Consider the following 120784-nt stretch of genomic DNA (forward strand, 5'->3'; position numbering starts at 1 on the left):
GTTAAATAATATTAATATTATTAATATTAGTAGTTAAAAAAGTTAATATTAAAGAAATAAATTAAAAAGAGATATTAATAATAATAACTAATGGAGAGGAAATATGAATGGACTTTTAAACTTTTTGTTAATATATATATATATATATATATATATATATATATATATATATATATGATTAAAATAATTTAAGCCTTCATTAAATCCTAATCATATTAAAATTAACCTATAAATAAAAGTAATAAAGTATAATAAATTCTTTTAATTTTTGACAAATACCAATTCAAAATTGGTAATATTATAATCAAATGAATAATTTAAAATAAAATATATTTATTGATTCAAATAATAAACATAATTATAATAAATAGTATTTTTAATTAATAATTATAGTAAATGTTTGAATATAATATAAATATTTATTAAAATAATAATACTTTGATGATGATAATAATACTCTGAAAGATAGTATTTGTATATAGAGGCAAATTTTTATACATTGATGATAATTAATTAAGAAAAACTATATTCAGTATTAGCAAGTAAGTAAAATTAAAATTAGAATGCTTCATATATCAAAGACAATTGTTTAAAATAAAAGAATCTATATATTTTATTTTTTTGGTAAAAGAAATAGGTATTTTAGTTATGAATAAACTCGTAGATAAAATATTGACATGAATGTTTACAACAAAAACATATTCTTACATATTATATTTAAAAACAAAATGTTATGGTTTCTCCATAGTTAAAACAATTTGATATCACCATGAATAATTAATTTAACATTGAATTAAATCTTGTAAGTACAAATATAATAAACTCTGTAGCAACTAATGGGTGGCAATAAAATTAATAAGTTAACACAAAATATAATTATTGATTCAAATAATAATAATTTTAAATAATATTATCATTGTTAATATTATTGAGATTAATAGTTCAATGAAAAAGTTAAATTAAAATATATAATGATGGATTACGAATAATGTTTGAACAAAATATATATAATCATTGATTAAATAATAATAATAATAATAATAATGAGAAAAAATTGTGAATGAACTTCTGGATTTTTTGTTCAGAAGTAAAATATTGATCAAAACAATTTCACGTAATTTAAAAAATAAAATAATTTTAAAACTATCTTAATAAATTAAAAAAATAAAATGTAATAAATTATTCCCGTTCTCAATAAATATCAATTCAAAAATATTGAGTAATAGTCAAAACGAATAATTTTAAATAAAATACATTATTAAATTAAATAATATAATAATAATATAAAATATACCTCAATTATATTTAGTGTGCTAAAAATATTATTAATACCAAAATCATTATTGTTATCATTATTCATATTATATTATTATTATTATTATTAATATAATTATTATATATTACAATTATGATAATTATTTTACTTTTTATTACAATGATAATAATAATAATTATTATTATTATTATAGTCATTATTATAATAATATGTTATTATCATTATTTTACAAAATATTATTATTACATAATATTATTTTTATAATTATTATTAAATATTATTATAATATTACAATTATTACTGTTTTTATAATAATAATAATAATAATAATTATTATTATTATATTCTTATTATATGTAACATTCCAATTTTAGCATCTTAAAATTGATAAAATAAGATGTTTCATCTTAGTGTATAAAGTATATCAATATAATTTTATAAAAGATAGACTATATAAATATATCCATTATACAAACTAACTAAAAAGTCAACAACTATAGCTCTAAACACAGACTAACCACTTACAACAGCTTTCCACTGAGACCTTCCACCAACATAAAAGATGACTCATCATCCTCTAGAGGTGTCTCTTACCCTATAACCACATTTGCTTCCACTAAATACGTGATCATTGCAATAAAAAAAAGACAAACAACACAGAAACACAAAAGAAGAGTAAACTAATTTACAAAAGAGATAATCATACATATTTATATTTAAATCACGCCAAATACTTATAAACATGTTATAAAATATAACTATGATATATATATATATATATATATATATATATATATATATATATATATATATATATATATATATATATATAATCACACAAGTAGTTGACACTAAACTCAATTATACGGATACATGCATCTCACACGCCTGCACTTGCGGATGGTTCCCAAACTTTGCGGAGTTTGGCCTCAAAGGGTTATTACCCAACCATCAACAAGGTAAATCATACATCAACTAGGAACTTCTACTACTTTTCATGACATAACTCATTCTATACCAACCAATAATGAATTCTTATGTCGATGCCTACACTAAAACCTCCATACAAATTTTTTCCTTGAAATTCTTTAAACATCATAACTTTGCATGCCCACACAACATTTCATACCAATTATCATCTTATATACCCACAATAGCATTTTTATCTCAATTTATAGCTATAAGGATTATATAATCCTGTTCAAGTATACACAGAACATCCAAAGTAACCAAAATAGCAAAAACAGGAAAACAGAGCAATTGGCGTTATACATGAAATATATCCAAACGGTAAAAACCATTTCTCTAACCACAAACTTCAAAAAAAAAGGTCCCACTGATCAAAATGATGATTCACGTATTAATTGTCAAAATTTTAACTTAATCTGATGATTAACAAAACGAGAATCTTTATTTTACCAATAAGATGTAGTATTGAAAACTAGGTAACGCTCAACGTCAATCAATTCGTAAAAACAAACGCTCAGAAAATTATTGGTCAAGATCCAATAACCATGGTTGAGATTTACACAAACTACAAGAAGGAGAAAAAGTTTGTTTACAAGAAAAAAAAAATGATACATACATCTAATTAGACAAAATTAATGCTTTGATTAAAGCATAAACTCCAACCTACATGCATGTTAATGGTTATATTGTAATTCTTTCATTGGAATTTCTTAATGGAAGAGAGAATACACACTCCACAAATTTTCTTTTTTTCCTTACGCTCTTTGTTGATTTTTTTAAAGAATATTAACTAATACTTTTTAGTATATGTTATTTATTTCCTAATTCATGTTTTAAACAATTTATTTTTATTTCAGTCAAAATAGAAGAAGAACAGTCAAGAATTAAAACTTTTCATAACCTTTAGCCTTTTTTTTTAGTTTTCCGGAAGATACTCCATCCCACTCATGCACTTGGAACGTAATTTTCGGAATCCTGTAATGGGGTGCAGAAAGAAAATCGATGGGAGCAGGAAGAAACATCCACTCGTTATTAAGACATAACTTTTGGGCCTGCAATGGAGACTAAATATTTATATTAGGCAGTTTCTTTCTGCGCCTCTTCATGCACCTCATATAAACAAACTTTCCATTTTTTTTATGTTATACAATTCAGAAATGAAAAAAGAATTTCATTTATTTTTTATGAAATTTAATTTGAAATTTTCTTAAAGGAAAGCGCTACTTTCAGATTATAACCAATCCAAAATTGTGACTTTATTTTCTTTTAGTAGATAAGTATCTTAAGTTTTTATTGGATTATAATAAATTATTATTTTAGTATTAAATTTTGTATTTTAAAGGGGGTATTTTAAAGAAAAATATTTTTTTTTTTCAAAAAGTAATATAAGAGAAATGACTTAATCTTTTAATGTTGAAAGGTTGAAAAAATATTCGTAGAGTTTTATATTAATTCAACAAAATGTTTTCAGATAGAATAATATTCGATAAGTCAAAAAATAAGATTATAAGAGTTTTAATATCTAATTTATATTAAATACAATTTCAAAATTATTATTAATAATTATCCAAATTTAAAGAACTTATTAATTATGTTTTAATTAAATCAATATTTGACAAGTACACTAAGGTCAAATACCATTTTACTCATTGACTTGAAACAAAATTATTATCAAACAAATTTTTAAGAGAACAGAGAGCTAACAAATAAATTGACTTGGTCTTTACTACTTTTCGGTCAAAAATTGATTCCTCAAACAAATTTGGTTGGTAACAAATAAGATCAATAAAGGTAACTTTCCATGACCAAAATTCCACTCCCTTTAGGGCACCGCCGTTTAACGGCATTGCAATTTAATTAATAAAAGAGAGAATTTGATTTTTCTAAGACACTAATCAATTAAATTCCAAATCTATTAATCAATTAATCAAGAAGAAAAAACATCAGTATTCTACAACAAAGTTTCAGCCTGCAAATTCAAAGGAAGGAAAAAAAAAAGGGAAAACGCACATCACATAAGGAACATTACTAATATTATATAATCTAAAACAAACAGGTTACAATGGAATGGTAGTTAGGATTTATTAATTTGGCTGTCCAATTCCGTAGTAAATCAACAAAAATCAACCATTTATGTAATCTATTAACTTCTCTTTTACCTATTTATTGGCGGAGGTTGCAGGGTTTCCGATGGTGGCGTTTCTAGTTCCGTGCTCTCTTCTGTAAATTCAAACTAAATAGCCATTAAGTTATAATGCAATTCCGTATATATTGAATTACTTGAAAGTTTTGGTCCATTTAGTCTTGAAATCGTTTGGTCCATTTAGTCTTGAAATCGTTTGGCCCATTTAGTCTGATATATATATTTATTTTAAAAGTATAACAAATTTTTAAAATTTTAGCATACATTATTCTGATTGATATTTAATTATTCTGTAAATAAAATAATTTAAATATGTTTTGATATATAAATATAGAATGTATGACAAGACTCTACCAAACTTTAGAGTAGGTTGAAGTGATATATTGCATGCAGAATGAAATGCTATAGACATACCTTTGAAATCAATTGTCCTGGCCATTGTTAGCGGCCGCCACCGCATCTTTCTTGATCTTCCCCACCGCATCTTTCGTGATCTCCTTTACCGCCTCTTCCATGACCTCCGCCGTACCAGGTTATCTTCCTGGCCGATCCACCTCTTACATGCATACTTATACATAACCCGCCAAAAGCCCTGGCAGGAACGCTCCCACCATGATGAAGCGCTTCCATTCACTTTGTTTTCAATGCTACGCAGAGTTGTATCAGTTCGCAGCTCTTATAAGCCAACGAACCCAGACTCTGATTCAACAAGCTAATACCTATATTTTTTTCATTTATTTAAAATTTATTAATAAATATCATAAATTGAATATTGATATAATATTTTTTTAATTATTGATAAATATTTACATATTATATTTAAAAGCATTATAATGTTATATCATAACTTAAAAACTATAATTTAATAGTGAAACAAATCTTATAAATAAGATTAATAAGGTGCAGTAAACCTTTTTTACTAAATCCAATACAAACTTTATGACTAAAAAGTAACGAATAAGTTAAATCAAAATATAAATATGGATTCAAATAAATTATAAATGAGTATCTAATTTACAAAGTCCTAATGTATTAAAAAAATATTTGAATAATGATTAATTTTAGTGACAATAAATAATTAATCACTCTGATCTTATACACAAATGTATAATTTCAAAAATTTAAATTACACTTTCATTCATCATATGAATTGGGTGCAAGCTTTCTCCAGTCCCATAAATTTCTATCTCTTTCTCTATTTCTGAGATGTTGCTATTCCCACTCCGAAATTTAGAAACTAAACATCAACAAAAATAGTTTTATTATAAATTGGTTTCGAAATTAGTCATTAACATTATCTAAGATTTTTTTCAAAATAATTGGTCTCTACATAGGATTTGGTCTCAACATATTTTTAAGATTAGTCATTATTTAAAAGTTTTTCTTTACAATAAATTATATTTTTTTATATTAAAAATTATGTTTTTAAGAATTATTATACACTCTCAATATTCATATATCATATCACGTATCTAATTCTATTATTTTCAAAATAAATGTATCGACATACATATACAACATGTATCCGATAGATATATCATATCTATGCATTATAACCTATAATAAAATTGTAAAAAACTTCTCTATTTTAAAAACAAAAACACAGGTTACATTTGTGGACGAAACTATATCAACTCTATACATTCGTAAACCAAATTTATCGTTTACAATATATTTTACCTGACCGAAACAAAATTAATTTTATTTTTTTTTCCTCTTAAATCATTGATATTGTTTTAAAATACCTTAGTCAAATCCTGGATGTAATTAAAAAACCTTGGAACTGATTTTCAATATAAGTCGGCACCCACTCCCTTGGCAAATTAGTTCACCAAGTAAGCTTTTTAGTGTCATAGGCCCTTTGGCACAACTGCCAATTAAAATGAAAAGACTAACACCACGATAAAGAGGAATATTTACATTTATGACTACATTGATAATGTATTATTACATATTTGCATGTGCCTCTAGCCTCTAACCTCTCTTTTACTGGTGTGAAACGAACTAAAACGCATGGGTTTGCGCTTAACTCTTGGATTCAAAGTCGACAGAAAAAATTGAGGGTGTGATAATTAAATATATAAATCATATATCACGACCATGCCATCTGCCAGGGAAGCAGATATAATTGATTATGTAGCAGCATTCGTTACGTTTAGACATGGAGATGAATTTGTATTGAGGGCGCTGTGTGAAAAAGTATTGAGATTTCTTAGCCTGTGTGCTCGAGGATGCTGGATGATTACCAAAACATCACTTTTTGAACTTTCGACATGAGAAGCAGAAGTTGGCTACACAGACAGAAATGAACTACTTCAGTTTACTGAAAGATTAAAAAAATAAATAATACCGAAAGCTTATATGAATTTGTGGGACGATAGTTAAGAATGCAAGTTTGTAACACTTACCACTCCAATGTGCCATTCATGGCTTCTAAATTCTTTAAATGTTACCGCATCCATTTCCTGAACCAAGGTGCTTAGAGTGCTCAGAAAACAGAATAGTATTCTGTAAGTACATAAACACTAGACTAATTATTTAATTATCTTATTTGCATATGCGAATGAACTCTAGATATGTTTTTTTTTATTCGGGGAAGAAAACTAAGAAAATGAATTTTTTGTTAGATAGAAAATAAAAATAGAAAAGAGAAAAAAGAAACTTTTGCTTTTGTTTGATTGTGAGGATGGAAGAGGATAAAATAAAAATAGGATATTTGGCTGGAGAGAAGGAAGAGAAAACCAGTTTAAAAAATAAATAGTCGACATTCAATAATTTATCTAATATGAAGCAAGCATAGTCTTTCCTTTAGATCAAATTTCAAACTTCTCTCTTCTCTCTTCTCTCTCATTCTTTTTTACCCAACCTTACGTAGGTAACACACTAAACTTATCTAAATGACAAATAGGAGCTCCAATCCTAAAGCAGGGCTAGACTATAAACGTAATTTGCAACTGATTTATTGCTACTGTACTTCACTGTCTGTCCTTTGGGATCTTGATCCACTAGTGAAGAAGGAAAACTTACAATACTATAGATGGGAGGAACCAGAGTATCGCCTTTACACTTAGTGATAGGCATGACAGAGAAGTTTGGTGCCAAATCATGTGACCTAAAAATCCATCTGTATGTAAAGGATAGATTAATAGCTATTGAAGAATAGAAAAAATGATCATGTACTTGGATAAATTTTATAAAGTTCGACAGTTCAGGGAACATGCACTGGAAAACAGATATGCATACCCAATGTACATAAAGATGCAGAATTGTGCCCATTCCCTGAGCAATAAACGAAGCCAGTAATTCTCGGAAGAGTCATTCATGTTCATATATATCTAAAATTGATGAGATTGTCAAAGTTAGATATTTATATATATAACAGTGTAAGTTTATAAAGAGAAACCCAAGAATAATACCACAGTTTCTGCTGTAGCTACTATCTGCATTGCACCCTGAAATTTCCTGCACGATGGAAAATATGTCAACAATTAATATGAATTATTGTACGCATGGGAAGAGATTACAATGTGGAACTTACTTGAATATTGTGTACTTTTTATACACGGCATCATACATTTGTTGAATATCCTCGTTTTCTATGAGGCTCAATTGTTCTCGCAACACTACTAGGTTTTGGGATATATGGTGGAATATTATATAGAAGGTAAAGAAGTAATTTAATAGCAAAAGAACCTGCACATTTGGTCAAATTATGAATTAGCATCAAAGAATCATGCATACTTCTTATAAATCACAAATATAGATGTTTTACCAATTACACAGCATTATATTAGACCAGAAACTTACAGAGAAGTATGGCACACAAGCCTTGTACCCAATCAGAGTCAAGTAAAAGATACACGCAAGCGTGGCAGTTGACCGGCGTTCATGTAGAGAAAGGCGCTCACACAAGATGCAGTAACCATGAGAAATGAGCAAAAAGCAGACAAAAGCAGCTGTCTGAAATAGCACCCCCGTTACATACACCCCAAATGACATCCACAAAGAGCAGGCCTGAAAATTGAAGCAAGAATACCTGCAAGAATTGTGTCATGAGATCCAATGAAGTAAACTTTGCTTACAACAACCATACACAACTTCACATTTCTATACCGTGTTGTCAAACAAACTTCAAAGCCTGCCATGCATTGTCCGGTCTCACATTAAAAATGTACGTGTGAAAACTCTAGACAGTAATGAAAAAAAAAATAAAAGAACACCAGTAGAAGCATTCTGTATATTATCAATTACAAGTAGCATTGTATAGATGGCCAAGCATAACTCTCACTGTCTGATACGGAGAACTAATAATTACTAACAAACTAACTGCAAAATAACAGAGGAAAAATTACAAACTATTTACTAAGCTAAACCGTAGAGCTAAGCAATACGTATGTTAACAGTAGGTAGAATGTCAGTTTTGATACATGGTATAAGGGCAAGAAAACATGTGAAAATGGTTAATCAAGGTTACATTTGGTAGCTTCTCTGTTGTCGCAGAAACTATGTCCCAAACACGCTGTGTAAAATTTATATACTCAGAGGACATCATAAACCATCCTTCTGAAATTGAACTGCTTTATGATGTATGTAATTGATTCTTCAACACAAACGAGATTCTCCATTATAGACGACAACCCCACGCATATATTTCAAAATTGGGGTTAATTTGAGGTGCCTGCTGGTCATAAACTTTGTACAGGACCAATCCGCAGCGCTTATATGTAAAAGAAGCAAAAGAATATGATGTATACGCATTCCGAAAATTTTCAACCAATACAGAGTTGTTCTTGTACATGAGAAGATTTTGCAAGACTCGTTTCTAATGTATCTGAATTTAGAACAATTATTTGCCTTTTTTTTCCATCGTCACTGACAAATACTCTATCAATATATAGTCATGCTTAGAACAAATAAGGCTATATTACTCAGCGATCTTGTCTGACTAGTATTCTGAAAGCAGAGTACGCTTCCATAGAATCCGATATGTTGGAAATTAAATTATTAAAAACCCAACTGTAAAATGAAATCAAAGGTGGGTGAAAAAGTAGAAAGATGAATCTTAGGTATTAAGGTTTTGATTTCCATTCAAATGTTGAAGTTTTTTATTCTCAAATATAGAATGTTTTACTCTTGTAGATTGAAGTTCCTCGTCTTTCCTCCAATCACAATCTTATTTTGCCTCCTTACTAGTTAGCTATTTCAGAGGCAGAGAATGACCTACTCTTTCCAGACAAACCACACTTGGTTTACAACCAAAACAAAAATATACAACGCTAGAAACCAATTGCAACACTAAAAAAAACAAAAAGAACAAGATCAAACAAAGTGCAAAACCTACCAGAAGAGGAAGGACAGCATGAGCTGCAATGCTTTAATCAACGGAACCGAAGCAAGTGTCCACTGCAAATTATTCCACTGCTCTAACAGAAACAACATCACAAAACAAAGCTGTTACGCAACCAAAATATAACCACCTTTAAAACACTAACTTATTCAAAACTCAAGTCAACAGTACTACGAACACAATTAATTATCATAGAGCTTCCAATTAAAATCACATACTAATAAAGTAAAACTTCCTCATCCACTTCACTCAGACAACAATAAATAATTATGTTATCAAAAATTCATTTAATTAAAAGATCAAACTCGAACAACGATAACAAAACATCGCTTAACGTGAAACCTGCGTGTGGCGCGTTTTGTAGGTGTAAACGGTCCAAGAGCAAGCAGCGACGAACCAGATCGACAGGAACATCAAGTACAGCCACGGCAGCGAGCGATACGAGTCATCCACTCCCAAATCGTAACCGTCGACGGACGTCACCATTTCGTTGCCGGAAAACGATACACCTTGCTCCGCCGGCGACTTCTGTTTCCGTTTTAACTGTTTTATTCTGTGCCGTCGTCGCGTTGGGCTGGATTATGCAGTTGTACTTCACCTCACACCATGCGCATTTTTATACGCTGGAGCGTTGCACACGTCTCAAACGTGGCCTATGCTTTAAACGAGTCAAAACCATAGTTCATTTTTTTTTTTCATAAATGTTTAACCAACAAACTTTGCTTTATTTTCGATTACGATAACCAATCTATTAAACACGATTAATAAATATATTTATATTATTTATATATTTATAAGATAATTGAAATAAAATAAAATAAAGCATGGGAGAAATTGAATTAATTAAAGGGTGCAATTTGGATTTTGTGTTTTTGTATTAAAATGCAAAGTTGATGTGCCGGTTTTTTTGGGGAAAGAGAGTTGGTGGGTGTAACTGTATTTGGTGAGAGCATCTCATTAAAAGATTTTCCATACAAACAAACATAAAATTATTGTTTCTTATTTTGGTGAATTGTTTATGAATTGGTAAAGAGAGAGAAGGATATGATAGGATTTGTTCAAAAATTGTCTCAACATTTGTCATAATTAAGCGCTTCGAAAGGACATGAAGAGCACTTACAAGTTACAACCCTCTTTTTCAATTCAGTTAAAAAAACATTAACATATAATAACACAAATAATAAAAGGACAAAACATACCAAATCAATATAGGAAGTGATGCGTTTTACCAACTAATTTGCAAATTTTAAGCAAGGAGGTTTGACTTTTGAACAGAACAAGATTCTTCACACAAAATATCTGATGGAGTTTTTTAAGGGATTGAAAAAGATATTTTTTAATGATGATAACAATTTTACTTTTTGTTGTTATCGTACACAATAGTCTCACATCGCGTAAAAGCTTAAAAACTTAGATTTAAAGTAAGGATGTCAAAACCGGTTAGTCTCGCTAGTCTGTCAAGAAAAGGGCAGGCCGGGTTGGAATTTTCAATCCGTCAACCCACTGTAACCCAGCCCGCCAAGCTCACCCGTTTAGCGAGCCAAAATAAGTCAGCTTGCCCTAATCCGCCAACCCGTTTTTTTTATGTTTAAAATTAAAAATAATTAAAAAATAATATTTTTTTATATTATATAAATTTATATATATATATATATATATATATATATATATATATATATATATATATATATATACAAGATTTATAAACAAAAAATTTTAAAAAAAGGAGCAGGTTAACCCCTCCTAAGAAGGGACGGACTACAATATCTAACTCGTTTATTGGTGGCGGGCCAGTCCGGCTCAACCCGTTTTTGGCAGACCATAGGCAGGCCGGCCTCCCGATTTGTCACTCCTAATTTAAAGTGGTTTAAATACCTTTTCTTTTTTCATTTTTTGAGAATTATAACCAATAGTCTCATCTCGCATAGAAACTTAAGTATAAAACGGTTTAAATAATTTTTTCTCTATTTTTTGAGAATTTTGACGGTCAAATTTTAAAATAGACAGATACTTTATATATATATATATATATATATATATATATATATATATATATATATATATATATATATATGATAATAGACAATGATTTTATTATCCAACTTAAGTTCGGAACATTTCTCATTCATGATTTTTCCATAAAAATGTAAGAAATAACACACTTATCTTAGATAGTTGTTTTCTTTTTTTAAAGGAAAGATTTTTTTTAAATGGAAGTGGTTTGACATATGGTAGTTGAAGATGGTAACCAGAAGAAAATGAAGACTCTAGGTTAACAAACTCACTAACAAAACTACTTTCCTTCACTTCCTACCCAATCAAAGATGTAATGTTTATTTATTTCCATTTGTCAACATAAGCAAACATTTATATTATATAGTTCTACGCAAATAAATATTGTATCTTTCATTCTTCACATTTTGATCCATGAAAGAGATCACCAACACCACTGTTTTGTTCAACAAAATTTTTGAGAGGATAATGTCGTAATCCAAGGAAAAGTCTTTACTTGCAGAAGAAAAATAAGGGTTCGTACAAATGAATGAAAAACTAAACACTTCTTAGTTATTTTATGTTATGGTTCTTTCTATGCAAAGTTTCTTATAATTTATACTCTTTCACCTAGTGTCATTCAAAAAACGAAGGAGAATAGTTTTTTATTTTATTTGGACTCACTTGAAAAGCCTGAAAATGGGTCCTTTGAGACCCAAAATGTATCTACTTGTTATGGATATTTCTTCTTGCACCCCATTATTTTTTCGTGCTTATGGGGTGTGTAAAAGGAAAAAAATACTTTTATTCATAGTGCATTCTTGAAAAAGTCCTTTTGGTCCCTACGCTCTTTGTTAACTCTTTTATAAGAAAAAAAAAAAACTTTTAAATAGTTCAATTTGAAAGTTTTTTTTTTCAAAGTAGAAAATGCTTTTTAGATCGTATAATCTAAAAACAATGATAAGCATTTTTGATAATATAATAGACCGAACAAATAATAAATTGTACTGAGATAAACTTTAAATTATGATTTTAATAAAAGTTAAAAAAATAACTTTAAATCTAACTCAATTTTACAAAATCACAAAATTAACTTGTAAGTAAAATTTTCACTCATCTATTTATTGTAAACTGATTTTATCACTAATTAATCTGAAACTTTCAAATTTGGATTCTTTGTTGGATTTTGTTATGTTGTTCCTCTATTATGCCTTCACAATACACTAATTATCACTAATGTTAACGTTTTAAGATATATTAAAAAGATATTTAAAATAACAACATATTATATTTTTAATGTTCAACAGACGAGAATAAAAAAAAATCAATAAAAAAAACTGAATTCGAAACTTTTAACATTTATCGGAGACACTAAATGAGACATTCACTTAAATTTGTGTCTGATCTGGAAAATTTGAGCATGGCAGAAAACGGTTTATGTAACTTAAGTCACTTGTTTTAAAATGGCACTTTAAATTCTGTTGAAAACAAAACCATTCTACTACTAGTGATGAGGGTCTTGGATAGTTTTTTTTTTTTTTTTTTTTTTAATTATTTGTGTTCAAAGCATAGGCTTTCAACAACCACTTCACGCTCAACTTTTGGCCAATACCAAAGGACAAAATAATTACGTGTAGATATCCAAAAGTGATTCTTTTTCTCTCTTTTGATTACATCAAATGATTAATAAAGGGTTTGTTGGTGCAGATAAGATAAATATAAAGAGAAAATATTTTATACTACACTAACAAAATATGATAGCTTTACATGGCTATCCGGTCAAAAACCGGATTAATTTACTAGGGAGTTAATTTTTTTATATTATAATTCTGGGTCGATTTTTTAAAAAATTACGGATATAAGTTAATTTGTACATAATATGTTAAGGGAGACTTCAATCTTAAAAATAATGAAGTTGTATTTCATATTGGCGATTTCAATACAATACGAAGAAGTCTCCAATAACATTAAAAAATTCAAAATAAAATCGTGCACACCAAACACGACTTAACCTATATTCATAATTTTTTTAAAAATCGATCCAAATTGATAATATCAAAAAAGCAATTAACCTCTTTTGATAAATTAACCCAAAAATTGTCATAAGTGATACATTTATTAACTTTTACTCTAACAATTAGCATCGATCTATGAGGTAAAAGTTTTTACATAAACAATATTGATTATAAACTAATGATCTCATAGCCATAATTAACCAAACATTTCTTGTGAAAAAGAAAAGCTTCTGACAGAAGCTGGAAAAAGTCAAAATGATTTCTTTGCTGAGCACTAATTGGCCGACAAGTTATCCACGACATTGGCCTAAACAACCAATATGTGATACATTAATTACTCAGAAACTTAAAGACCCAAGAATTTGAAATTCCACAACCTCTCTGGTATTTTTTAGAGCATGGGCGGTGCTATATGTGGCCCAAAGCTATTCATGTTCTCTCCACTCTCCTACTTTTCTTTTATGATTATTTCCTTCACATTAATCTACCCCACCACCAAACATCACCTCTACCACTCTCTCTCCTTCTCACATGGAGGAATCATTCGTTAGCTTCCGGACATTTCTATTAAAGTATGCCAATGACAGCTAAGTTTGCCACTAAAGAACTCCTTGGATATGTGCATGGATATGTCTCACATAACCATCCCTTTTATCATGCAAACAACACACACTAAAATAATGGTATTAACTGCTGTGAGTCTAAATCTTTATATCAAATAGAAATCATCGTATAAAGATTAAGACGGATAAATTTAGTGTCTTAAAATTTTGGATTATATTTTTGTATAGAACCGAATTGTCTTGATATGCCCCTGACTTACTATTCGAGATGTTCTTTGGTTTGGTAACCCTGATATTATTTCGTAACCCTTGAATGAACTGGGTAACTACAAATATTCCGATACTCAAATCATTGTACATAATTATAACATATTTATTTTAGGAAGGTTTAGATCATCCGATAAATATAAATGAATGTTCTATGGTAAAATTAGGGATTGAATACTACTCTTTCCATGTTCAAGTCAATTGTAGATTAATTATACCACACTTATCTTAAGAAGTTTTAGATCTTCCGATAAATATCGATGAATGTTGTATTGTAATGTTAAAATGATTCAATATTACTCCTATAGAGTGAATACGAAGTCGGTTATCCTGACATAATTGGTGATTATGTTTATCTTGTTTGAGTCTAGTCGAGATTATCTCAATCTTATATACTATATATTAGAACTGAAGTCAATCAATCTCTTATGAGAAGAAATCATCTTTTATTAGTATTTTTAAAAGGATCCATCATCAACTATTTAAATTAAAAGTAGAATGTAGTACAAGACAATGATAAGATTAGTTTTAGTTCCTATGTTTTAAAAATGATAATGTTTATTTATGTTTCTACACTTTATCTTAAGCTAATCACGAAAGAAATACATCACATTTAAGCAAAAGTTAAAATCTTTGCTTTTAAAACATACAGATTAAAGGTTAAAACATATATATAACACATTTTATCCTTAAAATAACATTGTATTTGATAATTTCTGCTGCATATATATATAACCCCAACAGAGAAGCTTTTTGTACTACCTTTCTTGTTTGGAACATTTCCTGGTCTATCCTCATCTCTATTTTTAACAGTTCCCCTAGAAACTTCTGAAGATGGGTGGCATTGCCTTCGGACGTTTGGATGATTCTTTCGGTTTAACCTCAATCAAGGCCTATATTGCAGAGTTCATTTCAACCTTGCTCTTTGTTTTTGCCGGTGTTGGATCAGCCATAGCCTATGGTTAGTTTTCTAGCTTCACAGCAAAAATTGAATCAAAGATCTCTGTCTCAACCCCACCACTCCCATTCAAGTAGCTGAAGCTGTTTCACCATGATTAAACACAAAACAACCTTAAAAACAAGTGAAAACCGATGAAACAATGTTTGTTTTGGCTTGTAATTGACTATAGGATGCTTTTATTTTGAATTGTCACCATGTAGAAGTCTGCAATTTTTTGGTGCTTACTTAGTTTCAACATGTTTGGCTTTTATTCTTCACTTGTAGGTAAGTTGACATCAGATGCAGCACTTGATCCTGCTGGGTTACTGGCGGTTGCTATTTGCCACGGTTTTGCACTTTTTGTTGCAGTTTCTGTTGGTGCCAACATCTCTGGTGGCCATGTCAACCCTGCCGTGACTTTTGGATTGGCTCTTGGTGGCCACATCACCATCCTCACCGGCATCTTCTACTGGATTGCACAGCTTCTTGGTTCCATAGTCGCATGTTTTCTTCTCAGCTATGTCACAGGAGGCTTGGTAAGTCATTTGAAAAAATCTCTCTGATTCGAAATCACTTGTGAAATCATCACATGTTGGAAGTCCCACATCGACTAGAGATAAAGTCAATTAACAAAATATATAAGTGGATGCAATCCTTATCTTACAAACCAGTTTTGTGGGGTTGAGTTAGGCTTAAAACTCACTTCTAACATGGTATCAAAGCCAAGTTAGAGTCTATTATAACAAATTTTCTTGAATATTGTGTTCCACTCGATATCGGGTTAGGCTTAAAGTCTACTTCTAACAAACTAAATTGTTTGAGTGTGGTTTCTGGTTTTAAGTTAGACTTAAAACCTACTTCTAACATGGTATTAGAGTCAAATTAAAATCTATCATAGCGAATTTTTTTGAACATGTTTCACTTGATATCGGGTTAGGTTTAAAATCAACTTCTAACAATCTGATTGTTGTTATTTGTTGGCAGGCAATTCCAACCCACAGTGTGGCTTCTGGGGTTGGAGTTGTTCAAGGAGTTGTTACAGAGATCATAATCACATTTGGTTTGGTGTACACTGTGTATGCTACAGCAGCTGATCCTAAGAAGGGTTCATTGGGCACCATTGCACCCATTGCCATTGGTTTCATTGTTGGTGCGAATATTTTAGCAGCAGGACCATTCTCTGGTGGGTCGATGAACCCTGCACGCTCCTTTGGGCCTGCAGTTGTGAGTGGTGACTTCCATGACAACTGGATCTACTGGGTTGGACCTCTTATTGGTGGTGGTTTGGCTGGTCTCATCTATGGCAATGTGTTCATTCGCTCTGACCATGCACCTCTTTCCTCTGAATTTTGACTTCATTGAGAAATCATGGCCTGTGTAATTCATGCTTCTTGATAATAAAAGTAGGAAAAAGCAATTCTTGCTTTTCTTGCTTTTTTTTCTATTGTATGCTTTTGCTTCTTGTAATTTATTTGTAAAGTGTGCTACTGTTTAATTTGGTGAGAATTCAAAGAGGTTGGTGGTGTGCTGTAAAGGTTTAGTATTGAGAACCAGCACAGAGATTATCTCTGTGTAACAAGGATTCATCAGTTAACGATCTAAACGATTTATGATTGAGAAGAAATTCTTATCGTAATTTTTTCTTTTCTAATACTTAAATCTTAAACTCTAAACCGTAAATCACTTTTGAATTAATGCACAGAAAAAATATCCAACCTTCTTTCAACTTCTGCATGGGAATAATGATTCAGTGGTTTAGTACAATGGAAGAGTGGCTTAGGTTTTACTGTGTTGACAAGAACAAAGGGAAAACGCCAATAGTTAGCTGTTAAATACATGATGATAGATCCAATTTGACTAACATGTGACTATCACTGTCTAGAAATGAAATTATAGCAACAAAGTGTGTTTGATTTTGGTTGTTTTTGAAATAAATCATTTATTTTTGCGAAAGAAATCTGAAAAAATAAACAATTATGTCTGAGAAATGCTTTGTTTTCCTTGATGCAAAGTGTGAAGAGTGTTGAATTACATGAAGATGGGACGGTTAGGACTTTATGGTTGTCCCAAATGTAGAAAAGGTGGTGGTGAGGCCCAGAAAGTCGGAATTATTAATCTTCAAATGTAAACTTGCAATAATAGAAGCTAGGGAAAACAAACACCATTAGAGTCACGTCCTTTTAGATCATGATGAAGAAAAAGAGGACAAGACTTTACATCTAAATTGCAGAAAATCTGATAGTAGATTCATGTGTATATACAGAAATCGCTTAGAGGAATCAATATTAGAGGAGATTTTTACTGTGAATTTTATACTTGAGAATGACTTTGGTATGTTGTATCGATGTTAGTGATTTCATGTTATATGTTTTTATTAACCTAAAATACAACCAAGTGAAATAGATGAAATTTAATTATAGTCTTTTTTTAACTTCTTTCATAAATTATATTAGTTTTGTTTGTAGTTTCTGCAATATCAATTAATCATGGATCCATAAAAAGAAAATTATTTTATATGTATGTATACTTAATGAGCCTCAACACTTTATTTTATATATATATATATTTCATCTCCAATCCAATGTTTGACTCTTAATTCAAATTCCTCCAAAATTAATTGAAGTGAGAAAACTGAAATAATTTATTTGAAATTTAATACACCATCACTTCGATTATATAGACATGAAAATTCTTTAACAAAAATTTTTCTCAACTAGTACCATCCAACATAGTTTTTATTCGTAGAGCACATTGTTCCAACTACACTTACCACACTTAACTATGTTAAACTAAAATAACACGTTTCTGGTATCGTATTTGAAAAAGAGAAAGAGAAATGATTTTTTTTTGGAATAATTTATGTAATAAATTTTGGTTAAAATAATCTATATTGCTAGAAAGCTTATTTATTTTATAAAAAATTGAACATAAAAAAATGAATTTAAAGAAATAACAATTAAGTGTGCACATTTTATGTTTAATTTAAATTTCTAATATTAATAATTATTCATATAAAGTGTGAACCATATGAAAAGAACTTTGCATAATTTTATTAGTTACGAAAATAATAGTCATGAATTGATATCGATAAATATTTAATAAAAATATTACAAAAATTAATAACATAAACTTGTGTTACTTTATGTAGACTTACATTAGACTTAAGTTCTAAATGTAAGTGTGGGCTTGAGTTCCATTTCTCCTCTCAAGTAAACATTTATCAAAATCTTCATTTGCATATTTAATTGTTATAATTTTTTGTTTCATTTTCATGGAAAATGGGTATTAATATACTTGTGTTGATACTTGTCTTTTTACTGTTTTTTATAAAAAATAAAAAAGTACAATAAATAAAACATGATATTACATATATTTAATATCAATATGGTACATATATTTTCTTAATATTAAATACTTTAAAAAAATTATAATTATATAAATGTCAAATAATAATAATTAAATAAATATCAAATAATTATATATAAAAAATATCAAATTTGTGTATTAAAGATAAGTTACAAATTAATAGGAAAAAAATAATACAAAAATATGATAGATATTTTAATAGAGACGAGTATTGTCATATTCGTACCCAATTAATACAAAATATCTTATCAAAATCCAAACAAATTTAAATACCACGTAACAAAGTTCATTTGTTATCTCTAAATCTTACACTTTTACGATCTTTATACTACACACATATTTAACAGTCAAATTTGTCAATATTATTTATTAATCACAAAATTTATTTATACAAAAATGAAAAAAAAAATTTACTCATCTTAGTCATCACTTGAAATTTGTAAGGTATTCATACTTTTTAAAATTAAATACATATTTGAATTTTAAAAAGTAAGGTATATAACAAATTAAAAAAATATTAGCAATTACAACCAACATAATCATATTTTCATTAATTTCAAAAAAATATTATTTAAAATTACCATAACAAATTAAGACTTTTTTATTTCAATTTTATTTGTTTAGATATGAATTGATTAATTAATTTAATTTGTTCACTTTTCTTCTATTTATTTTTCATTTAATTCTATATAAAGTTTTGTTAATAAAAAATTACCTAATATAAAAAAAATAATATTTTTCTAATAATACAATTCTTTTATTACTTAAATTACATACCAAAATATATTTGTTCTCATTTTTTTATAAACATTGAAATATCATACCGAAAATTTTCAGTCCTCGGTAACTGAATTAAGACTATTTTGCTATTAGATCTACACAATTGAGTTTTTTCGGAAACCAAATTTTATTCTTAAACATTAAAGTGTGATATTTATATATATATAATTAAACCAATGTCATCCGAATAAAATTTAGGATTAAATATATTTTCTTTTTTAAAATTTTAGTTAATTTTGGAATTAGTCTATTTTAAAACTTTGAACCAATATAGTCATTTATTTTTTGAAATACGTAAATTTAGTCTTTTTAAATAAATTTTGTTAAATTTATTTGACATTTCAAGCGCGTTTCATAATAATATTTGACTTAAATACAATTCTGAAATACATAAGAAATATCAAATAAACCTTTTAAAATTCGACTAAAAGAACTAAATTTACGTATTTTGAAAGATAAATGACTAAATTGATCTAAAGTTTCGAAATGAATTAATTCCAAAATTCACTGGGAGTTAAAGAAGAAAAATATATTTAATCCTAAAATTTATGTTGGACCGAGATAGTTGGGAAAAATTTTCTGCTTTTACAACACCTTATTAAATGTAGTTGATGCTTGAATGGATCTAAAAGTTTGTACCAATAATTTCTTAACTACAATTTGCTGTTAAATACATAATAGTTTAGTAACAAGAATTCACAAGTCGAACTCAGATATTCTTAACTTTCTCATTTCTATATTTAACGTGAATTAATCCGAAAAAAAGTGCACCGTGTGAGTAAACAGCAAAATATTTCATATTCTACATGCACAAGGAAACTGAAACTTATCAGTGTCCAAAAGCACAAAAACTGAAACGCTACATCACGCGTTTTGTTTTTGTTTTATTTAATACAAACTAGAAACTATAGACTCAAATTCTCTTCTAATCCTTCTTTATATGCTTCTGTGAAGACCAAATAGTAGACCAGAATCTTCTACACTAGTATTGGCTCCTAGATTTTTCCATTGCCCTTGGAGCTGCAACCAAATTGAACACATATTTTTAGTTAACCTTCCATTATTATTTAAACTATAAAAAAGGTATCATATTCATCATACATATGTATAAAGTGTTTAAAAATTTAGAAAAAAAAAATTATTTGATACCATTTGACAACTCTTATAAAGATAAAATAGTTTTAATAAAAATTAACTTTTATATTTCTAAAAAAAGAGTAAGTGAATTTCTATAAAAAAGAGTAAGTGAATAAAAATGAAAAATAATGTAAAATGATAGTAAAAATAAACGTGGTGTTAAAATACCAGTATCCAAAAATTTATAACAGTGAAAGATATACCTAATCCAATTGCCTCAGAACCTTTCATTATCCTCAATTTCTTACACGACTCAGTGAACATCCTACAGTGTTGCAATTGTTAGAAACAAAGACAATAAAAAAATAAGGATAGAAAAATAAATGAAACAAAAATTTAATATAGATCCGCGTAGGATGTGTATATTTACAATTCACGACTATACCTGGAAAGTATTTTTATTTCGGTATTAATAACAACATTGGTCAATAAACACGATCAAACACAAACTTTGTTATCTAAATCACATATTTGCTATCTAGATTACTGAGTAATGAATCAGAAACAAAATGAAAAAGGGAACTTACTCCCAAGGCACATCACCCACTAGCATCCAATCCCCATCTTTATCTTCATAAGTAAGAACATATTCAGAGCCATCAACAAGATCCCTGAAAGCTCTCTCACTCAATCCCTCTTTCCCAGAAACTCCACGTGAACTGCATTGACCTGATTTCAGCAACACAAATTTTGTAATTTTGTTCACAGCATTGAATTAAACATAATGAATGTGACAGAGAGAGAGTAGCATTATAGCATACCAATGGTGAAGCAGCTGAACATTTTCTCAAGAGCAGAAGAAAGTTCAATATAGTTGCAGTGGGTTTTCAGATCAACCTTTCTGAGATAAGGGGCACCATCCATGCTCACCTTAACATAAAGACAACCAACTCTTGATTTCTCCTCAGTTTCAGTGTTGCTTTTTGCCATATTATAAGCCATTGTGTTCTTCCGAAAAGATCGAATTGGTGGCCATCCCACAACTTGTGCTCTGCAACAAAAAAGTTCCCATAGAACACAGTATCAATAATCAAACAGAAAAAAATAACCCCAGAATAGAAATCAACAGCCACTAATTGAATTTTCATGAAAAACTTCATCTTTAAACAAGTACACAGTGGACTACTTAATGCATTAACGAATGTTTTCAACAAAGTCTATCAGAAAGAAAACACAAGTCAAATCATTTGAACCTTGTGAAGAAGTTTATCAGAAACGTTTATGTAAAGCATAAATATGTGAGGAAAAGAAAACTTACTTTGCAGCAGGAGCAGTGGCATGTTCAATTGTTGCAGAAACCTGAGGTGGCTTCTCAGAGTGAGGAACCAAACCAACCTCTTTGTTGCACCCATTTCTCAAATCATCCCCAGATGCATCACTGGCTGAGAAAATCCATTTCCCAGAAGAGGATGAGGAGGAACTAATGGCATCAGAGAAACCCCTTTTGAGATTCTTATTGGAAGGGATTGAGGAAGCAGAATAGCCACTACTCTGCAAATCCTTGCCAAAAAGAGAAATCCCTGCAGCTCCTGGTTTGTTCTCAGAAAACTCACAACCTGGTAGACCAAGCCTCAGCTCAGTCTCCTTGAAGTTCAGAGATGAACTGTTCTCATCCTCAGATGAAAGGTTGGATGAAACTGAAGATGATATCTTATCACAGCTTTTCTCCATGTATGGAGTTTCTGCTAAGCCTATGTAATCATGTTCAAAGGGTGTAGACATCAAAGTTTTGCACAGTGAAAGGTTCCAAATTATGCAGCAGAAATTCAAAAACAGTTAAACGAGTGAGTGAAGTGAGTATGTGTATAAATTTATAAAGGAAGGTAGATGTATGAGAATGGAGGAAACAAATGAGTCAGAAAGTAGAGTTTTAAACTAGAGTTATCGCATGGCATGGTACGATTTTCCTATGCAGTAAAGAATCTTCTTGGCCTTTATGAAGCAACTTTTCTCTTTCCATACATAACCATAGCCATATTTTACATGTTATTGGAATAATCAACTCTGTCATAAAAGAAAAAGACATAATTTTTCTTTATCGTTAGTGTATTTTTTTACTTGCTGGTAAACTTTTTCAGTCATGTCATTAATATACAACAGTTATAACTTATAACTATCTCAATGATTAAAGACATAAAAAAGTTCAAATTTTTACTGCTGCAAATCTGATTCTTCAATGGATTCAAAGTCCTTGATTGATTAAAATGCAGTCGAGGTGCAAGTTCGAAGCACACACACAGAGATTTCACGACATTCCAATTCGAAAAGCATTGAGAATAATAGAATAAGTTTGTGAAAAAGAAATTTGTATGAGTCGAGACACGACACAAACGAAAGAGATTGAACAGAGGTGAATCTCCACTCTTTAGTTGAATACGAAATGAGTCCCTAACTGGCAGACAATGTTCCGTATCTTAGCATGTGTGTCGTTCAGATATTTTCTCTCTCTGTTGTTTTTTTTTTTCCAAAATTACGTGAAACATGTTAGGTTTACATAGGAATTTATAGGAAAATACAACATCAATCAGATTTAAATTCAATCACATAAAATATTTACACCACTCTTAACTCAAAATCTTAAAACAATGATTTTATGGGTCTTCATCATCCTTATGTGATGCTCTACTTTCTTATTTTTATTCAATAAAACTTAAACTCATAGATTCTAAAAAAAAATCATACGTTTTATGCCAAAGTGGCCATGGCTTGCGAATGTAACAAGACACCAACACATGAATTCTTGGAGTTGAGAACCACAAATTGTGTGTTTGCTACAAAAGGTAAAGAGGGTATCAAGATCTGCTTCGGAAATTGTAATCTGAAATTATGTCTTGTCTTCGCTACTTGTGTGTTGTGGATTAATGGAATGATTATAAATGGGTTAATTATTGGTATGATCTTATAAACATATCCAAAGAAAATCGTGGGAAAGTTTTGTTGAGCTCCGTTAACGTGTGACAAGCATAAAACCGCGTCAAAACAAGGACAACTTGACCTAAAAGTAATGACTTGTTCAAAATAGAAAAAAAAAACAAAAACAAAAGGTAGTGGTCAATTTACAGTTTCTAAATTTTGGGTATGAGATTCCCAACTAAAATGTATTTTGTGTTTTTTAATAGAAATTAATTATTGTAATAGTATCCCACTATTCTTTTCTATTTTCAATGCATGAGATTTAAAGATTAATTTATTATAGTCATGTCAAAGTACATTATGAAGATAGTAACTACTAGTGTATAAATACTCCACGAAAGAAAAAACATATTCTTTAATGTTCAAGTTTTAAGTGGCTTGAATTTTAAAAGAAACTTACATAATAATAATTATCAATAAATGCACGATTACGAGAACAAAAACATTATATGCCTTGGAAGGGTCTTAAAATTTTCAAGAAACCTTAATTGTGATGGGAGAGTGCAACATAACCATAGAATAAAAGCAAGACATGTCAAAGGAAAATTCTTATATGATGTAAGGTTTTGAAGTTTCAATTAAATGTTAACTCTTTTTCAATTAAATTTTTTAAATATTGATGCGAACTCCTCTAAAATTAAATTTATCTTTCAAGAGGTAAAATGAATATGTTTTAATTTTATATATGAATTAATTTTTCAACTTATGACACTTCATTTAAATCACTTATTGCCAACGCATGTACTTGCTGTTGGTGAGTTAGGTTTGGACTTATTCTCATATTATTATCATCATATACTCATTCTAAACGTGACTTAATTAAGGGTTAGTTTTGGTTAAAATTAAAAGCACTTCTCAAGAGTAAAAATGCATTTTTACAACATGTGTGTCAATTATTAAGTTACATATCACACATGTTAAGGATATTCATATTGATAAAAAATAAAGGGGAAAATAATTTTAAAAATAAGTCGAATAAATATTAAAGTTTAAGTTGATAAAAAAAAAATTAAGGCTGACAAAAGAAAATAACTATCACTCAGAATTCTAAAGATGGAAACCTAACAAAGAACCCTAGATTGTCTAAAATTGAGGCTTTGACTACTAAACATGGAAACATGTTGAAAACCCTAGAAAGTTGTTTGTACAAGTAAAGATATAGGGTTAAAGAAGGAGTTTCCAAATTGTAAGCATTTATTTTTCTACAATTATTAGTCTTCCACAACTTGGAATCATTAAAACACCTTTTTAATGCTTCTTCCAATTAACCCATCTTAGTTTTTTTGTTTTTTTTTCAGAGTCTAGATCTTGTATTGGTTTCTTTGGTGTTGTCCTCTACTGAGCATAAAAAATATACTGTGTTGATATTTTAAATATATTTTTTAATATATTTTAAAATGTCAAAATTAATGATAATTAATGTAGTATGAATACACAGTAGAGGAACATCACAAAAAAAAAACCAACAAAGAATCCAAATTCCTATTTTCACCGAAAAAAAAATACAATATTATTATTTGTATTTTTTTAATTGTAGAAATTGTTAATTATAAGCAATTTATATGCAATTTCTTTTTCCTCTGGCTTTAATGGCAAATTTATTGTTATATGTTTTCCTCGTTGATTTGGTCATGAGGAAATTGGAATCCCCATTCTACCCTCCAACCAATCATATCTTTAAACGTTGCACACATTATAACCTTTCATTATAAGTGGGAAGCTTTACTATTTTGTACCTCTCACATGCTAAGCAACACCCTCCTGAGTTGACCATTGACCATTGACCATTTGACCATTATTTAAATAAAACCAATTTCTTAAGAGTACTATTTGGAGAGTAAGTATTGGGTTGAAGAATCTTTAAGATTTTGTAACTTTCCATCATTGTTCAAGTTCCTAGCTTCAATTTAAATAACTTCAATCATTCAACTATAAAAAAGTTTGTAAACAACCACTTTGAACGTCAATGATCCATAAGAGTGAGATTGACATTTAATGTGCCCAAGAAAGTGAAAGACATGTAAAAGAAACACACCCTTGATTGTACCTTTTCCCCAATTTTTTCACATTTTAATGCTGTAGTAATAATGTGATATGCAAAGTTACACTCAAGCCTTAAAATTTAAACACATTAATATTTGAAAAGAAAAAAAACTACTGAGTGAAAACATTTTGAGAATATAATATGATAATTATATATAAAAAACAATAAGTGATATATGTGTTTTTGTGACTAACATATATACACACATTACTAGAATGATTATTATGCAAATGAGGGTATTTTAAAAAAGCAATAAGGTGGACAATCTTTGTGAAAAAGGAAGAAAATGCGAATAAAGTAAGGGAATTGTAGAAGGCACTAGCCCTATATAGGGACCAAAATTTGGAAAACACCCACTTTGTTATGACTGTGTATAATTAGATGAATCTGCATATTGTGTCTGGGAATTAAGGCAAAAGTTAATCTTCCGGAATATTATTTCACGGAAAAGTGGCGAGTGAATCGTATTTTTGAAGAATGAACACAGAAAGGACAAAGAAACAAAGAACATATGTGGAAAAAGAGTTGGTCTTTTCATGTTTTTGAAATAGTTCAGAAAATGTTTAATGTGGTTGTGTTTGTGAGTTTAGTTTGCATGGACCATAGTGTCCCATTTGCTCTCATAATTCCTTTGTGGCTAAAGTGTTGATAGCATAGCTGGAAAACTTTAATTTGTTCAACCAAACTTTGGCCCTCTACTCTACAACAATGGAAAACTACACTTGTTGCCTCTATTATTCATTCAATCTTAATCATCTTTGACTACAACCTAAAAAATCAAAACTCTTCTAAGACAAGTTTCTTCATAAAGTAAATGAAAATAATCTAATTATAACCCAAAGTTGTTGTGTTGCAAATAGGAGAGTGTAAAAAAAATATTAAGTGAAAATATATAAATGAAATATGCATCTAAGTTTAAGAACAAATTTGATTGAATCTCATCAAAGTATCTCATTAATGATTAGTTAATAGCAGTAATTTAATGTATTTTTTTAAAAATCGAAGCATAACTACTTAAAGTTATGTAAGTTGCCACTTAAATATTATATATATATATATATATATATATATATATATATATATATTAATTAGTCTAATCATATTTTTAATTAATGTAAGATTTTAAGTACATTCCTTCACATTAATTAGGATTATAAAATTTAAATATAACTAATTGTCACAAAAATAAGAAGCCTAACTTAATTCTATAAAATTGGCTTGTAAGTTAAGGTTTGCACCCATTTATATACTCTAAATTGACTTTATCTTTAGTCGATGTGAGATTTTCAACACTCCCTCACGTCGAGGTATGTATATTTCAGGCGTGAAACTAGACATTAATGGGTGATCCGATAATGGTTCGATAGGGGATGAAACAATATGTCCAACTAATCTCACTAGGATAAACTTTAACAATAGCTTTGATATCATGCTAAGAAGTGTACTTCAAGTCTAATTCAACCCTACAAAATCGGTTTGTAAGGTGAGATTTGCACCCATTTATATACTAAATTAGTCTTATTCCTAGTCGATATGAGACTTTTAGAAATAACTAACTTAATAAGATATACCTCTCTCTCTCTCTCTATCTATATATATATATATATATATATATATATATATATATATATATATATATATATATATATATATATATATATATATATATATATATATACACACACACTAATTTAATTATATATAGTTATTTAAAATTGAATACATATTGTTTCACAATTTATCACATTAATCTCTTAAAGTTACTTTTGTATTTATGGAAAGGTAGAATGGTTATTTAAGGAACTATGGTAACATTAATGATGAATGATATATATGGTGATGAAGTATCTCACATAGAGTTGATTGGTTATTATTATAAAGGTGTAAACGTAAATTGCTTTGAATAGGTAAATCAATAATTTGTCCTTGTGGATCCGACATTAATCCTTCCATACCTACTGATTGGTGTACTTGAGATGCATTTCCTTTAACTCTCGAAAAGGACATTATATGGACCAGATTAAAAGGGCTGGTCATTCTAAAATTAAGATTCATTTCTTGTCGACAATATTCATTTGTAGCATATGATATCTCAATTGGCATTATTTTTTTTTACTGCATGTACATCTCACTATTGGAAAAGAAATTGAGCTTTAGGCATCAAGGTAAGGGATGATAAGCTATACTGTTACAAAATCAGAATCAAAGGGATTGGTTGAAGGTAAGGAAGGATAGCGTGATTGAATGCTTTAGTAGGTAAAAAAAAATCATACTAACACGCTGGTGGAAGGAAATTATTAATAAGACTAGTCGATTGATGAGTGAACACACATTTACTAGCTGAAACATAAATGCATATAGATTTTAAAGAAGAAGATAAGTGATTAAAATTAGGATTAGATTAGCACATGTTTGACAATAATTTACAAGAAGGGGAGATTTATGGGAAGGTAAAGGTGATAGAAATTATTATTTTCTACGATCTTATGTACAAAAGATTGTGTGGGTTCAAACTTTATAAAGGAAGACTTCAGATTTTTTGCACAAAAAGTGTGTGTGGGTTAAAACCCAGTTTAAAATATAGAAATATTTTCACATAAAAATAATTTTAAATTAATAAAAGAAAAAGCTGGTTTGTCCGAGAGGTTAAGGGAAAGACTTAAGATCTTCTGCACATAACTGTGTGAGTGGGTTTGAACCTCACAGTCGGCAATTGTAATCTTATTTTTTTGTACAAAAGGAATTTGCAATTTTTTTCACAAAAATTTACAAGTTTGTCCACGAAAGATTGTAAAAGATTAGTAGTTTTATCATATTGGTTGGTTGGCAATAGTTTAAAATATTGAAACTTTTTCACATCAAAATAACTTTAAATTAATAAAATCAAAAAGCTGGTTTGCCCGAGAGGTTAAGGGGGAAGACTTAAGATCTTCTGTACAAAAGTACGCGTGGGTTCGAACCCCACAGCTAGCAATTGTAGTTTTAATTTTCGTACGAAAAAGAATTTGTAATTTTTTTCACAAAAATTTACAATTTTGTGGATAAATAATTGTAATTTAAAATATTGAAACATTTTCACATAAAAAATTTCAATTTAATAAAAGAAAAAGCTGGTTTGCTCGAGAGGTTAAGGGGGAAGACTTAAGATCTTTTGCACAAAAGTGCGCGTGGGTTCAAACCTCACAGCCAACAATTGTAATTTTATTTACAATTTTATCCAAACCCTATTGGAGGCTAAAGTTGTGTGGGTCCAAACTACAATAATATTTTTGGGGGAGGTAGCATATAAGCGAGTATGTTAATTAACACATTATTTGGGACAGGATATTCTACTATGGTCTAATGGTAACTATAACTACAAAGATTGTGTGATTCAATTTGACAAGGTTGACCACTTACAATATGCTCTTTGATTAGTTGTGTTTCTCCCGTGTGTTGAAAAACTAAGACAATCAATAACTACAAAGATTGTGTGATTCAATTTGACAAGGTTGACCACTTACAATATGCTCTTTGATTAGTTGTGTTTCTCCCGTGTGTTGAAAAACTAAGACAATCAATAAATTAATAGTTTCTCGACTTTCTATAGAGGTGGCAATGACAGATTTTCACCAAAATTTTTTGGGGAGTCAAAATAATATACTCAAAATTTATATATTTAATATTATTGTGACTAATTCAATAAAAATGAATACATAATCTAGTACATATATAATTATCAAAGAAATTACACAATCTAAAGCAATGTCTATCATTTTTTCATATTTTTGAACTCATGGAAATTGAATTATAATTAGATTTTTCAATTAACTTTTTTCGATGTAAATAATCATATTATCTACAAAATATCCATCTTCCATTTTATTAACATTCATTTGATTTAAAAAATATTCACAAGCTTTCATTTCATTGTTATGCGATAAATAACCATATTTTCATGTTTTCATCTTCACCAGTAATTTCTCTATAAATTTTAAAAAATAAATTTATTCTTTTGTTTTTCATTCATATACCTATTTAAAAAGTAAGTTTAAGACTAAAAAATAATTTATCATAATTTAATCAAAAGTTGAGAGACATAATTACTAAAAAAAACTATGATAATCAAGTTACAATTGAAAATTGACTATGGAAAATCACATAGTACATTGTTTCTTCTTCTATATTAATAAAAAATTAATATACAAAAGGTCATGAGATAAAAAATAATACTAAATGTTAAACAAATAGTTCTTCACTATTAAGTGAGACAAGAGAAAGTTACCTTATTTATTTATTTAACAATGGAAGAGAAAATATAAAAAGATGATGATAGAAATACTGAGTTTATGCCTAACTTTTTTTAGTAACAAAAGACAATAAATAAACATAAAAGAAGAATACAACATATGAAAAACTCAAAAGATAATGAGAAAGAAAATAAAAAATATTTTAATAATTTTGTTTTCTTATATATTTAATTTTATATTTTATTAGTTATTATTGTACTTTATAAAATAAATAAAAAATACTTAATTTCATTTTTATTAATTTTAAATATAATATTATTTAATTTAAAAAATATAAATAATTTTAAAAATTTTAAAAAAATTAAATGTAAATAATGAAAAAAAAAATAAAAAAAAAATTGGGGGAGGGGGGGCCGTAGCACCCGCCTGTCCCTTGCATCCTCCGCCACTGAAAGGTGGGATATCGCTCTATGACAATACTTACATGTAAGTTAAAATAACTCAAATAGTTACTTAATGATTTAGAATTAGTATTTCTAAATGATGTAACTATATTGTGATGGTCAATTAATAAACATTACATATAATTGTATTGAAGTTGATTATCATTTTTGTTTGTGATAAGATGACAATTTATATATTTTTGTCCTTACATATTCCTAACTCGGTATAACTGACAAATATTTTTATAAAATCCTTGGAAAAAATATAATATGATAATGTTCTTTATATATTATCATAATGACTATTTATTATTATTGATTTTTATTTATTTATTATAATTAAATATATACTCTTAACCTGATTTTGAGTATCTTTAGTGGTTATAATTTTGGCTTAATTTGTATGAGTGTCTTGTGAGATATATTTATATTAATGAGCTGATTAAAAAATATAAGTTTTTTCTTATTGTAAGGTTTATTACATGATTTTTCAAAATATTAAACTAATTTATATTTATAATTTTGGTTTTTGTTAAACAAGTTAAGTTAAATATACCTTATACTTTTTATTTTAATATGTAAATTTTCCAATATTAGGTGTTTTAATAATATACACTACTTTTTCATACAATTACTCGTTTTATTTTCATATTTTTCTTTGTTCTCAGGAATTATACTTTCACGTATTAAAGTATGAAACATGTAGGACCTATGGCATGGAGAAATGGTGGTACAGTGAAGATAAAAGAGATGCAATCTTTTGAAGTATCACTAAAGATGGATTCTATCTGTTCTGCACTATCCCATCACAATACCTTTCTTTCACTTACTCAATGTCTTCAACATTTATTTATACACTTTCACTTTTTTCTTTCTTTCATTTATAAAAGATATATATAAATATAGAACATCTAGAGAACCTTAATGACACGTGGGTGTGTTTGTTCTACTTTGACATCTTCATGACTATCTCTTTCTAACTCTGAGACAAACTTATATACAAAGAGGTGGGATTGTTTATAAATTGATACATAAAAACGGAAAGGATATAACTATAGCCAAACAATAATATTAAATCTATAAATAATGATATTTTGATCTACTTTTTTATTCATTTCTAATCTACCGTTCTAATCACCTCTTAATTATCTATTTTAATTATTTTTAGTAGTATGATACGATGATCTAAAAATGATTAGAATAATAAATTATAAGTGGATAAAAGTAAGTGAGTCAAAATATCATTATCTTAAATTTATATAATTATTTGGTTAACTTTGTTGTAAAAACACTAATAAGATAGAAGTTTAAGAAGAAAATCAATAACTAAAACAAATATGAAATATGTTTAAGATAAATTCATAATAAAAAGAATAAAGATGAGTTTCACACCAAGATTAATTAATCATTATCTTTACCGGGGATAAAACGTATATTTAAATGTATTTGACACATTTACATAAATTTATTAAGTTCTTTATTAATGAAAATATATACAAAAATAATTATTTTTCTCAACAATATATATAATCTTGAAGGAAAATATTATACCTATCTAATCTTGTTGAATAGGAAACGCGAAATATCAAGTTTCATTTATTAATATCTTAGTCTATATAATGTTACTTTAAATTATTTATTATATACAATTATCTACTCGTTGTTTATATAATTACCTATTTGTTGTTTATTTAACTTTATAATAGTTCATAATTTGGCTTACTCACAAATTACTAATTTGATCATATACTTAAAAGTAATTTAGTTTAATTTTGGATAAAAATAATTAGTTTTTTATTTAGTTTTTGTAACAACCCCAAAGCCCATTCACATCAACGGATCATAGTTGATGGGTAGGTCCAATAATACCTGGATTTGTATACCACTGACAATTGGGCCTCTCATGACCAATATTAATGGTAAAGTTTTAGTTCTTTATGTTTTCCATTAGATATTGAATTTAGTTATTTAAAAATAAATCTGGTATCAAAGAATATTAATTAATTTCTTAATGAGCGAATTCACATAACTAAAATAACATTTTCCCGGTAATTAATATATTTAATTTGTATTATAATAATACTTTTATTAAAGAATAATATTATCATAATACATTAAAGGTTTAATTACTCGGATGGTACCCACTTTGGTAGGAGTGTGTCAATTTGGTACCCGCCGAAAAAAAAGTGTCAATTGCATCCCCACTTTTGAAAAAGTGCATCAATCAGGTCCCTTTCAAAAAAAAATAATTAACGCCGTTAACGGCAGGACACGTGTCACTCTCACGTTTTTTTAATATTTTTTAATTTTTATTTTAATTTATTTTAATTTATTTTTTAATTTTTTTTATTTTTTTTTTTGTAAAATTTTGTTGTTGCCACGTGTCAAGTCCCTGTTTTGACACGTGGCAATGTCAGTGCCACGTGGCAAGATAATGCCACGTGTGATAACTGTTATTGTACTGATTTCCATTTAGTACCCATATATACCTAATTGTTTCAATTTAGTCCCCATTTTTGTGCCTTTGGTTCAATTTTGTCCCAATTTTTTTTAATAATTGAATTATATTTTTTAATTTATTTTTTTATAAGATTAATACTAATTAAGTATAAATATTTTTACAAAATTAAGTACTTATATTTATCTTAAAATTTAGTGGTCAAAGAATGGACAAGATATGGGTTAATAATATAAAATAACATAATATGCTAAAAAGTTTTTTTTAATAAAAAAATATTAGTATAACATTTATACAAATAATATATTTGGTCTTGAATTGGACAGAAACAATATTGTTTTAATTTGAAAAAAAAAAGTAGATGATTATATTGTTCTATTAGTATAACATTTTTTGTACAACTAAATTTTAATATAAATATCAGAGTACTTAATTTCGTAAAAATATTTATACTTAATTAGTATTAATCTTATAAAAAAATGACTTAAAAATCTTCTTCAATTATTTTAAAAAATTGGGATAAAATTGAACCAAAGGCACAAAAGTGGGGACTAAATTGAAACAATCCGGTATATATGGGTACTAAATTGAAATCAGTACAATAACAGTTGTCACACGTGGCATTATCTTGCCACGTGGCACTGACATTGCCACGTGTCAAAATAGGGACTTGACACGTGGCAACAAAAAAATTTTACAAAAAAAATTTTTAAAAAAAATTAAAAAATTAAAAAAAATAAAATTAAAAATTAAAAAATATTAAAAAAACGTGAGAGTGACATATGTCCTGCCGTTAACGGCGTTAATTATTTTTTTCTGAAAGGGACCTGATTGATGCACTTTTTCAAAAGTGTGGACGCAATTGACACTTTTTTTTCGGCGGGTACCAAATTGACACACTCCTACTAAAGTGGGTACCATCCGAGTAATTAAACCTACATTAAAATACGAAGAGGGTAAAATCGTCATTGAGTATCTAGGTTCGAGAATCTAACCATGCTTCAGTTGTAGATAAAATTTGTCACTCTCCTTCGTACTCTGTTTCATCAACACACATTATCGATGGCTTTGTCCCTGTTCCAAAGCCCCACCTTTCTTAAATCCCAACTCCAATCTCAGCCCCAAATCGCCACCGCCACCGCCACAACCACCGCGCGCTGTGGCTACGTTCGGGTGCGGTGCGGCGGACCGCGGTCTCAGCGAGGACCGCTGGTGAAAGGTCGAATCCTGAGCATCGAAGCAATCCAAGCCATCCAAACCCTAAAACGACTCCACCGAACCAATCCTCCCAATCTCTCTTCCCAACTCTCCAACACCCTCACGCGCCTCCTCAAATCCGACCTCCTCGCCACGCTCCGGGAGCTCCTACGGCAGCGGCACTGCGCCCTCGCCCTCCATGTCTTCTCCACCCTCCGATCGGAATACGGCGCCGAGTTATCCCTCTATGCCGAGATGGTGCAGGCGCTCGCCGCCTGCGATATGCTGGAGGACGTGGACCGTCTGATCCTGGACATCGAAGATGAAAATGAAATCAAGTGCGACGATCACAAGGGGCTTGCCAGCTTGATCAAGGCCGTTGTTACTGCTCGGAGGAAAGAATCAACGCTCAGGATTTACGACTTGATGAAGAAGAGTGGATATGGAACCGTGGATGAGTTGGATGAGTACGTGGTTAAGGTTTTGGTTCATGGATTCAAGAGTTTCGGGGAAGACGCTCTTGCTGAAGAACTTCAACAACATTACAAAGTTTCGCTTGCTAAGTCTCGATTCAACACCTTGCCCATTTAGCCAACTTTGTGAATATTTTGTTCTTATTTTTTGAATACAGTGATTAGGTAGCTGTAGAAGAAAGCCATTGCAACTGTTATATTTCTGATTAACTTCACTGCTTTTATGAACTTTTCAATCAATACATTCTCACTGTAATTTCTAATGAAACCCTACTGTGATTTACGAATGTATACTAATGAAAAATTGGTGAACAAATATTACAAATGTACACGAAGGAAGGGAGAAAAATATTCAAATAAGAAAAGAACTATGCAAATGAAAAAAGTACCAAAAAATTAAGCAAATAAATGAAGGAACTCAAATCAGTGAAAAAAAAAAGTAGGCAAAACGATGAAAATGGCGGGGAAAATTTATTTAATTCAGCAAAAGAGAAAAATAGACAAGAAAATATTATGGGAGACAGTAGAAAAAAAAAAGATTAATTATGTTTTTCGTCCCTCAAGTATACGTAATTTTTGGTTTTAGTTCTCACGTAAAGTTTGGTCATATTGAGTCCTTCACGTTTTAAATTTAATAAAATTGGTCCCCAATTTTAAACTCCGTTAATTTTAATTCACACGTGTCTAACGAATGGTCATGTAAGGATCCCGTTTACAGCTGAGAGGAAGCTTTGAACGAAGAAGGTGGTGGTAACTGCTCGTATTGGGTGGACAAAGAAGTGAGGTTAGTCGTTTATGCATTTTGAATTTCTTTGGTTTAATGTTCACTTTTCTCTTTACCGTTTATGTGGTTGAATGTTGGATTGGGTTGGTTTGTGATGCGATTTCAAATGTAAGGCTGAAAATGGGGTTCGCGGTTGCGTTCCATCACATGGGTAGGTTTGAACGGAATAGGGGATTGAAGTATGTGGGGGGTGAAATCCATGTGGTATCGGGTATTGATCCAGATTTCTGGTCATTCTTTGAAGCATTAGGCATCATGAAGGAGTTCAAATACGCTGGAGATGTTAAACTTTGGTGGAAGGGCTCGAAGGAAACTTTGTTGAACAACCTAAGATTGTTGAGTGACGATAAGGAGGCATTGGCGTTGGCTAAGTATGTGGAGGATAGGAATGAAGAAGTAGATATATATGTCCAGCACATTCCTTGTCAGCCTGAGGTGGTTCATTTTATTACTGGTCCTAGAATGGATGAAGAAGTTGGTCAGGAAGAAGTTGGGGTTGAGGCATAGAGGTGTGAGACAGAAATAGGAGTTGATGGTGGTCCGGTTGGTGAGACAGACATAGGAGTAGAGGGTGATCAAGAGGGTCAGGTAGAACAAGAGGTTGAGGTTGAAGAAGGGGTTGAGGCACAAAGATGTGAGACAAAAATAGGAGTTGATGGTGGTCCGGTTGGTGAGACAGACATAGGAGTTGAGGGTGATCAAGAGGTTCATGTAGAACAAGAGGAGGTTGAGGTAGAACAAGGGGTTGAGGCAGAAGATGGTGAGCCAGAACAGAGGGTTGAGGCAGCACAAGTGGGGGGTGATGAGGATGTGGTAGTTGAGGATGTGTCTGATAAGGATGAAGGTTCTGCTGCAGATAAACTAGATGAGAGTGAAGAAGAGAGGGTGACAGATGATGATGATGGTTTTGGGATGCACACTGAGTCTGAGGTCAGAAAAATTGGGCTTGTTTTGGATAGGTGGAGAGCAATGAAACGAAATCCAAGCACTATGAGGAGTAAAAAAGATGTGGGACCTAGTTCATTTGTGACTAATGAGGAAGTTGGACAACATGACATGAGTGATGAATATGATACTGATGAGTTGGATTCAGATGTTGATAGTGAGGATGGTGTTCGTCGTGATGGGCCAAAATTTTCCAGATATAGGGCTGAAGATATGACAAAGGACTTCAAGTTCAATTAGGAATGAAATTTTCGTCTTTGAAAGATTTCAAGCAAGCATTAATGGAGCATAGTGTTTTAAATGGTAAAGAAGTTCAATTTGTAAAAAATGATCAGAAGAGAGTCAGGGCTGTATGTAAAAAAAAATGTGGTTTCTTAATGATGGCTAGCAAGGTTGGTGGTAGGCAAACTTTTCAGATCAAGACCTTGGTTGGGCGTCATAGATGTGGCAGGGTATTTGGGAACAAAAATGCTAACTGTGATTGGATAGCACAAGTCTTAATAGACAGGTTTATGAATGTGGATGTAATGACAGTGAGTCAAATTATTGAGGAGATGAAGAAGACATACAGTGTGGGTATAACCCCTTGGAGGGCTGGAAAAGCTAAGCAAATAGCAATGGACTGTTTGGTTGGGGATGGACAAAAACAGTACAGTCGCTTACATGATTATGTAGCTGAATTGGTTAGAGTAAAGGCTGGAACATTCAAAATTAAGATCAATCAGCCTCAACCAAGTCTGCCACCAAGGTTTGGTTGTTTCTACATGTGCTTAGAAGGCTGTAAGAATGGGTTTTTGGCTGGGTGCAGGCCCTTTATAGGGGTTGATGGATGCCACTTGAAAACAGCTTATGGTGGTCAACTTTTGGTTGCGGTGGGCAGGGACCCTAATGATCAATACTTTCCACTTGCATTTGCTGCTGTAGAAAACGAATGTAAGGAGACATAGAGGTGGTTTCTTTCACTACTGCTAGAAGATATTGGGGACATTGAAAACCATCGTTGGATTTTCATCTCAGATCAACAAAAGGTAAACAACTTACTTCCATTCAATTTATATAGCATTCATTCAGACTATATTCTAACACACAACAAGAGCTGCATATGAGGCATGCTATAGCCCAGAAATAACCCCAATCAATGGACAACAATTGTGGCCTAAAAGCACTCAACATGAACTACTCCCACCAATTTATAAAACACCACCTGGGAGACCCAAAAAACTGAGAAGAAGGGAAGCTGATGAACATGTCAGTCATTCCAAGCTATCAAAGAAAAATCTTATCATGAAGTGCAGCAGGTGTAAGCAGATGGGACACAACATTAGGAGCTGTAGAAGGGGAATCAGGCACAGAAAGGTAAAAACACAAACTGGACCTCTGATTCAATTTTTTTTTCATTCAAACGTACAAAATCTGGAGCTGTAAAACATACCCAATTCACAAGCACAATCACAAGGAACTCCAAGTGTTAGTGCACCTAGCAGCGCTGCAGGACCATCTACCCAAAGCTGCAGTAGTAGAAGAAGATCCAAACTGAGAGTTGCTGCAAACGTGAACCAGGGAGAAAGACCACCAACAACCCAAACCAGAAGCATGGCTGCACAAGTGATAGGGTCTCAAGCAAGTACTTCAACCTCTGCTCAACCCACGTGAAATACAAGGAGGAATCAAACTATTTTGGTTGCTTTTAATGGTGGACCACTTTTTGTAGCCGTGGGCAATATCATAGTGGACAACTTTTTGGATTAAAGCAATATTGTATTCAGATGTATGGACCACATGTCTGGTGTCCATTAAAACTTGTGTATGAATTACTTGTGTTTTGTGAATGAAGTAAAACTTTGTGTATGGATTATTTGTGTTTTGTGATAATGCAGTCAAACTTTGTGTATGGATTACTTGTGTTTTGTGATAATGCAGTAAAACTTCATGTATGGATTAATTTTATGAAATCAATTAAATGTATATCCTGTTAACATCAAAGGAAACCTTACAGGATAAAAGTCACAGCAAATAACCATTGCTATTTAACAATGAATTAAATTACAGCACAGTTGTTAAGTAAAAATTATCTCATAAATTACAACAGACTTGTTTCTACGCATGAACTTGTCAGTTTAAAACACAACCATGTAAAACACAATTGAACTTCTCATTTCATTCATTACTGCCATATTACAAATACAAAACACTTCCCCAACAGAAGTTACCTCAAACTTACTTAACCATTAAAGTTCCATACATAACTAATCACAACTAAATAATAGTTACTAAAAAACTAGTTGCAATTGAACTTGAACAACAACATAAAAACAAAGACAACTGTTAATGTCCACGACAAAAAGAAAAAAACTTGCATGAATCTCCCAAACTTTTTCTCTTCTTGCAATTTCACCTTCAATTTCTCCTTTTTCTTAATCAACTCCACTATAACTTTCTCCTTCTCCAAACACACTTCATCTTCTTCAGTTCGTGTTCTACCACTGTCTTGAAAGTCCGGTGCGTTCCCTTCATATTTAGAATCCTCTTCATTAAACCATTCAAAGAAATTGCAATGAGAATTGGACTGCATAAATAAAACAAAACCATTAAGACATCAAACGAAATCAAGTTCGCCCAATAAATACCAAATTTGTCACTTACAGCCCAGTTTCTACATTTCCAAAATAATCTCCCCTTGTTCTTCACAGTCGTTGCCTTTAGGAGCAATAATCTTTTCCCACATCCACACAGTTTGGATGTCATATCCGACGACGATGAACAGGTCTGCGAAATTTTCGAACCACCACTCCTCTGCGTACAATGAATCCCTCTGCTCCCACTTTTCATCACCCTAAAACGATCTTCAAACTTCAATTTTGGCTGCCAAAGAATTCAATACGATACCCCCTCCCAAACCAACACGAACACTCCAATTTTAGGGTTTCAGAAAGACCCTAAATCCCTCTTTTAAAACGGTCCTAAAATATCAAGACCACGTGTTGTTCATCAATTCCTCTCAACTGAAAACGGGATCCTTACGTGGCCATCCGTTAGACACGTGTGAATTAAAATTAACGGAGTTTAAAATTGGGGACCAATTCCATTAGATTTAAAACGTGGAGGACTGAATATGACCAAACGTTACGTGGGGGACTAAAACCAAAAATTACCCATACTTAAGGGACGAAAAACATAATTAACCCAAAAAAAAATAACTCAATGTCATAAAATATATATGCTTAATATTTTGTCATAAAATATATATGCTTAATATTTTATGAATGATACTTCTTTTATGTCCCTCTTATGTGTTACCAAAACTTTTGGATATTTTTTTTAAGAAAATTTATTCATATTTATATATTTTAATACAATAATGACCATTTTACTATATTATCAAACTAATTTAAATAAAAGAAATAAATAATGAAAAAAAAAGCAATTCAGCCAAGAATAAAAGCATGTACTGAGTCTTTCATTTAAGTAATAATCTGCGAAAAAGTGAGAAAAGACGAAAGAAGCCCCGTGTGTTTGGAATGAAATGACGGTGGAGAATGAAATGCAACATCAGTGTTTTCCTTGTTTTTGTTGAGTTCAGCTTCCTTCAGCAATGACCAGACCCTTCTGATCTCTCTTTCTCTCTCTAAACTAAGCAACAAACACAGAGATTAGAGAGAGAAAGAAGCTGTGCATGGAAACACAAAACTCAACCAAACCAATTTCATTGTCATCTTCATCATCACGCAATGACTCTCCCTTCACACGATGCTTGGATTCACACTTCCCATACCCTTCTCCCCACATGGAAATCCCTTTCCCTCTCTCATCAGGTCCTTCTCTCTATTCATTTCAATACAATTCATTCTTTGAACCCCTTAACTTTACCTCTTTTCATGTTTAGGGTTTGCCCATATTCTCTCTATTCATTTATATAATCGGAATCCCATGTTCATTCATTAACTCTTACTGGGTTTTTTTTTTTTGTCCAAAATCCTTCTGCTTGTGATAAAAATTACTTTTTTTTTTTTCTTGGGGTGTGGTTTTTCTGTTTGAAGCTAGAGATGAGCTGAATTTCTGTAAACGTAGTGGAGATTAATAGTTTACTGTTGTTAAAGTTTGTTTTTGTTATCATATTGAAGATTGAATATTTGATCAAGTTGCATAGTATGCTTCCCTTTCCCTGTTCTTTTTTTTTTTTTTTTTTTTTTTTTTTTTTTTTTTGCAACAGTGTTGTTTAAGTTATTGTTGTGGTTTTCGGCAGTCAGCAATCCCAATTTCGATATCAAGAGTTAACCAAGTCGATGCTGCACGATTGGATGTTGAAATGTCAGCCATGTTGAAAGAGCAGCTGGTTAAAGTGTTCTCATTAATGAAGGTACAGTTATGTATGACTTACAGTAGTAAACCATTGTGTGTGGTGATTTTGTTATCAATTTAGAAACTTGCTTGAACATTTTCAAATTTCTTTTGTTTTTTGGGATTAGCCAGGAATGTTATTTCAGTATGAAGCGGAGCTTGATGCTTTCCTGGAGTTTCTTATTTGGCGGTTCTCAATTTGGGTGGATAAGCCAACCCCAGGCATTGCTCTCATGAACCTGAGGTACAGAGATGAGCGTGCAGTAGAACCAAGAGATAAAGGTACGAAGGTCCGAATCTCATCTTTCTGCAGTGTAGTGTAGTGCTATGTAGATAAGCATGTCTTCTATGGTGTGAGACGCTTCTGAATTCTAATAGATTATTTGATAAGTTGTGAGGTTTAAACACTCGGAATGACCTTTGTGGAAAATCTCCAGCTATTGTTGACATTACTGACATCATGAATGATAGTTGATAAATGTAGTAGATGATATCCTGTCGACACCTTTGGATAGAAATTTGAGCGCGCAGTTTTTTTCTAAAGTCCTTGTTTACAATTTTTGTTTATGATTGTTTGTATGGTGCATCATGGTCAATAGCATACTGCTGAAGGTGTTAAATTGTAGTGTTATACCGTTTTGTGAGGTATGTCAATGCCTTAAACAAACCCATAAACAAGAGGGAAAGTGTACAATTTTTTCTGGTGATCTGTTATCAGTGCATGTATACCTTTATCTGAGTATTGCTCATTCTTGTCCTATGTTCATCGTTCTTCTTAGCTGCTAACTTCTCATTCTTGTGTGGTACATTGCACACAGTTAGAACTGGTCTGGAGGGACCTGGACTCACTGTTGCGCAGAAAATTTGGTATTGTGTTGCCACTGTTGGTGGTCAGTATATATGGGCTCGATTGCAGTCCTTCTCTGCTTTTCGTAGATGGGGTGATACTGAGCAGGTATTTTTTTTTGCCAACTTGCAAGTCTACACAACATCATGAATTTAGTTAAAGTGAGCTCCAGTTTGACTTTCAATTTTTCTTTTTTTTCCAGAGACCATTGGCACGACGCCTATGGATCTTGATACAACGAATAGAAGGAGTTTATAGAGCTGCTTCTTTTGGAAACCTGTTGATATTTCTTTGCACTGGGAGGTGATTCATTTCAACTACCAAACAGTTAACTCAACACCTCTTTTGTTGCTGATAAAGAAAAAACCTCTTGTTTCTTCTGTTTGTGTTCTGAAATATATATATATATATATATATATATATATATATATATATATATAGGCAAATATGATGTAGAAATTTTGTTTATGAGAAATGAGAACAGCAGATATAAATCATGAGATAGCATTTCATCTGTCAAACTTCTAAAATATTGTACATGAATTTTTTAAGTGCTCATATATCATGATCACAGATTAAATTTTACAAATAAAATTAGATAATATTTTATTTTTAGAAAAATGTGCACGACTTTTTTAAGTGGTCATGTCCACTACTTAATTTTAAACATAATGTATGGTTTTATGTTGGGTTTATAGTTCTCACTTTCACCTTAAGAAATGTTCTCATTTGATACAAGGGGAAATCACCTTATACTGGTGTATAAGTTAAAATATTCTTACTATTAACTTTGTATAAAATATATATCTCATCTATCCAACTGTTACTACATGTTACCCAGATTGTTTGTGCCAAGTTTTATAAAATTTTAACACTACAATAAGATAATCAGTGATTCTCATTTTCACATGTTTCAAATGTATATATTATGTAATTTTGATGTACACAAGTGAGATATCAAATACTTTTGGATTAATCTAAAATTTTGCAGTTAATATATATATATATATATATATATATATATATAATAGGAATTTTTAACCCAATGGTGAGTTTTAGAATAGCTTTTTTAATAAAAACTGTTGAATATAGTGTAACAATGAATGCTCATCTGGTGTGAAGGTTCTGTGGTCCTATGGGATATATCTCTCTCTCTATATTTCTGGCATATAATTGGTTTCTTTTAGTTTGACTTGCTATGTAAACTTATCTTCTAGTTGGGCTCTTTTGTAAAGCAGATATCGAAATCTTATTGAAAGAGCCTTACGAGCCAGGCTTGTATATGGGAGCCCAAATATGAATCGTGCTGTTAGCTTTGAATATATGAACAGGCAATTAGTTTGGAATGAATTCTCGGTACTTCTTCCCCTCTTCTTAAATTTATTTGTACTTAATTTGTGGATTCTTGTGGGTTAGATGAGATATTTCAGTTATTTACTAGTTGAGACTAATGATAATTTGTGAGCGTTTGGATTTCAGTTAGAAAGTAAAGGTTTTTGAATTCTACTGGAGTTGAAAAAAGGCAACATATTTTAGCTTTTTAGTCAACTGGAGTATGAGATGAATTTTGCTTGATTAAATTTGAAAAATTGTCAAACATGTTGTCAAAGTGTGCAATAGAAACTGAAAGTTGGGTTTGAGTGTTCCAACTGATCCAAACATACACTAAAAATGGTTGTGGCTATGTTGCAACTGGATGTGTTCTTCTGGTTCTGATAACAAGTGAATTTGCAAGAATGTTTCACATCCGAATTTACAATCCATTGGAGCTAATTCTCTCAGGTTCTGATGGCAGGAAATGTTACTGTTGCTTCTTCCTCTTCTTAATTCATCATCCGTGAAAAATCTTCTCCGACCTTTCTCAAAAGATAAATCATCAAGTTCATCCGAGGATGGTTCAGCATGTCCCATTTGCCTGGCCACTCCAACCATTCCTTATGTTGCTCTACCTTGTCAGCACAGGTACATCACTGCAGAAACTTCTGTCATAACAATTTGGTGGGATTATGGAATGTTCATATATGCCAACCTTTATGTATATATACACGCTTCTCATGAAAAGTGAAAAATGACTAAACAATTGTTCACATTTTGTGTTGCAGATATTGTTACTACTGTCTTAGGACACGATGTGCTGCTGCTCCATCATTTAGGTGTTCCAGGTGCAGTGAGCCAGTTGTTGCTATGCAACGGCATAGTGGTGGCCCCACGGAATGATTGGTTGTTACTAAGAAACAAGGAAACAATGTTAGAGTTAGGGAACATTTGATCAACCTACATAATTTAGCATATAAAAATACTACCTGAAATTGTGGTGGTATTCTTTTCTTCTTACTTTCTATTTAGTTGGTTTCTCCCTTGTATTAGCATTCTCATTTAATTGGGAAAACACATCAAATTTCTTCATAGCATCATCACTGTACTCGGTTGAGTGGGAAGCATTCTTTCCCTTGTACCAGCAATGTATCATTCAGTTACGTCTCATACGTTTCTTTCTCTTCTGCAACTTAAACTTCATACTTGTAAGTTCTCTGTGTTGTGATTAGTCTCTTATCAACTTAAAAAGCTAAACTGTTTAAAAGGGCCATGATATCTTTTACAGTGTGTAGTAACTAAATTGATTTCAATTATAGTTAGTATATATTTAATTTTATTATCTAAATTTGTACTACGGAGTTACTAGATGGAAATAAACAGTAAATCTAAAACTCAAGTGCCACTTTTTACCTTTTAACTGGTTTTTTTTCTGATATAACTTCGAGAATAAATTTTGTACTTGTTCTCGTAATGTCAAAACTCAATCACATGACATTAAAAAAAAAAGTTTGGTTGATTGAAAGTATTTTGCTTATACTTCCATCAGTCTTAGACTCTTGCCCAATCTGTGATCAATCTTAACTTTTAATCAATCTTGGTTATCATCATAACTAGGTTTTTACAGCAGAATCTTTGGAATTTTAATTCTGTTAATGTGAGTATAACATTAAATGAGATAACAAGAATATAATTACACAGTGAAAGTAAGGAGAAATCATGTTTGGTCTACGATGTACACATGAGAATGTTTAAAGCTTGTTTTTCAAGTCACCTCAAATAATTGAATTGTGGGATATGAATTGGAGTTTGCTGCTTTAATATGTTACAATGCATCTTACTCATGTCTCATCCTTTTTCTCTCGCTCTTACAATGTCTGTTATTGAGAGAAAAAAAGGGTTAAAAGTTCAATTAATTTGGATTATCTTTTTTAAATAAAGGTTGTGGGTAGAATATTTGACCAGGATGTTTCTTGACACAGAAACCACCCGATGGAGCTTTTGACTTCAAAATTTGCGGTCATAATAAGCAGGGCCAAGCTTAAAAATTATTTGTGATAAGAGAGATCAACAACACAAAAAGAGAAAACAAGAAACAAAATCAACAAGGTGTCAAACTCAGTCTCAACCCTTTTTCCTCTTTTTCTTTATGATTTTTGTTGTTTCCGTGCATGATTAAGCAAAAGTTCACAATTGATTAAAAAGGGGTTGATAGATATCACTTAGCTTCTGGTCCGTTGGAGAGGCATAAACTTTCTGGTTATTATTGAATATTCTTGAGTGGAAGACCAATGGTCAAAAGGAATCCATCTGATCCAATTCTTATCCCTTCTTCTAATAATCATCCATACATATGACATGTGGTGTGTTGAATTCATAACCTTTGTTCAACAGTGTCAAATGCTGTGATGAGCCCAACTTCTTTTCCTTTTCCTTTTACCATGTATGAGGTTATCATCTTTCCTTTTCATGGATTCTTAATGTGCAGAAAAGAAAAATGTTCTTGCAAAAGATGCACACTAGACCATCTTCCGTATACTATGAGACTCACATCACATCACTAATAATTTCATAGAAACTGTTCATAAATGTTCTTACAAAGCAGCATATCACCTTATTATTCCTTAGTTCTTATATATCTTCTTATAATTTCGTCGGAAAACATACTTATACAAGATACTTCAACGCTCAAGTAAGTTATTAAATAAGAAATCAGAATTGTAAAAAATGTTATTAAAAAGATCTCAACAATTTTATCTGATTCCTTTATTTATATATCCTTAATTGATTTTTACCTTTCTATCTGTCTTATCTGTCTAATTACGGTCTAATCACTTAATAATCTTCTTAAAAGTTGTTAAAAGTTGTTGTAGTATTGTATTTGATCTTGACTCCTAGTTTTTTAAATTCTTGTAACTAAAGAAAATAACACGATATAACCTCATTAACTAAATACTTGTTTCTGGTTTGGTTGAATCTGTTTATGCTGTTACAAAGCAGAGAAATAAGTATAAACATATATATACACAGTATAGGACCAAAACACACGTATATACGTACAAGGCCATGTGCTGGTATGGATCTAAAACTTGTTGTTTGGCGTTTGGTAAATGTAATTTTCCTTGTTCTGCATCTCTCACATTCTTTTCCCATTTTTGGATCATAGTGGACAGAGTTCCTGATTTTTTGGTCGGAACTCGCTGTGTGGTGTTTGTCTCAAATTATACCAAAACCATCACATGCAAAACCTTGTTTAGTGTCAAATTATTAAGGTGACATCACACACACAACAAAGTTCAGTTCCAACAAATGACCAAAAGAACTCAAACACTAAGGAGAAGAAGCATTTTGTCCAAAACCATCATCACAAAAGGTATTATTCTTCAAATAAAATCGATTCTTGAAGTGAAATAATTCCTAATACATGATGAATATGAAGGTGCTAGCATATCTAAATGGTTTTCACAAAAATCTTACCTACCAAACAACATAAGCATTGCAAATTGGACCTAGCTAGCTTGCGCATGCTTTGTATCGAACATCTTGTCGGCAGAATCCTTAGATAAAATTCACTCATCAGATTCCTAGGTAGCAAAAAGTTGAAAAACCTAAAACACTGTTTCTTTTGTTGTCTGAAAATTTGATCAAATCCACTATTTAAAAGAAAGAGTTCACATAAGTGAAGAAAAATAGAAATGAAAATTTAATATTGGGAGTTTTTTTTTTTTTTTTTTTTTACAGTTTTTAAAAATAATTTAGTAAATATCACAAATGTTTATAAACATATGAAAATATTGGTGAAGCTTAGGTATTCATCAAAAATAGAATATGATAGGGACAAAAAGATATAGGTTTTCATGGACGGAGGTTAAATTATTGGTTGTCATTGATACACATGTTGCAATATTGGACAACAATTTATAACGTAAATATTATTTTGAGGATTTCAATAATTTAAAACAAAAGATATTATTCAATGTAAAATGAGTTAATATTTTTTTTTCTGTGATTTTTTTTTTGTTTTATATTTGGTCTTTCTAAAATTGAAAAATAGTTTTTTTTATCCTTATAGTATGTTATATGATAATTAACTAATTACGTATTGGACATGTTAAATAGAACGGCAAGATAATATGCGTATGAGTTTAATTAGTCGTATGGTAGTCATTTTTATTCAAATGTGTCAGTTTGGTATCTGTTTTTAAAAAAATGTTAATTGAGTCATAACTTTTGAAAAATTGACTTAATTAAGTCTCATTCAGACAAAAATTATTAACGTCTTTAACTTTATTCATGACTTTTACCACTAATTTTTAATATAAATATCAATACTTAATTTTATAAGTCATTTCAAATATCAATACCGTTAATAACATTAATAATTTTTTTCTAAATAGATCTAATTAAGGCATGTTTTCAAAAATTAGGACTCAATTGACACATTTATAAAAACAGTATTAAACTGACACATTCAAATAAAATTGGATATCATCTGACTAATTAAACATATGTGTATGTGTCACTTAACAAAACAAATGCTATTAATTTATGTTGTAAATGAATATCAGGACCAAAGAGGATTTAAATGTTAAGGAGATAAAAATCAATGAAATAATTTAGAGTGATTTCAAATTGTATACATTTTTTAAAAGAATAAAAAGACTGATTTCAAATTTTATAGGAATAAAAATATTTTTTTATAAAACTAAAATCAAAAGTCACTGACTTTTGTAGGATTAGTAAGTCATAAATTATATAGTGGTTCTTGTTAAATAGATGAGGTCTTTACATTTTTTTAATTATTTAGATCTCAATTAAATAAATTTGATTTATCAAGTAATATATTTGCATAAAATATTTATGAGGTTATATAATTATCAACATTTGATGTACTTAAACTTTAGTACAAGATCATTAATTATCAAAATACTCCATTAATGTGATCTTGTAGCGTTATTATTTCTACTAATAAAACTATTTATATAATGGTTACAATATTGAAAATCCATTTATAGTCGTTAAGTTAATATATTGAAGCAAAATTCTTGAATAATTTGTTAATTCTTTTTTCTTTTAATACTTGAATAATTCACTATTTTTACTTTAAAAACCACTCGATTGAGAAAATAAAGGATGAAATTGTGGAATTTGATGGTTCAATTAAAATTTATATGTAGAAAAAAATTCTTTCGCTATTTCTTTATTATTAACTTCAAATTAAAATTTATTGTTATAATCATTTCAAATCTTAATTCAAATTTACCACCACTAATAACTATTGACGCACTACCATCCATTCCTATAATAACAATTATATATTATATATTAATTTACAAAATGATTATTGATATTCTATCGTTATTTTCCATTTAAAATTTTGAAGTTTTTTATTGCTAGGGATGGGTTTTAACTAATAATTTTAAGAAGTCAAAATATATTTAAATACATAATATAAAACAAATACACTTTTTTTAATCACCAAACAAAATCACAAATATTTTAGTCTATGCAATATGCATTACGAAAAACTCTTTAATTTCAATTTTTTTATCTATTAAGTCATGTCTATATGATAGGTAAAATATTTCTTATCAACAATATATAATATAAATGTTTCAACGATTTAACTGTGTTTAATAATAGTGTTTTATTTAAATTGACTTAAATTAGTATTTTAGTACACACAATAAATATTTATTTTTTACAACTAAAATTTATAATGAATAAATAATATTGCATATATAAATTATTAAAATTTAAATTTGAAACAAATAATATATATATTAAAAGGGCTTTCATTGAATCAAATTCCTAAAGTAACACAACTGTCCTGCTAGTTGCTCCCTTTAAAGATAAGTAATATTATCATATTATAGTTTTAAAATATTCACTCCTTTCTCTTCAACTTGATCAATGAAGATAGGTCAAAATGCATATCAAAAACTTGTCACCTGACCTAGACAATTTATTAAAAATGTCACACTCTACTTTCTTTTTAAAAAATATTTATTTAAGTAAATGGGTCAGACTTCGTATCTTGAAACAAACCCTATCATAAATCGACTTATTATGAACACATAATATATTACAAGAAGAAGCAAATTGTCATGAATTTCTAAAATTAGTTATACCATGTTCTCCTTTATTTAACTTTAATCCAATTACTTATTAAAATCACTAAATTAAAAAAAAAAACAAGGAGAATAAAAAAAATATCCTTCAAAATAAGTTTTTCTTAACAACTTTAATATATTTTTTTGTTATATATATATATATATATATATATATATATATATATATATATATATATATATATATATATATATATATATATATATATATATATATATTTATATTTATAAACCTTGTCATAAAGTAGGTTTTTAGACAAACTTTAAATTCTTGCCAATTTTTTTTATTAAAGATAAATACGTCTTAGTAAAGCTTTGTTTGTCTGGTAAAATTCAGATTCATATGTCTACCAAATCATTAAGCTTTGATCAAAATATCAAAAGAACAATTTTCTGACAATCACCAAATTTATGTAAAGCAAAAAGATATATAGTTGTATGTGAAGGAACAATTAATTATAATGTATAATTTATGTCGGTACAATTGCACGTGACATCAATTGTTTTGTGACCGTAACGGATATCAAGTGGGTCGGATCACAATCAAATCATGACACTCGAGCTTGTGTTACATTCTTAAGTAAAAAGAATTACATCCTGACTAACAGCTATAACTTTTGGTCTAGTAATAAGCGTTCGATTCTAATAAATTTCTTAAATAATAAATAAATACACTATAATATTGGTTGAAACATATGATAAGGTGACCTAGCTAGGTTCCTTAATCAAGTAATACACATTATTAATTGTTGAAATCATAATTAAACCCTTGGCTGAGAAATATGAACTCAATCTTGTTCTCCTATGAGAATGTTCATTTTACAGAGAAGGGTATGTGAAGTGAAGAAGTTTTGTTTGATGATGGAGTTGTATTGTAAGAATATTGTTGTTATTGTAATGAGGTTCTTAGATTGTGTAGTTTTGTTTGTTAAAGTGAATTATTGGTGTAGGGAATAAATAAAGCATCTGACATTGATCTCACTACTATTATGCCCTACCTCTACTCCAACCCTAGCTACCCCAAAAACAATCCCAAGGTGCAACCCCAAATTAAGGAAATAACTCTGAGCAACCATTAATTTATAGCCTTAAAACACTGTCCACCAGCTTTTGCGTTCCACTTTATCATAAAAAGGAATACTCAATAAATCAAACAAAGGAAAGAAAAAGTAACATATGCAAAGTTTCTCAACCTCAACTCTATAAAATACTGAGACCCCATAACTTTAAGTTTCTTCAACACCTAGTAACAAACCAAAACACAAACTCTAAGCTTTACCCAAACCCTTGTTTGGTTGCACATACAAGGAAATATCACAAACCTCAAACTCCAAAAGTATATGGGAAAAGGAGATTAAATATTTCATTTCCTACTTCTTCATTTGCATCCCAACAATTCACCATTTTTTTTTCTCTTCTTCTTCAGCCAATGATGGCTGGAAACCCTAACTGGTGGACTACGCATCCACCATCATCTTTCATCCCAAACCAGTATCTTCTTGGATCTTCTTCAATACCCTTCAATTCTTCCACACAAAACCCTGATCAACCCCCTCACTCATTGAGCCAACTTCTTTTGTAAGCACTTTTTCTTTTCAAATATTTCAAACAAATATTTCAAACCATACCTGTGAACTTTGACATCTCAGTTATATCGACTCCGATGTTGTTTCAGAGGAACTGTTTAATCTTCTTCTTTATGCTTGTTTTGCAGCACTGGTTTACCAGGAGAGGAGGAGAGAGTGGCATTCAGTCATTTTCAATCAAAAAAATTGGATGAATGGAATGAACACATGCTTAATCCATCTCCCATAAATCCTATGGTTGATGTAATAAAGCAAGAGGTTTCCCAAAGTGGTAGCTTCTTTCACCAGGGACATGATCAGGAATTTCAGGTTTCTGGAGCACCTTGGTCACACATGGTGCCAGTTTCTTCTTCTCCTAGGTCTAGTGTTGTTGCTAGCTTCAGTAGTAATAATTTATTGGATTTCACTTATAACAAGGAAGATCATAGGAAGAACCAACTACCACCAGATCACACATCCGAGGTAACTAACACTCATCATCATCTTCTTCTTCTTCTTCTTCTTCTTCTTATTATTATTATTATTATTATTATTATTCCTTTTTTATATATACTCTTTCTGTCTACACTTTCACCTAATTTTCATTATACTAATTCAAACATGCATAGATTATATATACACATAAATTTATTTTTCATGGTTTTTCTCTTGTTCTCTTCTTCAAGTGTAATAATAATACCACAGCAACTGCTGGAGTTTACAAGAAGACTAAGAGTCAACCATCTTCAAGCCAACCACCTCTCAAGGTGATCTTTAACTACAAAAAGAAACAGATTTTACTGAGAAGTTGTTTGGTTTATGTGTTGTCTTTTTATGTTGTCTCTGTGATATATATTCTTTGTGCATGAAATTTGAAAGAGAAAAAAAAAACATATGAATTCATGAACTAACAGTATCTCTTAATCAGGTGAGAAAGGAGAAGCTAGGAGATAGAATAACAGCTCTTCACCAGCTAGTTTCCCCATTCGGAAAGGTAATAAACAGAACACTCCAATCACTACAAGAACACAATAATAAACTCATCGCTAAATACAAAAACTATGAACCGTAATTATTACAAGCGTCTTGTGTGTTTGGTTTTAGTGTTTAAGGAGAGAGACCCCATGAACAGTCCCTTTATGATATCTCTCCAGCACTGTTGTCTTCCTCTTCACTTTTTTTTCTTCCCCATTTATCGTAATCTCATTTCTAACCTTAAAAGAGACACATGACCGGTGGTGTGGTTGTGGGGTGTGTGTGTGTTTCACTTTTGCAGACTGACACAGCTTCTGTCTTGTTAGAAGCCATTGGATACATAAGATTCCTTCAGGGTCAAATTGAGGTGATGTTTTTTTTTTTTTTTTTTCTTCTCCCTCATGTTTTTTTATACACTCTGCAAGCTATTAGTGATATAGAGCATGCATTTAAAGTGTCACCAATTTTAATGTTTCTCTCCATAACATTCTTTTGTTGTTTTTTTTTTTTTTTCCTTCTTTGTTGCAGGCACTGAGTTCTCCTTACTTGGGCAATGGATCAAAAAACATGAGGAATCCACAGTCTGTAAGTACCCACTTTCCAAAGTCTCTCTCTTTCTTGTTAACCCTAACAAACACATTTGAGTGGGACAAAAATACCTACTAAGGCATATAATTGAAGGGAAAGTTTCCTGTTTTTTTTTTTTTTTCTTTATTTTCTTTTTAAGCAACAGGTACATGGAGAAAGAAATTCTGTATTTCCTGAGGACCCCGGTCAGGTATGCTTTATTGGATCCATCAATTCATTAGAATCAAATTAGGAGGGTCTTTGTAATTATTGCTTAATATTTAATCAGGGAAAAGCCACAAAAAAATAACAAGGTTTCTCAGCTTTTTATATCATCTTTTTAAAGCAAGTGAAAAGTATAATGCGACGCTGCATTTCCCATTTGAAGTCAAAAAGCTTGGAGAGAGAACTCAATTTCCTAATACTTTTTCTTCCCTCTTTTTATTTCCATCTTAGCTGTTGAATGACAATGGCCTGAAAAGAAAGGGAGCTCCAAACCAGGTATTCTTTCTTTTTATGCAAACCTGTACCACGCTTATTAATTATCTCTTTCATTTACTCATTATTATCTTAGCCTCATCCTAATCATTATTCTCATTATCACAATTACCTGCATAATTATGCAGAACATGCATGCATGCTCAAGCCAAACTATTCATCAACTTAGATTCCAGTACTATTTTTCTACTATGTCTTCAAAATATACCGATGATGATAAATACTGTGTTTTATGTTTTAAAATATAATAAAAAGATATCGGTATATTTTGAAGATACAATAAAGAACAAACAGAAGAAGAAGTATAATGATGTGTTTATGTATTTATTAATGATTAATCAGGATGGAAAAGATAAGGCAAAGGACTTGAGGAGTAGAGGGTTGTGCTTGGTTCCTGTGTCTTGTACCCAACATGTTGGAAATGAAAATGGAGCTGATTACTGGGCACCAGCATATGGAAGTGGATTTTAACACATAAACATGGCAACAACATGGAAGAAATTTCATTGTGGATGATATAACATCGTTAGCAGTCAATCTGTGATAATGAAAAAAGGCTGATTGCTCACGATGCTATATAGTATTCATGATTTACCAAATTGAAAAATCTTATCCATTATATTATTACTATTATCATCATGTATTGTCCTTTCTAATCTAATTAGGTTAACTCAATAAGTTCAGTTATTAATAAGTGCTGTCAAAACATCAATTAATCTGTAATTTTTAGTTTTCCTAAACGTGCTTTTTCTGAGGTAGCAATTATTCCTGCTTTTTGTTATCAATAATCGTTATTCATAAATTAACATTCTGTCTATGTTTGTCTAAGATTAAACACCATACTTTCCTCTTCTTTGTCACATTCTTGTAGCTTTCTTGGGAGAGGACAGCAACGTACTCATGGCGATCTTAATCTTTTAACTCACGCTTATAAACTATGGTTTTACCATTTACATAATGAAGCCATAGAATTTAGTGAAAATAATAATGAAATCAAGAAGAAGTCATAGAAAAGAGAATGGTTTAATTATGCTCACCTCTATTGAAACAAGATTTGTTTAATGATGATCATGAGAATTTATGGAACTAGTTAATTATAAGTTCATCGTGGAATAGATTAGAAAATAAGATCAATTTACATTGTTAGGTCTTTCGAGTGAAGATATAACATCAATGAAATATGAGTTCAACTTATACTTAAGGATTGACATCAGTCTTAACCCAAAACCTTAAAACAATAGATTTATGGGTCTTGGTCTATATGCTACTCAATTTTCTCATTTTTAGTCAATGTGAAACTTAGACTCATGCTTAAATTTCCAATAATAACAATTGCAAATCTTCGATTTTATAAGATTGAATTAAACTGAAAATCCAACTCTTAATTTAATATCAGAATTATAAATTAAAACTTATCCTAACAAAATATAACAAAATATATTGTTAGGTCTACATGTCTCGATGAAAGTAAGAAAATGTTCAGTATCATATAAACAAAGGATACAAATGTTATTGGTGATGACGTATTTTTGCTGATACAACTATTTATGCCCTAGAGATTCAAACAAAAGTGTTCAGTTTCCACTATAGTTTGAAATGTTATATATATATATATATAGACGTGGTATATTATTGTTGAGACAAATCAGAAATAAGGACAAACACGCATGCATGCATTGAAGAGAAAAACCTGCACTGTCAACTGTGAAGCTTAAAACAGACGAAAATTAATATACACGCATATATGTGAGTGGCTCATGCATTGATCATAAGCACTTTTTTTTTTTCAAAATGAGTCACTGTTTTCGCTTCTACTGGAAGGAGTTTCTGATTTGAAACTACTATTCATGGAGAAGTGCTAATCACAGCAATGAAAATATAATAATATTGGGATGTTTTTGAAGTGTGAAAAAGGACTAAAACTTATAATGCAGTTAAAAAAAGAACAAGTGGATGTGTGAACAGTTTATGGCAGACATTCATGTGAATGGATATATATTGTTGGCTGACCCGAATGTGTATATATGGGGCCCATCTCAGCTCTCGGGTCATTCTTGGACCACCTTTTAGTTGAACTACTCAAGTGCCACCATGCCCCATTTCTCTCACGCTCCCTGCAAGTGCCTTCAACTCTCACTTTCATCATTCTTACGCTACTCATTGCATCATCTCACACAGTATAAGAGAACATCCATTTGGTTAAAAACAACCATTTTCAATTTTCAATGCAGAAATTTGTATCACAGAACTACTATATGTGTTACACAGACATAGATATATAGTTATTCAGTATGTTGATTTTGGTATATATATCATTTACCGTTAAAAGGTAAGTTAGAAGTCGGATGAATATAACTGGTATATAAGTAGAAAGATCTATACACCTATTGACTTAAGACAACTTATTCGATAATTCATTGATGTCAAATCTCTCGACGTCTATCATGGTGAAAAAACTTGAAACTTGTATCTTTTAAATAATTTTAGAATATAAAAAAATGAACAAAATAAAAATCACTTAAATATTTTATCTCATATCGTTTAAGAGAAAGTTGTGAAAATTGAGTTGTTAAAAGAATTATTTTCTTTTATATAATTAATGAGCAAACAAGAAGAGAAAAAGGTAGCTACTTTAGTGAATTTGTCTGGTGCAAATGTGAAGTTGGGATTTTTCGTTTTCATGCGACTTTTAAATTTCCACTTTGAAATGTAAAGCCAATAGGGTAATGACCGGTGAATACCTTTTATCCACTAACAAGTTATTTATATGTATATAGAATGGTCATGCTAATGATAAATAAAGAATTGGTTAAGTGATTAGTCCATTACGGAAATTTAATTATTGGACTATACATATGTATATTGTTTTTTTATGATGACGTAGTCCAATGGAAAGTTGTAGATTATAATTTTTTTTAATATTTGTGTATGAATACTTAATTATATGTATGAGGAAAAGCAAAAGTTAAAAGTTTGAATGTGATTGTATCATTTGTTTCTAGCTAGCATTTTCCTCTTAATATGCTTTCCATTGTTAAAAACACAAAAGGGAGAGTGAAATATTTCAATAAATGAATTTATGTTAAACACATCCACACAAATATAATATGCAAAGCGTGTAAAGTTAATTATATTTAAACTTAGTAAATAAACATATATTAAATAAGGATAAGTGAGAATCATACAAATGAATGTTACATAATAGTAAAAAAAAAATTATATGACTTTGGAAATGGTTCAATATTAACAAGTGAATCTTGAAAATCAATATCTAATTCAAAATACTTAGACTTAGTGATACCAAAATCTTAAATTGGTGCATTTTATTATTGATTTATGTGTCACTACCTTGTCCATTCAAGTCTATGGGATTTCTTATATATAACAATTGGCATTTTCAATAAGCACAAAGGAAATGAAAATGCAACTAGGGTTAGTGATTATGGTTCCCAGATCTATAAAAGTAATTTTATATAATGTATGTGGAAACTGAAATTATGATAAAATGGGTGTGAGAGAAATAATAATTTAAAAAAGTTTTGATGTCTAAGGAATTTGGAAAGCAGAAAATAATAAAACATATTATTACACGTGCATACATTATAGGTTATAATGAGACAAAAGAAGAAGAATGATATGGGTTAAATTATAAAAAAAGAAAGTTAGAAAAGAAAAGGGTTTAAATAATTTATAAATAATAGAGTAGTGCTTGGGTTGTGTTGCTTTGTGTTTGTCTTCATCACTATCCTTTGTGCTGCCATGCCAACCCTAGAAACAGATCAAGAGCTACCAACAACAATGGAATATTACAAACCAAATTCTCTTTTCAACACAAAATCATTCATTACATTCTTAGACTCTGGTTTTGTCTCTCTTGCTTTTTCAAACTCTTTTTTCATTTTTAAATAATTAATTGTTAATCATCTTGTGCTCACTTAAAATATAATATATAAATTAAAATAAATCTCATCTTACAAAAAGTTATATTTAGATTTGTTATGTATGACCATGTTGAGAACAATAGAATAAGATTGATCTCTTAAATCACAATATGTAACATTTAAATGAGTATAATTTTGTATTGTATTTAAAAATTAAATTAGTCCTAAATCTGATTTTTATGAGTAAAAAAAATATTTAACAAAATCACAAATTTTGAAATTAAGTTTTTACAAAAAAAGAAAAAATAAACACCTCTGTTAATATTTTTTTCATTATCTAGTTTCAATTCTATTCAACCATTGAGGCCCAGGCCCAGGCCCAAAAGAAACACCCAAATTCACCTTTCGAATTTACATATTAAAATTGAAAAACAAATTTTGAAATTAAGTTTTGACAAAAAAAGAAAAAAAAACACCTCTGTTAATATTTTTTCATTATCTAGTTTCAATTTTATTCAACCATTGAGGCCCAGGCCCAAAAGAAAAACAAATTCATATATTAAAATTGGAAAATAAAAAATTAAAAATTAAACTTTTTTGTTGAGAGTGAGATTTGAACCCACGCCCTTTCGGACCAGAACCTTAATCTGGCGCCTTAGACCAACTCGGCCATCTCAACTTTTTGTTACTTATTTTTTATAATTATTTAATTATTGAGTATTAATAACCGTTCGATAAAGTAATGGAAAAATTCTATCAACGGATCTGAAATAGAGTAACAAGGAGTACTTGTAAGCGCATTGTACACGTGCATAGAAAACGAATTAAGTATGTTCTACATCAAAATTTAAAGTTTTCCACTTTATAGCTAAATTTTATACTTTTATTTCATTCAAATTTATTTTTAAAATTTAAACTCTTACAAATAATTGTTTAGATAAGTAAGATTTAAATTATTTATCTTAAATGTTAATCATTAATTAATCCCTTTTTCTTTTATTAAAAAACATTTGTTAATTGTTTTATAAAAAAAAGTAAATGATAAAAACATATAAATCTTTATTTGATTTTTTTTCTTAATTTTAATTTTTGAAATAATTATTTATGAAAAAAACACCGATAAATTCCTGGCATTTAAAATAATCAAATGTTTGAAATTTATGTTTATTTGTGATTTAACAATAGTTTAATAAAAGAGTATGTTTACTTCTACATAGTGAGGTGAATGTTGTTTTGTTTCACTCTCTTATTTGTTTGTCTTGGAATAGTAAAAAATATAAAGTTTTTAATTAATATAAAATCATGTTTCATCCAATATAAAACCATAAATGATTTGTATTATTTTCATTAAAAACGTATTAGGTAATAAAATTGTAATTTAATATTGTCGTTTACAAGGATAAATGGATTATTGTTGTCATCACCATTGATGTAGGTATAAGATATACCTTATTATCTAACACATTTTAATTAAAGCATTAAACTCACTTTTCATCTTATATTAATCAGAATATCATTCTATATTAAGCACTAAATCTTATATTTATTAATACTTACAAATAAGTAAGTAAAATAATAGACAATAATTCATTTAATAGAAAAATGAAATAAATAGAACTCAATTAAAAAATATAAAAGTTTTAACTACTCAATAAATTAAAACTTAATTAAAAATATTTTAATTTAAATGAAACTTCAAATTTAATTAAACTACAAATTTTATTATTTCATGCAACCCTTTGATTTCTTTTTTTAGGAAAAGAAGATTTGAAGTACAAAACAAGTATGCAGGAGGAATTCACGATGAAAATGAATGTATGAAACAAATATAACACTATCAAAATATGAATTGTTTTATTTACTATTTACTGCCTACATAAAATCATTTTTTTTATCGTTTAATCTATACTATAAAGAAGATGGTTGTGTTTATATGTCTTTTCAATTTTATCATTTAGTAATCACCTTTTTAAATTCAAATGATTATTTGTAATGAAATTATTTTTATTTAATCTTTTTAATAATTTTTTTTAATTCAAATAATCTTTTATAACAAAAAATTTTTATGTAACAATTGAATTTATCTTGAATTCAAGAATTTATCTATATTGATAATTGAAAGCTGTTCGCATTCCTTATTGTTGTTATGGTTTGGATTCCTTCCTACCTCCAAAAGTAATATATTATTATTATACAAATCTCATACTTATTCCATATACGCGATACACATATTTCTTAACTAAATTAATTTTTTAATCATAAATTTAATTAAGAATAGTTTAAATAAACCAGTTCATTTGTCGTAAATAAAATTAATTAAAAGTCATTATTAATTAATTATTAAAAGTGAAGATATATCGTAAAAGAATGTGAAAATATGAAAAATGAAAAACTAAAGGGAGAGAAGGTGGCTATGTATTTGTTGATAATTTATATATAATGTAGAACATGATTGAAAATGCTTTCAATTATTAAACAACACTGAGTAATTGAGTTTAGGAACTAAATTAAAAATAACATATTTAATGTCATAAATTTAAAATAAAAAAAGTTAAGGCTTAAATGTTAACTATAAGACGTGAGTTTAATCCTAAAACCAAATTACAACATATTTCTCAGTTTTATATCTATTTCTTTTTTTTTTCTATAATTTAAGAACTAAATTGATTATTATGTACTTTACATACTCACAAGTTATATAAAAGTAATCTTAACATTTTTAAAATTATATAAAGAATTTGCTTATTTCAACTCACACCCTTTTGAACCAGAACCTTAATATGACACTTTAGACCAATTTGACCATCTCAACTTTATTTTTTAAAATATGTATTTATATATTTTGTATAATTAATTTAATAGAAAAAATCTATCAACGCGCGGCGTATGGTACAAGTGCATAGGAAAGGAGTTAAATGATACATCAAAATTTAAAGTTTTCCACGTTATGAATAAATTTTATACTTTTATTTCATTCATACTTATTTTTTTACAGATAAATTTTTAATTAAGTCAGATTTAAATTATTTATCTTAATTGTAAATCATTAATTAATCCCTTTTTCTTTTATTAAAACATATTCGTTAATTATTTATTAAAAAGAAAAGAAAATAATAAAAACATAAAAATCTTTATTTGATTTTTTTCTTAATTTTAAATTTTGAAGAATTTATTTAAAAAATACTAATAAATAACTGGAATTTAAAATAAACAAGTGGTTGAAATTTATGCTTATCAGTGGTTTAACAATAGTTTAATACAACTTACAAGAGCCTGTTTGCAAGATTAATTAATTTTAATTGGGATGAAATTAAAATTAGGATACTTAGATGTAAAAGGAAATGAAATTTATGAATCAATCAATACAAAGTTGAACTTCAATACATTTTTAAATTAAATTAAATTAAACAATAATTCATATATTTTTTTTTTGTTACAAATATCTCTTTGATCCATTAAATTATGAGAATATTTTCATCTATAATATTATGATCATTTTTCGATTTTAAAATTTAGAAAATATTTTTAGTAAAAAGAATGAAGTAAAGAAGACAAATTAAGTTATCATAGAGTTAAAATTTAAGATTTTTTTTTCTGACACGAGTGATTTTCAACTTAATGGGTTAAAAATATTAATATTATAATTGTGGTTTGTATGAAGGTTTTAGTATTAAAAGGGAATAACTACACTCGAGGTTGAGGTAACCATTTTGGAACCTAATTCATTGAATATACAATAAATAATACACAAAAGATTGGATAGTGTATCCAACAACCACCAAATATTAATGATTCATTTATTAATTTTTGTATGATATTTTGTTTATTGTGAAAAAAATTTATTGATATTTAATTGTGTACACAATAACTAATTATAAATTATGAGATCCAACATCACCTAATTGTTTTTTTCTTTCTAAAACTACGAAACATTATTAGATAGTGTTGAATTATACGTTTCAGTTCCAATTAATCAGTACATGATATATAATTCAATGATAATAATTTTTTTTATAAATTAACATTTTTAAATGCATATTGATTTTCCAAATAGTTTTTTCAAAATTTAGCCTTAATCGTGCATCACGTATTCGGGTTTGGTCGGCTTGAGATCTTCTATCAAAGAAAATGTTATAAAAATGTTTCTTTTGAGGAGTTTTAAAAAATTAGTTAAGATAGTTTGAATATATGAAGAAAAACTAATACATAAACCAAAAGAAAAAGTAGCTTTAACAATAACTTTATAAAATAGTACAAAGGAATATTAGAAAGGAATTATTAAATCACATTTGATAACAAATAATATTCTTAAAAATGTTGACATTTGTAGAAGAAATGCGAGTTTTTAGTAACATTATATCACCATGTACCACAGTTAATATAAGATATTAAAAAATCAGTTTCAACTTAAAATAATATATTAGTGGTTTTTTCTCTTTATATATTATTTATCGTTGCTTATTTTTGTTGAAGATGAAATTTCCATTTTCTAATAAAGTTGAGTGGTAATAATTGAGAAGAGGCAACTTGGTTGGCGTGTTCCACATTGGATCTCCTTTTTAAATTATTGAACATATACAACTTTTCTTATAGATATATAATATAACCAGCATCTAAAATTAACCTATATAAAAAATTAAAAACATGATATAAAATAATTGCTACCGACTTAAGAAAAGTTTATCTTAAGAAGAGACTCTGTGTTTGAAGCTCCATTTCTGAAATAGAGTTTGTGTTTGTTCCTTCTCTTCACCATTTTCCTTTTGATATTAGTTCTTGTGCAGTGAAACCAAGACCATTCACAGCTCAAAATCTGCATTTGGTGTAGTTGAGAACAGAAATGGCAGAGGATTGGAAGCACACAGCTCTTCTTGTCATCGACATGCAGGTACTTAGTAAACTCTTTAAACTTCTTGTTCGTGGAAGCTTTTCAATTTACGGCAAAAACCAGTAGCAAGATACTATCGAGCCTGGCTTCATTTAGATCTACTTTTGTCTTTAATTAACGGGTAAAACATCTTATAGGCTAAAAATCAATCATGTAAAGTTGAATTAGATTTAAAGTTTACTTATTAACATGTCATTTAAATTTAATTTAATATTATTATTTGTTGGACATATCGTGTCACATATTATTTGATAGTTATTAGACAATTTATCAATGTCTAGTTTCACGTTGAAGATGTATATATCTCGGTATAGGAGATAAAACTGTTAGTTTGCCCCATCCCACGAGACTTGATCCTGTCCCATATGAATTAGTGCAAAAAAGTTCATTGGACAAAAAAAACCCTCATTAAAAAAGTTTATAGGATCAAAAAGCCCACAAAAATCCTGTGGATTAGAGCCAACACATGGACTTTCTTTTTAAATATGAAAAATATATTATTTTTATAAATATATTATTAAACCTTCGGTTAAGGTTGACATGTCTTAACTAGGGATGTCAACGGGGCAGGTAGGGTACGGGTAGCAGCTCCCCCGTACTCTACCCGTTGGATAAATATTCGCCCCGTACCAGTACCCATATCCGTCGGGTATCCGTTATGCGGGTACCCGTCTATTTTTTTCATATCCGCAGATATCCACGGGTACCCGCGGGTACTTACAAAAATATTTTAAAAAAAATAAATATTTAACCATAATTAGTGTTTAAATCAACAAGTCCCCTTTCTCCGATTGATTCTTGAAAAATAAACAAATAAAAAATCACTACCAATTTATATTGTAGTTTATTTTTGAATAAAATATTAAAGAAATTACTAACTTCATCAATGTCCACCTCTTGCAACATTGTATAAAATTTCATGTTGTCCAATTTTAATCTAGAAGAGCCTTAAAATATAAGAAGTTCAGTAAAATTTTCTAACAATCACTTAATTAAAATATCTAATTAAAAGTGTTAATTTCATTACCTTCCATGTTGGTCCATAACCACTCTTAGAGACACATGAATGCCTCCCCATGTCTGGAAGTAATTTACTCCTTTGTCGGGTGAGAATCTGACCACCATTATTGAATGAAGACTCATAATGTTTTTTACTATATATATATATATATATATATATATATATAAGGGTATTTTTCTGAATTAAAGTTTAGCGGGTACGGGTATCCACGGGTACGGATACTATGATACCCGTACCCGCCCCGTTAACATGCGGGTATCAAAAATATCCGTACCCGCGGGTAGCGGGTATCCATTTTTAATATCTATTTCCTACCCGTTGCGGGTTTTATTCGCGGATACCCGCGGGTACGGATTTTTTTGACATCCCTAGTCTTAACCTTCAATCAAAATGACCAGGATTGACCTTCAGCTTGGACAGGCCCATCTCGACCTAAGTCGAGTTTACTTGATCGAATTCGGAGAAATTTCAGTTGGCGCAAACTAGGCCAAATTCAACCAAATTTTGGTTGGGGTCGACTTTGTTGAAATTCGGTCGGGCCAACTTGGTCGAATTCCAGACAGTGTGGACTGGGCAAAATTTTGGCCTCGATTGCAATTAGACCAATTGAAATTTAGCCAAATTCGATTGTATTCGGCGGAGTTGGTCCGATCCAAAATTTGATTGAATCCGACCAGGTAAATCCAGATCAAAATTTGGCCAAATTCGACTGAATCAACCCATCTCGACAATCGGCTCAGGCTTACCCATCTTGATAATTGTCTTGAGCTGCCCGACCTCTGCCTTAGGCCCCATCTTTACCTTTGACCTGACATGGCTTGTCTCGACCTTTGGTTCGGGTCGACGCGAGAAAATTGGTTTGATCTTTGAGTCAGATTAAATGTATTGTTTTTAACAGTTAATTAAAATATTTTAGTGGGACCAAACCGATCTTACCCAAACCCACTTGAGAGAGGGCTTTAGGTGTTGGGATTTTTTTTTGCCCCCAAATTTGGAAAAACCTTGAAAAGAGTTTAATGAAGGGTGAACTAAGGTTGATCCATGGATCATTTGCCAAATTGACACCTCCAATAATAAGAGGTGTGTTGAATAACTCATTAATAGATAATAATTATGAATAACTCTATACCATATTACGAAGTAACTCGACCAAATTCTTACTCCTAAGTAAGGCGAGGTTTGTCTTTCCTCCTATACTCATAAACTTTTGATTATAGCTGATACGTGGAAATTGTAGAATTAGTAAATAACTTATGGATAATTGCAATGATTTTGTGATGTTGCAGAAAGATTTTATAGAAGATTGGAGTCCTGTGGCACTAAAAGCAGGGAAAGACATTGTTCCAAATGTGGTTAAGGCCGTGGAAATTGCAAGGGAGCGTGGCATGCTCATAGTTTGGGTAATAATACCCAACCTTAATAATATTACAAAATCTATCAATAATATTATACTCGAATAACAATAGTTCAATATTTTAATTTCATAATAAAAACGAAACAAATCCTAATAATAGAGTGTGATAGTACATTAATGTTAAATAAAAAATATTGATCTGTGTTCATAAAGACATAAGTCCTTTAAGGTAAACATAATTAATGTTTTTTCTTATATTACTTTGAAATCATACTGAACAATGTCTCTGACAACGTTTTCAGGTAGTACGAGAAAACGATCCCCTAGGAAGAGATGTTGAGCTTTTTCGTAGGCATTATTATACAGAGAGGAAAATTAAAATAGGGTGTAAAGGAAGTGAAGGTGCAGCATTGGTTGATGGGTTGGTAATCAAAGAAGAGGATTATAAACTTGTTAAAACCAGGTTCAGTGCTTTCTTTGCTACACACCTTCATTCAGTTCTTCAAGCTGCAGCAATTCATAATCTCGTAATCACCGGTCAGTGTAATAAACTTAATGTCAACGCATCATTTATTATTGAAAGTCTCACATCGATCAGTGATAAAGTCGGTCTAAATAATGTTAATTTAGAGTATATAAATAGATATATATCTCATTTTATAAAGTTGAATTCACTTTTTAACATATTATCAGAGTTATGATATATACATCGACATGAGAAGATATTAAAAGTTCCATATCTTCATCTCTATATATATACATCAGCATGAGAAGATATAAAAAGTTCCATATCCTCATTTCGATTTTATAGAGTTGGATTAAGTTTAAAATCCACTTAAATTGACCTCACATTAATGCTTTGTTGTAATTGAAGGAATTCAAACTCCAAATTGTATCAGACAAACTGTGTTTGATGCTGTGTCATTGGACTATCCAAAAGTGAGTGTTATTGTTGATGCTACTGCAGCAGCCACACCAGATGTTCATCAAGGTATGATTTTCAGTTTCTGTCTGACAAAAGATCTGCATAATCGTACGAGGAAATACCCTTTTGCAATGGAAATTTATGTACATGATTTTGGATGGTTTCAGCGAATTTGTTTGACATGGAAAATGTTGGAGTTGCAACCCCGACTTTACAAGAATGGAGTGAAGCCAAAGCTTGATCTATAGAGAAAACAACTTTTGGTGCTTTTCTGTGTTCAATTCCATGACTCAAAGGTGTTAGTTGATCAAAGTGGATTACTCGATCTTGTTGCTACTAGCTCCTCTATGAAAGAATATGAATATTCAAATGTATTATTAGTGTTCTTCAAATTGGAAATGTTGTGATACTCGATGCAACTTCACGATAATAATTCATTCAAGTTAAAACGTAATTTGAAATTGCTTCTATATAGGGATACAAATTGATTTCTATTATGGTAAAAAAAAACTTAATTATTATTTTGATCTTCTATTATGGTAGAAAAAAGACTTAATTATCATATTGAACCTTTTAAAGATTTAGAGGACCAAATTGAATTAAAAAATAATAAGGAGATCAAAATGAATCAATCCAACAAACAAAATGATAATTAAACTTAAAAAAATATTTAATTATTTTGGTAGAATCAATTTTTATGTCAAAAATACAATAGATTAAAACTGAAAAAAAAAAACCCGACTTTTCTAAGTTAGTATAAAACTGTAAAGATAAAAAGTTGTAAACATAAATTTATCTACTTAACTGAATTCCATAAAATGAAACAAAACTAAATTCCACACATTAAAAAGCCTAAAATTAAGGTGGAAGCGTGTTGTTTTATCCTAATGTCCTTATTATGATCCGAATTAAAATTCAGGTTTAGTTTTCATTTTGTTTTATAAAACTTAGCTCAAAACATATTTGTATTAAATTTTTAAAATAAAAATGCTTTTAATTATAAATATTTGTCTAATGTAAAAAAATAATAAATTAAATGTATAAATATCCTAACTTATATATATAATAATTTTAAAAACTTATTTTGAGTATTCACATTTATGGCAAAGAATTGAAACTAAAAAAAAGAAAATACCATGTATAAATCTAAGAAAACAAAAAATTCAATGTAAGTACCTGTATTAACTAATTTTCTGATTTGGTAAATTACTGGATTCTAATTGAAAACACTTGCCACAACACTTATAATTTGAATAAGCCATTGATAATGGAAGAACATAAGAGAGGTTCTGTTGAAACATCATTGACTATTGTAATCGAAGAAGATGGAGAAACAGACATGTGTATTTCATGTGTATGTGCTGTCTTTGTTTTGTTGCTTTAGGAGAAGGTAAGTAATTAACTAACAGTGGCAGATCAATGGAGAAGGAGGTTGAGCTTTGTTCAGCTCAACCCCAAATGGCTTCTCAATTCCAAGGGCGTGCTAAGGGTGGTCTCGTTACCATGCCTTTCATCATAGGTTTTGTGTTCTGTTCTTGTGTCCCTTAACTCAACCTTAGACTATGTTCTTGCAGATGCTGTTTCGTTTTATGTTGTTTGTGTTTTCTTTTTTTTGTGTGTTGACTTGATGCAGTGAATGGCAGGAAATGAAGCACTTGCGAGAGTTGCAACATTGGGGCTTCTGCCCAACATGATACTGTATTTGATGGGAAATTACAATCTTCATTTGGGCAAAGCTACCCAGATTCTCCTGTTATCTGTTGCAACCACCAATTTCATGCCTCTTCCTGGGGCTTTCATTGCTGATTCTTATCTGGGTCGCTTCCTCGCTGTTGGTTTAGGTTCCTTCATCACTTTCCTGGTATGTATTATTGCGGATTAAAGTTTGAGATAGAAACAAAAACCAAAATCGTGATATAGTTTAGGGACAAAAAAATGTAGTTAACCCTATCTATGATATCAAGTACTGAAGAATAATCTCGTATCTGTGCATTTAGTCTAAATTCAACTTCCAAAGTATCGTTAGGGTTGTGGTTACTTGGAAGATGGGGAAATATTTGGAATGTTTCATGATAATTACCGAGTGATGATGACTAATTAGTACTGTTTTCACTGCTAATAACAGGGAATGGCACTATTGTGGCTAACAGCCATGATCCCAGAGGCTAGGCCTCCTCATTGCAATTCTGAAACTGAAAGATGTGTTTCAGCAACATTTTGGCAAATGACAGTGTTAATCTCTTCCCTTGTTCTCATGTCCATTGGAAACGGTGGCCTTTCATGTTCCCTGGCCTTTGGTGCTGACCAGGTGAATAGAAAAGATAACCCTAATAATCAGAGGGCATTGGAGATATTCTTCAGCTGGTACTATGCTTCCTCAGCCATATCAATCATAATTGCCTTCACTGGAATTGTGTATATCCAAGATCATCTTGGATGGAAATTAGGTTTTGGAGTTCCAGCAGCACTCATGTTCTTGTCCACTTTTCTCTTTTTTCTGGCTTCTCCACTCTATGTAAAGCATAAAACACACAGCAGCTTGCTCACTGGCTTTGCCCGTGTCGTTGTTGTAGCATGTAAGAACAGGAAACTTCGATTACCACATAAGATCTCTGATGGAATGTATCATCATAACAAGGACTCTGATCTAGTTGTTCCATCTGATAAACTAAGGTTGAATTGAATCACATTACTCACTTTATGAAATAGTGATAAATTAATAAGCTTCTGCTGATGTTGTGTTTTCTTTTTCTTCCAGGTTTCTGAATAAAGCTTGCTTCATCAAGGACCCTGAAAAAGATATAGCCTCTGATGGCTCAACCCTGAATCCATGGAATCTGTGCACAGTTGATCAAGTAGAAGAACTAAAAGCTATTGTAAAAGTTATTCCTCTGTGGTCTACAGGGATCATGATGTATCTTAACATTGGAGGCTCATTTGGATTGCTGCAAGCTAAATCCCTCAACAGACGCATCACTCCAAACTTTGAAGTTCCAGCTGGTTCTTTGGGAGTAATCATGATATTCACAATTTTCATTTGGATAGCTGTTTATGACCGTGTGATCATTCCTCTAGCATCAAAGCTCAGAGGCAAACCAATTAGGATCAGTTCCAAGACAAGAATGGGTCTTGGGTTGTTTTTCTCTTTTCTCCACTTGGTTACTGCAGCAATTGTTGAGACTATAAGGAGAAGGAGAGCAATTAGTGAGGGACATGTTGATGACACACATGCAGTGTTGAACATGTCTGCAATGTGGCTTTTTCCTCAACTTTGCTTGGGTGGCATAGCTGAAGCATTCAATGCAGTAGGCCAGAATGAGTTCTACTACAGTGAGTTTCCAAAGACCATGTCAAGCATTGCTTCTTCCTTTTTTGGTCTGGGAATGGCTGTGGGATATGTGTTATCTTCTTTACTATTCCATGTTGTGGAAAAGGTTACTTCAAGAGGAGAAAATGGTGGATGGATCTCAGATAACATTAACAAGGGTCATTTTGACAAGTACTATTGGGTTCTTGTAACTCTCAGTGCTGTCAATTTACTCTATTATCTAGTATGCAGTTGGGGTTATGGACCTACTGCAGATCAAGAATCAAAGGTAAATCAAGAAAATGGTTCCAATGAGGAAGAATTGCCATTAATTGGAGCCAAGACTGAGGGTTCATTTGATAAGGTATCACAGGTTGGTGAAGAAATTTTAAGAACTTCATCACATAAAACTGTAACTGATTAAAATGAGTTTTATTGGTTCCAATAAAAACCAGTGTTGGTGTTTGATCAGGCTACTGAAACCAGTAGCTGGTTTTGTATGAGGCAATATTTATAAAGGAATCTTTGAGGTACTGAATTGTTTCATTTTTCTGTATTCTGAACCTTCATTCTCTGACATACATAGATTATGTTTGGCAATAAAACTAGCATAAAAGTTTACAAACTTGAAATCTTATTTTCTGGTTCAAAACTAAAACCATGAAGTGAAATTAGCTTTTGAAGTAGTTGATAAAGTGATTGGTAAAATAAGTACCTTGTTGATTTAACCCAAGTTAATTGAGTTAACACAATTCAGGAGAATGACACAAAACAAAAGTATCAAGAAAAAAAAAATGAAAGAGCAAACAAACTTGATGTGATTTAATTAAAGTGTTAAGAAACTTTAATGCAGGATTCATCATTAACAATTTTTTCTTTTTTCTTTTAGAATTATAAAAGATTGAAGATTATAACTCGAATACAACACTACAATTTCTGTCTCCACATTCATTGACTTATGGGCTTGCTGGGTTGGCAACAACAGTCATGACATAAGCAATTAATATGAACTCAAATTTCAGAATTCATATAAAATCATGATCATAATTTATTAATTAATGAATTGAAACATCATTTTCCATTTACAGTTTTTTCACCATCCAAAAATATCACTGCCAGGTATCAATTTATTTTTCATTACTCTTTCATGAAAACACATTTGGAATACAGTGTTGGAAGTCCTTCATCGACTAGAGATAAAACCAATTCCAATTTACAGTATATAAATAGGTGCAATCCTCACCTTATAAGTCGGTTTTGTGGGATTAAATTAGACTTAAAGCTCACTTCTAACATACAGGAGAGTCAATTTCTGGGAGTTGTTATTGGTTTTATGTTTTGAGTTGTTCTTCTTCTTAAGAGGAAAAGAAGATCAAGAAAAAAATGAGACAGGTACAAAATAGAAATATATATTAAAAGAAGTATTTAGATAAATAAAAATAAGAAAAAAAATGAATTTGAGAAGCCAAAATCAAACCTTTTTCTCTTCTGATATATTAATTATCAAATATTTCTATATAATAAATAATCTTAAGTGAACTTGAAATCCATAGTTCATACATTGGAATAATCACATTTACATTTTCTCGAGACTTTGATATACGGCAATCTTATTCCTTCACATAGTAGTTAGTTTTTGTTTCGTCGTTTATAATAGTTTCTTCCACCGATTAAAAAATTTGTTTGATGTTATTATTATTGCTTGATATATAATGTTTTTTACATGCTATTTTAAATTAATAGTTTATAGTTTTGTGTGTTTATTATATTTTTAATTATTTTTTAGTTTATACGTATATATATATATATATATATATATATTTCATTTTCTTTTTTTACTCATAAAGTAATATTTTATACACAATTTGGAATTTTCTTTTTTTATATTTTTATTAGATAGGATATATCGATAATAAATAATAAGTTATTTTGTTTTTATTTTTAGCTTTGAACATTTTTACATTGTTCTATTTTTTTATTCATTATAACATTATTTTATTCTTCTGAAAAAACACACACACACACACATAATTTTAAATCTGTCGATTCCTTTGCTTTACCAAACATTTATGCGTATAATTTAAGCAACTAATTAGTTGAATTATTAGTTTTTCAACTTTCTATGAATCTCGCATATAATCTTGACTTATTATAATAATTAGACCGACATAATTGAAAAGAAATTTCACTATTTAATTTTTAAAATGAGTAAAAGAAGAAATATAGACTTAAAATTAGTAATTTAGGGTTATAATATTTTATACTTCTTTTACAAATCAACTCATACATAGCTATTAAAGTCCCACACACTATCTAAATATAAATACCTTTCTATTAGTCTAATTTTACCAACTTAAGGACTATAACACACTTTAATTAAAAGTAGTATGTTCTGATATCATTTATAGGCTTCTAAAAACATCAAATTTGCACTTTAATAAGTGTGTTTTCTTTTGAGTGTTCACTTTGCAGTTCCAATTTAATATTCTTAACATTAATTTCCTGAATAAAACATTATATTAAAAAAGTATATGTCACAGTTTATGACTATGACCTTTATTTTCCTCTTTTGTCAAATTTTGCTTTCTAATACTAAAGTTTTGCACAAACCAAATTTTCAACATCTTACTTTTTTCAAAGAAAACAATGGAGACCTTACACATGATCCAAAAAAAGAAAGGAAGGTTGCTTAGGTAAGCAATTTAATTTTAGAAGCTTACGTATACAATAAAATAAAAGAGAAATGATAATTTTACAAAAAAAAAAATTGACAAATTTTGACAAATAACCATTTTTAGTAAAAAATAAATAAATTCTAAAATTTTATTACTTTATATTTTTGTAACTTTCAATAAAAAAAATTAAAAATTACTCTATTTAGTAACTTTGTTATTGTCAAAAAATTATTTTTGAAAATAAAATATTTATCATAATTTTTACACAGCCTATAATAAATGTTCAATAGTTCCAAGTCTAGTGAGATAAGGTTGTTAAGATATATTGTTTGTTAGTATAGTTGAAGTTGGAATGGAAAGGATATTCTGAAAGTGAATTTTTATTTTCTTTGTCTTCAAATAGAGAAATGAAAAAGTAATTCTAAAGATGATTTTTTTCTCTCTTATACTTTATCGAAAACGTGTTCTAATATATTTAATGGTTTCACATTCAAGTTGAATTCTCAATAAATATTTTGAAAATGTAAAATAGATGTATATAAATTTTAGAAATGTCAAATATATAAAAATATTTTAAAAATGTCAAGATAGATGCGTATAAATTTGAGAAATATATTAAAATTTTATAAAATTATTTATATATTAATATGCATATTGAAAAAAAAATTGGGAGTCAAAACCTCCTATACTATAGTCTTCTAAGATTGGTCCATGTCCATATTATTTTATAATCAAAGTTAAAGATAATTTAAATATTCATTATTTTCAAAATAAGACTAAAAGGGGATTTTGAATTGTAGACAATAATTTATTCTAATAATATTATCGCAATGCATATCAAAGCATACTTATAAAATTTCACTTAAACTAGTTTAATTAAACTAAAAAAAAGTAAGATTGACTGATAATTATTTTGTTCAACTAAGGCAGAGTCATTATTTTAGAAATGAATAATGAGTATCTATGGTTTTGTGGTTTTGATAATGTATTATGCAAATGTTTTTTAGTCTTTATACTACTAAAAAAATTCATATTTCCTATCAATTTTGTTTTGAAATTTTTTTCGTAGAAAATATTTACAAATTTTGTTGTGAAAAAAAAATTGCAAGAAATTATTACCAATTTTTTTACAAAATATTTTGTATAAAACACTTTTCGCAACAAATTTTGTAGAAAATACTTATAAATTTAATAATTTTATAGAAAATGATTATTCACGAAGAAATTACCTTCCAATTAAGATTTTTAAAAAAGATGGCAGAAAAAGTTTTTTATTTTTACAATTTTTTTTAACAATTTGCAAATAAATTTCATATAATATAAAAATTTCTAATAGTTTCAGGAATATAATAAATTTTAAAGAGGAAAGGCAAAGTGTAACGCACTACAAATTTGCCTTTTGAAATTCAAGTAGACCAGAAAATAAAGCTGAGATGAGATGATCACAAGATTCCAAAACACTAGCAAAATTACAAACTTTCCTTTCATGTCCTTTTCACAAAGTTTTAGGTAAAGTAAACTTCTTCTCTTTTTCACTAATTTTATATTTATAAATGGTCTTTTTTTAGAGGCAACGGTTTCTAAAAATTATAAAATGATTGATTGAATGAACGAGATTGAGAAGAAACTAATTGATGGAGAAACAAAGAAAGGTTGATGGGAAATAGTATATGTAAAATGTTTTTTGTTTTGTATGAACATCAAATAGATTCTTTTTGTTTGTCTCATGTACAGAGCTCAAATTCTCAGAAGATATTAAAAATATATATATAATAAATAATAAATAATTTTTATTTTATCGATTGTAAATTTTCTATTAATTATACGTAAGAATAAAGTGATGGGTTTGAATCTATTAAAAAATTCACACTGAATTAGAGATATAACATAATTAATAAATTAAAAATGGTAAACTGTTTTTACAATTCTTCTGTTAAAGTAACAAAATTCATACCCCATAGTTGATTAAAATCAGAAAGTCCCACTTTGACATTTACTTGCTAAATTTGATTATTAGCATTTGAAAAAAATTGCAGTGAAAATATGGTGCATCATGCATCTGATTCATGTATGTGATGAACAAAGCATTATTAACATTACCTCATACATTGTAAGTATCGTTGGACAGTGATAACATAGAAAATGTTTGCTATAAGTAACATGTTCTAACAGAGACACACAGAAACAGAAACATGGTACTTTCGAGCTCTTGCAAGTTCTGACATTTTTATCTGCTGCATGAAAACTGGTATTTAAGAGCTCCCAAACTCTGTGTTTGCATTGTGAAGGAGGCAACAATGGAGAAGCAAGTGGAGCTTTGTTCGAGAGAAGTTGAAATGATGGCTTCACAACACATTCAACGACCACACAAGGAAAAGGGTGGTTTTGTTACCATGCCTTTCATCATGGGTAAACAAAAACATTTTCTGGTTTGGTTTGGTTTGGTTTGGTTGCTTCAGATTGATGGATTCTCATGGTTTCTGGTTTTGGTTGTTTGTGTTGTTGCAGCAAATGAGGCACTTGCAAGAGTTGCAACATTTGGTCTTCTACCAAACATGATACTGTATTTGATGGGGAGTTACCATTTTCATTTAGCCAAAGCAACACAATTGCTTCTATTGTCCTCTGCAACAAGCAATATCACACCACTCGTAGGTGCTTTCATTGCTGATTCTTACTTGGGTCGATTCCTCTCTGTTGGGTTAGGATCCACCATCACTTTCCTGGTACTCTTCAAAAACTTTAGATTCTCTGCTGGTTTTTCTGTATTATTCTTCTGTTGTGTCTTCAAAATACATTGATAATCACATTTTTAAAGTACCAAAATAGTATCTTTCTAATGTTAAGTAAAGAACAACACCGAAAAAACCAGTTTGAGCGTTACAAGATATTCAAAACATTGATTTTATCAAAACTTGTTTTGTTCTTTGAACAGGGAATGACACTCTTGTGGCTAACAGCAATGATTCCACAAGCAAAGCCTCTTCCTTGCAATCAAGAACCTGAAAGATGTAACTCAGCAACAACTGGGCAAATGACAATGCTAATCTCTTCCTTTGCTCTCATGTCACTTGGAAATGGTGGTCTTTCATGTTCCATGCCATTTGGTGCAGACCAGGTCAATAAAAAAGATAACCCCAAAAACCAGAGGGTCTTAGAAACATTTTTCAGCTGGTATTATGCTTTCACAGCTTTTGCTGTCATAATAGCCCTCACAGTCATAGTTTACATCCAAGATCATTTTGGGTGGAAACTGGGTTTTGGAGTTCCAACAGCACTTATGTTCATGTCCACTTTATTGTTTTTCATTGCTTCTCCACTTTATGTAAAGAACAAAGTTCAGGGCAGCTTAATCACTGGTCTAGTACAAGTAATTGTTGTGGCCTATAAGAACCGGAAGCTTCCATTACCACCAAGGAACAACAACTCAGCTGAAAAGTACCATCGTAGGAAGGACTCTGATCTTCTTGTTCCTGATGAAAAACTAAGGTCGATAACATAACACTATCATTATTTTATCATGTTATGTTGTGCTTATTCTTATTCACTGGATCAAAAAAATATGAACTTTTGCAATGCTTTGTTTTCCAGGTTTCTGAATAAAGCTTGCATCATTCAAGATCCTGAGAAAGATATAGCCTGTGATGGATCAGCCACGGATCCGTGGAGTCTCTGCACAATAGAACAAGTGGAAGAACTAAAAGCTATTATGAAAGTTATTCCTCTGTGGTCTACAGGGATCATGGTATCAGTTAACATTGGAGGATCTTTTGGAATACTGCAAGCTAAATCCCTCAACAGGCACATCAGTTCTAACTTTGAAGTTCCTGCAGGTTCTTTTCCTGTAGTGTTGGTGATTACAATATTTCTTTGGGTGGCTCTTTATGACCGTGCCATTATTCCTCTAGCATCAAAGATTGTAGGAAAACCGGTTAGGATCAGTGCCAAGAGAAGAATGGGAATTGGATTGTGTTTCTCTTTACTCCATTATTCAACTGCAGCAATTGTGGAGACTATAAGGAGAAGAAGAGCAATCAGAGAGGGACATGTTAATGACATGCATGCAGTGTTGAATATGTCTGGAATGTGGCTTGTTCCTCAGCTTTTCTTGGCAGGAATGGCTGAATCATTCAATGCAATAGGCCAAAATGAGTTCTATTACACAGAGTTTCCCAGAACTATGTCAAGTATTGCTTCTTGCCTCTTTGGACTTGGAATGGCTGCAGGAAACTTTTTATCTAGTTTGATTTTCAGCACTGTGGAACATGTTACTTCAAGAGGAGGAAAAGAAGGGTGGGTTTTGGATAACATTAACAAGGGTCGTTATGATAAGTACTATTGGCTTCTTGCTCTACTCAATGCTGTTAATATACTGTATTATCTGGTATGCAGTTGGGCTTATGGACCCACAGTTGATCAACTATCTATGTTTTCTGAAGAAAATAGTTCAAATGAGAAACCATTAACTCAAAATGGCACTGTGAGCAAGGCATCACATTCACATGACAGTGAAGATATTGGCTTAAATGTGAAGAGTTAACTAAATTTGACAATGAATAATTATTGAGGGTCTATTGAAAAGGTTGTAAAAGTTAGTGAACACAATGGTTCAAAGGAAGAAGAGTTAACTGAAGTACCTGCAGATTCACAGTGAATAGAAAAAGTATATGCTTTACTAGTTGAGATGTTGAACTTTGTAGGAACATATACTACTTGGATAGCCATATTTATATATTTTCATGTTCTGATATGTAGTAGTTGCAGATATCAACAGCTAGAACATGATATTCATTGTTTAGAAGTAATTTCTACTTTAATAGAAGGAGTATCAATGAAACAGCTACAACATGTCACTTTTGATTGAAACAGTTTACTTTCACATGGTAGAAGAAAAGCAGAATCTGCATTAACAAAAAAAATGTAAAGGAAACATTGGTTAGAGTTTACTAGCTTGGTGTTTTGCATTCTTTGTAGATACTGCCATCCACAATTTTCCTAGAGCAACCAATTCTGCATTCTTCTTTTTTCTGACTTCCACAATCACTGAAGTTAAATCATCCTTCTTTCCAACAACCTTTGCTTCTATTTCAACCTCTTCCTATTGTTGGTAGGTAGAATTAATAAATGCATTTGTCTTACAAAAATTCACAAAAACTGTTACAAAAAGGTTAATCCATTCATACAAGAACACAAAATCTCTTAACAAAGGTCCATCTTTCAGAAAGTGGCACCTTGCGGTTCATTGCAAAACTCTGATATCATTGTTACGAAAAGGTTAACATGTTCGTCTAAGAACACAAAATCCCTTAACAAAAACCAAAGATATTTAGATGTCAAGATGAAGAGAAAACTACCTGAACCTTTGCCATTGAGAAGTATGAGATATTTAAGTCAAGAGTGACATGGTGACATTGGTTAAGTGTGTAGGGTGCAACACTTCCAACCATGTCTACTAATGTTGCTATTGCACTCACATGCCAGTTTCCACTTTCATCCTATAGAAACAAAAGCCATAACTGTGATTGATTCAGACATAACATAACCAAAAAAAAGGCTTAAAATGAAACACAAAGATGAATGCTTTATTACCAACAAGCCAGTGTGTATGATCATGTCACAAAGAAGAAAACCTTTGTGTGCTTTTACAAGCCGAAGACCCTTTGTGGTGGAAGTCTCTATCTGATTACCATAAGTTCCATCTGAGAGACCTTTTATCCATTTCTGAACATCCTCAAAACAACGATTTTTCTTCTCTTTCTCGATCATCGCAGAAAACCGACCGAAACAAAACTTTTCTCAATTCATAATTCATTTCATCATTCTTTCTTAAGGTTGTAAAAACTGGTTACAAAGTCAACTCTGTTTTATGACAAAGTTACAATACTTTTATATTTATTCAGTTCTAAACCAGTTTGGATTTTATGCGATTCGGTTTAAAAATGGTTTTGGTTTCAAAGCCCTCTAGGTCGAAACTGATTTTAAGAGTTAAAAATGATTTAATATTTAAAAAATGAGTTCAGAAAGAGATTATCCAATTTTATTTTTAAAAAAAAAATCTATGAATACATACTTTATTTAATGATTAAGACAATTAAATTTATATTTTATTTTTAAACACAATAACTTCTTTTTTTTAACATTTATACAATCTATTTCATTGCAAACTTTTAATTTGGCTGTAAGAGGTTTTAACTCTTGGTAAAGAATGAACATTAGTGTGAAAGTGCCGTATTTAGTGGAAACGATTGTTTGTGTATGGAACAGGTAGCATTTTTCACATTCTCTGATTTTGTTTTTCTTTGTTTATTCTAACCTTTATTCATTAGATGAAAGTCGTGCCGTGTTAAGCTTTTCTTTTAAGCATGCGAGTTTCACGTAATGGTTGAAAACAGTGTGTGGAAAAAAAGAGAGCACGCGAGGATCACGTGAACTTTAATATTAATTTGTTTAAAATATCTAAGATAATAAAAACTACAAATTTAAATTAATTATTTGAGTACATTTATAATTAAACCTATTTATTAACTTAATTATATAAAATATGAAATAAAATATGCATATTTCAGAAATTAAATTTATTTTTATATCTTGTTTGCAATAACTAAATTGGTCTAAGTATATATTTTTATTAAGTGTAATACATATTTTAAAATTGAATAAATAGATATAATTTTCGTCTGACGACATTTATAAAATTTATTTCATTAAAGTAAAATAAAAAAGAATTACTTAGAAAAAGAGAAAAAAACATTAGTTAACATTATTAACGTTTTTAAAAACATTAGTTAAGCACGTCCTAAAGTATTCCAAAAGCAAGCAGAAAGCTGTAGAATTGAGGGGATAGAAGTTTAAGACCATTAAGTTTGATGAACATAAGTAAATTTTGAAGTGCAGAAGAAAAAGAATCGAAAACATGGGGGAAAAAACTGCCTCGTTACATTCCATGTTGCCTTTCTGTTTCAGTCGTCGAAACATAAGAAATAATCTCAAAACAATTTCAGCAAAAAATTACAGCACACTTTAACCCTTTGACTCTAATCCAGTGACTGGTTTTCTTGTCTCAGGTTTCTGCTACCATCAATAATACCCAGATGAATTCTATGAACCAATGGTCTCGGATCATGCAGGGGACAGCAGAGAAGCAACAAGCAAACCGGTTGTAATTAAAACCCAACCACCAGCTCTTGCAACAGTTTGAAAATAATAATATTACGAAATGTATTTCTCCTGCTGCTCTTGAAGTAATTTGGCAGATGATTTGGCATCCAAATATAATGAACAAACCTCTTCAAGATCCGCCTATAAATTTCACAATAATAATAATAATTCATAAAGTTGAAGATAAGCACGTAGTGAACATTATTTCAAATGCTGATATCAAATAGTTCAACTTCATTATTACCTTGCATATATTGTCTCTGCCATTCATTTTTGCTACAATGCTGGCAGGTGATAACAGTTGAACTGCATGCCTGGTAAGCAAGCAACAGGTGTAAGAAACATAAGGAAAAGTATAGGATAGGAGAACAGACAATCTAGAATATGCAGACCTTAAAGATGTTCGTTGTCCAATATCCCCAAGGAAAGCTAAACTTTCGTCATCCACCACCAGTTCCTCCACTTGAGCACGGATAGCTAGAATCTGTTGCACAGGTAAGTAGCATGTATGTTGGACATATCAAAATACATAACACTTAACATCTTTAAAGTATAGTCAAAGAAATATGAAGGTAATACTACCTGTATCATTTCAGCAGGACCGTAGATTTGTGTTCGAATGATCACCAACCGATCCAGTAGGTCAACAGGTATGCCGTGAGGACTGCTCATATCAGTTCCTCTGTATAAAAAAGCAGGCAATAATGTTCAAATTTAGCAAGGTGAGATAATTAAAATCCAACCATACCAATCTAACAACTAATCAATATGACCATTTACTTCAAGTTCACATTGATTGACGTAAAATTGTCAATTAAGTGTCAAATATACCCTAAACGTCAACGAGGGTCTACAAACAGACGCTTATTTTTCAATCTTTACTAGTGACAAGCATTGGAGTCTTATATGGACGAGAGTTAAACTCAACATCAAGGAGTTATTTGAAAAAACTAATAAGTCCCATGGTGAGACCTGCTATGATAAAAATACGCCAAGAATGACTGGCTACCAATCATCACACTGCATTCATTTTATTTATCAAAATTTACCACTGGACAAAAACTTTAAAAGGAACATTATTTTCATCGTACCTTACATTACATATTCCTCTATTAGTAGCAAATATTACTATTGGAGATAGGGAGCTCTCTAAAGCACGATTCAAATATGAAAAACACTCCATGTCTAACATATGAACCTGCAAAGAAGCATTAATACTTAATTATTTAGATGCATTAGTAATGCACTAATTAGTTAGTGAGAAGTTTAATGACACAGTCACCTCATCGATAAATAGAACTCCAGGGACAAGCTCTGCCACACCTTCATCAATATATCGATTGACAACCTGTCACCAACAAAAACAGTTACCCTCTTGTTTCCATATTATCCCCGCTTTTCTTTTACCTTTGGTTTCTTCTGGTTATAACTCACAAATATAATCTAATCAATCACCATTTTCAATTTATGTATAAAACATCTGTAACAATAGGTCATACATCCAATTGTCATTGGATGTATTTGGAGAATTGTCAAGAGAAACCCTCATCTTTAGACCCTTAATTTTTCCCACAATTAATTAAAGAATAGACTAGAAACTTGTATCAGAAGTTCTGAAAATACCTTGTTAATTTCTTGTCTCAACTTGTCAGTGATTTCTGTTTTCCTGGGTTTCATCATCTGACCCATAAGAGATAGAATATCTTGTCCCCCTTGAGGTCGTGCATTGGCAGCATCCAGATCATGTAAGGTTACATCCTTTAAGAACAAGCAATTCAAATCACAATAAGAGATCAGAAATAAATAAATAATAATAATACTAAAATAGAAACTCTAAGAGGCATTACATTGATATAAAATTGGTTTCAAATAAAATACCTGAACAATCTCCTTTTTCTTGTGAACCTCTCCCTTGGGAAGTGGAACATACTCTTCTGCCTCAAGGTCAAACTCTGTAGCAAAAGCATCACTTCGACCCACCCTTTTTACAGCGCCACTATTTGCCTCAATGTATATAACATCCCCAACGGCTACCTGCACCACGTATGCAGAAGTCCCAAATCAAAACATCACACATTTGTTCACACAAATATTACATACCTTTAAAAATAAAACAGCCCCACACAAAATAAACCAAATAAATTAATAACTCATAACTAATTTACAAATGGTAGCACACAAAGAGCAAGAGGAAATCATAAACCTCACCTTTTCCTTGATCAAGGCATCATATATGGTGGGATCCAACTTGAGTTGCTTGGTTCCTTTCACTGTCTTCAATCCAATTATCACATGGCTAATACTTTTACCATAACCACCTGATACGCTCTCAGTTTCTTCGGGAGTGAGCTCAGTCACCTTATACAAGACCAGCAAAAACATCAACAACAATAGTTACAATGCACAACCAGTATTGATAAGAGACAGCAGCTATAAACTCACCTCTCCTTCATACACTTCCTTGTTTTCCTTTATACGCAGACCAATGGCCCGTCGAAAATTTTCCATGAGCACTTCAGTCTTCTTCACTTCTGAGGAGTACACTTCAGAGCCAACCATTGGACAGAATGGAACCTACAGAGTGGCATAAACCTTATTAACAGTGAAAATGACGGTAAAAACACCAAAATAAAAAAACAACGAGTTCAATAAATGGCTATACACCGAGTGTCATCCAATTAAAAAAAAATATATCCGTTGCTATGACTCGCTATGACTCTTAAGATCGTTATAACAAAAGTGAATGACAAAATTAACATATACAATATATACACAACGGTTTATAATTAGTTGAGAACGTTAAAATGTTTTACACTAACAGAACATAGTTTTCTTTTTCTCAAGCAAATAAAAAGCAGAAGAATGAATGTTGAACCTTGGTGCCAAGCTCTTGGCTTATCCCGAGTGCCAGTGCAGTCTTTCCGGTTCCAGGTGGTCCGGCGAGAAGGAGTGCACGGCCGGCCATCTTCTTCTGGCGAATCATGTCGACTACGAGACCGGAAGCTTCTCTGGCTTCAACTTGGCCGACGAAGCCGGCGGCAAAACGCGATGCTTTTCCACTCGCCTGAGCAACAATAATCAAACTAAAATTGAAACTGAAAATTGCAGACCTAACACAGAAGAGGATGAGAAAGAGGAAGGAGAAGGAACCTCGAGCCCTAGGCCTTTGATGTGAGTGTGAGTAGCAACACGCTGTTTCTTGGTGGTAGACTGAACCTCTTCTATTTTCATCTTCTCCATTTCTCTCACTGTCTCAGGTTTTGCACTTTGCAGCAGCGGACACAGAGCAACAACAAGTAACGAGAGAACGCGCTTGAAATGAAAACACAAGGGAAGAAGAACATGAATTCACTGGGCCATGGTCTAACCCAGGCCCATATACATAAACCGGCTTTGCTTCATTTTTTATGTCAGCTTCTTCGTGCACCTCCATATATTTCTTCCGGCACCTCTATATAAAGAAAATTCCTATTTTGATGAGGAAAAATCGAAGAAATATATGGACGTTCAGGAAGAAACTATCATTTTTCATTTCATTATTGCCTATTTCCTCGAGCACCTTTCTCGATTATTGTCTATTTGTGACTTGAAAATTTTTCCGATTGTAGAATCTAGAACTGATTGTGAATAGTAACGTTCAAATTTGAAATTTAAAAGTTTATTTTGAATTGTATAATTGACAGGTAAATTTATTTAAAAAAAATAATTTCTAATTGTCCAATTCATAATACAGCTTTAAAATAACTTTCAGTTTGTACAATACAGAATAGACTTTCATATTAAGAAATCAATTTTAAATTACTAATCTCAAAAATGACTTTTAAATTACATAATGTGAAAGTAATTCTAAAAGTTTATTTCAGATTGCATGAATAAGTAAATAATTTTTTCTTAAAAATAGAAATTGGCTTCCGGATTTCAAAGCCTATTATAAATTGAACAAACTCTTGTATAACAAAGACAAAAGAAAAACTTTAACGTTTATTGGAGCGGGCCCAAATTAAAAAGAAGTGTTAATCGAGGGGAGCGGGCCCAAAGTTAAAAGCAAGTGAAAATCCAAAATTATAATGATGAATACAAAACATATATAAGATAATGATATATTGATCATTTTTTTTAATCCATCATTTCAATTATTTATTTTGATAATCTAAGAATGGTTGAAACGATGGATTAAAAATATATTAAAATATTATTATCCAAATATATAAAATAATAGCTATTTTATTAAAACATTGGTTCCTTCATGTCCGTGTTAATTCTTGAATCTTTTTGTTAACTATTATTAGCATGAGCAACATATATTATTAACAATTTCCAGAGAACCCTTTCAATAACTCATTCCATTTTACAATAAAAATAAACTTAGATACTGAAAGACAGATAAGGGAGTACTAAAAAAACTGAATAGCTAAATATTACATTTTTTTTTTTACTTTTAATGAATGTTTTTCATTAAATACATTCAATCAATCACCTTCATAAATAAAGCTAAATTTGCTAAACTTACTGATATTTTTTTTTCCTTTATCTACCTCTCATAAAATGCTAAAACTTATTGAACTTAATAAATGAGAGAATACAGAGGTTTCTACTTCAATAAATAATTGGTGAAATTTTATTTGAGATTTCCACCATCTTTAAAAACTGGCTTCACAACATTAAACTTTGACCACTGAATAATGCTCAAATGGTGTTCACTGTTTCTGAAACCACCAGCTTCTTCAGCTCCTTTTTATTTACCTGAAATTTCACAGAAGAAACTATTAACTACTTTTCCATTCCAGAAGGCATGTCAAGGTGAAAAAATGGAAATTATGTTGACAAGAACAAAATAGAAGCAAAAGTAAATTACCTTCCCCATGGCATTACGAGGGAGTTTTTCCCACAGGATTAGTTTAGTTGGAATCTGACAAAAATATAAACAAATTATCAGAAGAGAATAATTATGCCTTGTTCGATAGCAAAGTAATTAGCAGCAAAGAAAAAACAGAAATGGTGCATTTTAATTGTTTGGTTGGGTATGAAAAATAAGAATTTTGAGAATAATTACCTTGTAAGGTGCAATTTTGTCTTTGGCCCATATGGTTAATTCTTCTAGGCTTAGAACAGGCTTTGATTCTTGATCTCTCTTCTTTTTAGCATCAGCATGTGGCACAACGATTGCACCTACAATCTCTCCATAGTCGTTGTCTGGTAATCCTAAAACGCAGCATTCTAAGATAGCTGGATGCTGCAAAAAATGTTCTGATTGTGAATATCAATATATCATCCCTTATATTCAACTCTTCCATGGAGAAAAAATGCAACAAATACATGGAGTTGATAACACCCCATCATAAAAAAATGGTAGCAACTTGCCTCTATGATTACTGATTCAATTTCTAATGCAGATAACTTATAGCCACCAGCCTTGATTATATCAGCATTAGTACCTGTTAAACACGTAGAGAATGTACAGAACGTTATTTTTAGTTTTATTTCTATCACAAACGTTTCCTCCAATGTTCAATTCTAGGTCTCTTAATGTTTATGCATGGTCAATGAAGATGAAATAGTTCAGTTCTCATGCATGTCCAAAGAAAAATATCAGGAAAAACCAAATTCTCTGGCTATCAGCAATTAGGGACAAAAGTTTTTGACAAACAGGTACACAAATTTAAGCATTTTTTTTCTCTTACTTCTTTTGTGATATTTGTTTTGGAAAAATGGGAATCACTTGGACAATTCTAGAAATTTTCAAACTGGATATGTAGTTATTAAGGCATGAGAATCATCCTACTGGATGCACTCAAAGTTCTCACTTTTATGAGCATACACAGAAATATAAATTTCCTTACGTCCTAAAATGATGTAATATCCGTCTTCATCTGTAGTAACTGCGTCTCCAGTCTTGAAGAATCCATCATCAGTAAATGATTCCTTCGTTATCTGCAGGGACATAGAAAATTTTCTCAGAAGTAGATATGATATCCTTTTCACCATTCCCTATATTAGGAATCTTGGACTTTTGGTTACTGAAATAATATTCTATTCATTTACTGTGTTCAATCTTTAGAATTCTGGAACTTGTGTTACTCAAATAATTGCTTACAGCCTGTCGGTAACAGATAGTGGTGGGGCATAACAGGAAAAGATTGTAGCATAATGTACATAAATCATCATGTAATGCATTATTTATACCTCAATAACAGTTTGGAGGAGCATAAAAAGTAAAAGGAACAGGTAACAATTATTACTAAATGATGATTTCTGAATCACTGAATAGAAGAACTTGAAAAAGTACCTCAGGAAGTTTCCAATATTCTTTAAACAATGAAGGGCTTTTAACGCAAAGTTCACCCATTACATTTTTGTCATTCTCACTCTCTTCATCTGCAATGATCTTGACCTGTCAAGCAGACAGAAATGTCAGCCTTAAAATTCCATAGGATATTTCTTTGACATTGAGTGTCCATAACACTTGAGACAACAACTCTAGGTTTTTAGTACAAATCTCATAGTATGCCAAACTAAACATTGAATGCGTCCTTCAAGTTTCAGTCATATATCACTTTATTGAGTGTTTAGAACAATAAATTTAGTTTCCTTAACCTGATTTGAAACTTGAGCACAGACCATTAGTTATTAAAGTCTCTACTACAGTGTAGTTTAGGCTATCTGATTTTGTAAAAAGATTATGCTGTAGTAGAATGAGAGATAAAACAGCCAATTTTCGATGGCAAGTAGCAGAGAACATCGTCAAGATCAACTAACCTGTATACCAGGAAATGGTTTGCCCACAGTCCCTGGCTTGCGCTCACCTTTCAATGGATTTGACAATGCCATAACAAACTAGAAACATTAACATAAGACCATAAGATTCTTCTAAAAAGATCATTGTAAATTGAATAAGAAAATTATTAAAATATATATACATGATTCAGTACAAAGTTGAAGGACTTCAACTAAAGATTACTTACTTCAGTCATGCCATATCGTTCCAATAAGCGATGCCCAGTGATGGCTTCCCATTCTTGCATAACAGGTAGTGGAAGCGCTGAGGACCCACACATCTGAATATTAACATGACAATATATCAGATCTCTAAGATTGAATGAAATCAATATCCGTGCATGCTAATTTTCAACACCAGTGAGTTACATATTAAAAATTGACGAACAAACATTACTTTAAAATTGTTCAACACATGCTACTGTGACTCTTTTTCTTACCATAAGACGCAAGTTATTTGCAGCAGATGCTGAAACCTGTTGAAGCTCAGGATCCATTGCATTGTAACCTTGTATGAGTCGGGCATAGATAGTTGGAACCTTCATTTAAAAAATGATTAAAGTATAATCAGATCACCCATTCTAATCACAGCAAATAGTTTACAAATGAATTATAAATGAACAAACTGTGCATAGCATAGTACATAACATAGAAAAGCATCAAATGGCCTACAATTTACAAATGCTATTTTTGTATGTTTATATCTGTAAACGTTATTTTCTCAGCCAAGGTACCATGAGAATGAAACATATGATATACTATATATGAGAGTAATCCTTATGAGAATTATACTTACTCCAGTGAACACGGTTATAGCATCATCAGCCTTAGAACCATCAGTTGGATATGACTCACGCCATCTCTGCCAAACTCCCCTCACACTAAATTTTGGCAAAAACTCAACCTTCAACAACACAATAGATTATTAGCCACTAAATTTGTTTAAAATGGATACTATCTATTTTGAGGCCACTAGAAGATAAGTTAAGATTTTTATTTTCTAGTTGTCTATTCTTTGGAAGCATAAGTGAAGAGAGTATATTACCGAGGAGCCTGCATAGAGAGGGGCCATTAAACCATTGAAAAGCCCATGAACATGTATACCATATACGTTAAGGATTGACATAATAAAGATATCTCAAATCATATTTTTGCAAACATACTAAAGATGATATTATGTTTTAAATAATTTCAAAATTATTGAACAATGTATACAAAGAAACTTTCAAGGATATGATGTAGTGGTAGACAATGCAGAAACTTGTCAGCAGATGTGTACTCCCATGCTTTTGCCAAAGTTTGGACCTAAAATCAAAGCCAGAATTAAAAAAATATATATATACTTAGAAAATTAATAGCAGGATGAGTTGGACTGATAGGCTTAAGTCGACAGGGATTATATGCATTCTGATTAAATTCAAATCATAAACAGTAGTTCAATCATGAATTGATAATATCACACTAATTTGCTCAATCACAGAGCCCACGATAAGGAAGAGGATTTTATTTTAGTAGATGATGAAACTTTCAATTCTATGTAATAAATGTAACTAGAGATAAACATGAAGCATACCTGGGAAATGATGCTTTTGTGTGTATGAACAACACCCTTAGGTTTACCTGTAGTCCCACTGGTGTACAAAATCAGTGCTGGATCTTCTTCACCTATGCCAATGGATATGAAAAACAAAGAAAGAAATGTCAACAGATTGCTAGTGAAAGACTCTACCGATTCCATTTATAAAAGCTGAAACTGATTTTCTTACTTGATCCTCCTATGATATCATCCAAATAAATCCTGTCTTCGTGAATTTTCCCATTCCCATTCTGTGAGTGTCCATTTCTGTTGTTCTCTGAAGAAATGTTGACAACAGATGGAAGATGAAAAAACTTGGAAGAGCTTTTATTGGCTACGCTTTGCATTAATTCGCTATGCTCTTCAGTACTCAGTATTGCAGATATATCCTACAGCCATATTATATCAAACTTCTATTAAGATTTAATCCACAAAGCAGAAGTAAAGCACGAAGTTCAAGTAGAATAATTAAATAGCTAAATTAAAAAAGAAAAGAGACTCCAACACATACCGAATTATCAATCACATACAAGAGCTCTACTTCTGGATAGCTGGTTGCAAGGGGAACAGCAACACCTCCACTGAGCCAAACCCCAATTATTCCAGCAACAAATTCAGCAGAGGGCTTGGCTACAATTCCTATTCGAGCTCCACCAAGATTTCCCTGGGTTTCGATACCACTTAGAGTTTAGTCAATATTTTAAACATATTCACAAATGTAGTACTACACACGAATGCCAAGCAACAGACGAAAATTTTTGTTAATCTTCCATTTTTAGCAGATCTGAATAGAATAAAAACTGTGTTTTCTTATTGAGAACATAATGTCCCCTACTTTCAAGCTTCTTCTAAGTTTCCCCCGTGAAGGCTTTGTTCTAGCAACACAATAGTAAGGCAATTGTAAGGTGTAACTCACTGTTAGTGCATCACCGCCACACAAGAGATCAGATATCTGCTGTGCTGTTGAGATGAGTTCCTTGTAACTATAACTCTTCTGATCAGCTCTGATAGCAACATTTTCATGAACTGCAGGTTCTTGCCTAGCAATTGCTCTCACCACCTCCATTAATGTCGCAGGTGCAGATGCTATATAAAAGGAAGAAACAGTCATATAACCTTTACAGATGGATTTATTAGATATTAAACAGATTCCACGTGATGTAAACTGAACAACCATAATATCACTTTGGTTTTTTTCTAAAGTGACTAGATAACCACAAGAAGCAAGATGGTCCTTCTAAACTTTCAAGCACACCAACATCACTATCATAAGATCATAATTCATAACAAGTCAAGATAACCTCATCTTTCGTGTTTAAAGCTCTTGATCTTCCTGGACACCAAAACGTTTAGACCCAAGGTCCATAAAGCAATAACCAGGTTTTTTCACGGTACTAATCAACGCTACAACTTCATCAACAATTAGGAGATAGATACAAAGCCAAAAAGCTGCTTAACACAAACAAGATGCTTCGAATAATATCTATGCTTAGATACTTTTTTCTTTAAAAAAATCCAAACTCCGTGTGCTAATGCATGATGTTAACTAACGTTAGAATATAAACAAACAGAGTAGAACGCAACGAACAGTTCCCATCAAAAGTAGTACTTACTCACACCCAGAATACAGTGCATTCAGATCAAAACAAAATTAGCTCCCAAAAAATAAAAGAGAGAGGAACGGAGAGAGAAAGGGAAAACACACCCTTTACTTCTGCATGCAGTAGTGACATACCACAACAATATATTCCATCAAATTCAAGTTCAAGATAGAATTTTTTTTCATGGGTCTAATAACCCAGTTGAAAGAGGGATGAAAAAAAAACAAAAACAGTGATCCCAGAAGAAAGAACCCCCAGAAGCAAAAGACTGAAGTTCAAAACAGTAAGAAAGACAATTTAAGCGCGAACAGCCAATCAGAGAGAAGGAGAAACTCACTCGAGAGTGGACGAAGGTGAGCGAAAGAGAACCTGGGGAAGGAAACGTGATGTGGGAAAAGAGGGAAAGAAGAGGAAGTTATGAAGGGATGGGTAGAAAAAGTGCGTAGGTGTAGAGGGAGAGGGAGGAGAGTAAGGTGTTTGTTGAAAGCTTTCAATGAGCGACTCATTTAGGTGACTGGTTGATATTGTGACCAGCTAACTGAGCGGTGGAGTTAGGTGGAATGCAAACGGCGTGCTCCAAATTCTATTTCGCACGTTCAATCTTTTACCAGCTTAATTTGTCTTCTTCTGAGTCAAATGTGGCAATTTCGGAAACTGTAACGTGCCCTTATTCAATTCCAATTCCACCACTCTTTCTTATTTAATTTTTCTGGGTTTCCTCTGTTTGGGGAGCTTTCTGCTAATTGTTTCTTGGTTCTGGAGACCCTTTGTTACCATGATATTAACGTGAACACGATTGTGCGTCACCACTTGCAAGTTGTTACCACATCTCGTACTTGTGCTGGCCTTTTCGATGATAGGCTCTTTTGTGGTAGAGAAACAAAAGATTTCTTTTTCTTCTTTGGTAGGGTAGGGATTAGTTATCATAGTACACAAACAAAAACTGGATTTCTTCTTATATATATAATCAAAAGTATAACTAAAATATACACAAGGATTAGCATAAAACAATACACATACGTAGCGTACTTTAAATCGATGTGCATAATCGGAGACGAGCCCACCAAATTTTAATTTCAATAAAATGAATAAAATAATAGTGGGTCACACTGACAACAATTCACATGTGTTTTGTTTGACCAGCAAGATTTGATCTTTTTTTATGTGGGAGGTCTTCAATTAGATTTTTCGAGATTTGGACCGGTGGTTATACTTATCTAATGATTTTTTTGGTTTGTTTCTTATACGATCTATTGAGGTAAAAATTCAAAATAACATTAGATAATTGGTTGTTCCAAATGTTAGGTGTTTAGTGGTCGGAGCGATGATCATTTTTACAAGTTCCTGACAAGAAGGTTCGTGTCTTGTGGTGTGTTCATTATCTTTCACGCAATTCTGCAATAAAAAAATGCAGAAGAAAGAAGCATGTGCAGAACTGATTCCACTTTTTTAAACCTTTGTGTCAGTTTGCTATCCTAGCTTCTCGCTACTAGAAGGGTCCAAAATGTCTGACCCCAAAAGCTATAGGTTCTCAAATGGGGTTGCAAATCTCAATGTATATCTACCACGTCATTAAGGAGTAGTTAGCGTAGAGAATACAATGAACTTTTTCGGATTATCTGGTGTTAGTTGGCAGATTGAAGGGGTTATTTATTGATTGCTATGGACATATTATGGTCCATGTTATTAAGAAACCGTGTGGAAATTTCGGTTGACTGAAAATTGATAACTTTGATATAACTAGTTTAATAAAAAACAATTGTCTTAAATTTAAGTGCAAAAGATGGGATAATAAATTCAAATCTCACATTTCATTTCATACAATTTGTTTCTTCAGCTATTTTCTATGTGAGAATGGTAACGGATTAATACATAGATAAAAATACCGTTTTGACTTGAAATTTTGATAGGTGTAGCTTTATTTTGTTTTGGTTGTGTACCCAATTGTTTTATCTTGTTTAGCTTTCGATGCATCCAAGATATATGGCATTGGTTTCAATGGCTACGTATTGCAATAGAACCAACCCAAAACTAATGTTGCAAAGAAAAGGCACAAAAATTGAAGTCAAAGTAGATGATGAAAACTGACTATGCTATATTTAGACCACGAAAATAAGTCAATTGGTACGTTTTCATCACTTTATACAAACTATTTGTTGATGTAAAACTTCCTGTGGCCATGACCAAAAGAACTTCATTCAAGTGGGTGGAGAAAATCTTTTGAAAGGACATCATATTGTAAACTTAGAAATATATGATAATGACAAATTCTGGATGTCAAGACTCGAATTATAAAGACTTTATGGATTGATATGGAAATTAAGCAATGAAATCCACATGTATATTTGTACCAAGCTTGGGTGTTGACAATAAACTAGGGGCATGTTTGTTTTAATTTCATAATCAATTTCACCCACCGTGTACTCCTTCCAAAAAAAAACTGTGGTTGAAATTATTTCAGGCACCCATTTCAATTATGTTCATCGATATAAAACAAATTCTATCATCTCTAAAATAGATATTTATTCACACACACATTCCAATTATGTTTGTTTATTGATTCAAACTAGGTTCTATCTAATGAGGTATTACAATACCAGGCTTGAAAAGTTGTGGATTAACATCAAAGTGAAACTTACTTATAATCACAAACATGTACCAAGTCAAAGGTTTTCTTCAAGTTGACTATCTCCGTAGTCCATTGCCTACAAGGCTAAAGTCATAATAGTGGATGGTCAACATGATCATTGACCTTATCATCTCCTCCACCAGAAGGGTGTTCTAGCTCCCTGTGAAGGAGGTGGCGTGAGAATATCAAGCATTGTCTCCTTCTCTTTTGGGGTCAATGAAACACCTCTAACAAGGTCCAAAGCCATGATATGGACATTAGTCTTTTGTTTATGCTTCTTGTAAGCCCATCCTCCAGCAGCTGCTGCAGCAATTAGGACCTATTTGAAAGAACATATTTTCGGAATCAGCAAAATTTAAACTAGATGAAAGTAAAAGGAAAACTCAAGCCCTTTCAGTCCTCCAAAGAAAAAATTTACAGGTGATAACCACAAAGCTGCTGTCTGCATATCAAACTTGGGCGTATAGAGTACAGTCTCTCCAAAATCGTCCTCAAGCTTTTTGTAGATTTCCTTGTCACTCTTTCCAGCCCGAATTTCATCACGAATTAACTGAGAAACAGTACAAGTGCTTAAGTTCTGCTTGATAGAAACAAAGCTAACTTTCAAAAACTTCTAGCAGACATGGCTGTTTTTTTCATTTTAAAGAAATTCTGAGTAGAAATGAAACAAAAGCAGACATAAAACTAGGCAAGAAACTTCAAAATCTTAAAATATATGTTCTACCAACATAGGAAAATCAGTTATTTCACACGCCCGAAATTCCATCACAAGCTGGGCATATTCTGTTCAATTTTTTGTAGCTTCATCAAGACAAAAAAACAAAAGGCTCTAATCAAAGTAAATGAAGCTTTACAAACCGTGTATCCAGTTAAATCAGAAAAGGGGACTTTTCTTTTTCTTTTCCTCCTGTGGGGTTGCAGGATTCAAAATTGACGGCCATTTAATTGACAGAAAGCCAAAAGTAAGCATCAAAGAAAATAAACTATACAAATAAACAGGAAAGAACACTGCATTACTCCATTAAAGTTGAACTGTTGCCACAAGGGAAAGCTGATTAAAAATAATGTATCCAAAGGATACATTGATATTCGATAACTCATTCTAGAATTTACATAAAAAAGGAATTTGGGTGTTCGATGTTAATTTTTAAGTCGCAAGTAAAAAAACAACAATCTGATATTTGACTCCACCCTCGTGCCCCAATTCATCTCAGTCCCTTCTCCTAATTATTCCAAGTTTAGAAGCCATCTGAAGTTCCAAACAAGTAGTTGAAAGAAACACAAAATAAACAAACTAACATAATCATGTTTCAGTTGGGACTAAGGACATAATTAAGTAACGACACCCATATGAGAAAGTAAAAGTGCATAGAAAAACACCTTCCTGAGCAAAATGGCAATGTCTGCTTGAGAATCTTCAATGGATTGACTCCCACACTCCGTGCACCTCACATTGTGACTAATGTTTCTTGCCCGAGCATCAACTATCATTGTCTTCTTCACTGCATCATCCTCACTCGCCATTCCAACCTACCCAAACAAATACCATTAAAACATTCAAAGGAAACAAGATAAATAAAGACTTTGTATGCCGCGCTGAAGAGAAAGTAAACTTCTGTTTCAGCCACACATTTCACCAAACAGTTGCAAGGCAAAAGAAATCAGGACAAAAACACAACAAATTTAAGTAAAAAAATGAATCAGAATGTCTTAACTGTAGCATCTAATGATCATGAAAGTGAAAGAACTGCACAAATTAATCCCTATTGTCAAAAGCATAAACAACACAAAAAGCCTTCGTTCATTCATTTTGTCGAACAGTTGCGATACACAAATTTCAACAGATAAAACATTTCCTCCGAATCAGAAGAAAAGGTAAATTTTACGATGGAGTTTAATATATGAATTTATTGAATATAGATAAATGTAAAATGGGTTTTACGTAGAAACTCACTGTAAAAAAATTGATGAAAAAAAGTAGGGTGTGTGATTCTAGTTCCTGGATTTCGATTGAAAGCTTGGATTAGATTGTGGACTCAATTAAGTACATATCAAATCATTGTCCCATGACATTGCATGCTCGTATAGCTCTTTTATTTTTCAAATATTAATTAAATATTTCTTTTTATAAAAAGAAAATGACCGCAAAGAAAATATTTTATCAAATATTTAATAATAAAAAAATACACATTCTTTTTTAAATTTCAAATATTAAAAAATTATAATGTTATAAATACTAAATAAAAGTATCAAATAATAATTATAAAAAGAATAAAAATGACAAAATTTATACCTTTAAGACCAAGTTAATAAATTAAGAGCTAAAAGATTAATGTAAAAAAAATTTACATTAATCAATAAATTAAAAATGTTTTAATGATACGAAACATAAGGTATTTCAACCATATTCCATACTCAATTTATTATATCAAAATCGACACAAATTTGGCCATTACCTCCAAAAACAAAATTATTTATCATATATTGTTTATATCTATACTCATAATCCGTATTATCAATACAAAAATTCTTTATCATATAATCGAGACAAATTCATACAATACCAAAAATATAGATTTATTTATCATTTTAAAGCAAACTAAATACAATAAACTAATATAGTAACCTATAAAAAAAGTACAAACAAGAGTTTTGTATTATCCGTATTAAAGTCATAAATGATTAGTATAACTAAATTGAAAGCGTAAGTCCAAGCAACAAGTTGCATTGAATTGAGATGTTATCATGAAAAGGTTTGAAATAGTAATGGCACATTGGAAAGCTAATGAAAGAGACAACACCGTAGCCTCCCAATCAATGCTTGGTGATGTCTACCCATTCATCCTAACATGTTTGGGTGTGGAACATATTTTTGCAACAACACTTCGATAACAAACACGGTTTATATGATGCCACTTTGCTATGTTTTCAGAGGTTGCTGCTTCAATCATTTCTCATATACTACCCATCTTGAAAAACTAAATTCCCCATACATTATGGCTTCTCATAAATCATTCAAGCTAAATTTATGACACAACCTCAATTTAGTAGAAGACATCTCAAAACGAATCAAAATCTTAAGTCAATTTAGTTCATTAATAATCACTTAATTTATGGGTTATATAAATTTAAGTTGAGTTAGATTTACTTAACATACAATTCATTTATTTTTTTAAAAAATTATTTCTTTTATCTTTAAACCAAAATAAAAAACTCTTTATTTATTATTTTTGATATCTTTGAGATCCTGCAAATTTTAATATATGAAAAAATATAAAATTATTTCCATCCTACAAATTTAAATATTCAAAAATAATTAAAAAAATATTTTCTTCATTTTTTTATCAGTTAGTAATTCAAGTTACTTAACACGTCAACCTATGATAGATTGAACCGAATTGTAAAATTTATGACTTATTGTTAATTTCATTCATACCGAACAAATCCGTAATACAAAACATCACGTTGTTTTATCCATAAAAGAAAAATCAAATTCAGGATTTTAGAATCATTCGAAAATATTAATCAGTCAATTATGTTGTGCCCTCTTAATATTAATTATGTCACTTAGATCACTCATACTACTTGTAAGGTACTATACTTATTGTAATTTGAATCCTGTATTTTGCAAGGTATGTGATTTTTTAATATTTTGTTTATTAATTTTTAGATATCTATAATTTGATTCTTTAAAATTCTTTTTAAATGATTTTGTTCCATAACTTTATTATAGGTATTTATTATATAGACATGAAAATGTGAGATTGAGATATAACGTAAAATATTCGTGGGAGTGTGAGACTGAGAGATAACGTAAAATATTCGTGGTGTACTCAATGATTGGACTTGTGCCAAATTGGGAGAAAACATATGAATATTTTACTGAAAAAAGTTCCATATAATTAATAAAAAGTAAATAATAAAAACAATGTAAAAAGAAATTCAGATATCAAAATTATAATTAAGTCAAAATATTTGTTATTGATGTTTATAAAAAAAATATAATAAAAAGATTGGTGCTCTCAAGTATTCATAGATAAAATTTATTATGGATAATAAGTGAATTATTTAAATAGGTGCTAAAAATAATTGATAACAGATAATTTAATACTCATTTATAAATATGTCAGATTCATATTGTAACATCCTGTTTTCATAGTTTTTAAACTATTAAACAAAACATTTAAATTTTAGTAATTCAGAAACGAATGATGACATAGGCCAGTATAATACAATACAGTCATCCTCAAAAATAACCATAAGTACATTGATCAACCTATATTGCCCATACACGACTAAAGGAATTACAAAAATACCCGATCAGCTAAACAAAAGAAAGAAAAGGGGTCACATATGCTATTGGTACGTCTAATGCAATCATCTCACATCCCGGAGGGTGTATCCTCACCTGCACGTTTATCTGCTCACGCCATCCAATCGAGACGATCATTGCAAAGGTAGAAGACACACACAAACACGCCATAGAAACTAGAAGGGTAAGCTAACTTGAATGAAGAGTAACCATGCAATTTATTTTATGTTAAGGCAGAGAAACAGGATTCATTAAACAGTCTATCAAAAATCATCCAATTAATTCCAACTATAACACCACACGCCATTCTAGACTCGATATCCGGATTATGTAAGTGGCATTGGAGCTCTTGGTGACTTGCGCTTGAGATGGTTCCTAAACTCTGCAGAGTTTTAGGCACAAGGGGTATTCACCCAACCACTCTCAAGGTAAATCCCATCACCTCTATGATGGATCGGATTCATAGACCAGGACCTCCTGCTACTTTCCCCGACGTAATCCATCATACTCTACTTGAGTCTTAATGGTTACTGGAAGCGTCAGGATATCACCAATCTGAGTCCTCATGCCCTTACATTTACTAAACCACATTCCTTAGGATTTCCCTTGAAATCCTAACTCTAACATACTTCCATTCACATCAAGTTCACACTCAATTCCTTCACACAGTCTAACATGCATAAGGATCACATACAATATCAACCAACATCATCTTAAAGCAACCAATCTAGCATCAAGAAATCAAAACAGTGGGAAAACCAATCTTCTACAGGGAATCTCGCTTAGGCTAGAGGGTCTCGCCTAAGCTAGAGAGTCTATCTTGCTTAGGCGAGTTGATCTCGCCTGGGCGAGACATCATACAGTGGTGAATTACAATTCCTGGGCGAACTCTCGCTCAGGCTAAACTGGCTCGCCTAGACGAGATGTCATCTCGCTCAGGCGACCCCAGCTCGCCTAGGCGAGGTTTCGCACAATTGACAGGGGTGAGCTTCTGGTATTTTCGCTTAGGCGAGACCAACTCGCCTAGGCGAAACTACCAGGAAATCCTCCCTGTTCTGCACATGCAAGCTCGCTCAAGAACATCTCCCACTCAATTTCACACACCAACAGTCTCAAACATCAATTAAACAAACAATCATGCAATTAAAGCACTCACGAACACAATTCACATCAAAATGAGTTACAGAGTTAGCTTCCCTTACCCTTTTACCAAGAACTAGATTGATGGAGTCAATGGATAGCAAGAGAGCAGAATTCTTCCGTTTAACCTAGGAGAATCCGTCATCAAGACAGGGGAGACGAAGATTAACATGATCAGATTCATAACGCAAAGAGTGGTTAGTGGATTCTAACTGGAATTGAGCTCAATTGGGAGATATAACCTACCTAGGAGGATGGAAGCTGAGGGAGGAGTTGCAGAGAGTCATGTTGGCTGGTCCTTCCAAAGTCTGAATAGAGAAAGATTGAAGCAGTGAGATGTAGCACAGAGAAGAGGGAGTGGGAGATGGTTTGAGTTGCAGAGAAAATTTGAGAGAATGAGGAAGAAGAGAGGGTGTTTCTGTTTTTAGAAAAGAAGCAAAAAGAGGGGTATCACACATATATCATAATATTCATACCCACAAATATTCATCGTTGATAAAAAATTAAAATTAAAAATTAATTTATATTTTATTAAGTTAAATTTAATTAAAATTATAATTCACATTATATTTTATATTTTTAAAAATTTATAAATTATCTTTTCTTACATATTTACAAGAATATTTTTTAAACAAATATCTAAGTCGAATTTTTTGTTGTGATTAAATAACGAATAAACACTATTAGCATCGGTTTGACCAATGTTATCCTAATTCGCACACATAGCATATGTATATTATAAAATTGAAAATAATAAAATAATATGAATTAAAATTGTACATTTTAAAATTCTAAAAGGTGGATTAGCAATGAAAGACCATCTTTAATTAGTGTTTTCTTTCTTAAAAGAGTGATATTCTTTTATGTATTTTCCTCGGAACTTGTTATTTTATGTATAAAAAGCATTAAATAAATTTCAAAATTGTAATAACTAAAAGTGATAAACTTTAATATTTTAAATTTAAACTAGTTGCGACTAAATACCATTTTTTAGAGACAAATTATAATTATTATTTTGTATTTACTTTTATATTATAACTATCAAATGATTAATCATTTCTAAAATTTCTTTTATGTTGAGGTTTTCTTCTCATTCAAAACTCACCTCACTTGTTCATAAATTTGTATACCAAAATTTCAGCTCGTCTTAAATCAAATTATATCACATATTTAATAGTTTTTATTTTGTACTTAAGGAATAAAACAATAAAAAAAAACGATATATATATATATATATATATATGTATGTATATATATGTGTATGTTTAAAATGAACCCTTGTTTCATCTCAACTATAAAGCTTGCACACAAATTGCATCAGGTCTTGGATTTTCAGAATAAGAACAACTAACTTCTTACTCTAATAAAATCCATCAGTTTGATTTACTTATCATGTTCATATGAAAGAAAAACTGTGATATCAATTATGTAATTAGAAATTACATTGTCCCAAAGTATCAACTGTAATGTGTTCACCATTTGACTGACAAAAAAATAACTCTAAAATTTACATATGCCTTTCAGCGAGCACCCGAACAAAGAATCAAATGTAGCATGAGATGATCAAAGGCTCTAAAAACTTGACCCCATGCAACAAAACCACAGATTTTCCTGCAAACCAGTGACAGAAAGAATCAATACTGCCCAGAAAACAATTTAAGAAATAAATTAAAAAAAGGAAATAAATTTCTTTATAAGTTAAAGGTTTAATTATTTCTTTAGTCCTTGTTTTCGTCAAAAAATGTCAAGTTGGTTCTCCAGTTCTTTTTTTGTTCCAATTTGGTCTCGAATTTTGAAAAATTGATACAATTTGATAATTTTCGTCATATTTCTTGAAATGCATGATGAATTTTTCATCAAAATTGACATTAGGATTATGTTAATTATACCAACAAAGTAAACCATCCTTGTTTCCAGTTTTAATTTTGATGAAAAATGTTTGATCCGTTTCAAGAAATCTAACAAAAAGAACCAAACTATATCAATTTTTCAAAAATCGGAACTAAAAAAAAACTGAAGGACTAACTTGATATTTTTGAACGAAAACAAGAATCAAAAGAATAATTAAACCTAAGTGAAAATATGGTTATACCTTGTCATGAGACCACTTTAGTATGTTGAGTCTGCCTCTTGTGCAAGAAGTGCAATTTCAATTTCCTGAAGTGACTTCCCTTTTGTTTCCAGAATATATTTCTTCACAAAAACCACCGCTACCAAACAACATGAACCAAAAATAGTATACAGGAGTTGAGCCCCAATTAGCTCCAGCAAGCGCAAGAAAAATAGACCCACAAAAAAGTTTATCGCCTGTTGAAAGAAATGTTTACAATCTCTTAGAGAACACAGTAATATTGGAGGAGCCAAACCAAATGACACTGTTATAATGTGAAAGGCCAAAACTTCCTTCAAACATGTATATTGTATCTGATGTAGGACCTGCTATTGAACTTAACTAGAGAAAATATACAGGTAATTCTAATTAGTATATAATGTCAAGTTACCAATTATGTCTTACCTCAAGGTCAAATTCAGACCTAAAAGAACATTACTCAATACAAGTGCAAAGATAACTCAAATATTTAAACAGAATTAAGCTTTAAAATGTATATCATTACAATATTCACCGCCATTAACATAGTTAAAGATTACAGTAGATTTCAAGTTCATAAGTATGCAAAAAGTTCAAAACAAGTTAATACTTTGGAAAGTTAAGATGAAATATAAGAAAACTTGAGAAGACAATTACCCAATGCATAGCCAGGCAAATGGCCATTGCCTTTGCTCTAATATTGCCGGGTAGCATTTCAGACATGACAAGACAAGGAACTGGACCAGCGCCTAGAGCAAATGACATCACAAACCTGTGTTGTCCATTTCACATTTAGCAACATATACCATGAAACATGCACTCTCAAATTCACAGAGATTTATAACTTGTTCAGTAGTTTGACAGTCAAACAAAGGAATGTAGGTATCTTTTCAGATTCACAAGGTGTTCAAACAATCAATTAAGAAGTCCATTTTGAAATAAATAAAGCAAACTTTTCAAAGTATGGCTAATATTCAAAAAGTTGTATTACATTCATTGATCTGTGATTCTGTGGATAAAATGAGATTGACATCAACGTTAACCAATTATTGTCATATATATTTACTTGTGCATCTGATAGTGACAAACTAAGGACACAGGTTATGAATTTCAGAAAAAGATTTGCTATAAAGGGGTGTGCACCCTCTCCAAACCAGCCGTCCAACAAATACAAGTTGAATTTCTGACCACTTACAGTAACATGCCACCGACAGACAGATACATTGCTCCAAATCCTGATGCAAAAGGACTTGCAGCAATGGCTTGTAAACCCATTGTTAACGCCTAAACAAGAAAATAGGCAAATATCAGGTTATATAATTCTCATCACGTAGCTTATGAAAATTAGTATGAAATGTAATAATTGGAAAGAAATCCAACTTTTAAACTGCATCGTAGAATAGCTTAGATTTCTTCACTAATTAGTGCAAGAAAACCCAAGATAGGAGAGTTAAAAAATGAAGTCATGCTCTTGGTGAGCTTGCTAAAAGGGAAAACAAGGAAGTGACTTATGAATTGAAAGCAATTGGCTATGTATTGAGCACAAAAAATTTGGTTGGATAGTCAATTTTCAACGAAAACTACAGGAGATTCCGGTTAAACAATCAAGCCTTAATCTGGATGGTTGCTATTGATACAAATTTTATGAGTGTATTTTTCCTGACTAATCTAACTAAACTAGTATTTTTATCTTTCTTTCATTAGCTATGTAAATATAGACTCAATCCTAGTCCCTAACTTCATTGTGCTACATTTCAGTCGCAAAATCATGATAGAGAAACTACCCTCTTGCATATATTTGGATACTCTTACAATACAAGAAAGACAATTTCATTATTTGAACCTTTTATCTTCCCAACAACCAAGTAGACCCTAGCTAAATCCCCAAAAACTATACGGAAAACTTTCCCATTTCCCATTTTCAGGTTTCATTGTCCTGCATTCCAGTTACATTCTCTGTCCATTTTTACAGACCTTCCAAATGGGAGTTATGTTGCATGCCATTGAAACTTAGCTATTTGTTGTCCAAAAGTGTTGTTTGGAAGCTGAATGGATATGGTGCCTTCCTAATTCCCGTGGAAGTTAATTCATGTGGAATCCAATAAATTAATAGTTAAAGTAATTACTGAATAGTAGACGGCTACACTTTCGTTTCAATTTTCTAAAAACATGAGTCTTATGAAATTCTTTTCAAATGATATTCAAGTTTAGAAGAGATTCATTCAATAAAGGGACAACTTTCATTTTTCTTTCTTACCATGCCCAGAAAGCTACCCAGGAGAAGCAATTTCCTTCCAAGTTTATCCATCAGAATCATTGCAATAACAGACCCTGAAGAGGTTACACGAGAAGGTTGAGAGGAATAAACAGCAATTGCAAATCAACAAATAAACAAAAATAAAGGAGATAAGCAAAACAATACCCACTAAATTGCAGACTCCTACGCATGTGTTTGCAATATCAGATGGTACACCAAAACTTTCAAAGACAGTTGAAGAGAAATAAAAAACAGCATTTATGCCGGATAGCTGCTGCAACGCAAAAAGCGAACAGCCAATGAACATCACTGCAAAATGCATTTAGTCATTTAGCAACTATAAAAAAAGACACAAAACAACTATATACTACTGCAAAACAAATGATTTTAGAATTTTTTATATGATTAAGCTAGCCTATAAAAGATACACTACTGTTCCATTAGAATAAAATATTAAGATGTGTAGTCATGTACCTCTGAAATAGCGGCCACAGATTAAATCTGAAACTGTGACTGTATCAGATGCATCACCTCTGTCAGCCTTTGACAGTTCAACCATTGCAGGTTTCACATGTACTCCTCCCAACAGCTTCTCAAACTCAGCTTCAGCTTCAGTGGTTCTTCCTATCTGAACAATATAAAAGAAATATAAGTGTTTGTGTAGAAAAAAGAACCTTAATCAATTAAAAGAGGAAATAAATACAAAAAAAAAAATAGACAAAAGGGAGGATGAGACCTTGGGTACTCTTCTTAAAAAACAAAAAATTACAGATAGTCAATAACAAAGTTAAAAAATAGACATCAGGCAGGGTATATTTATTTATTATTTTAAAAAAGGGAATTAATCATTGGGAGAAGGAAACCCGGAATCTCTTTTTTTCAGTCTTAAAGAGAAAGAAACAATATAGACAAACAAAAGGCAAAAATAGAGTAGTCTTTCAATAGCACCACATCAGCAAAACATTGTTCTATGAAGGGGTATCAAATGAAGATAAGGTACCTTCAAAAGCCCTCTTCAGAATCAAGTTAAACAGAAAGTAAAAGAAATATAAATTAGAAACCACAAGACACGATAGTTCCTAACTTTTTATTACCTCACTCCATCTTAAGTATACAAGTGCAACATTACACTTTATATATCATCAAAGATCAAATTAATAATTAAATATCCATAGGCCAGAGTTGGGATAGAAAAATTTATAGTCCAGCAATCAATCTCCCAAATATGATCCAAAATAGTTGAAAGCAAATACATTAAATTATGTTTTGACAATTAGTCAGTAATTGAAAGTTCTTGACAGTTTTAAACACATGGCGATTAGATAACCTTGAAAAGCCAATGAGGACTCTCTGCACTGATCTCCATAAAAATGGCAAGCATTGCAGCAGGGATGACAGATACCCAGAAACAAATTCGCCACCTGAGCACATAATTTCCGCATATAAAATTCAACCTTTAAAAAATATGTGCAGAAAAAGTAATTGAAATTGAATTGCCCTATAAGGCTACAATAAACATATCTTCACAAATATCACCAAGCCTAGCTTTTCATACCAACCAACTATATCCTTTGATGGAATTCCAATAAAGAAAGAGCCCATGAGTCCAAGACATGTTGCAATTTGGGTTAAGGCTCCATAAGCACCTCGGACAGCTGGAGGTGAGACCTATAAATGCATGTGGAGTTAAGTAAAGAATAAAAAAACCTCTACTGAAAAATATAATGATCTCAAACTGGAGAGAAACAGAATTGCTGATATCATCTAATATACCTCAGCCACATAAAGAGCTACAACAGGTGGGCCAAGTCCCATTCCAGTACCAACAAATAACCTTCCCAGAAGCATGCCCCACAGAGTTTTTGCTGTTGCACTGCAAAAGTTGTGAATAGTAAGCTTATAACTTTATCTGCTGTTTTATTGTGTTTGTGAAGACCTTTTTCTCCTTTTTTCTCATTCACCCTTTCCCCCTTGCGTTATCTTCTGTTTTTTTATAGAAAACATCATGGAATGGGATGACATTAATTTGAAAACAATTAGCAAGAGAACCTTAACAATAAAAATATAAAAAAGAAAAAGCTTGAGGAAGGGATTTCTTTGTATTATAACAATGATTGTTAAAGTTGTAAAGTGATTTCTCAAATTTTCCACTTTTCCAATTCATGCAGAGATAATTTAAAAGTTGTCTATCAGCAATAAGTTGAAAACTGAAATTCAAACTTAAAACATAAAATAGGAAACCTTTTGAAATCCTTGTGACAGGATCTAATTTTAAAATAAGGAACTACGGTTTATAAATCTTCAATGGGAAAAATCCCTCTTGATCCCACTGAAAACAGAAAAACAAAGATAGGAATACTGCACAATTTCAAGGGTCTGCAATGCAATCTGCCTGCCCTAACCAATAAGACCCTGATTCCTACTGATTGATTGCGTAAGTCCCCTCCCCCACTCCTAGCTTTTTATCATTTCCCTTAACGGATTTCACCCCTCTTTTCCAACCGTCCTAAAGAACAGAAAATGTCAGGATTCAAGTCATTTATCAGTGATCATATAAGAAAATTGATTAGACCATTTTTTTTTCACTGAAGAAACAAAGCTAGTCAAATTTGTTAACATTACACAGTTCCCACAAAGGAAGGAACAAGGAAGTCCAAACTAAAAAAAATGAAACTGGATAGAAGAAAATTAGCCTTTCGAAAAACCGTGGTTTATACACACACAATATAGCTTTTGTATATCAGTTGTACCAATCAAATGCAAATTTTGTTGCACAAGAAGGCAAGGTGACACAATTAATGAAAGAGACAATAATTTAACTTATGCAGCTGATACCTCATCCCAGCCCCAATTATCATAGGTAAAGCACACAACTGGAAACTTCTTTTACGCCCAATACCATCTGCCATCCATCCACTGAACAGAGATCCAACAAAAGCACCTCCTAAACATACACTTACTACAAGACCTTCATCATAAAAAGAGATAAATATTTAGATGTCAAACATGATAAAAACAATAATGTTTGTCATCAAACTAAGATGAACTACCTTCTGCTATTGTATTCCCACTAAATCCAAGATCTATAGAAATGCTCTCTAATGTTTCATTCACTACTCTGCATTGGCAATAGCAGTAACAAAATCAGATATTTTATACATACAAGAATGAATCTGAATCAAACTTTGGTATAAAAGAACATACCCAATATGGTATCCATACAAGAAGGCAGAAAGAGAAGCCACTAGTACATGCCGAAAAGAGTGCAACCAACATGGTTTGGCATTCTGTATACGCACTGAAGCTGTGATGAACGAAATTCTTCTGTCAGTGATATCATTATAGCATCTTCAATGGAAGTTCTTTCAAGTAACTTGCAAAGGATTTTATTTAACGTTAAATGAATCCCACAAGCCACATCACTCCTAAGCTACTGTTTTACAGTATTTGCTCCAATAATGAGATCTTATAAGCAATCCACATTTTTATAAATCTTTTTTGCACTTCACTTTTTGAACACAAAATATTAATTAATTTTTTTGATTAAATATTAATTTACTACAGATGTAGTTTATATATTTTAGACTTAGGGTCTTATTTGAGACCTAGTTCTTAATTCTATGAACCATATCATCACACATCAACCAACTCCAATGGATATATCTTTCAAGGCCTAGTGCTTATATCTAAGACTTAAGTTAAGATTTTGGCATTGGAGTTATTGTTACAAACAAACCAATTTCTCCAATTGGCATATAAAAAATTACCCAAAAAACATTAAACACTTCTTTGTCATTCTCTCTCCCTATATAAAGAATAAGAATTTGAATTACACACAAGCTCATTGCTAGTTGACTTTTTTATTGTTCTTAAGTATACAAGGTATTATTGACCATGTTTTGCAATGTTATCAGTGTGTACATATCAATGTCAAACCAAATTCCACAAGCTCGTAAATGAAATGGGGTTTTAAAATATGTACCCAATACGCTACATGAATCAATACTCATCAAAACATAAATGCCTGTACTTTCAGAAAAAAAGTATGTATATTCATCTGCAAGATTCAATAGAAGCACAGAAAAACATACATGATTATGTAATATGTAATAAAGATAATGAGGCTGAATTGATTTGAAGTAGTCATTTCCATTTTTGCCTGAAAGTTGAGTTCAGTCTCCACTGTTCTTTCAAATTTGTAACACATTTTATATCTCTTTTGGATTACACGACATTGGTGTAAAGTATCTACTAGTTTTGCTGATATACAACCAATTGTGGGGTCTCTCCTCCAAAGCAAGTTTTCTTCATCCACAAAGTTTAAATTCAACACTTGTTAAGGGATCTAAATCCAACTCCACTTGAACCATGGTCGTGGAATCATTCAAATACGAATTCAAGAAATCTAATCTTTTAAATTATAAAATGCAACTACTTAGTCCATGATTTATTTCCCACTAGTTTTCCAAATTATTTCCTAAAACAATTCGGCACTACTCAGCAATCAACTTCTCATCCCAAATCTATAAGTTGAGAAATGTTCTTTTATTCTCTTTTTTATGCTTAAGCTCTTTGGAGGAAAACACCTAGAAAACAAAAGCATAATCAGGAGAGAAACACGTTTAAACATGTTCAGTAGAAGACAAACAAATTTTAGAAAACAGTAAACGAGCAAGACATTAGTTTAACTGTATTAGTAATAAAAAGAAGTGTTCAAAAGATAAACGCTTGCAATCTAAAACAGTTTTACACTGTCAACAAATCACAAATCATAGTTAACATAACTTCCAAAATTATCATAGACAGTGATGTAATTGGTTGACAGTGTAAAACACCTTATCAACGCATAACCCATTTATTCTAAAAAGAAAAACATATACATGAACGAAAAGAAAGCAAGGTACCTAAATTCTCATCCAAATTTTCATCCTTATCCTGTCCAAGTATGTGATCCTTGGATGCTACCCGTTGCCTTCCCCGCATGGCAAAACGATAGATAACTTCTCCAAAATTCGCCAGAGATCACCTTCTGATATACACTATTGCATCATCATAACAACAACATCAGTTGCATTGCAGCACAGGGCATTGGCAACAACATCAAGCACAACACCGCACCAATCTCAATAATAAGATTGCAAGAAAAATTCTCAGATCTCACACCCCAAGAACTTCATTTTCAATCACATGATGTCACCTCTACCGTTATTTTTCCATGCACATTGTCATTCCCGTGAAATGGAGAGGGAGAACCTAAATCTCACCGTTATCAGTTTTGTTTTGTTCAAAAGGGGTTTATTTATTTGAAGAAAATCACAAAAATGAAGAAGGCTCGCTTCTCTAACTGGCCACCTCAATCACAGAAAAAGCTAAAACTTTCCTAAAATGGAATGATACCCAGCACAGGAAAAATAATAATGAAAAGTGAGAGAGAAAATTGAAAGGTGGGTACCTCGTTGGTGCGAGATGAAGAATTTGGAATGGCGTTAGAAATGCAGAGAGATCGATGCAAATGAACAAGAAAAAAAGAGTGAAGTGTGATGATCATCGCAGTTGAGGGCAATGGCACGTGTCAGTTGGTGACGCAGTCGTGGTAAAAAAAATAAACCCACCATAGATTTCGCACACACATGTCTACATCTACGCATATGCATGATGAAGCATATGCAAGTTAAGTATGATACAAAAAAGAAAAAAAGTAGAACAAAATTTGGACATGTGGCAGATTCTAAGGTTCTGTTCTGTGTGTCTCTGTCTCTGATATCATGTGCTTACGGAGAAGTAGAAGAAGACTCCAAATTTGGCTAGGATTTCATTTGCATTTGCTTGTTACAATATTCAGTGCGAGTTTCGCGACAGAACAAACAATGTAGAGAGAAAAAAAGATTGCAGATAACAATTTTTTTTTTTCTTGTTTGATCGAAGAAAAGTAAACATAAAAACTCAAAACATAAATTAAGTTCTTTTTTATTTGAATTTGAAGTTGTTTTCTTTTCCTTCATTTTGTTTTTCTCTACCAAGCATCGGGGGAGAGCTTCAAAATGTGAGGAATTAGTCTTAGTATTGCTTTTTAATCAAATTTCACTGGTAATGTTGTTTTATTTCATTCAAATGCATTAAGTTGTTTTCATACATTGTTTTCATTCAAACTACTCTTATTTTATTGTTATATGTATAATAATTAATATTGTTGCCCAATTTACTTTCAATCTATCATTATTTTCTCCTTTATCACTAAATTTAAATTTTGAAAACATTAATAATAATTAAAATTTTACATCACACTTTAAATTATTCAACATATACTTAAAACATAATTGATATATATATATATATATATATATATATATGCTATTATATATAGCTTACATATTGAGAAATATTATTAATTGTAAATTTTAATTATATTAAAAGAAGCGTTTCCTTTTGCAGATGCAAAAATACTATTTAGAATCAAGAATAATGACTTCATAAGCTAACAGGGTGGGTATAGTGGTCCAGGAAGTGCTTTTATTTCTCAAACAAAAATCTTCTTAGTGCCTTCCTTCTTCTTTTTCTTATTTATAGCTAAAAAGTTAATGTATTTGGGTAATGTTATGGGAGTTCGTAAGGATTATGATAGAACAAGTCTCCTGGTTTTATGAATGTATCAGACACAACATCATTATTTTGACTACAAAGAAAATCACATAAGCATTTATCAGACACAACACATAATTTTTAAGAAGGCATAAATAAACAAGTTTGACATGATCAAGGTTGGTATTGTTAGGCAAAGCACACATTCCTTAACCAACCCACCTAGGTGGATGATGGCATGTTTGAATAAAGAACCAAACTTTATTTTCTTTCCCTTTTGCTGAAATTATGAACATATGTTGGTGGGAATTGGCAAATTGGTAATAGCCCATCTGTGATTGCGTAATTCATTGTTTGACAGAAGGAAATTGAAGCGTAAGGAAGATGACAAAGGTAGAAAAATGATAGCTTTAAAGTAAATGAACATAAAAATAATGATACATCTCAGAACATATATAGTCCCTATAACTGTAAGTGTAAGTTAAGTAAGTTAACTGATCCCTAGGTCAACCCCTCATATTATATACTTGTTCAAATAAAGTAGACACAGTGGAGATTTTGTTGCAATATTAAATTCTTACAAAACATTCACAATGGCTAAAATTGTGATCAAACATAGACCATCTTTCAAAACCCTGTTCTTCACCTATTGATTGATGCATGCTCAAGTGAACAATTCCTTTTATATTTGTTCTGGCTTTTCTAAGTGAGCACTATTTAGGCTAGTTTTACTCTTATTAGTTTTATGTTCAAGGAACTTCATTGAAAATTATATACAAAGAAGCTAACCCAGCACAAAAAAAAAGCAAGCTTTAATTCATTGATGTAATGTACTGATCTTTAAACATTTAGTTAATCCTTGCATTGAAATTTGCATAGGAGTGATGACAGTCAAAACCCTCTTTCCCCTCCCTCTTCTTAACCAGCTTTTCCTCCCAATCTAGCATAGCATTTTGGTAGCACATTTTACTGGCCCAAGATATCTGTTGCTGACTTGTTCAAGATTTGAAAAAGCTCTTCCCTGTAATCAGAAAAATTCAAGTGAAGCTGCTTCCAAATTGAGTGCTCTAGAAGCTAAACCTTTTCACTGGGATTTCTCTTGAAAACAAATCAGTGAAGGGTCTAATTTATAAAGAGAAAAACTTCATTGTGTGAGATTAATCTCTTTATTATGCAGTTAATTACCAGCAGTTTATAACAGCATTAATCAATGTAGTGGCCAATAGGCCTTTTACTGTAAATGTAATCCATTTCACATTTTTCTTTCACTTTACACAATTCTTTAAATGAGATCAGAGGTCTTAATCTTGGATGTGCTTAATATCAAGCAAAGGGATGATGAAAATCAGAATAAAGGGGACCAATATGCTTACCGGTCAGGCTTGAATATGAGATAGCGATAAGTAAACCACTGAAATAAAAAGAAAAAGTTTGCATTACTTGCCAAATTTAAATAACTGACTTTAATAGAAACACACGTCAATTATGCAGCACAGAACTTACCACAGAGTAAAATATTCCAATTAATTCAAATACAGCTGGAAAAAGTGGCAATTTGTCAACGGCCTGCATACAAAAATGAAAAAAATAAAAAATAAAAATCAGTAGGGTGCAAACCTTTGAGTAAAATCCACAAACACTTGCATTGGAGTCATTGTGAAGCTGTTTTCACTTAAAAGAGCTTTCTAAATCCTTAATAAATAAGGATTTATGATCAAATTGTTATAACCCCAATGGATTTGTTATTCTACCATCAGATCAATTTTTTGTAGCAGTGGCCATAGCAGCCCATGCTCTATGAAACCACTTGCACTTGCATCACATATCCATATTGATTAACTCGAATACTTTTGGATATTTTACCAATGCATATCAATGAAGTATCCAAACCTTTATAAACTGCTATGAGAATCTAATACAACAAGATATGGAACATAAAAGTGTACATAAGATAGAAATATAGAAACATTGTCTCTTGGTGAACCAAAAATAGAAATTATCCTCTACATGGATGACTCTGGAGAACAGAATAAGATTGAGATCTCACTACTCTTATCTCTAGGCAATAAGCAAATGAGTGAACAATGATCTAAAATGGTGACAGTTATATATTTATTACACATTTTAAGAAAAGTTTCATAGCTATGTCAGACACATGAAATATCTAAAATACTATGTACAGAATAGGTACACAATATCCAAAAAATGTCAATCATGTATTCATTCCAAAACACTGAAAGTGGCAAAAGTTACCGCAACCAAATTTGTTGCCGCCCAAAACGCTGCTACAGCTGCAAATCCCAACCCAAAAAGTGCCAGTCGGTCTTCAGGTTGATCCCACTGTTTCAAAATCAGCAAACAGTAGTTTAGTGTATCATACCTTCTGTGTCACTTTGAAAGAGGGACAAGATGGATGAGAGTGAGAGGAGTAACTCACAACATTCTGAACGGACTTAAAAACAGTAAGGGAAGTTGAAGATTCAGAACTTCCCGCAGAAGCCTTCACAACCAAAGAAACATTACTCCGTCTCCCTGTGATGTGAGCAGAAAGAAAATCAAGAATCTGATACATAAGTGATACAAACACTTCTAACATAAATCAGCAGAAGTTATAGTCAGCAATTTTTTTTCACACAAAACAGTAAGCCAATGTAGATAAAAATTGATCCCTTTATGTATGAAAAGTATACAAGTAACATACATTATGCACCAACGACTTTCATAGCAGAATAGAAACCTAATGCCAAAATCTCATGAATTGTACATAGTGCCAGAGTGCATAATCATGCCAAAAAATCACTTATACTGAGATTTCCCATTAAATTTTAATTTCCACAGATAGACAATTGCCAAATTCCAAATACATGCAGGTGATTTTACAGTTCAACCTAGTCAATGATATGATTTGACCACAATAACTATGCAGAGGAAAACCTAACTATTTCTCCTTTATGAATACCTTCTACATAATCAAAATTTTCTATTTGAAACTAAACTTCCCAGTTCATCTTCTCAAGGATATCACTTTGACTTAAACCAAGTATGCTTGAAAAATTAAAAAGCGTTACTGGAGATAAAACCCTGTGGTGTCTGTGGGAGAAAAAAATCTCAACATTGAAAGAAAACGAAAGGGTTACCTGAAAGAAGAGAAACAGGGAAAGTTGGGAAGGTCCCTGGGTGTGAATTTCTAGCAGGAAGCAGCAATGGTGGCAACAAGCTTGCAACAATGGAAGCCATTTGCACCCTTGTAATTGATGCAGAAAGTACAAGAACAACACTAATCAAATCAAAATTGCAAAAAAGACTAAAACTTTGGCTAAGTTTCCCCTCCTGTGATAATCAGATGACAGAAATCAGAACCTCCAATGATAATCAGATGACAGAAATCAAAAGTAAGATTTCTTTGTTTGTACTATCACTGTATTGTATCTACTGCTGCAAAAGAGGTGTAAGTAAGACAGAATATTCCAGTGCAAGGAGTGTGCACCACAAAAATTTGAAGTAAATAAAATAAAAGCAAATATATTTATTTTTAGACTAAATACGCTCTTTTTAATAACAGAATTACCATGATTTTTCTCGGTTTTATCATGAGTATGTTCAATTTGGTTGCATTATTTTTATAAATAAATTAATGTATAATCTCTTCTATTAAATTTATGGTAACAGATCGCTATAATAATAATTATTATGAATAATAGATGGCACATTATAAATTAGCGTTGATCCACATACATAAATACTAAATATTACAATAATTACGTCATCACAATATTAATAAAAGAATTGTATTATCTTATTTTTTTGAGAGAAACATACAAAATTTAGAATATTCAGAAATAGAAGAAAAAAATTGAAAATAAAAAACATAACACGAAAACAAATATGTTTAGAATTTATTTATAAAATAAATTTACATGCGAGATTAAAATGAAATTGGTTCACATAAAACTAATTTCTATACTTCTAACACATTTCCCTTGGTGTATGTTCAAAAAATATAAATTTGGTTATGATAGATTTTTTAACTATGGCATATCATGTCAAAAAATATATCATTATGATAGATTTTTTAACCATGACATTTTATGTTAAAAAATAATATTTAAGTCTAATGCAATCTCAAAAAATCAGTTTATAAAATAAAATTTGTATTTTACTTATAAACTATGAAATTAGTTAATTGCTATATTATTAAAGTATGGAATGAGTTTTATATGAAATTTTCAACCGAGAGAAATTCAATTTTTTTTATAAGTTGAAGAAGTAAAAACATTATGTTTCTCAAATAATGTCACAATAAAATGTCATCATAAATTTAAAAAAAAAACTATATTAACTCATCTATACATGTATATAGAGAAAGAATTTATCTTTTGTGTCTACAATCATTTTTTTTTTAATTTCACCTTTTAAATTAAAATAAATTATTTTATCAATATTATTTTCAAGTGACATTTATTTAAATTTAATTATTTTTTATTTCATTATCTTTTTAAATTTAATATCTTTTATTAAATAATTACCTATAAAATAAATAAAAAATTATTTACAATCAAATTAAAAAAATTTATTTAAACTTAATTTTACAATTATAATAATAACAATAATAATAATTTTATTATTTTTTATTATCATAAAACACCCGTAAAAATTATGTTTATTTATAAAAAAAATGATTAAAATTATGTTTATTTATAAATAAGAAAAATGACTAAATTCATAACATTTAAAATAAATAAACAAAATTGAAAAAAAAAAAGTCTTATCTTTTCAATTATTTTATTTCAACTTCCTACCATAAAAAGAAAGGTGCGGTTGGTCCCTATTTCAGTGCTATACATAGACAGTACAACTTTTTTCCTTTATAGAATGGGGAAGAGAGAGAATATAAATAGATAGAATAAAAAATTAGGAAATGGAAATCATAAAATTAATTAATATTTTTTCAGAGAGAATCACATAACAAAAGGACAATAGCATCTTACGTTGTTCTTCGCTGCCAAAGAAACCCACTGAGTGGATATGAAAAGAACACGCGAACAAATAATAGAAGATAAATGGCTGAAAAGGATTGAATATAAAAAACTATTTTTAAAATACACGTGAAAGTCATCATAGCAATTTATTGCTAAAATGAGAGAAAAATATTGCATTAAAATAATCAATTATATTTATTTTTCGTAGCTTTACTCATAAGATAAATTGCATAATCAGTTTTTAGTTTATCATAATAATACATTATATTGTTTCTACTTGCCTTTTTTTGTTTTTACATTATGTCTCGATTAATGTATGCTTAAACTTTATTTAATTTTTCTGCGTATTTAAAGTATAAATATATAATATTTATGAATTAGGTTTAGCAATATAGAAGATAAATGATTTATTAATTGAGGGGTGGAGATAGTGACTTTGAAGTGTTAAGTATATATATTAAAAACAGTTAGGACACGAGGTTTGGGCTGCAAAAGAAAAACAAAAAGGGAATGGGTGAGCTTATGAGGGTAGGGGTGCACATAGCAATTCAATGAAATAATTTGATTTTTCTAAAACAAAAACAAAGGAACTCTTTTTCTCTAATTCTTTTTCATTCTCATTTTTTCCTTACTCATCAGCCTTTCATATGTAAGCGTGTAAACAACCCAACGATAAATTGTCCCAAGAAAAAAAAAATCTAAACAAAATTTTGATTAATAGATTAACTTTATCTTTCTACTAGCATCTCCTGGATAGATTTGGATCTTAGAAAAGATGAAGAAATTCACTAAAAATAGTTAACATTTTTTTAAATTAAGAAAATTATTTTATGGGAGCGTATGTGTTTCTAACATTATGATATTGTTTTATATATTTAAAAAATTGTTTAATCTTTATTGAAAAAGTATTATTTAAAATAATGTAATTGTTTACTCTCCAAGTTTAAATTTTATAACAAATTATTTTATATGTTAATACATGTGAAAGTAAAGCTGTCTTTTATAAAATACATACAACTTCTATTAAGTGATAAGTATATTTTTAGTCTCTAAATTTTAATGTCAAATTGATATTTGTTATTGTGTGAAACTTTTATATATTTTGATCTGTAAGTTTTACAAATAAATAAATATAGTCATTTTAACTTAATTACGTTATTTTTTTATGTGTCAAACACGTTTCTTAATAAATATTGAAGCAGAAACGTGTTAAATAGTATAAATAATTTAAATAATAACATGAAACGTGTTTCATACTTTAATTTTTTTTTTTAATTTAACATGATTAAATTAAAAAGACTATATTCATTTATCTTTTAAATTTAAATACAAATATATATATATATATATATATATATATATATATATTAAAGTTTTGAACATTCATGAATGATAATTTTGCGTCCAAAAAGATACTAAAAACATATTTAAATAAAAGATAAATATATAAAAAATTTAAAAATATCAATATATATATAACAATATATAAAGGGGATTCTCCTTTTTGTGTCCACATTTCAAAATACCAAGATTACCCTTTAAATATAATAATTTATTAAATTTTTAAAAATTGACCATTACTTTTATAAGTTGTTTATAAAATCGGCTATCTCTCCTTCATCTCTTCTTCTTTATTTATCAATGGTTATTTTTTTTATCTGTTCTGATATACTTTACTTTATTGTTAATAAATATAATTTTAGTTTATATATTAATTTAATAACATTACAATATTATATCTATTAATATTATAATTTTATTTTATATATTAACTTAATAACATTTTAGTTTAAAAAATACTTACACATAAACGCGATTGTGTTTATGCTAGTATATATATTACTGTGAAAAATTGGTGAGGAATAATAATTGAAAAATAATATAATCAGGGTGGACCTTAGACTAGTTATAGGAGCCATGGACCAAAATCTTTTTCACACACCCGTGTATATATATATATATATATATATATATATATATATATATATTTTACACGAACAAAATAAAGTTTCTGAAAAATAAAACTCAAAAACTGAAATTTTACACGAACAAAATACTGTCTAACCACAAAAATGAATTTGGCTCGTGTTAGAAGGATTTACTTTAGAAAATAGCTCTTTTAACACCATTATTACAAAATATATTAACGTGTAAAATAATTTAATGTTTTTATTTTAAATTTTAGTATTTAAGTAGGCAATTAATATATGCATGTGAGTTTCGAGATAGTAAAAAAAATATTATTTTATGTTCAGGCTTTTTGTTTTAATTAAACTTTAAAATGTGATGATTGTTACATGATTTTATTTTGATATAGTTTGATTTATGTTAGCTGTATATTATGAGTACTTTGTGAATTTATGTGTTTGGAAAATGTTTAAAATGGTATAACGGTAAATGAGGCAATTATCAGTCAAAAATTGACACAATGTATTAAAAAGTTTAACCTATTCGACATTAGTATAATATATTTTTATTCTTTTATACTTTAAACTTACACCTAATCGCGTAAGAATGTTTTAAATATTAATTTAATTGTTTTTCATGAGACATGGTAAACATTATTATGAAATTTAATATCTAAGCTATATTGACACTTAAAAATTCATTAATTAATTGTCATCATTATATATAAATTCATTAAAAATAAAATAAAATAAAATAAAACATGGAAATTACATATAATGTATGATAAAAATTACATTTTACAAAATATAGACAAATTATATTTATTTTAAAAAAATAAAAAAATAAATATATGAATGTAAAACATCAAATCAATTATATTATTTCTTATAAATTAAAGTCAAATTAATTAATTTATTAATATAATAATTTTCTTCACAACAAATATAAAATATTTTAAACTGTATATATTTAAAAAATGTAAATATTGACATTATTTCCTTCTAAAATTTCTAAAAATCAATTATTGATAAGAAAATTTAATCTTTAACCAAAATTTTTTAAAAATTCTTCCTCCAAGCAGAGTTCAAATCCATAAAATGAGCATATAAATATAAATTTTTATTCCTAAAAAAACTATTCAGAACATCTTACAAAATATCAGTCCATGAAATTAAACCAGGACGACCTATTATCAATGTTCATCTTAAACCTTTTCTCATATTACTTCCATATTAATTTGACTGTTTATCATTTTTAACTTATTGATAAAATAAAAATAACTGGTTATATTATTTTTGAATTGAAAAACTACATTATTGTACTGCTTTCTATAAGGAGCTTTGTTCCAATGTATTGAATAGTTACTATATATTACTATACGTATCTGTTTGGATAATTTATGCATTATATATATTTATATATAATATATTTAAGTTTTGAATTGTTAATAATTAATATGGTGGGACCTGAATATCACTTACTTTAAAAGGTGTAATAATTGGTTAGTTTGTAGGAGGATGAGATAAATGGTTGAAAGTTATATGTGGTTGAGATTGTTGTGTTGTGGTTGGCAACTACTTCAAAACTTTGGTATGAATTGTGTGTCAATAAGCTTAACTAACTAAAACTTGTGGTCCCAAACCTAACAATCATCTCACATATCTTTATTTTTTTAGTATTTTGTTTTTGCATGAGTAATTATAAAAAAAAAAAACGTTAAAGAAGTGTATCAAAATACTAAAAATATATTTATATTTTTCTCAAAATGTTATTTTTTTAAATGGTTTGAGTTTCTTTAACTTCATCAATTATTTAAAAAAGAAAGTCCAATTCTGTATTTATACACATATATGTGGTGAACTGGAATTTTCTTTTTTTCAGATAAATTAATAATGAAAAAAATCTAAATTGTAAATTTGATCTCTTTTTAATTTTGTATTGTGATTTTCAATTTTTCCTTTTTTTTTCAATTTAACTCCGTGTTTAATATCTTTAATCAGATACTACTAAAAATGATTATATCCAACACTGAAAACTTTATCAAAATATTTTCTTAACCCATTTAAAAAAAATAAAAAACCGCTATTACCGACCGTCACACTCGTCCATAATGAATGAAATCCGTGACTAAGTTTTGTTTTCCGACAAATTGATCTCTTTTTAATTTTGGATATGCCATGTCGTGTGCGGATTTTTTTTTCGCAATTCATACAATTAAGAAAATTTACAATTTTAGTTTAACTTTCAATTTTGCATAAAGTTTACTTTTGTTGAATTTAACTCTAAGTCTAATATTTTTATTCAGACACTATTAAAAATTATAATCAAACATGTTTTCTTCATTAATTTATAAAAATTGAAATTAGTTATTTTTTAAAATTTTTGTTTAATTTAATCCTCTAATTCTGAAAAATACATGAATTTAATTATTTTAATTAAATATTATTAAGTTTATTTGATATTTCAAACATATCTCATCTTAGGATAACATTCAAGTTGTTTATATCGACATTTTTATTTTAATATTAACTGATAAACACATTTGAAACATCAAATATATTCAAAAAATTTGGTTAAAAAAATAAAATTCATATAATTTTAAAATTATGAGTTATATTAATTTAAATTAAAAAAAATACTAATTCTAGTGTTCAATTAAAGTTAAAAAGAAAATAAATATATTTAACCTTAAAACTTAATATATAAGTTTGAACGCCGACTATCAAAATATGTACTTAATATATTATGTCAAATATAATATTTTAAATTAGTTTTTTTCTTTATATATTCTTTAACATTTAGTATTTTTGTTTGAAAAATATGTCCTCAAACTAAAATATAAGAAATAAAATAACTAAATAATAAGATTGGGGTTTATATATATATATATATATATATATATATATATATATATATATATATATATTCATGTTTCTTTAGAATTTTTTTCATTTAGTAAAAAATATAATCGTGATAGATTTAATTGAATAGTGAACTGTATTTTATCACAAGGCTAGTAAAGAATGGCGTATTTGATGAATATGGGGAAGAATTAAAGTTGATAATAAAAATTTTAAACATTAATTTGGAAATAAAATAAAAGATTAAAAACACTAATTAACATGTTAGAAATACTTCCTTCTCAGTTATTAATAATTTTAAAGAAAAAACAAGAATAACATTTAAGATAATTAAAGTTTTATATATTTTCATTTTATACAAATTTTAAAAGTTTAGGTAGTGTAGTTAACTGTTACTTCTATTATTAATATGAGAAAGAAAAGAAAAACACATGTTCTTTAATTAAAGTTTTCTTTCCATGTTAACATTAGAATAAGAGGTTTATAAATAGATACTTTTCATATGAAAATAACCGCTCATAGAGAGGTGACCGTCCTACGTGTGAAAATAGGGTTTCTCAAACTTTATCCACACAAGATTATAATAGATTTATTTCTTTTTCAAATTTATTAAGAGATATTAATTCATCATTTCTAATTTAAAATTTTATTATAATAAATTAATAGATTTTTAATTTATATATTATTTATTTTATCTAATATGTTATTGAGTTTGTGTTAAATATGTTTTTGAATTTTTCACCTTTTAGTGAAAATTAGAATTAGTCTTTCTTCAAATTTTTGAACCAAGTTAGTCTTCTAATTTTAAAACGGTGTAAATTTAGTTATTTTATCCAATTTTTGTTAAATTTATTTAATGTTTCAAATGTGTTTCATGGTAACATTTGAGTTTATTACACCGTTTAACATATTTTCGCTTAAACTTTAGCTAAAAAAATATCATAAAACGTGTGCATTGAAAATGTTAAATAAACTTAATAAAATTTTATTAAAATGACTAAATTCATACCATTATAAAATTGAAAAAACTAAATTGAGTCAAAATTTTAAAAAATGACTAATTTTAAAAGTTAAAAGATAAAAACATATTTAACTATTTATTTGTTTATTTGATTTGAAACTTAAAATCTATGTTCTTAATTATTATTAATTAAAGTGTATGATACACGTATATAATACATGATAAATATTTATTTTAAAAATAATATGATACAATATCTTTTATATATATATATATATATATTAAAAGGTGTATAATCATTTTTAAAACATGATTTACATGTTATTGTGTAAATTTAAATTAAAATTATAAAGTTAAGATCTTTTATAGTTAATGCACATTTTTTTAATCCTTCACGAATGGTGCATATGCTTTTAATTCAATGTGATACAGAGTCAGTGAAGTGGACCTCATGCTATAAAAGTTCTGGACAAAATGTTAGTTGAAATATCGCGCGTGATGACTCTGAAACTTATTTTATTTTAAATGAAGTTATTTTTAATTTGTTTTTCAATAATAATGATACAATTTTAAAATATTTATCAACTTTATAAGTAGTTAGTTTTAAAAGTATTGGTTAATTACATTTTTTTATGTCTCTGTTTTTTATTTAAAAATTTTGAGTTTAAAATTTCCTTTCGAAGAATTTGAGTTTGATTTCACTTTTATAAAACAATTATGTTAGAAGAGTGTTAGAAAGACAAGTTGTTCACTCAAATTCATCTTCTATATTGACTTTTGTAATTAAATGTTGATAGAAGGTGACAAGACACACTGAATATTATATTCAATTAACATGAAAAATTAAGTAAATGTCGTTTTATTTCTTAAAAGATAGAGATCAGATCATCAAGTCTGTTTATGAAAAATAATTTTAATGTTTAAATAAATCAATAAAAGCAGAAAAAAAAGTTATTTATCAAACTAATATTAAATAAAAGGCAAACACTTTATTTTGTTTTTCTTATTTTTACATCTAATTTTCATAATTATTTAGAAAATATTACACCAAAACTTTTCATAATCATTTCATAGCTAATTCTATTTAAGGGAAAAAAAAGAATTGTTGGGAACACTTATGTGGTAAAGACAAAATAGTTATTCAATAAAACTACCCATTGTTTTGTAATAATATTACATGATATTATTGGTCCCATTTTTTAATTTTCTTTATCTGTGTGTGACACGTGACTAGGTAAATGAATTGAATTATTAGAAGCGTGGACCGCGGATTAAAGTGACACTAGAAGTCTCAAAATAAAACTCTTATAAAATTATATTCTTTAATTTATCATTAATTTAATTCGGCCACTTTATTTAAAATTAAGTTTTCCTATTTAAAATTATAATTTTTTGTGTTTAATGTAAAATAATATATACTTAATATTTAAAACGATTGTAATAGTTTTTATTAAAAACGCATTACTTGGATAATAATAATAATAATAATAATAATAATTCTTTTTTTTTTGTAATATCTCACATCTTAGTTAATAATAGTGCAATAATTGCTATCCATCAACATAAACAAAGTATATAATTACTTTATTACATTCATTTCTCAAAGATAATATAAAACCAAAATAAATTCATATATAATCCAAAAGAAACTATGAAGGGATAAGAGTTACACATTTTTTTTAAAAACATAATTAAATAAAAAAATGCTAAACAAAAAACTAGATAATTGCATATCATATTCTTGAGATAGATCAACACTTATTTTCTCATTTACTCACATTAAATAATGGTGATCATTGTAAAAGAAAAAAAATAACACAAGAACACAAACACAAGATACGGTGAACTAATTTATAAAAGAAACACACATATATCAAGCAAAATAAATTTCATAAAACAATCATACAATTCATTATATTCTTATATACCACAAATGCTCAAGCATAACTCTCAAATTCAATCATACCACAAAATCAACAATAACGAACTAACACATATTTCCCTAAATTTCATAATTTCATTGCACACCTAAAGTCCCTAAATAGATTCAATCATGCAGTTCATTATCATAGCTCAAGCCACAAAAAAACTAGTTTAACGTTATGCCACACCCAACAACTGTCCACAATTTTAAACACAAGCACAAACTTTTAACTGAAGGTAGTCAACTTCCCTCGTCTTAAAAGACATGTCTTCCAACTTACAAATGTTTTATCTCAACCTAAAGACGACATAAAAACAATCGAACCAAATAAAAAGAACCATTGACTAGTAGAGAATTGTATTAAAGAATTTAGAAACACATGCAATCCAAAGAAAATCGCATACAAAGCAAAAATAGACTAGGCATCAAAGGAGACCAAAATTTTAACTTACTCGAATGAAAAAATTGATTGGAAAAACTTGAATGCAACCTCAATTTCTGATCAAAAAGATTAAATTTGAGTGAGTCAAATGAAGAAACGAAGTTATGGAAATAATACATTTTAGAAAAAGAAATATGTTTTAGAAAAAGAGGTTATGTGTTCTTAAAACAATTTTTTTTAAACAAGGTTTTTACATTTTCAATCACAATAATAAAGTCTGGTTGTTATTTTATATTCTTTAAATATATATTTTTATATTAATTATAACACCATATTATCAGATAAGTAAGTAAATAAGTAAATAAATGATCAATCAAAACAATAACTACAATATTTCATTAATAAAAAAATTAAACACCAAATAGTTGATTAAAAATATAAATTTTGTAAATCCTTAACAAACCAAAAATATTTAATAAAATATTAATTAAAAATAAATTTTATAAGAAATTTAAAATTTAATTAAGCTTTTGCACACATGTTTAATACTTAATAAATGTATAAGACTTGATAAAGTTTGGTTAGTTGGGTGTGCTGTGTAACAGTGGAAGTTGTGAAACGTATCATATCTAACCGTCCATTAAAAAAGAGACATATCTAACTGTCAATCTCATCAAATGGAGTTTTCTCTTCTCTTTCTTTTGCTTGCCAACAAAAAAGACAAAATGAGAAAGAAATAATTAAAAAATTCTTGGCAAGTTTCTCTCATTTTGTTTTTATATTCTTAAATTCACTCTCGTACCAAGTCTCCCTCTTTCTCATTTTCATAGAGTAAGCATCCATTGATGGAAGATAAATATTTTTTTCATGTAATTAAATTTTGCAATATAAATAAATAGTTTTAATTATAATTAGTTGTATAGTGAATGAACATTTCTAATTTATACAATATATTTTAGATTATGAGGAATAATTTATATTGTGGTATAAAAAGAGTTTTTTTTCTTTTTGCTCAGAAATATTTGTGAATAATTAATTTTTTAGATTATGAGAAATATTTTTTTCTCAGAAACAAACTCAAATATAA

General features: G+C 30.2%; 15 protein-coding genes, 1 long non-coding RNA gene, 2 other non-coding genes and 1 pseudogene across 26 annotated transcripts; 9 read left to right on the forward strand and 10 right to left on the reverse strand.

The window, feature by feature from the left end:
- Positions 1-6152: 6152 nt before the first annotated feature.
- LOC114165901 (uncharacterized) lies at positions 6153-10392 on the reverse strand. 3 transcript variants are annotated; one of them, XM_028050528.2, is made up of 9 exons: positions 10078-10390; positions 9730-9806; positions 8196-8424; positions 7927-8081; positions 7805-7850; positions 7632-7723; positions 7416-7512; positions 6797-6853; positions 6153-6679 (listed from the first exon to the last, which is right to left on the reverse strand). In XM_028050528.2, the coding sequence occupies exons 1-9, from the start codon at positions 10219-10221 to the stop codon at positions 6521-6523; spliced, it is 1056 nt and encodes a 351-aa protein (XP_027906329.1). In that variant the 5' UTR covers positions 10222-10390; the 3' UTR covers positions 6153-6520. The 3 variants fall into 3 exon arrangements, with proteins under 3 accessions (XP_027906329.1, XP_027906331.1, XP_027906330.1); XM_028050530.2 differs by having other exon boundaries at positions 9730-9811; positions 10078-10388; XM_028050529.2 differs by lacking the exons at positions 7416-7512; positions 7632-7723 and having other exon boundaries at positions 10078-10392.
- A 4892-nt stretch (positions 10393-15284) lies between these two features.
- Positions 15285-17136, forward strand: LOC114167401 (aquaporin TIP2-1-like). The gene is made up of 3 exons (XM_028052489.2): positions 15285-15533; positions 15798-16048; positions 16497-17136. Exons 1-3 carry the CDS (start codon positions 15407-15409, stop codon positions 16863-16865), a joined length of 747 nt encoding a protein of 248 aa, XP_027908290.1. The 5' UTR covers positions 15285-15406; the 3' UTR covers positions 16866-17136.
- Positions 17137-20433: 3297 nt separating this feature from the next.
- LOC114166304 (auxin-responsive protein IAA27-like) lies at positions 20434-22683 on the reverse strand. Its single transcript, XM_028051018.2, has 5 exons — positions 22054-22683; positions 21557-21786; positions 21323-21464; positions 20999-21060; positions 20434-20678 (listed from the first exon to the last, which is right to left on the reverse strand). The coding sequence occupies exons 1-5, from the start codon at positions 22515-22517 to the stop codon at positions 20641-20643; spliced, it is 936 nt and encodes a 311-aa protein (XP_027906819.1). The 5' UTR covers positions 22518-22683; the 3' UTR covers positions 20434-20640.
- A 5959-nt stretch (positions 22684-28642) lies between these two features.
- Positions 28643-28725, forward strand: TRNAL-UAA (transfer RNA leucine (anticodon UAA)). Its single transcript has one exon. It is a non-coding gene; the product is annotated as a tRNA-Leu (tRNA).
- Positions 28726-33899: 5174 nt separating this feature from the next.
- LOC114166258 (protein THYLAKOID ASSEMBLY 8, chloroplastic-like) lies at positions 33900-34820 on the forward strand. The gene has a single exon (XM_028050973.2). The coding sequence runs from the start codon at positions 33945-33947 to the stop codon at positions 34668-34670; it is 726 nt and encodes a 241-aa protein (XP_027906774.1). The 5' UTR covers positions 33900-33944; the 3' UTR covers positions 34671-34820.
- A 636-nt stretch (positions 34821-35456) lies between these two features.
- On the forward strand, positions 35457-38026 carry LOC146883417 (uncharacterized; annotated as a pseudogene).
- Positions 38027-39786: 1760 nt separating this feature from the next.
- On the forward strand, positions 39787-43950 carry TED3 (Pex2/Pex12 N-terminal domain-containing protein / zinc finger (C3HC4-type RING finger) family protein). 3 transcript variants are annotated; one of them, XM_085667686.1, is made up of 8 exons: positions 39787-40093; positions 40525-40638; positions 40748-40909; positions 41438-41574; positions 41671-41769; positions 42705-42822; positions 43262-43428; positions 43569-43950. In XM_085667686.1, the coding sequence occupies exons 1-8, from the start codon at positions 40010-40012 to the stop codon at positions 43681-43683; spliced, it is 996 nt and encodes a 331-aa protein (XP_085523812.1). In that variant the 5' UTR covers positions 39787-40009; the 3' UTR covers positions 43684-43950. The 3 variants fall into 3 exon arrangements, with proteins under 3 accessions (XP_085523812.1, XP_085523811.1, XP_027906109.1); XM_085667685.1 differs by having other exon boundaries at positions 39791-40093; positions 40492-40638; positions 40748-40901; positions 41669-41769; XM_028050308.2 differs by having other exon boundaries at positions 39795-40093; positions 40748-40901; positions 41669-41769.
- Positions 43951-50135: 6185 nt separating this feature from the next.
- Positions 50136-53322, forward strand: LOC114167491 (transcription factor bHLH68-like). 2 transcript variants are annotated; one of them, XM_028052588.2, is made up of 9 exons: positions 50136-50489; positions 50626-50959; positions 51163-51243; positions 51405-51470; positions 51753-51818; positions 51980-52036; positions 52179-52229; positions 52475-52519; positions 52859-53322. In XM_028052588.2, exons 1-9 carry the CDS (start codon positions 50341-50343, stop codon positions 52985-52987), a joined length of 978 nt encoding a protein of 325 aa, XP_027908389.1. In that variant the 5' UTR covers positions 50136-50340; the 3' UTR covers positions 52988-53322. The 2 variants fall into 2 exon arrangements, with proteins under 2 accessions (XP_027908389.1, XP_027908390.1); XM_028052589.2 differs by having other exon boundaries at positions 50137-50489; positions 52185-52229.
- Positions 53323-56995: 3673 nt separating this feature from the next.
- On the reverse strand, positions 56996-57076 carry TRNAL-AAG (transfer RNA leucine (anticodon AAG)). The gene has a single exon. It is a non-coding gene; the product is annotated as a tRNA-Leu (tRNA).
- A 3969-nt stretch (positions 57077-61045) lies between these two features.
- Positions 61046-65039, forward strand: LOC114166531 (Isochorismatase family protein). 2 transcript variants are annotated; one of them, XM_028051281.2, is made up of 5 exons: positions 61052-61285; positions 63593-63706; positions 63963-64197; positions 64535-64651; positions 64753-65039. In XM_028051281.2, the coding sequence occupies exons 1-5, from the start codon at positions 61238-61240 to the stop codon at positions 64824-64826; spliced, it is 588 nt and encodes a 195-aa protein (XP_027907082.1). In that variant the 5' UTR covers positions 61052-61237; the 3' UTR covers positions 64827-65039. The 2 variants fall into 2 exon arrangements, with proteins under 2 accessions (XP_085524064.1, XP_027907082.1); XM_085667938.1 differs by lacking the exon at positions 63593-63706 and having other exon boundaries at positions 61046-61285.
- Positions 65040-65826: 787 nt separating this feature from the next.
- On the forward strand, positions 65827-68438 carry LOC114167550 (protein NRT1/ PTR FAMILY 1.1-like). The gene is made up of 4 exons (XM_028052652.1): positions 65827-66104; positions 66229-66446; positions 66711-67258; positions 67344-68438. The coding sequence occupies exons 1-4, from the start codon at positions 66005-66007 to the stop codon at positions 68314-68316; spliced, it is 1839 nt and encodes a 612-aa protein (XP_027908453.1). The 5' UTR covers positions 65827-66004; the 3' UTR covers positions 68317-68438.
- A 4211-nt stretch (positions 68439-72649) lies between these two features.
- LOC114167103 (protein NRT1/ PTR FAMILY 1.2-like) lies at positions 72650-75433 on the forward strand. Of its 2 annotated transcripts, XM_028052056.2 has the most exons (4): positions 72654-72976; positions 73076-73293; positions 73503-74056; positions 74159-75433. In XM_028052056.2, the coding sequence occupies exons 1-4, from the start codon at positions 72865-72867 to the stop codon at positions 75105-75107; spliced, it is 1833 nt and encodes a 610-aa protein (XP_027907857.1). In that variant the 5' UTR covers positions 72654-72864; the 3' UTR covers positions 75108-75433. The 2 variants fall into 2 exon arrangements, with proteins under 2 accessions (XP_027907856.1, XP_027907857.1); XM_028052055.2 differs by having other exon boundaries at positions 72650-73293.
- Positions 75359-76447, reverse strand: LOC114167105 (uncharacterized). Its single transcript, XM_028052057.2, has 3 exons — positions 76157-76447; positions 75922-76062; positions 75359-75665 (listed from the first exon to the last, which is right to left on the reverse strand). The coding sequence occupies exons 1-3, from the start codon at positions 76331-76333 to the stop codon at positions 75504-75506; spliced, it is 480 nt and encodes a 159-aa protein (XP_027907858.1). The 5' UTR covers positions 76334-76447; the 3' UTR covers positions 75359-75503.
- Positions 76448-77481: 1034 nt separating this feature from the next.
- RIN1 (P-loop containing nucleoside triphosphate hydrolases superfamily protein) lies at positions 77482-81044 on the reverse strand. Its single transcript, XM_028050390.1, has 12 exons — positions 80876-81044; positions 80601-80789; positions 80168-80299; positions 79934-80083; positions 79604-79759; positions 79349-79483; positions 79008-79073; positions 78817-78923; positions 78308-78407; positions 78118-78209; positions 77970-78039; positions 77482-77866 (listed from the first exon to the last, which is right to left on the reverse strand). The coding sequence occupies exons 1-12, from the start codon at positions 80963-80965 to the stop codon at positions 77777-77779; spliced, it is 1377 nt and encodes a 458-aa protein (XP_027906191.1). The 5' UTR covers positions 80966-81044; the 3' UTR covers positions 77482-77776.
- Positions 81045-82120: 1076 nt separating this feature from the next.
- On the reverse strand, positions 82121-88551 carry AAE13 (AMP-dependent synthetase and ligase family protein). Its single transcript, XM_085668280.1, has 17 exons — positions 88014-88551; positions 86992-87161; positions 86587-86739; positions 86266-86464; positions 86073-86164; positions 85733-85804; positions 85545-85595; positions 85296-85403; positions 84940-85038; positions 84688-84780; positions 84482-84559; positions 84012-84116; positions 83566-83656; positions 83087-83160; positions 82779-82958; positions 82581-82634; positions 82121-82468 (listed from the first exon to the last, which is right to left on the reverse strand). Exons 1-17 carry the CDS (start codon positions 88180-88182, stop codon positions 82412-82414), a joined length of 1845 nt encoding a protein of 614 aa, XP_085524406.1. The 5' UTR covers positions 88183-88551; the 3' UTR covers positions 82121-82411.
- A 1662-nt stretch (positions 88552-90213) lies between these two features.
- On the reverse strand, positions 90214-92385 carry CCMH (cytochrome c biogenesis protein family). Of its 2 annotated transcripts, none has more exons than XM_028051185.2 (4): positions 92260-92385; positions 91686-91835; positions 90724-90855; positions 90214-90624 (listed from the first exon to the last, which is right to left on the reverse strand). In XM_028051185.2, the coding sequence occupies exons 2-4, from the start codon at positions 91827-91829 to the stop codon at positions 90433-90435; spliced, it is 468 nt and encodes a 155-aa protein (XP_027906986.1). In that variant the 5' UTR covers positions 91830-91835; positions 92260-92385; the 3' UTR covers positions 90214-90432. The 2 variants fall into 2 exon arrangements, with proteins under 2 accessions (XP_027906986.1, XP_027906987.1); XM_028051186.2 differs by lacking the exon at positions 92260-92385 and adding an exon at positions 92021-92164.
- A 2070-nt stretch (positions 92386-94455) lies between these two features.
- Positions 94456-96176, reverse strand: LOC114165951 (uncharacterized). Its single transcript, XR_003599823.2, has 3 exons — positions 96004-96176; positions 95820-95885; positions 94456-94725 (listed from the first exon to the last, which is right to left on the reverse strand). It is a non-coding gene; the product is annotated as an uncharacterized LOC114165951 (long non-coding RNA).
- Positions 96177-97158: 982 nt separating this feature from the next.
- Positions 97159-105837, reverse strand: SGB1 (Major facilitator superfamily protein). The gene is made up of 15 exons (XM_028050815.2): positions 105556-105837; positions 105008-105142; positions 103308-103407; positions 103154-103221; positions 102939-103071; positions 101877-101976; positions 101659-101771; positions 101431-101524; positions 100578-100731; positions 100269-100412; positions 100104-100177; positions 99042-99130; positions 98504-98618; positions 97850-98064; positions 97159-97368 (listed from the first exon to the last, which is right to left on the reverse strand). Exons 2-14 carry the CDS (start codon positions 105084-105086, stop codon positions 97867-97869), a joined length of 1461 nt encoding a protein of 486 aa, XP_027906616.1. The 5' UTR covers positions 105087-105142; positions 105556-105837; the 3' UTR covers positions 97159-97368; positions 97850-97866.
- Positions 105838-107479: 1642 nt separating this feature from the next.
- On the reverse strand, positions 107480-110143 carry LOC114166301 (CURVATURE THYLAKOID protein). The gene is made up of 6 exons (XM_028051015.2): positions 109820-110143; positions 109120-109214; positions 108936-109022; positions 108186-108248; positions 108056-108093; positions 107480-107703 (listed from the first exon to the last, which is right to left on the reverse strand). Exons 1-6 carry the CDS (start codon positions 109917-109919, stop codon positions 107649-107651), a joined length of 438 nt encoding a protein of 145 aa, XP_027906816.1. The 5' UTR covers positions 109920-110143; the 3' UTR covers positions 107480-107648.
- Positions 110144-120784: the final 10641 nt, after the last annotated feature.

The sequence above is a fragment of the Vigna unguiculata genome, chromosome 10 (assembly GCF_037176805.1).
Source record: "Vigna unguiculata cultivar grain cowpea cultivar isolate G323 ecotype 2 chromosome 10, ASM3717680v1, whole genome shotgun sequence".
Lineage (NCBI taxonomy): Eukaryota > Viridiplantae > Streptophyta > Magnoliopsida > Fabales > Fabaceae > Vigna > Vigna unguiculata.

Excerpts from the sequence above, each read along its gene's own strand:
- LOC114165901 (XM_028050528.2), bottom strand. The coding sequence starts at position 10,221 with ATGGTGACGTCCGTCGACGGTTACGATTTGGGAGTGGATGACTCGTAT. Across the intron at positions 9,807-10,077 it reads ACAAAACGCGCCACACGCAG|TGGAATAATTTGCAGTGGAC; the intron begins GTTTCACGTTAA and ends CTGTTAGAGCAG. Across the intron at positions 7,851-7,926 it reads AAAAAGTACACAATATTCAA|GAAATTTCAGGGTGCAATGC; the intron begins GTAAGTTCCACA and ends TCCATCGTGCAG.
- LOC114167401 (XM_028052489.2), top strand. The coding sequence starts at position 15,407 with ATGGGTGGCATTGCCTTCGGACGTTTGGATGATTCTTTCGGTTTAACC. Across the intron at positions 15,534-15,797 it reads TGGATCAGCCATAGCCTATG|GTAAGTTGACATCAGATGCA; the intron begins GTTAGTTTTCTA and ends CTTCACTTGTAG. Across the intron at positions 16,049-16,496 it reads GCTATGTCACAGGAGGCTTG|GCAATTCCAACCCACAGTGT; the intron begins GTAAGTCATTTG and ends ATTTGTTGGCAG.
- LOC114166304 (XM_028051018.2), bottom strand. The coding sequence starts at position 22,517 with ATGTCTACACCCTTTGAACATGATTACATAGGCTTAGCAGAAACTCCA. Across the intron at positions 21,465-21,556 it reads GTTCAGCTGCTTCACCATTG|GTCAATGCAGTTCACGTGGA; the intron begins GTATGCTATAAT and ends TGCTGAAATCAG. Across the intron at positions 20,679-20,998 it reads TTCTGAGGCAATTGGATTAG|CTCCAAGGGCAATGGAAAAA; the intron begins GTATATCTTTCA and ends ATTTGGTTGCAG.
- LOC114166258 (XM_028050973.2), top strand. The coding sequence starts at position 33,945 with ATGGCTTTGTCCCTGTTCCAAAGCCCCACCTTTCTTAAATCCCAACTC.
- TED3 (XM_085667685.1), top strand. The coding sequence starts at position 40,010 with ATGACTCTCCCTTCACACGATGCTTGGATTCACACTTCCCATACCCTT. Across the intron at positions 40,094-40,491 it reads CCCTTTCCCTCTCTCATCAG|TGTTGTTTAAGTTATTGTTG; the intron begins GTCCTTCTCTCT and ends TTTTTGCAACAG. Across the intron at positions 40,639-40,747 it reads AAGTGTTCTCATTAATGAAG|CCAGGAATGTTATTTCAGTA; the intron begins GTACAGTTATGT and ends TTTTGGGATTAG.
- LOC114167491 (XM_028052588.2), top strand. The coding sequence starts at position 50,341 with ATGATGGCTGGAAACCCTAACTGGTGGACTACGCATCCACCATCATCT. Across the intron at positions 50,490-50,625 it reads TCATTGAGCCAACTTCTTTT|CACTGGTTTACCAGGAGAGG; the intron begins GTAAGCACTTTT and ends CTTGTTTTGCAG. Across the intron at positions 52,520-52,858 it reads GAAAGGGAGCTCCAAACCAG|GATGGAAAAGATAAGGCAAA; the intron begins GTATTCTTTCTT and ends ATGATTAATCAG.
- LOC114166531 (XM_028051281.2), top strand. The coding sequence starts at position 61,238 with ATGGCAGAGGATTGGAAGCACACAGCTCTTCTTGTCATCGACATGCAG. Across the intron at positions 63,707-63,962 it reads GTGGCATGCTCATAGTTTGG|GTAGTACGAGAAAACGATCC; the intron begins GTAATAATACCC and ends CAACGTTTTCAG. Across the intron at positions 64,652-64,752 it reads CACACCAGATGTTCATCAAG|CGAATTTGTTTGACATGGAA; the intron begins GTATGATTTTCA and ends GGATGGTTTCAG.
- LOC114167550 (XM_028052652.1), top strand. The coding sequence starts at position 66,005 with ATGGAGAAGGAGGTTGAGCTTTGTTCAGCTCAACCCCAAATGGCTTCT. Across the intron at positions 66,447-66,710 it reads GTTCCTTCATCACTTTCCTG|GGAATGGCACTATTGTGGCT; the intron begins GTATGTATTATT and ends TGCTAATAACAG. Across the intron at positions 67,259-67,343 it reads GTTCCATCTGATAAACTAAG|GTTTCTGAATAAAGCTTGCT; the intron begins GTTGAATTGAAT and ends TTTTTCTTCCAG.
- LOC114167103 (XM_028052055.2), top strand. The coding sequence starts at position 72,865 with ATGGAGAAGCAAGTGGAGCTTTGTTCGAGAGAAGTTGAAATGATGGCT. Across the intron at positions 73,294-73,502 it reads GATCCACCATCACTTTCCTG|GGAATGACACTCTTGTGGCT; the intron begins GTACTCTTCAAA and ends TTCTTTGAACAG. Across the intron at positions 74,057-74,158 it reads GTTCCTGATGAAAAACTAAG|GTTTCTGAATAAAGCTTGCA; the intron begins GTCGATAACATA and ends TTTGTTTTCCAG.
- LOC114167105 (XM_028052057.2), bottom strand. The coding sequence starts at position 76,333 with ATGATCGAGAAAGAGAAGAAAAATCGTTGTTTTGAGGATGTTCAGAAA. Across the intron at positions 76,063-76,156 it reads TCATACACACTGGCTTGTTG|GATGAAAGTGGAAACTGGCA; the intron begins GTAATAAAGCAT and ends TTGTTTCTATAG. Across the intron at positions 75,666-75,921 it reads TCTCAATGGCAAAGGTTCAG|GAAGAGGTTGAAATAGAAGC; the intron begins GTAGTTTTCTCT and ends TACCAACAATAG.
- RIN1 (XM_028050390.1), bottom strand. The coding sequence starts at position 80,965 with ATGGAGAAGATGAAAATAGAAGAGGTTCAGTCTACCACCAAGAAACAG. Across the intron at positions 79,484-79,603 it reads AGAAAAAGGAGATTGTTCAG|GATGTAACCTTACATGATCT; the intron begins GTATTTTATTTG and ends TTGTTCTTAAAG. Across the intron at positions 79,074-79,348 it reads TGAGACAAGAAATTAACAAG|GTTGTCAATCGATATATTGA; the intron begins GTATTTTCAGAA and ends TGTTGGTGACAG.
- AAE13 (XM_085668280.1), bottom strand. The coding sequence starts at position 88,182 with ATGAGTCGCTCATTGAAAGCTTTCAACAAACACCTTACTCTCCTCCCT. Across the intron at positions 85,039-85,295 it reads CTATAACCGTGTTCACTGGA|GTTCCAACTATCTATGCCCG; the intron begins GTAAGTATAATT and ends TTTTAAATGAAG. Across the intron at positions 82,635-82,778 it reads ACAAAATTGCACCTTACAAG|ATTCCAACTAAACTAATCCT; the intron begins GTAATTATTCTC and ends TATTTTTGTCAG.
- CCMH (XM_028051185.2), bottom strand. The coding sequence starts at position 91,829 with ATGGCGAGTGAGGATGATGCAGTGAAGAAGACAATGATAGTTGATGCT. Across the intron at positions 90,856-91,685 it reads TTGCCATTTTGCTCAGGAAG|TTAATTCGTGATGAAATTCG; the intron begins GTGTTTTTCTAT and ends ACTGTTTCTCAG. Across the intron at positions 90,625-90,723 it reads CAGCTTTGTGGTTATCACCT|GTCCTAATTGCTGCAGCAGC; the intron begins GTAAATTTTTTC and ends TCTTTCAAATAG.
- SGB1 (XM_028050815.2), bottom strand. The coding sequence starts at position 105,086 with ATGCGGGGAAGGCAACGGGTAGCATCCAAGGATCACATACTTGGACAG. Across the intron at positions 99,131-100,103 it reads TGGGTAGCTTTCTGGGCATG|GCGTTAACAATGGGTTTACA; the intron begins GTAAGAAAGAAA and ends TTTCTTGTTTAG. Across the intron at positions 98,065-98,503 it reads TTTGCCTGGCTATGCATTGG|GCGATAAACTTTTTTGTGGG; the intron begins GTAATTGTCTTC and ends TTCTTTCAACAG.
- LOC114166301 (XM_028051015.2), bottom strand. The coding sequence starts at position 109,919 with ATGGCTTCCATTGTTGCAAGCTTGTTGCCACCATTGCTGCTTCCTGCT. Across the intron at positions 109,023-109,119 it reads TTAAGTCCGTTCAGAATGTT|TGGGATCAACCTGAAGACCG; the intron begins GTGAGTTACTCC and ends ATTTTGAAACAG. Across the intron at positions 107,704-108,055 it reads CTCATATTCAAGCCTGACCG|GGAAGAGCTTTTTCAAATCT; the intron begins GTAAGCATATTG and ends TTCTGATTACAG.